Raw genomic sequence first — 144179 nt, forward strand, 5'->3', positions numbered from 1 at the left:
CCAGCCCTTCTCTGTTCACAAACAGCAGTTCCAGTGAGGTTTTCCCTCCCTGGCTCACACACACCATCTGAGTGAGGAAATTGTCTTCCAAAAGCCCAGGAAACCCCTAGAATGCCTCCTCTCTGCTGGGCTGAGTTTCCAGCAGAGACCCAGCAAGTCAAAGCAAAGTCTCCCACAATAACAAGGGCCAGTGATCATGAGGTATCCCCCAGTTGCTTGTAAAACACTTTGTCTGCCTTTTCATCCTGGTTAGGTGGACTTGAACAGGTTACCACCAGGATACCTGCCTTGTTGGCCACCCCCTGATTCCCACCCATCAGGACTCAAACTTAGGACATCATTATCCTTGAGCTCTATACAATTGAGACACTTCCTTGTGTACAAAGACATCCCAGCACCTCTCCTTCCTCACATGATGGGAACAAGTATGAGACCAAAAATGTATTTTGGCAGGCACTTGAAATGCCAAAGCATTTCAATTTATAGTAGTGGAATACAAGATACTTTCTTGAGTACAATACACACTTAGATTGTTAATTAAGGAAACATTATAGAAAAATATAGAAATATAATTAATTTCCTACAATTACACATTTTGTGTCACTCCAGAAGATGTGCAAAACACTTCACCTTTTCTTTAAAAACCCAGTGTGCCCAATATACAACCAATCTGAACCAAAGGATCAAGCAGAAAGCCAAAATCAAAATTTTCATGTAAGAGGTTTAAATCTGATTGATACAGATTTGGTCCAGAAAGCTTCTGATGCAGTGAGCCCAACACTTAAAAATTAGAAAGCAAATGGCCACCTAATGCTAATAATAAAACCCCAACTAATGTATATTTTTCTCAGCAAAAGATTATAGGTATAATCAGCTCCCAAATACAGTAAGAGTTCCTCCATATAAACACAGTTCTAATGAACAGTCCTTGCTGCAAAGTTTTGAATAACTTGCAGCTGCATGTTCACTTATATTTTAAGCAGAAAAATTAAAAGAATGGAGGCAGCATATATAAGCGCACAGCAACATCAAGTCATTATCATTTGCAATAACATAATGAACACTAGTATAAAGTATCTGGGCCTGTCTATTTTTATGTATTATACCTTCCAGGAAAGAAAGGTTAAGGTGACTTTACCAATTTATTCCAGATTTCAGTGGGTCTGTCTGCAATAAATAAGGCAATGGGATTTGACTGTACTAAATAATTGGCCATTATGACAGGATGTTATGTTATTTACATTATATATTATGTATAATCTCTAGTTATTTGATTTTTTCAAGAGTTCTCAGCATCTCTGCATCCAATGCATTTAATATAATAAGCAAGTATCAGGTCTGGAAATTAAAACATAAGTGCTTGTTGACTCCTTATTTTCTGAAGAACCTTTAATATAAAATTACCACTGACTTTAACAGGAGCAAAATTTTGGACAAAGACTTCCATGACGCTGTAGTTAACAGTCCATATTTTGAAGTAATACCTCAGTATTAATTTTGAATCATATATTTTTGACCTGTATTATTGAAATAAATTGATCATTTTACCTCTCTCAAGATAATATCTGTTCCAGTCTCAAATAGTCAGAATCTAGTGACACTAGTGGAAAGCCAGGACAAGAACGGGGAGGCCATGCTTTTCTTTACACTAATTAGAATCAGAATCATTGGGTTGGAAGAGGCCCCTGAGATCATCAAGTCCAACCCAACCCTAACCTTAACTAAACCATGGCACTAAGTGCCACATCCAGTCTTTTCTTAAACACATCCAGAGATGTTGAATCCACCACCTCCCTGGGCAGACCATTCCAATATTTTATTACCCTCACTGTAAAAAACTTCTTCCTGATATCCAGCCTGTATTTCCATTGCTGCAGCTTAAGACTGTGTCCTCTCATTCTGTCAGTTGCTGCCTGGAGAAAGAGACCAACCTTACCTGACCACAGCCACCTTCCAGGGAGTTGTAGAGAGTGATAAGGTCACCTCTGAGTCTCCTTTTCTCCAGGATAAACAACCCCAGCTCCCTCAGTTATTCCTCACAGGGTTTGTGTTCCCAGCCCCTCACCAGCCTCGGTGCCTCCTCTGGACACGAACTCAAGAGTCTCAATGGCCTTCCTGAACTGAGGGGCCAGAACTGGACACAGCACTCGAGGTGTGGCCTCAGCAGTGCCCAGTACAGGGGCAAAATGACCTCCCTGCTCCTGCTGGACACACTATTCCCCATCCAGGCCAGGATGCCCTTGGCCTTCTTGGCCACCAGGGCACACTCTGCCTCATGTTCAGCTGCTGTCACCAGCACCCCCAGGTCCCTTTCTGCCTGGGCACTGTCCAGCCACACCATCCCCAGCCTGTAACATTGCAGGGGGTTCTTGTGGCCAAAATGCAGGACTCAGCTCTTGGACTTATTGAACTTCATCCTATTGGGCTCTGCCCATCCATCCAACCATTCCAGGTCTCTGCAGAGCCCTCCTGCCTTCCAACAGATTGACACACACTCCCAGCTTAGTGTCGTCTGTAAATTTACTAATGTAAGATTCAATACCCTCATCCATGTCATCAATGAAAATACTAAACAGAGCTGGTCCCAGCACTGACCCCTGAGGGACACCACTGGTGACTGTCCCCAGCTGGATGCAGCACCATTCGCCACCACTCTCTGGGCCCAGCCAGTTCCTAACCCAGCAAAGAGTGCTCCTGTCCAAGCCCTGGGCTGCCAGCTTATCCAGGAGTGTGCTGTGGGAGACAGTGTCAAAGGCCTTGCTGCAGTCCAAAGAGAACATCCACAGCCTTTCCCACATCCACCAGGAGGGTCACTTGGTCATCAAAGGAGATCAGGTTGGTCAAACATGACCTACCCCTCCTAAACCCCTGCTGGCTGGGTCTGATACCCTGACCATCCTGTAAAGCGCTGTGTGATGACATTCAGTATAAACTGCTCCATCACCTTACTGGGTGCTGAGATCAGGCTGACTGACCTGTAATTACCAGGATCCTCCTTCCCGCTATTTTTGTGAAGGGGTGTCACATTAGCCAGCTTCCAATCATCTGGAACCTCACCAGTGAGCCAGGACTGTTGGTCAATGATGGAGAACAGCTTGGCAAGCTCATCTCCCATCTCCCTCATCACCCTGGGGTGGATCTCATCTGGGTCCAGAGATTTATGAACATCCAAGTGGCTCAGCAGTTCTCTGACTGCCTCCTCCTGGATAACAGGGGGACCATTCTGCTCCCTGGCACCATCTACCAGCCCAGGAGGAGAGTTGTCCTGAGGATAAGCCATCTTCCCACTAAAGAGTGAGGCAAAGAAGGTGTTAGGCACTTCTGCCTTCTCCTCATCTGCAGTTACTAAGTTCCCTCCTGCATTCAATAGATAAAGGTTGGTCTCATCCTTCCTTTTACCATTAATATACTTTAAAATATTTTTTATTATTCTTTATAGAAGGCGCCAAATTAAGTTCAAATTGAGCTTTGACCTCCCTAATTTTCTTCCAACATGCCCTAGCAACCCCTCTAAATGCTTCTTCAGAAACCTGACCCTCCTTCCAGGGAGGATACATCCCTTTTTTATTCCTGAGTTCCTTCAAAACCTCATTGCCCATCCAGGCTGGACATTTGCCTTATTGACTCATCTTTGAGCACACAGGGACAGTCTGTTCCTGTGCCCTCAAGATCTGTTTTGAAGCACACTCACCTTTCCTGGACTCCTGTTTTTAAAAACTACTTCCGAAGGAACTCTCTGGACAAGCCTCCTGAATAGGTCAAAGTCTGGCCTCCAAAAGTCCAATATAAAAGTCATGTTGATACTTCTCCTAACTTCACCAAATATTGAGAACCCTACAATTTCATGGACACTGTGCCCCAAGTGGCCTCCAACCACCACATCTCCCACTAGCCCATCTCTATTTGCAAACAACAGATCTAATACAGTCCCTCTCCTGGTGGGCTCATTCAAAAGCTGCAACAAGAAGTTGTCCTCCAATACATTCTAAGAGCTTCCTGGACTGCCTCCTTTCTGCTGTATTAAGTTCCCAACAGATGTCTGGTAGGTTGAAGTCACCTAAAAGAACAAGGGGTAATGTTCCTGAAGCATTTTCCTGCTGGTTATAGAATAAGTTGTTCACCTCTTCTTCCTGGTTGGGAGGATAATAACAGACTCCCAGGAGGATGTCAGCCTTGTTGGCCTTCCCCTGAATTCTTACCCACAGGCATTCTACTCCATCATCACTAGCTATAATATCTATGGCATCAAAAGCCTCCCTAATATGAAGGGCTGCCTCTCCACCTCTTCTCCCTTTCCTGTCTGCTCTGAAGAGCTTGTAGCCATCCAGTGCAGTGCTCCAGCTCTGTGGGTCATCCCACCACGTTTCCATGATGGTGACTACATCACAGCTTTGCTGTTGGACCCTGGAGCTTCCAGCTCCTCTGGTTTGTTACCCCTGCTGCCTGCACTGGTATACAGCACCTCAGCTGGGCTGCTGATTTCACCTCTAACTTTCATCCTCAGGCCTGCCCTCAGACAGTCCATCCTCTCCCCACTTCAAACCTAATTTAAAGCCCTCTCAATGAGTTTTGCCAGTTTGTAAGCTAAAAACCTACTATCCTTTTCAGAGAAATGAAACCCATCCAGTTCCAACAGGCCAGGCACTGAAAAAGTTGCCCCTTAATCAAGGAACCCAAAATTCTGCTGCTGACACCAACCTCTGAGCCACTTGTTCATAGTGTGAGTTCTCTAATTCCTTTCATCATACTTTTCTGCCATGAAAGGGACTGAACAGACCCGTGCTCCTGCCCTATCAACCACTCAACCCAATGTCCTAAAGTCCCTTTTTATTGCCTTAGCACTTGTCTTTTTAATCTCATCACTGCCAGCCTGGAGTATCAGCAGTGGGTAGTAATCATAGGGCTGAATTAGCCCAGGAAGTCTCTCAGTGATATCCCATATCCGAGCCCCAGGGAGGCAGCAGACTGCCCTGTGGGGTGGGCCCAGTCAACATATGGGCCCTCTGTTCCCTTGGAATGGAGTCACCTATGATGACTACTCTTCTTTTCTTTTTAATGTTAGAAGTAGCAATCTGTTTGACTGATGAGGCATAACTGGGAGGCTCAGTGGGCAGATCATTTTCTCCTTCATCATCTAACTGACCCTCTTCTGGGTCCAGGGCCTCATACCTACTCTGAAGTGGTACCTGGGTAGGTGATGTGGGTTGGGAGGAATTTTTATTATTACCTTCCAGAGTAGGGACTCAATTCCACTCCCCTTCATCAACCAGGTGTCCTCCTGGCAGTGGGAGACATGGGAGTCCCCTGACTCCTGCTGGGCCTCTCTTAAGGACAGAGGGGCAGAGCTCCACCAATTTCCCTTTCCCCAACACTCCTTAGTCTATCAGCTCCCTCCCTAAGCTCAGCTACCAAGAAAAGGAGATCATCCACCTGTTCACACCGCACGCAGACCTCTTCTACAACTCCCCCTAACGCCACTGATGACCTTAAACCCTCGCACAGGACTGGGTCTGGACAGACAATCCTTCTTGGAGGATCCTACCTGGCCGCACACGCTCTCGGTTTAACAGCGGTTCCGGACCATGTACAAACCATTACCTTTTTTTTTTTTTTTTTTTAAAAAAAAAAAAAAAACAGAACGGCAAACTAAAAGAAAAAAACCTTCAACCCTACCTGCTTGCCGTGCCCGGCTCCTGTTTACCGCGCTCCCCAAACCCCCAGGGGCTCTTTCCCCTTTTCAAGCGGCCCCGCCAGCTGAGGCTAAGGGGAGAGCCCTCACTGCGCCTGCGCGGCGGCCAATGAGCAATTAGCAATTAGCCATAGAAACTCTTTCGGAACCGAGATTTTAAAACAGCAGCTTCTCCTTTACAAGTTTTCCACCCCTACTGGAACTGAAAATAGCCCGACTAGTAGTTTTTTCCCTTTCAACAGTAAAAGCATCCCTCTCCGATAACACGTTCCATAAGCACTGTGCAGTGTTTAGCTAAGGACTGAGTGAACACAATTGAATGGTTTATCTCCATTAAGTAGTATTCCTTCTTCATCATGAGAGATAATAAATAGAGATTATAAAGATGGAGCTGTTCTTCAGATATGTCCCAAATGAATGCTGCCTACATTATATTTCTTCTGTTGAAGGACAAAGTCATGGTATACATCTTCTACAAAATATTACACATCTGAATTCTAAATGTACTCAACTTCTGCCACTCCTGAAGTGGATAAAGCAAGTGAATATTCGCTGTTCTAAATTTAAAAAAAACCACTTAAAATAGTAATTGTTAATGACAAGAAACTGTTTAGATGAGAAGGAATTATGTTGAAGGAATTGTGAACTAAATATTTGATACCAAGTGACTGATTTTCCTAAGATGCTTGTCTCTACCCTGCTCTTTTCTCTATAAAGTTAAATTTGTGTTTTCCCTAAAATTAGCCTTGCTAACTTGTGAACTTAGAGCATGTTAAATTTGAAATAAGGAGACTAGATAACTGGCATGATATTAGGATCTTGCACACATCTAAGTATAAACAGATCTCAGTTTAATGCTGCTTTGCTTCATAGCAATTTTATTTGCTTTAGCCCTTTTTCCTTTAAAAAAATCTGTATTGGCACCAACTTATGCTTTTTTTTAATTTCCCTCATTTTTAATTACTAGATTAATTTAGGAACTTTGCATATCCAAGTGAAGTGAAGAAAACCATCTTTGTAAGGATTTTCCTGAAGTTTTGCCCATCAATGTGCACAGTACTAAGTTTTTTGAAAGTATGTGTATCTTTGTGAACTCTTTGAAAGACAGTGATGATACTTGCTGTGAGCTTGGTCATTTTGGGTACTGAGGGAGCTGGCAGAAGAGATTGCTGAGCCATTCTCTCTCATTTGCCATCAATCTTGACCAGCTGGGGAGGTTCCAGTTGACTGGAGGTTCCCAAATGTGACACTGATCCACAAGAAGGGCCAGAAGGGGAATCCAGGGAACTACAGCCTGACCTTGGTGCCCAGACCATCTGAAGTGTCATCATACAGCAGACACAGGACAGCCAAGGGATCAGGCCAGCCAGCATGGCTCTAGGAAAGGCAGGTCCTTGCCTGAGCAACACCAAGCTGGGAGGTGTTCAAGAAATTACTGCACATGGAACTTTGCTCTAATTGACAAGGTGGTGATCAAAGGTTGGACCCTATGATCTCAGAGGTTTTTTCCAGCATAAAGGATTCTGTGATTCTGTAGTTATTACAAATTGGCTCAAAAGAAATAGGCAAAACACCCTCAAAACACAAGTACTGGGCCTCTGTTTCAGAAATATTCCCCTGACTTCTCCCAAAACCAACATATCTCATTACACTATAGCACTGTTACCAGCAAGGCTAATAGCATATCTTTCACAAGTAAAGGCAGGTTTCTTAAAAATATTTTTTGAATGATGATGGCTAAATGTATGCATTTAAATGTATGCATTTAAAATATTTTGAGAGAGACACAGAAAAACAGTTTTTCTTCATCATGTGTGACACATCTGTTACAATGTTATACAATGAAAATTAGCAATGTGAAATACTGAGGAGAACTGTTTCTTATTAGGCTCTTAATTGTTTGTAATTGAATACATACCTACCTTTTCATTAAAAACTTCCTCCTTGTAGGGCATACAGAGGAGGTACTTGATTGTCCATATCTCTTTGCATAGCTGAGTAAGAGTTGTTTTCAGTTATATTGCAAGGGCAATCCCATTTCAGTACAACGATGATCAGAAAGATCTTTCCCTAATCAAGAAGACCTTCCTGGGAAAGCTGTGCCTTTAATGGAGCATAGGGCTCATTCCCTTCACACCAGGGTTATCCATCCCACAGGTGTTAAAACTTAAGGAGGACTGAAGGTTGCAGCCTAAGGCAGATCCCTGATAGGAAGCTCCCTTAGATGACCTCTGTAAAAATCTCCTAAATTAAAGTATTCACATTACACCATCTCTTGTGTACATCTCTTGTGTAATTAAGAGTGCTGTAATTATTTGCATGTGTAAGTCCTATATCTGTAAGTCTGGCTAAAACATCTTGATATAAATTTTCCCGTTTTTGTAATCTTCACCAAAAGTGAGCTGCTTTGCTCACTACTGAAATCAAATTGTTGTTTATTGTTGCTTTTTTGCTGTATTTTTTATTATTATTAAACACTTTCCATAGCCAAGGACATTTCAGGGTCCCATGCTCTGCAGTGATCAGTGCCCAAAGGCTGGGGAGCACCGCCAGCAGAGCTGATCCCACCTGGACAAAGGGATATTCCAAACACAGACTGATATGGGCAGGGTGTGAACTGGAGGAAGCTGCCTGGGAGGTACTGATTGTTACTGCAGGATAACAGGCTGGACATCTGTCACTGGGTGGTGAGCAACTGCATTTGAGCATCTCTTGCCTTTCTGGGGTTCTATTCTTCTGTCTCTCTCTGTTTCATAATCATTGTTGTTGAGGATGAAGATATTATTGATATTGTTATAATTAGTATTATTATATTTTATCTCAATCTACAAGTTTACTTTTTTCCCCTGACTTTTCTCCCTACCTGGGTAAAATGAGCAGGCAGTTGCACAGTACTTAGATGCCAACTGAGTTAAGCCATTACAAAAAACTGGAAGATTTCAAGCTTACTCTGCACATTCATTCTGTATAGAAATAAAATCCTCAAATTGATGGCATCTGCACAACAAGAAATGTAATTAGGAGTAGTAAGTGATATGCGTAATACACAGATGGGGTTCCTTTCATCCTCCCCTCCCAAAGCTCAAAGAATATAGATTGGTGGGAGACAGTGCCTTATAATATTTATTTTCCATTAAGTTGAGCAGTGCTGTGACATGGTCATCCTTGACATCAAACTATTAGGATGGTTCCTGTGTGTTTCATGACCAGCAGCCTTCCTTCTCATTACCCTTCAGGGTTTAACCACCTACAACAGGTGGTCTCTGACAGAAGCAGAGGTTTTGGCTGCAGAGATATGTGCAGTTCTGGACAGAAGTTCTGTGCTCCTTGGTGCTTTTACTGTCAAGCATATTTAATTTACTAGCACAGGTGCAGCCAAAAGCTCTAAGAAGAGCTCCATTTCCTGAACAAGAAGGGTTTGTTTTGGGGGTTTTTTTAATGCCTACAGAAAGGGCTATTTGGGGCCATTACTCTAGAATTTTGGGCAACCATTTGCTGGAAGAGTGTGGACTGAAGTAAAAAAGTAGCACCATATCCATACCACCCAGACACAAACTAAGACTCCAAATACGCTTATGGTAATCTCTGATCATTATGTGTCTCATAGATATGCCCATGACAGCACACACTAAGAGTGTAGGAAACAAAAGACTAAATTTTACCCTTTTTAGGAGTGAAGGAGAAAAAATTGCTACAGATCAAGAGATTTTTTCCTAGGGCTTCTATCCTCTTTGTCTTACAATTCCTCATCTATAACTGTTCAGTTTCATTGCATTGTTGGGTTTGGTGTTTTTCAGATCTTTTATAATTAATATTGGTTGTTTCCACTTTCTTTAGTGGTTCAATCAATTGAAACAATTTTTTGTTTAAGATTGTCAGATGATAAAATATAGCCAAAACATATATAATATATCATCCTCCATGACTTCATAAAGTACACTTTAGGCAGATTTTTGTTCTATCTTTTTGACTTGAATTCAAGAAAAGACACCTTGAAATACAGAACTCCATGGGTTTTAATTTGCATGGTAGCTATGGAAAACTGCATCTGCATTGATTATTCAATTTGCTCTGTATATGCATAGGTATATTTTCTTCTGCCATGTCTAATTCTGAGTACTTGTAAAATAGAAAGAGCAATCTCACCTTGCCTTTCTGTTCAGAGAGGCAGGGCAGAGAGCAGAAAAACACTTATGAAAGCACTGGGCTCCAGAAGAAGCTCCACACTAATGCCATACAAGATTCCACCAATGTACAAGGTTTTGTTTCCAAGCTACATTTTATAAGCATTTCAGATTCTCACCCCTGTTACTGGAGAAAAACCAAGAAAGCAGTGGTGCAATCACATCCCTGTTTCTTTGCATTTCCATTAAAAACAATTCTAGCCCAGTAATTCACCATCCTCACTCTTCATCTTGAGCTGCACTCAGTAAAAACCACTGGGAGGTAAAACATCTTGTAACAGCATAGAATATAAGTGCATTATAGATATTACAATCCAACCCCCACTGACATGCAGGATCATAACAGCTCTTTTCAAATATTCAAGATACAGATTTTTTTTTCTTCATCTTAAGTATTGGAATATGCAAATATTTGTATGTTTTCCTGTACAGCTACGATTTCTGAGTGCAAAACTAAATTTCAGTGAAAATTCTTCTTGCTGGTATGCTTTAGAATCCAGTAATTTTTATTTTCCTTGCAGCCCCCTGTCCAGAGCTCAGAGCACTAGTTTCTCCAGAATACTTGCTGCACCCTATATGGCAGCTCTGGAATATACATCATGATCTGCTGTGATAGAGCTATGAGCTCATAGTATTTTATCAAAGAGGACTGAATAATAATTTAAGAACTCAGTTCTAAATCTGATAAAATATTTTAAATAGCAAATGAACAATAGATTTTTCTGTAAAATAGCACACAATTGAAAAGCTTAATCATGATCAACAGTGAAATGACTCTGAAGTAAACTACTTCAGGGGTTAGGAGCTAGGAAAGTTACTTGTATCCAAACTGGGGAGAATTCCTATTAATAAAATATAGTAGCAAATATGTACTTCCCTGAACTGAAGTTTTTTTTCCTCCTGCATTTTCTGTGCAATTTTATTGATAAGATGAACAGGCCTGTGTATATGTTACACATTCTGAGCTCATTGAGGAGCTATTTGCATTACCCAACCTGAGGCTTCAAGAGAATAGGGAAGTGGATTTGCTGTATTTAGAAGGAATGAAACTTAGAGAATATAAGTAGCTTTAGTGGGTTATAATGGCATTCTGGATCAGTCAGAGGTCGAAAAGATTAAATCTGCTTTCTTAATTTTTGAGTGGAAAGGATCGACTCTTTCTTCTTAATGTTTGAGTATGTGCAGTGTGCCCTGACATAGCCCATCTGTCTGTTGCTGACCATTTTTATCAGGTAACTTCAAAAAACATGAAGGCTGATCAGGCAACAGAGGTTGAGGTACTGATGAAGCTGCCAGTGACTGTGACAGCTTTCCTAAAATATGTGTTTCTGCAATGACTTGCCATTTTTGTGTTGTCAGGATTCTACCCCAGGTGCATTGGGAGCAGTATGACTACACTGTATGTAGTTTGCTACTACTGCTATGTAGTTTGAAGGTATACAAACAGCTTTGAGTTCTGGAATTATATTAGATTCAGCAGTGCAGCAAGACACAATTTAATTGACTCTGCTTTTCAGAGCAACAGGTCCCAGCAGAATGAATTGAGTGTTTTAGAATTCTCTTGCTCAAGTACCTAAACTAGTTTCAGATCTCTATACTGTCTTCAAACCAAATTTAAAATGCATCCAAAGCAGCCATTCACTTTGTGTACAGCCTTGAGCCTCCCCAAAGCCCCATGTGGGACACAGCCCAGGGCACTACTGCCCCTGAGTATTGCTTTGACACACATCACCCTCCAGCAGAGCTATCTATATTCAATATACCAAGTATGGCCATTGAAATTTGGCCAGAAGCAGAAACTTGTGAATTCAAAATTAAAAGCATCAGTCTTTATAGCCTGGGATGAAAGACAGCCCAATCAGACTGTATTTATAGAGGGACAAAACGTGCTTCTAAGAGAACAGGAAGAGTATGGCCAGCAGGTGAAGGGAGGTTGATCCTCTCCCTCTGCTTGGCCCTAGTGAGATCACATCTGGAGAACAGTGTCCAGTTCTGGGCTCCTCAGTACAAAAAAGGACAAACACTACCAGAGACAGTCCAGTGAAGGGCAATAAAGATGATGAGCGGTGTGGAGCATCTCTCTAATGAGGAGAGACTTCTGGGCCCATTTAGTTTAGAGAAGACCGAGAGATCTCATTGATGTGTGTAAACATCTCAAAGGCAGGTGCCAATAGGATGGTCATAGACTCTTTTCAGCGGGGCCCAGCAACAGGACAAGACCTAATGACCACCTATTATAACAAAAACTGTTCCACCCACAGGAGGAAAAGCTTTCCATGAGGGTGGCAGTGCACTGAACAGGGAAGTCATGGAGTTTCCCTCTCCTGAGACATGAAACACCCGCCCCGTGGCAGGGCTTTCAACCAGGGAATCTCCCGAGGTCCCTTCCAACCCTAACGAGTCTGTGACTCTAGAAATGAGTAGATATAACCCGCACGTAACAGACATGGCACTTTCTAGATAAAAACCCTGCAAAGTAATTTTTACTTTCTCTGTTTGCCAGAGCAGACAACGCACACCAGAAAGGCTGAAGGCTCTGGAGTTTTGGCTCATGTTCCTGACACTTGGGGCCTGGGGGTCAGCGTGACGCCGGCCCTGCTGCCCGCCAGCCCCGGTACCGGCTCTCCTGCCCACCAGCCCCGGTACCGGCCCTGCTGCCCACCAGCCCCCGGTGACACGGCGGGTCCGCTGGGGCTCCCGGCCCGGGCTGTCAGAGCCACCGGCCCCGAGCGCTCCGCGGGCCGAGCCGCCCCCACCGCCGGGGCGGGCGCCCTCTCCGGGCGGGGCCGGGCCGGGGCGGGCCGAGCGCCGTCGCCGGCCGGGGCGGCGCCGCCAGAGGAGGGTCTCGGCGGGTCCCGGCGCTCGCTGCCCCGCCTCCGCCGCCCCGCCCGGCCCGGCCCGGCCTGGCCCGTCCCGGTCCCCCCGCGCCGCACGGACGGTCCGGCGGGCCCGCGGCCGCCATTGGCTCCCGGCGCCATCCGGGCACTCGGCGCGGCGCCGCCGCTCGGCCCCATCGTCCCAATATGGCGGAGGTGAGCGGGCAGAGCGGGCCGGGCGCGGGGCTCGCCCGCCGCCCCCCGGGGCCCCGAGCCCGCAGCGGCCCCGCGCCGCCCCCGCACCCCCGGGAGGCGCCCCCGCTGCCGCTCGGCGGGACCGGCGGGGGCCGCGGGGCCGGGGCGGCCGAGCCTGCGCGACCAGGCCGCGGGGCGGGCGCGGTGCCGGTGCGCGGCCCGCGGGCGGCGGGGGGACGGCGGGACGGGACGGCGGTGTCGCCGCTGCGGCGCGGGCCGCGGAGAACCGCCCGGAGGGAGGGAGGAGGAGCGAGCCCCGGGCCCGGAGCGGGGACCAGGCGGCGGCCGGTCCGGTCCGGTCCGTGACACGTCCCGGCCGGCCGGGGCTGGAGGGAGCGGGAGCGCCGGCCGGGCCTTGCGCGGCCCCGGGGGGGGAGGAGGGACGGGGAGCGGCGGGCGGGAGCCGGGGATGGAGGGATGGGCGAGGGTGAGCGGGATGGAGCGGCCGGCAGGGCGGGACGCCGAGCCCGGAGGGGAGCGGGGAAAGCCGAGTGGCGGGGAAACGGGGCAGCTCCGACGGCTGCGTGAAATGAAGGGCCCTGGCCGCTGCTGGGCCGCGGGGAGCCCGCTCTCATCTCGCTCTCATCTCGCTCTCTCTTTTCCCCGCAGGCTTCCTTTGGGAGTTCGAGCCCAGGTTCGTCCTCGCCCACCTCCTGCATCGGCACCCGGCCTGTCGCCCGCACGCCGTTCTCTCCTTGCTGCTCCTTCCCAAATTTATCCCCTCGTAGTTTTCCTAAGGCTTCGTGTGCCCGCTGTTAACCACCTGACAGGTTTTTAAGAGGAGATTTGCGCTGCGGAATCCTTGGCTTAAGTCTAGTTGCAGTTAGAAATTGCTAGGAACCAAAAAACGAAATCAAAGTTGTGTAGCACTTTTAAGTCATCATCTCAGTAAAGCCAGATAGCCTGGAGAGAGACAGCTTCTCTTGGTGCTGATAACTACAGGCTTGTCTAAATTTTTGACTTCTTGGTAATAACAGAAAATGTTTAAAATCATAACAAGTAATTTTTAAGGCTGTTACTAAATGCTGTTAAGGTTCTTTGGAATACAATATACAACCAAGCATCATTAACGTCAGCAGGGCTAGTATCAAACATTTGGGGAACATACTTGCATCTTCTTTGCAGATGCGTTCTGCAGTGTTTGTTATCATCTTTAACTACTGTGAAATTCACCGAGCTTGTATTTTTCAGTATAGTTTGAATATTTTAAATGGAGTGTTGAACATTAAGAGAAGTGGGACTTTACTAATGTAAAGTCTGTGGAACAGAACTTCCCCTTGAGTTAATTGGAAAATGAGTTAGAAAAGCAATTAGAAGCAATAATCTTGAACACACCCTAATAAGTACATGTTAGATTAAGGCGGTCAATACTTAAAACTTGAGCAGGATGTGATGGCCAACAGCAGGAGGATTAAACACATAATGTCATTATTGGAACTGTAGTCATGTTGTCAGCTATGCTGAAACTTCTGTGAGACCATAATATGGATAGCATGTGAATAAAAAGCATTTTTGGCCTGAATGTTTCTCTACGGTATAATATTACAAACTTTGACAGCTTTGTCTTAGGCAAGCTGAACAAAGTTCACTTACCTGCATGTACAGAATGAATACTTACTATAAATGATGAAAACTTGTATTCTTTAAGATTCAGAAGTGTTGGTATATACAGCTGTCTTAAGGCTGAAAGCAGTGCAGAGAGGAATACTGTATTATTTTTTGAAGAGAGTTGAAAATTTGTAGCTATTCAAAACTTTTGAAGAAGTTCCTTGATAGAAATAATTCTTGGCAAACCTTTTCTTTGATGCTTGAAAACTAAGGATTGCAACAAAGCACTAATATATGAGGGGGAACCAGAAGTGAAAGAGAAATATATTAATCTGTCCTTTTTTTCCAACCTGAAAGCCATAAAGAAGTGAATATTAAAGAGCAAAGCAACCTTGTAATTTGATTCTTTACTGTAGAACACTGACTACTGATGCAGAGTATTTTCATCTTAAAAACTGACTGACTCTAATAATAATCTTTCAAATGGCGAAGTGCATTTAAAATAATAGTACTTTTTTGATGACTTCTGAGTATCATATTCAGTAATTAAAAAGTGTCTGTTGGACCACACACTGGGTTGCTTTCATACTGGGTTGCTATTTTTAGTGTAATTTTTATGGTATTTCTTGAAATTCTGCTGTGTTTATTCTTCTAGATCAAGTGCTACAAATTAATTTTATTAGAAGACCCATTTGTGAGGCTAAAGCAATTGGAAGCGAGTCTCACTTTATTTTTGCTATTAGTAGGATGTGAAAATTCATAACGTAAGTTACCTGTTTTCCAGTGAAAAACTATGCTTGTTAACATATAAATCATGTCAATAAAATCAGAGACTATAGATCACAGCCTTGCAGCTTCTGATATCTTTTGATGTTTGTGCTTTGTATTTAATGATGATTTCAAGGGTGTTTTGAACAAGCTCTTATTCACTACAATATTAATTTGGGCTTGTACTTCCTGAAACTTAGTTTTGCTTGTTTACCTCTCCCTGCTATGCTGTTTGTAGCAAGAGAGAAAGATGTCCTTATGACTTAAAAATAGGAAAAGGAAAGGTCATCTAAAGCAGCTGAATTTGTCAAGTAGTTATGAATTTGTTACTCCACTGAGAGTTCTGACCCTGTTTATAAGAGAATTCATGCCTTTTTTTTTCTGGGATTTAATTTCGTATGTTGGTATAGGGGAAAAAAATTCTCAAATTAAGGTTTTTTTGATAGTTGGCTCTTTATCATCTGAGGATCATGACTTTGACCCATCTGCTGAAATGCTGGTACATGATTATGATGACGAGCGAACTCTTGAAGAAGAGGAAATGATGGAAGAAAGCAAAAATTTCAGCTCTGAAATTGAAGATTTAGAAAAGGTAAGAGTGACTCTCTCCATTGTGAATGTCCATATGTATTGTAACTTTCCTAGTGAAAAGAACATTCAACCTGTCATCTGTATTGTATAGTACAGTTTTCTGCAAAAATGCATTTGCAGCTTGTTTAAAAGAAGGTCAGTGCATTATCACAGCAAAGGCTGAACATAGCTTCTCAAAGGTGTTCGTGCTCTTTTTTTGTTTGTGTGTTTAGTAGCACATTTGCTTTGGTAGAGAAATCACTGACATATGTTTTAGAGGCCTGTCATCTAGGATCACCTGTATGTTGAAACTGTACATTTTGCATACTATTAAAATGACATCTAGCTGTGTTTCATTATGTTGGTCAGGTTTTACTTTTCCAATATGCAGACAAACAATCCTGGTTTAGGCAGGATGGGACACATTAATTTGCTATATAAATGGTATTTCTATGTCTTAGTTTCATCAGTTTAGTGTTCAGTGGGTGTACAAAATGATCAGTGTGCTCTTTGGCTTTTCCTGTTCCATTTTACTTCTTCTTAATAAGAAGTTTTTCATATTTACACCTCTTGTTCATCCATGGCAGTGTAACAAACATTCTAAATTCTTGCTGAACACCCAGAAATTGATGCTGCTTGCATTACTCTTTGGTGATCCACACACACCACTCGGCATAACTGCAAATTTTGGTCAACAGACTCCCAAAGAAGTGTGTTTTTTAGCATGAGATACAAGGCTGTGTTTATATACTCCGTGTTAAAACAAATTTTCTTTTGCCTTTAAAAATTTTTTGTCTTACTCCCTTTACAATTACAATTTTGCTGATTATGAGCTTGCTGTTATAGTAGAGAAGCAGTTGGCCAGGTCCGATGGTTAAAATGGAGTTTTTACTCCACAGAATTCTTTTACTGCTTCTATAATAGAAGAAAGAACTGAGGGACACTTATGCTGAAGACTTCATTACTTCATGTCCTCATCCTAGAAAGACTTGGACATGAGTTTCCATTTACCCATTCTGAAAAGCCTTTGCAGGTCTTAAACCTTGCCTGGCTAAAGACAAAAAGGGAATTTAATGAGTGTATGAGTTCGAGGTATAACTTTTAGAGCTGTAAATATTTGAAAATATTTTTCATACTCTGATGTCTTGAACCAGGTAACAAAAAAACCCCTTCACTGTTTATTGTGTTATTAATTGTATTAGGAGGGAAGTATGATGATAGGTATTAGAATCACTTGACCAAAAGCTATTGGAAAAGACAGGTTAAAAATCAAGCCTTTCTCTTGATTTTTGCCTTTTCTTGGCAAACCTTGCCTTTTCTTTGTCACTCTCTTCTCACATTCTCAATGGTTAATGTAAAATACATTCTGCAGGAGATGAAAAGAAGGGCTTAGAAGTTGTGAATTGGTTTACTCTTGTGGGGTTTTCACATGTGCAGCTGTAGCCATGTAGGAATAAAATCTTCAAGATTTTTTGTATTTCTCTTGAAGAAATATTGATAAATCATGTTCTACAGTGTCAAGTCTGATAAGGAGCAGATTTTTAATACTTACTCTTGCGTTTCATCCAGTAAAATGTTTTCCCCAACAGCTTGACAGAACTTTGCTATGTGCCAAGAGACATGTTTATGAATTATTGTTATCATGAATCACAACATTTTAAACCTTTAATCATTCCTGCTCTCAGCTGAGATTTTCTTTGTTTGTGTTTTATTTCTGTTCTTCAAAATAAGTCTTACTCTCTTGGGGCTGAACTGTTTACAAGTAATTGGCAATATGTTGAAGCATTGTAAATCTTCTTATATTAGGAAGGAAACATGCCACTGGAAGATTTGCTGGCATTCTATGGCTACGAACCCACGATTCCCGTTATGCCAGGTTCCAGTGCAAATAGCTCGCCAAGTGAACTCGCAGATGAACTTCCAGATATGACTCTAGATAAGGTAAGTCAGAACCATTTTCACCTGAATTGCTGTTTAAAAGCAGAAATCCGAGTGGATTTAAATCACACCTCATAATCTCTTGATGTTACAAAATACATTTTAATCTTTGTTAATTTCAATATACATTGTCACTCTGGGATCCTACTTTTTCATATACTGGCATATTGGGCATCTAGTTCTAATCAATATCAGGATATTGAGCATCTAGTTCTGATAATGATGCATAGCAACTTTAGTGTCACTATATTAGTACAAAAGAAAACTAAATATGTCAACAGTTATTTTAAAACATGTGTGAAGAACTTTTAAGTAGGAGGTTTGTTAGTTGTTTCAGGTTTTTTTAGTCAAGAAATTGGATTTTTCAGTAATATATGCAATGTCCAGAAATAACTCTGACTTCCACCACACATCAAGTGTGTGGTATGAAAAAATGGTATGAAAATAACGTCAAAATGCACTCTTGAATGCTTTGGAATTTTATTTTCAAATACGTATTTTTTAGAAAGGTCTCAGCTTTGGGGAGTGAGAGATTGTTTTTTATGTAGTGACTATATGTGTTGCATTGCTCATACAAACCCATGAAACTTCAGCTTTTGTGGTTTGTGAGTTGACTTTAAATTCTGAGATTTTATTGTGATTTTTGGCCACAAAGCATGTGCAGCTTGTAGTTGAGCTTAGAAAGTATGCAAGTAGTAAGTACATGTCTTTTTTTTTTTTCCTGTGAGTATGATGTAATGGTAAACTCCACAGAAAGAAGGATATAATGATGGCTCTGCACATCTGATTCTCATTAGGATTCACAATTGTGTTGAGGCTACAAAAATGTAGTCGGCTTGTTGTCTAATACAGTTCTTTCCCTTCCAAATCTCTGTCAGAGGGGTTCAAACATGTCTGCTATTGGAGGAAGTATGCCTTTTCTTTCTTAATATTGTTTCTTTAACCTACAAAAATGTCAGATCTTCTTGGTGTTTTGTTACATGGAAGTATCCTCTCAGCAAAAGTCTACAGGAAACCTGGCTGGGCTTTTTTTTTGGTTGGTTGGCTTTTTCCCCAGAGTTCAGGAGCTAGTAGGCTTTTAAAGCTTCGGTGTGTCTGTGATGCGAAGAATGACAGAACCCTAAGTATGCGAGGCAGTTTCCATTGGTGTTTCTTACTGGAACCAGTTAGAGGAACATCTGAGATTGATGCTTGCAAAATTTAATTCTTGTGCATTTATTTTAATAGAAGACAGAGGGGAGCAACTATGTTTGACTTTGAAGTGAATGGTTATATTCTTAGAGTGAGTAGGGGCAAAGTAGCTTTTTATTTAAGGGAGTATTGTTGCTAAATTTTTTTATGGTAAGGTAAACTCAATTAATGAGGCTTACAATTGGCTGAAGCTAAGTGCTTACCAGTCTATATTTTATAGTCATTCTGAGGTTGTTTTTTTTTTTATTTTAATGATGCAGGAGGAAATCGCTAAAGACCTCTTGTCAGGTGATGATGAAGAAACACAGTCCTCTGCTGATGACTTGACACCATCAGTTACTTCACATGAGGCTACTGACTTCTTTCCTCGGCCACTAAGATGTAGGAAACCTAATTTTATAATAGTACTCAAAAAATCCTAGCATTATATATAGCTTCATACCATAAAATATAAAAATTGAGGAATACTACTCACTGTACCTGGAGTTGAGAAGCAGTGCTTTGCAGGATGTTGTACATTGAACATTGCCTTTGGTTGGCATTACTGAGTACTTTAAAGACTTGTATTTGGTTCTCTGCTCAAAACACAAGTAAAATTAATTTCTCTATAAATACAATTATTTCATAATCAGTAGTTTATACACTATTGAGGAACACCCTTCATGATTTTCAATATGTTAGTGAATTATATGAACGTGTAACCCATTCTTTTAAATTGGTGTTTCTGTACTAAAATTTTTGCTGCTGCTTTTAAACCAGTGACTTCTCCGTGCAGCCTGTGGATGTGAACTGGGATGCAGTGTCTTTGTGATTATTTCCCTTCACACATTCAGCACTTTTCCATAGAACTGCATGGGGTGAGCCAAAGTAGTTTTATATGGGATGGGGCCTGAAAACCCATGACCACCAAAATGTCACTGTCCACGGAGCTGTGATGGGAAGGAGCCAGTGGCTCAGTTACCCAGCCTGGATGAGATATTCCTCATTGCCTGTTGTGTCTCATTTTTTCACTGGTGTCCTAGAGTTAGAGCAGTATGGAGGACTTTTATCACAGTTTTAATTTGGCAAATTTAATCTTAAATCTTAAGGTATTCCGTGGGGAATTTCATTTTTTTAGAAGGGGGAGAGGATAAAGGGATTGTGCTGCCTCAGTCACCAGCAGTCATAGCCCTCTGCATGGTGCTGTCTGATAAATGCAGGACATTTGTATTGAAAGAGAGATACAAAAATTGTAATGCCCCTTTTTCAGTTAAACAAACTCCAAAACATGCTGGCACTTGTGAACTGTTAATGAATATGACGTTTTAAGTGTGGCAGCTTCATAGAAAAATGTGTTTAGCCCTCATCTGTACTGAGGATTAAGAAACCATCATCTTTGTTCTCAGCTCTCATGGTTTTCTTTCAAAATGTTACTTTGTTAGAACATTAAGCTGGACATTTTAAAATCAAGTATCCACCATTTCAGGGAAGGAGATGTCAGTTCTTTGTGCTGTTGGCAGTTCCATCCATTTTCTGGTCTCTGTCCATTTCCCAGATTCTAAGATAACATTAAGTTTTAAGATATGCATTATCTAATATGTAACACAGACTGTTTCATTAAGGGTACATTAATTGGGCAAATTAATTGCCTGTGATTGTCCAGGCATATTGTTCCATTCGTTCAGGTTAGCCCTTTGCTTGCTACTTGTAAAACTAGAAAGAAAGAGACTGATGATTCTAGTAATGACTGCAAAAGAAGACCCTCAGGCCATACAGTCCTGGATATTGTCTCTGATGTTCATGACGTGTTAGTTGTGATGAAGCTAAAATTTCAGCCCAATTTATGTTTTTTCTGAAGGTGGAGAATACAAAATAGCTGTAATCGTGTCACAACTGTAGATTCCCTTCTGCTGGGGATTTTACAACTATAAAAATAGAACTGCTTCAGAGCCCAGTACCACAGTGTTCCAAATTCTAAAATGTGAATTATTCTATGGAATAATGTATTTGAATTGTTTGGAAGGTTTTGCTGTATCTCTTCCTAAGGGAAGGGAAAAAAAAAATAGAGGAATAAGCAGTCTTTTGCTGTATTTCACTTATTCCATTTTGTGCGTCTCTCCTGTATCTTCTGTGCTAAGGCAGTCTGGTTTAAAGGAATGTTTTGAATGCCCATTTAAACTTTTGATGAAAGATTTTAATAGGTAATGAAGGCATGCCTTCAGCTTTACTCTCTTTGTGATTAACTTGAGGCTGTGTCATAGCCGTGGAAGTTTTCTGTTTTTTCTCTAGGTATGAGCTCTTATCTAGAAAATAAAAAAATGATCTCATTTCCTTTTGACTATTGGAAATGTAGAAGATTGTGTCATTTGCAATGATGATAAATGTTTCAGTTCTGCAGTATACAAAGTTCAGTGTGTTCCGACTCCATTCTAGTTTGGTTTTGATAGAAGTCTGGATTAACAGATGCACAATAAGTGTCTCCCTGAATAAAAACAGGTGCTCCTTTCAAAAGTAAATGATACCTTGAAGTTCTGTGCTCGAACAGAAAATTCTTCGTAGCTAAATCAAACTTCTTTGTTTCTGAAGCAAACACCACATGTGATGGAGATAAGGAATCTGATGGTGAAGATGTAGAGGCAGACAATGGTAATTCATCTGAAGATTTGAGAAAGGTAATAATTATATTTTTTAAAAGTTAGAACTTTGCAGTTAACAAAAATCTAGTAAGATTTTTAGTATGTATCTAAGATTGTACTTTCATTCAGGAATTCTATGTCACATGCCAGGTTCATGACATATTTTAATACTTACACACACAAAATATTGTTAATAACTTTTTTCTCTTCATTTTTATTACATTTTCAGGAAATAATGGTTGGTTCACAGTACCAGGCTGAAATTCCAGCTTACCTCGGCAGATGCAGTGATGATGAAAAGGGTATGTTGTTCTAATTGTCTTACTTCTTATTTTATGTTTATACATAACACTTGATGGAAGAATGTTATTTAAATTTGTAAGGTCATTTCAATTACCTAGCTGAAGTCTCAGAGACCATTAAATAAAGGTACTAGAAAATTGAAGTAGCGCAACTGTACACTTATATCTCAGTAGTGTGACTCTCCAAGTTGGAGAGGACATTCTTAAGACAAAATAAGAGTGTTAATTCTGGAGTGTCTGGTAACACTAAGTGTCAACTAACTGTAGGTCAAGAATGAGTACTTTAGTTGGAGAATCATAGCTGGTCTATGAGCGTGTAACTTAGTTTACATTGGAGATGTTCAGAACAGTCTTTTTCCTTGCTTTTTTTTTTTTTTTGGCAGGTAAAACCATGCGAGTTACAAAATTGGTATGGAAAACAAAGCAATAAGCTATTTTAAATTTCCTTGTTTGTGTCCTGTTATACTGTCTCTTAAAAATGTGGTGTTTTAAACATTATGTTACTCCAGTGCAAATTTAGGTTAAAAAATGCAGTAGTGCTCGAGTGGAAGAAAGAGCTTTATTTAATAGAGTTGTTTCTTATTTATAAGCCTTATTTAATATGTTGTTTCTTTAGAAACCTAGCACATACAGCTGTAGAATTAAAAAGGCAAATAGTGCAAAAAAAATTGCTCATGGGTGGAACAGCTGTGAAATTAAGAAATGGGTAGGGTGATATAATAATAAATGAAGGGCATTCTGTGTTTTTTTCAGTGAATTTTTAATATTCTGTAAGGTGCTTGTGTTCTTTAACATTTAAAGGGAATATTTGAGGGAATTGCATTGAGTCTTTTCAACAGTGCCACCTGCTCTGTTGAGGAATAATCCTTTGCAATAGAGAAGAAGAATATTTAGTAGGGATGGAGCTGGAAGCATTAGGAAGTGAGTATCTCCTGTGTTGCTTAAGATCTAGGAAAGCCTCCAATTTTTTAAGATTTGAGCATGTTGCTAATGGGTTGCAAGAAATGGAGGAGTGAGGACTGGATTTATGTGGAAAATTCTTCTATTTTCGTATCTTGACTTCTCAGCCAAGAACTAAGAAGTTCTTGGAACCTGAGGATGACCAAAGAGAAGTTCATCTGACAGTTTTGTCTGTAACGAGCTGGCAGTAGAGAGAAACAGTGAAAGTCTTGTCTGATAGCATGGCCAAGAGCAAAGCAGTAGCTCCCAGGTTAGAGAGCTCAAGGAGCATCTTCTGAGGTTATTAGCAAAAAGCACTGTGTTGCCCTGGTTGATAAAGAAAGCTGAAGAGGAGTGTCCCCAGTGTCACTCTGGAAGGTTGGGCTTGGTTGTAGAGGTGGAGGATTCTATGAAAGCCTTTTCTGGAAGCCCTGAAGAACTAGCAGTGGCAAATAGGAGCTTACATTTGTGCTATAGAGTCCAGCTACCAGAATTGAGCTAGAAAGCAGTTCTTCACTCCTATGAACTTCACACTTGTAACATGTCTGTCTGAAGGCTTTCTATCTTGTTAAGCTGTAAAAGAACTTTCAGAGGTGTCATTTTATTCCTCACCTTAGCCTAATGTTGTTTCCTGGAGTTTCAGGAGAGCTTTGAGCATCTCCATCTTTTGTGCTGTAACAGCCATTATGATTCTGTGTTTGAATTAAATAACTCAAATTCTATATTGCCAAGAGAGTACATGGAATATGATATGCAGTGGTAATCACATCTATTGATCAGACTAAAAGATTTGTAGTTTACTTTAGTATTGAAACATATGCAGAGACTGACAGCTTCAGGTCAGCTCTGAGGAAGACTGTACATCCCAATCATTTAAAGCATTCAACATAACAAGTTCTTAACAGCATTCAGTTGCTACTGAATGGCAAAACAAATCACCATATTGCCATTCTGTTATGTAATTTTTGGCACATTTTATTTGAAAATGAATAAATAGCCAAAGTGATCTGCGGTTAGAAAGTGGTATGATCATGCTTGATGTGACCTGTTCTCTGTATTTGTGAAATAGCTTTTAATGTTACAGCCTTAAAAATGTTTTACCTGGCATGAATTGATTTCTGTTTTATCAGCTTATGAAAATGAAGACCATTTACTTTGGAAACCTGATGTGATCTCAGAAAGTAAAGTTAAAGAATACCTTTTTGAAACCTCCTTAAGAACAGGAAATGAAAAAATGATTGGCAGAATTCCTGAAGGACTACATACACGGGACAATGAACAGGTAGGTTTTATATCCTGTTCCATTTGTGACACAGCACTTTGCAATGACCATGTCTCCTCCTCTGCTTTGTATTATAAAGGCACCACTACTCAGTGTCTTCATTCCATGGTTGGGTATTATAGGGTCAAGATCTTACTTAAAATTTTTAAGTACATGGTTAAAAACCTTGGGTATTTGAATGTCGGCAGCCTTGTGATCTGTGATGTTTCTGATTGTCATACTGTTGACAAATTCAGCCTTTTTAATAATTGCATATAATGTTTTACATTTTTTAGTTAAATGTTGCCTCAGCTTTTGGGTGGTTTTGGTTCTTATTTTTAAATTTTCATCATATATAAAGATAAATCCTCTTTTTTTTTTTACATTAGATGTGTTCACTGGAAGACTAATTTTGGAGGTCTAGATTGGATGTTAGAGAACTTTCACTCTTTCTAAAGACTTCTTTATTTTATAGGCTCTGTATGAACTTCTTAAAAGTAGCCATAATGTTAAAGAAGCAATTGAGAGATACTGCTTAAATGGAAAGGCATCTCAGGGTAAGAGAATACTTGTTTTTTCAGAAACGTGTGGTTTAAAAAAAAAAAAAAAGTGTGGAAAATCCTTGAGTAGGAATCAGATTATCAAGCATGTCCCTGTCATGACTTTAGCACAAATTAGGTGTAATCTGACAGTCAGGCAATTGGAAGTTCTGCTATAGAAGTTTGCAGTTTGTAGAAGGGACTTGCTTTTGACCTTCCCTTCTTTTCCGTCACAGCCGTTTGTAACAATGAAACAGGTTGAGGAGAGGGGTGGGGAGAGATGACATTCTGCTACTTTAAAGCAGTTCTCGCCCACTGTGTAGTATCTCTTTGAGGTCGTGATTGATTACAGTCGGATAACATTTTACCAAAATCAGGAGAATATAGGTGGGTAGATAAATAATATGCCCCCACTCTGTGCTAACATTTGTGCCATGCCAGCCCTAAACAGGCTCTACTGTATAGTTCCATAGGGGATTGAGAGCTTTGCTTGAGTCTGCATTGGAAAATGGGTTTCTATCTTGTTTGTCCTTAATATTTATTAATCCCTTAAATGAAAACCTGAGTCTGTAATTTAACAAAGAGGGATTTTTGTCCTTTATTTTTGTATATGTATCGTGTGAAGTTGCATGGGTTAGGAGATCTGCTATAAGTTGTTACTCTGGTACAAGCCCTCTGCTCAGGACTGGATCAAAAGGGAATTTGGGTGTATGCAGTTTAGGTGCTGGGAGAGACAAGTGTCTGAGTGGTTGAATCCTGGCTGGCAACTTATGTACCACACTGCTGCTCCCTCACTCCTTCTTTCCTCCACTTCCTTTTTTACGGAGACCAGAATTAGAGGAAAAAAGTAAAACTTTGGGTTGAGCTAAGAACAGTTTAATAATTGAAACAAAAAAATCATATAGTAAGAGTACTAATGATACTGATGACAATAATAATTGTAATGAAAGGAAAAGAGAGGGATAAACCCCTGAGAGGCGAGTGAGATGCAGTGATGTGGTTGCTCAGCACCTGCTGCCCAGTGCTCAGCCTGTCCCCCAGCAGCCCTGGCCCCTCCCAGGCAGCTCCCCCCAGTTCACACCCTGCCCGTGTCAGTCTGTGTTTGGAATATCCCTTTGGCCAGGTGGGATCAGCTCTCCTGGCCGTGCTCCCCCAGCCTCTTGGGCACCTGATCCCTGCAGAGCAGGGGACACTGAAATGTCCTGGATTGCACAGTTTGGCATCAACTAAAGCATCAGTGTGTTATCAGTATTATTCTCATGTGGGATCCAAAGCACAGCACTGTATCAGCCACTAGGAATAAAATTATCTCAGCTAAGGTCAAGCTTAAGGGAGTGATAAGAACTATTAGAAGAATGCTTTAAAAACTTCATGTACAAGAAAAGATTGTGTAGACCTTAAAGTATCAGCTGCAGGGCTGTATCCCAAATCCAGTACTTCGCTGGAATTTAGGTTCTTGTTTCAGGATTGAAAAATACGTCTGTCCATTTGTGGTTTAGAGGATAAAATTCCATCCTAAGAACTAGTACTCCTTACCCATACCCTATCCCCAAGTTCAAATGGAATTGTTATACCCTCGTTAAAATGGTACGGGATAGATGGAGGAGTAAGGCCTAGTAGATGTGGGAGAGGCTATGGATGTTGCCTACCTAGACTTCAGTAAAGCCTTTGACACCATTTTCTACAGCACTCTCCTGCAGAAGCTGACAGCCCATGGTTTGGACAGGTGCACTCTTTGCTGGGTAAAAAGAGCCTGGATGGCTGAGCCCAGAGGACAGTGGTAAATGGAATTACACCCAGCTGGTGTGTTCGCCAGGGCTCACATTGTACTGAGGGCAGTTCTGTTTAATGTCTTTATCAATGATCTGGATCAAGTGCAGGCAAAACCAATTTGGGTGGCAGTGCTGATCTGCTGGAGGGCAGGAAGGCTCTGCAGAGGGATCTGGACAGGCTGGATCATGGGCTGAGGCCAGTGGGGTGAGGTTCAACAAGGCCAAGTGCCAGGTCCTGCCCTTGGGTCACAACAGCCCCAGGCAGGGCCACAGGCTGGGACAGAGTGGCTGGAAAGGACCTGGGGGTGCTGGTGACAGTGACTGAACATGAGGCAGGGTGTGCCCAGGGGGCCAAGAAGGCCAAGGGCATCCTGGCCTGGATCAGCAATGGTGTGGGCAGCAGGAGCAGGGCAGGGATTGTCCCCCTGTGCTGGGCACTGCTGAGGCCACACCTGGAGTGCTGTGTCCAGTTCTGGGCCCTCACTGCAAGAAAGACACTGAGGGGCTGGAGAGAGTCCAGAGAAGGGGAATGGAGCTGGGGAAGGGTCTGGAGCACCAGTCCTGTGAGGAGCAGCTGAGGGAGCTGGGGGTGTTTATCCTGGAGAAAAGGAAGCTCAAGGGAGGCCTTATCACACATTTCAACTGCCTGCAAGGAGGTTGTGGCCAGGTGGGATTTGGCCTCTTCTCCAGTGACAGGATGAGAGGAAATGGTCTCAAGCTGCACCAGGGGAAAGTTTTAATTAAATATTACAAAGCACTTCATGGACAGGATTGTTAAACATTGGAATGGATTTTCCAAAAAGATGATGAAATCAGCATCCCTGGGGATGTTCAAGAAACAATACAAGGCTTTTGATGCTGTGGTCTACTTGACAATGGTGGTGTTTGGTCAAAGGTTGGGGCTTCATGATCTTGGAGGTCTTTTCCAACCTTAATGATTCTGTGATTCTGTAATGTCAGTGTCTGTCTCTTAGAGTAGCCATTATACTATGACCTAGTCTACCCACTGAAGCTCACTACTCTTCTCAGTATGGAAATCAAAAATACACCACTGCCAGGCAAGTTTCTTTACATGGAGGTATTTTCTCCTCTTCAAAGGTTGAGAACTCTATAGTAAGGAATGCAAAATTGATGAGGCTGAGAAAGAAAAAACAAAAAAAACCAACAGCTGTGCAATGGAGTGATTATTGCTTTCATCTGGGAGCAGAAAGGTCTTGTTTTCAGTGTCTGCTTCCAGAGATACTTTGAAATGTGTGAATGCATTTTCCCCCACTGGCTTTAAATGTTAGTTGAGTGGAAACCTTTTGGATCACCATTATGAATGTAAGATATCTGCAAAATCCCTGCTTACTTACATATACACCCAAAGGTACAATCAAGATAGGAAATCAAGAAGTCTTGAATGATTTTGTTGTCATTTGTCAACCCAAAATCCAGTTTTAGAAAAGGCAAGTTTAATCATTAAAAAAAAAAAAAGAGAGAGAGAGAAAAGAAATTTGCAGTTTCTCCTTACAAGATCTGAGGGGGTGAGAAGAGATCTGTGGCTCTTTAGGACCAGATGGTTATTTGTTTTTTTCTGGATTCCATGATACACCTAATTTCTCAAAAGCCTGGCTCATGTTGAGTATACTCCCAGTCAGTTTGTCCTGTATGGCTTCCTGACCTAGGCTTGGTGCTGAGACACTCCTTCATGGTGCATTTTACCTTTTCCAGGAGGGTATATGAGATCAGGCAAGGTGTTGTATGTTCTGAGCAGTCTGCCTCGTGCTGGCTGCATTGTCTGTGTCAGGTTGCCATTGCCCTGGTGATGACTGTTCATCCCACCCTGTTTCCCACTGTGGTTCACAGTGCCCTGCACCAGGGCTGGCACCAGGCTGGCAGTTTTGTCCTGGGTAAGGCATGGCCTGGGCTGCTGAGTGCTGGAAGGGTGTGGGCCCAGCACTGTCCTCTGGCTGCCGCAGCAGGGCTGGGCTCTGTCACAACAAGGCCATCCATCCAAACAGCATTTTCCTTCGCTCTTTTTTCTCACAACCACTGTTCTTTGTGTCCTGTGAAACAAGAAATACTGAGAAAAATTATCACACTTAACCACCTCAGTGCTGTTACCAAACGCTATTTTTTGATAGTTCTTATTAAGAACAACAAACTTTAGAAATATCCTTTGCCTTCAAGGATAAAAGATTTCTGAAATCAAACTTTTCTAGATCATTCTTTGTAAAAAAGTGTTAAATTTCAGGTAGGGTAGTTTCTCAGTAGGGGAAATAACACAGATCTAAATAACTGAATTGCTTTTTTATAGAATGAATTTGGAAATTCATCCATTAGGAACAAAAATTTTATTATTTGTAAAAGGTTAATGGGTGAAATCGTGTTTCTCATACTACCTTTATAATTGTCTAGAAGAGATGACAGCATGGACAGAAGAAGAGTGCAGAAGCTTTGAAAATGCACTTCTGATGTATGGAAAAGACTTTCATCTCATACAGAAAAACAAGGTTAGTATTTTACAGTTAAATGGAAGAGTTGGTAAATTGTATGATGCTATGTAAAGGCAATCTGTTTATCAGAAGCCATACAGAAGAAGGAAATAGAACCATATTAAAATAAATTATCATTTTTGAACTAGTTTTTCCTTTCTTTCCACTAGTATTTCCCAATGTCATTGGAAATACTAGGCATTGTGAGATGAGTCAGTGTATTATCTCTGAAATCAACTTAAGTTGACATTACTTCTATTTATGCATGTGCATAATTCAGTTTAAATTCATGCCTTTCCTAGAAGTGAACACTATTTCTATACCATGGCTATAGGAGGGGAGAATGCGTCTTTGCCTGATTTATTCTGTCACCAGGAAGGTGCAAGTTTACAGAATCAGGCTGAGTTCTTTGTTTTCATAAGGTATAGTCATCCATAATACTCTCTTTCCTGAGCCAAAAAGGAGTTCTAATCTTGGTTTGGATTGCTTCTGATTGACTCCTCTGTGCCTGAAGAGTAGGGCTTTTTGTTATTTTTATCAAAAAGCAGTAGTTGACAATATCAGTGTTTCCAAATTTCCTGTATACCTCCTTTATGCTTTTGATACTACATTAAAGTGTTTTTGTAATATTTCAGATGAACATTATAGAGTTGTGGTTGCTGTTCAACTACAGTCTGCTGTCATGCCCAGTACCTGGTTTAACCTATCCTAAATAATTTGGATAGTTCAGATTTTAAATGGACTTTACAAATAAGCATTAATGCATCAGAGATTAAAAATTTATTTTCCAACATGGAAGAAAACACTTGTGTTGATGTGTTGGTCACTATGGACCAGAATTTGTCAAAGAAATCTACTGGGTTCTTTTCCTAGGCAGAAGGCAAAAAAGTTCAGGGAAAGTTCTGGGATCCTGCATAAGGTGATGTCACTTGTATACAGCAAGTGTCAGCTAGACAAGATTTAGTGTGTAGAGGAGTTGATGTGTTTCCTTGTCACTGCAGTGCAAAGCTTTGTTAGCTGGGACTTTATGGATTAGCATATGGACACCTGTTGATTTCCTCCCCTTCCTGGAATGTCTGTGCCTGAACTAGCAAGGTGTACTACTGCACCCAGGGCATTTTGGATTCACCACTGATGTTTCTGTATGTTTGAAAACACTCAAATATATTTTATTGCCAAGGCTTTATTGGAGAGAGTTGTCTGTTGGATAGAGTTGTAAAACTGGAACTGTGGGTGATGTGATGATGATGTGAAATGTTTCTGCATCAAAAAGTAGATAAAAGTGGAAGTAATGACTTTTTCTCCAAAAATCTGGCTTCACATAGCACCTCCATTTTAGGGAAGGAGACAAACGGTTGGCATAGATAAGAATGAGTCTTTTCAGTCCTTTATACCTTCTCAATAAGGCTTCAGTTTTATTTTATTTTATTTAAGTATTTACTGTTGTGGTTTGACAACTCTGTTGCCAAAGCCTCTACAGTTCCAGACTTTCCCCAAAGGAATATATACCCCGAGTCTTTAGTGCTTCACTCCTCTTAGATCATTCATTTGCTCAGCTTTTTCCATTGTAAGAGAGGGTATATCTTACAGTTCTAAAAATATTTTATATATATATATATATATATATATATATATATATATATATATATATATAAGTACTTTAGATGTAGATAGTTTTAACCTAGTTAAAAAAAAAAAATCCAATAATGCATTGAGGAGAACAAATATAATACTTGAAACTTTAGGTCTGTTTGAAGTCTGCAAAGATTTGTTCCAGAACAATAAAAACTAACAATATTGCAGGAGTGGGAATTGGGAAGATGACAAAACCTAAGCCTTTGCATTAATCTTGTCAGTTCTTCTTGTTGCCCTTTAGGTAAGAACCAGAACAGTTGCTGAGTGTGTGGCTTTCTACTACATGTGGAAAAAGTCAGAACGTTATGATTACTTTGCTCAGCAAACAAGATTTGGAAAGAAGAAATACAACCATCATCCAGGAGTTACGTAAGTAAAACGTTTCTGGAGTGTGTTTTCTGTTGCAAATCATAAATGTAGAAGACTTCCCCGCTACCCCACTTCTTTTATTGCACTCTTAAAGCTTCAGTGGCAGCTGAAATTAAATCTATCATCATTTATAGGTCTTGCTTTACAGTTATATAATACATTATGGATGCAATGTTCTTTCAGGGACTACATGGATCGTTTGGTAGATGAAGCAGAATCCCTTGGAGGAGCAGTGCATTCTTCAGCCTTAACATCCAATAGTCGAACAGAAACTATTCCTGATCAACAGCTAAGCATTCTCAACTCTATCACTGCCAATGAGTTGACAGGTAAATCAAGAAAAAAAAAAAAACTTGGTTGGAACTACACAAACAACTATTTCATTTGCATTTGTGTTCATCTGTTTTCCAGCACTGACAAACAGTGTAGCTACAGTCTGCCACACGTCAGATGTGAACTGCCTGGATGATGCTTTTCCTCCCATGGACAGCTTACCCCGAGCACCAGTTAATCATGTGCCTGTTGGAACAGATGAATTGCTTAACTTGCCTAGCAATGGTGAAAGTGATTGTTTTAATTTATTTGAGACTGGCTTTTATCATTCAGAGCTAAACCAAATGAACATGTGCAGTGAGGAGGCAGAAAGACCCGCGAAGAGATTGAAAATGGGGATTGCTGTCCCAGAATCTTTCATGAATGATGTCTCTGTAAATAACCTTGGTGTGGACTTTGAGAACCACACACACCACATTACCAGTGCCAAAATGGCTGTTTCAGTGGCTGACTTCAGCAGTCTATCTGCAAATGAGACAAATGGTTTTATCAATACCCACACTCTCCACCAACACGCTGCCCTTCATTCAGAATGACTGTGGAAAACTAAAGAAACAGTGGGTACTTTATGCAGTAGTAGTAAACTTGGTGGGAACTGTCAGGTTTGCTTAGTCTTTCACTGGAAGTTTGAACTTTATGACATCAGTGATGTCTTTGTATGTATAGAACTATATCTTGATTTATCAAGAGTAATTTCTTTTTTCAGTCCATAAATGTGGAAATGTCATAGGATGTGTGGCAGAGTTTGGGACTAAGAGAACTCTGTGGTGCAGCTTTAAGCTCTGCTTCATTTTTTTTCCTAAAACCTGTAGACGGAGGCCACCGTTTCAAAACCAGCACAGAAGTTCTGAACAGATTGGAGTGGCTTTTTTAGTCTAAGTTACTTTTGCCGTAACGGATGCAGTGGAATAACAATGTTTACAGGTACCGATCTTGATCCCTGCTCAATGTAGCATTTTTTTCCCCCCCTTATAAAGGCAGGGATGGGTTTCTTTATTTTAAACTGCACAAACATACAAGGATGTTTTTTAAATGGAACCTTCTCTCATGTGATACTAAACTAGAGCACTTCAGTTTACAAAACAGCAAATTCATGTTGGTGGAAGCTAGCACAAGGGACTTAAGATGAGTAAAGTGAAGACCTACACTTGAATACTGTTGCAAAATAAAGGTCATGGCTACCTTACACAGAAGTAATCATGCTGCCATAGACATCTGTGTACTTTAAATTTACAGGCTTAAACAGATGAGTTTTAGGCTGTATTGTATTTGGATGGTGTTTGTCCACAACTTTGAAGAGTAATGCAATCGTGTACCTTTAGCTTTCCTAAGGCAGCTGATGTATAAAGATACAGTCTGCATAGCTTAGGATTGACCACTAACAGTCTACATTTGGAAGACATCTTAAGTTGTTTGGAGCACTGCAGGTCTAAGTGTTACAGTTTTGAGGGACTATCTAGTTTATGTAGTAATAGTGGAACCTTGAAGTACATGCTTGAAAGTTTTTATTTAGCATGGATTGCATTTATTTGTTTTGGCAAGTCATTGGCTTCAAAAGGGCACTTCACTTCCTTGGCCAAGTAGGAAAGGATGAGTAAAAATGCATCCCATAAAAGCAACTATTTAACTTTATTAAACTTTTTTATTTTGAACCTTGAGTGCAATTTAGCCATCCAGGATGTCTGTCTTGCAAATGTGTGTTCCAGTTGCTGCAGGAAGCAAGCATAGTGACATGTTGTGACATACAACTTGCAGCGTGTTCTAATGAAAGCCTGAACCTCACTTCAGTAGAATTGCCCCTGTCCTTCCATACTTTTTCTTTGCACTGTTTGTATTAACAGATTTAATTGCCACTAATTTGTTTTCATTATTCAAGCTATTAAGTTTGCATTGTTGATATTTTTAATAGTTGCTTCAAGGTTGTGCTGAGTAATTAGAAAGTAGTGACTTTAATATTTGAAAGGGAAGAGGGTATTTATTATGCATACTGTGAACTGCATTGACATCCCGAGTTTCAGATGCAGCATATGGAGTTTTCTTTACAGCATTGTAATGAAGATTGCTTTGAAGTGTTTATGCAATAGCACATTTATCATATTAAAAACAAATTAGTTTAGCACAGTGGACAAAAGTAGATATGATTTTGTAATCAGTTCTTAACTTAAACATCTGAAATATTTAACTTTAGTAAGTACACAGTAAATAACGGGTAGCCTTGGCCCTGTGTTGTACTCTTGACATTTTTAGCCAAGTTCTCAGCTTCTCACTGCTGTGTTTTGTGCTGAACTTCGTACCTTGTTTCTTTTGTTTATGAATCAACCCACTTTAAGTAATTTTGTAGAATTCTGGCCATAATCTTCCGTTGTTACACGTTCAAGTTTATCTGTGGGTTTACAGTGAGTGGCTGGTCCGTGTAAAAATCATACAAAGGTGACTGAATGCTTATACCAGTTGCACTTAAATGAACATGCCCATTTTCATTAGTTGATGCAGTAATACACTCAGTTTATCTATGCATTGCTGGGCTCTTAATGTAGGCAGGGACTTGTCTAAGGTTTGGGTTGTCAGCAAGTTGAATGGACACTTTAGTTATTTAATAAAGACTTTGACCAAAATTCAGAAAATGATATGAGAGAAAAATGATTTCCAGGTAGTCTAATGTAAATGCTGATCTTATTTAGCCTATTGGCTAGCTAGCTGGTATCGTTTACTTTTAATTCCTTGTTAAAATGAGGCAATAATTTGCAAGATTTCGTAAATATGTAAATTCTTCATATCTTTTTAGATATCTCTTTCAATATTTTCTGACTACTTCTGTGTATAGTAACATTTTTGTGCATGCTTGATGTGACATTCATAAATTTGTACCACTATGACTTTATCCATGTAAAATAGCTATTTATTGAACTTTACTTTTAAAAGCTGGACTTAACTTTTTTTCTCTCAGTTTAAACATTTAAATGGAGAACTTGTTACTGTTTATTAAAAGAATTGTGTTTAGAAAATCAGCATGGAGGTAACTGAATCACAACCATACGAAGAAATTACAATGCCTTGGCTATTACACAGTGAAGCACAATTCTTGTAACAAACTGTGATGAATTCTTTGTCCTTTGCCACGTGTTTTCTTCATACAAACAAACCAAAAAAATCCATAATGGGCAATTGCAGTGTTGGTAAATGTATCGTTTTTATGTACAGGGAATCTGAGGAGGGTAGCAGATTCATGTAGAAGTGTAACTGGTGCTGTGATTATAGCAATACCACAGTTGGTCACATGTCATCTTCCCATGCTAGGTTCTTAAGTGTTTAGTCTTCCTCTTGTAATGCTCAAACTGCTGAATTTACTTGAAGGATGTACGATACTGTTTGAAGAATACGAAATTGTGTACAATTAGGTCAGTGAATTGTGCAATTGCAACTGAGAGTGAAAAATATAGGAAAACTTCAGTTCGAGTAGGACACAGTGATACTACTTAATTTAACCAAAGTCTCTAATGAGTATTTCAACTTTGAATGTAAACTAATGGATAAACTGACCAACAGGGACGCTATTTGCCCAGCATTACAAGCACATTGTCTACAGACAGGGAAATGAAATACAGTAATTTGTAAGATAATGACAAGGTTACTATTTTTATTATTCCTATTTTTCATTGAAAGAAGAAGGAAGATGCTATCAATTGTACAATAAAGTAGGACTGGTTATAGTCTTCCTAATAAAATAGAGATTCCAGTTATTCTCAGTTCAAAGTAACTGCCCTGTGCATAACAACAAATCAAGTGACAATCGGAACATGTTTTAGTATCAGATGTTCAAGAGGAAGTCGCTGTTGTTGCATTGGTTTTAATATTTGTACATAAACACTGATTTTTTTGAGCATTATTTTGTATTTGTTGTACTTTAATACCTGGTGTACAGTTCCAGAAATAAATGTCTGGAAACCTTTCTTTATTTGTAAAGCTCTTCATGCATCTGCACTGTGTTTGCTACTTCATTTCCAGAGATATTTAGCAGTGACTGTGAATGCACTTTTAAGTGTACTCTGGGTACCCCCAAAGCACATGTTACCATCTACCTGGTGGTGCACAGAGGAGTGAAAAATGCAGAGTGCAGTGAAGCAGGTAGCTAATGAGTGATAGTTTCCCTCAGACTTTAGAAACATCATGGCTAAAGTATAGCAAAGCTCAGATGGGACTTGAATGTAGTTTCAAAGTAACACCTCACAGCAGTGTCACCCAGTGTTCAGAGTACACCTTAGCCATGGGGAAGACATACCTGTTCTCTGAGGAAAGAAAACTCACCCAAATTTTTAAATCCATGTCAAGCTAGATTACAGCTGTGAATACAAAAAATTTTACTTGGCTTAGGCCTTAATGTTGAACAATTTGAAATGCTTTTTGCTTTGATTATCCAGTCCCTCAAGACAAATAAGCATTAATCTTGGACTCTGAAAAGCTGTAAGATCTTCCATACCAATTTTGACAAATGGAGTTAGTGGAGTTCTTTCCTAGACCCAGCATGCTTGTTTTTACAGTGGCTGGCACAGTTACTCTTCAAGTGAAAAAATATATATTTTTTTTAAATTAGTCAGGAGTACAAGCTGATCTAATTCTAAACAGCAGAAGTAATTTGCCAAGTAATGACCTGTGCTTCCCCTGATGAAGAGATACAAGGATGTCTTTCTAATGATGGTCAGTACAATCTGCAAAACAAAATATCTATCCAAAACACTTACAAGTTGCACCTCCCTTTTTCAGTTGTTTAGCATAAGGATCGATGTTAGAATAAATGATAATGACTGACTCCATCTAGTTCTTGCTTTGATGCAACTGTTAGCCTTGCAGTACTGGAGTCTTAAAAATGGTTGTAATTTAGTATAGGCATTTAAACTCCTTTCAACTCAGTTACTTAGCTTAAACTTCCATTTATATAGGAAATATTAGTTTGTGCCACTAAAAAGATAGATGAAGTCCTTACAGTGCTTAGGTGATGAACAGCCAAGTCAGAATCACAGAACATGTTGAGTTGGAAGGGACTCATCAGGATCATCAAAGCTCTGGCACTGCACACAGTTCCCCAGGAGTCACATCTGTGCCTGGGAGCATTGTCTGAACTTTTTAAACTCTGTCAGGTTTGGTGCTGCGACCATTCCTTGGGGAGCCTGTGCCAGTGCGCAGCCATACTCTGCATGAAGAACCTTTTCCTGATACCAACCTAAACCTCCTCTGACACAGCTTCAGGCCATTGCCTCAGGTCCTATCACTGGTCACCACAGAGCAGAGATCAGTGCCTGCCCCTCTTCTTTTCCTCCCAAGGAAGTTGCAGGCTGTGATGAGGTCTCCCCTCAGTCTCCTCCAGGCTGAACAGACGAAGTGATCTTAGCAGTTCCTCATTCATCTCCTCACAGCCTTTCACAATCTTTGTTGCTCTCCTTTGGACATTGATAATTTAGTATCTTTCTTATCCTGTGACACCCAACCCTGCCCCCAGCCCTGGAGGTGAGGCTGCCCCAGCCCAGAGCAGAGGGGACAATCCCCTCCCTTGCCCGGCTGGCCGTGCTGTCCCTGATGTCCCCAGGACACGCTTGGCCCTCCTGGCTGCCAGGGCACTGCTGGCTCATGTTCAACTTGCCATGGCCCAGGAGCCCAGGGCCCTTTCCCTGGCACTGCTCTGCAGCCTCTCATTGCCCAGTCTGTCTGTACATCCAGGGCCTCCCCAGCTCGGGTGCAGAATTCAGCACTTTTCCTTTGTTGAACTTCATAAACTGCTGATTGCCCATCTCTAATTTCTAAAGTCTCTCTGCTCTTGAGGGGGTCAACAGCTCCCCCAAATTTAATGTAATCGGCAAACTCCTGGTATTCCTTTTCATCCTTTATCCAAGTCATGCATGAAGATGTCAAAGAGCCCAGGGCTGAGGATGGAGCCCTGTGGAACCCCCCTAGTGACAGGTCCCCAGGCTGATGTCACCCCATCCACTGTAACCCTTTGTGCCCAGCCCATGAGCCAGTTCTCATCCATCCCATAATGTGTTTGTCCAGCTGTGAGATGGACATTTTGTTCAGAAGGATACACTGAGAGATACCAACAAAAGCTTTACTGAAATCCCAAAAGATCACATCAGTTGGCTTCCCTTGTTCAACCACATGTGCTATCTTGTCATAAAAGGAAATCAGGTTCAACAAGCAGGACTTTCATTAAGCCATGTTGGCTTGTGACCTGTGACTGAATTGTCCTCCAGCTGTTTTTCAATATTTCCCAGAATTATCTTTTTCATTATTTTACTGGGCACTGAAGTGAGTGTGACAGGTCTGTGTTTTCCAGGGTCCTCTTTCTTGCCCTTCTTGAAAATCAGGACATTTTCCAGCTTCCAGTCAACTGGAGACTCTCCAGATTCCCAAGACTGCTCAAAAATCACTGAGAAGTTTTGCAACAACATGACACAGCTCTTTTAGGATCCTCTGATTAATCCTATCAGACCCTATAGATTTGTAGGGATCCAGCTGGAGCAGCAGGTCACACACAAGCTCAGGGGCAGCTGAGAGGTGATTATTCTCACAGTCATGGTCCTCCAGCTCAGGGCACTGAGACTCCCTTGGTCCATCATCCTATCAATATTACTCCTTGTTACTGGAAGAATCAAGGAAATCACTACCTGTACTCCTCATCATTCAAACTCCCAATTGTCCCAAGGACCTGTAGACTCTTTTGATGGCACTCAGACATTTGGGGTTTTGCCTCTGCCAGTCTGAACAACCAATAGCTGTAGTAATCAAATTAGTGGATTGGAGAGCTTTCCATGAATATCCCTTATCTGAGCCCCTGGGAGCCAGCAGACTTCCCTGTGTGTTGGGTCCAATTCCATATTGGGCCCTCTGTTCTTCTTAGAAGGAGCCTCCAATTAAAACTACTCCTCTTTTAAAAGAGGTGGTTGTGACGTGGAGTACAGGTGGTGTTGTTTTACAAGGTTCCACTATTCCAGAAGAATCTTCACCCACCTCATCTGTTGTCTTGACTTCTAGTTCCAGGGCTTCACTCCTGTTGTAGCAGGTGCTCATTGTTTCCAGGAGGAGGAACCTTCCTCCTGGTACATGCAGTGACCTGCTTCCCAGCCTTCATCTTCAACAGACCCTTGGCTAATCCTTGCAGGATTCTACATCCTTCAGCTCCTCCACTACTGTGGAGGTTTGAGACTCCTGAGGGTCTTCACAGTATAGCATCTCTGTAAATAACTGGTCAGTCTCTTACTCATTCATTCAAATACTACATAACTTGTTCACATCTTCCTCTCCTCCACCTGGTGACATCTCTTCAACCACAGCTCACCTTCTGCAAAACAACTGTTTGTTGGCCCAGGCTGAGAGGCATCAGACACTTTGGGCAGTCTGTGACCTGGAGAGACACATCTGTCACCAGCGGGTCTGACATGGCTGGGTCAGTGACTCCAGCAGGGGAATGGGCTCTGGTGCAGCAACACAACTGAAGCTTATGCAATATTAGCTTTGCTAGTAAGACTGGGGCTGAAAGGATCTTTTCATGGCTCTTCTCCACCATATACTCAGTCTGTTTATCTGCCTCTATTGGCTCCCTCCAGATGGTCGAAGGAGCCCTTTCTGGTCATCCCGCTGTGCCGTGTTCCTGTTCATTGCACTCTGGGCTGGTCACGCTCCTCGGAGCCGATTAAATCTGCCACAGTTCCCGGAAAAGTGTCTGACTGGCTGCCGAGGGCTTGGGGCTGCTGCTCGAGTGTTGCTGAGCTCAGGAATCCCATGAACAGCACGATCTAGCCCTCACCCCCAAACCTACCCAAACAGTCACTGCTGCTGCCTCACCGACTGACTTCTTTGGTCCACAAGTTGCAAGGCAGCAAATACTACCAGCATAAACCCTGGCTATCAGTTTGATAAAACGCTTCCTCTACTAGTTCTTGGATTTCTCTTCCCTCTCTGTAGGGCAAAGTAATTTTAAGCTCCCAGTAAGTCTTATCCCTCTGACAGGGGAGGAGGCCAGGATGCCCCAATATAAACGCGCTTCCATTCACCGCTCCTGCCCTGCGGCGCGGCTGCTCATCCCCACCCGCTCATCCGCCCCGCTCCTCTGCCCGCCGGGCGCGCTCCTGCCCGCGGTGCCCCGGGCCCGACACGCACAGCGCTCTAAGGGGCAGAACAGCACCACTCCCTCCTGCTGCAGCTCCTGACGCGGTTTCCTGTGCTGCCAGGTGGGCTCCAGAACCCGCACGGGGAGCAGCACGCAGCGGGGAGCAGAGCAGCCTGGCAGGCAGGGAGACGTCGAGCACCATCTTTTTGTGCGAAATAGAATAGTCTGAAAGCACAGCTCTTCAAGACCCAGGGAGTCAAAGCAGCAACTCTGACACCACCTGAGGGCTTCCCGCTCCCTGGCTCACTCTGGGCCTTCTGTGAGCTGTTTTCTATGAGCTGTTTCAGCTCATTGCAGTAGAAGAGAACAATGCAGCAGAAAAGCCCGGGGTGGTGGTGGTGGCACTGTGCTTAGCAAACCAGATCAGCTCACGGGAGGGTCTGACGGGCAGTGGCCAGGAAAGAACAGGAGCTTTAAGTGCAAGGGAAAAGGGACAAGTAAGAAGCAGCACCCACACACACACACCCACACCCACACCCACACACCTCCCTCCACACAAACCTTTCCTCCTCTCCTCCTCCTAGAGTGCCACGGGGAACTGCAACCCCTATACCAGGAATAAATACCGCAAGTGCCCTTGACATCCGACTTCTTCTACAGATCAGGAGGCCCCAATAAGCTCACAGGGAACTGGGGCTCCTCAGAGTCCTGCAGGATGGGCACCCCCTTCAGCAGACTGCTGATCACTGCTCTGATCCCTTACCAAGCAGTGAAGACACAACGTCACTACAAGTCGCCCTGGGCATCACCATGAAACCTGCACAACCCCAGCTGAGCCACGGTGCTCCCACTGTCCTTGAGCTCTGCTGGTTAACTCCTAGTGGAATAGCCAGCCTGCTCTGGCAGTGAAGGAGTTCCAAATGGATGTGACAGGCAGGGTTCAGGCCTGGGGGCAGAGCACGTAATGCAGACACACAAAGCTTTGCATTCTGAACAGGAGATGAAGCCCCAGCAGCAAAGCAGGGCACCCTGGCTGCCCCAGCCACTACCTGATCCATCACAGCACATTTCCCAGCTCCTCCTCTCTCATGAGCTTAGGCCAACCACAAATTCAGTGGGAGGCTTGATTGGACTTTTGCTGTAAATACTGGTTTCATCTTTCTGAAAGCAGTTTGCAGACAGCAGCAAAAATTAATGTGGGAATGGCTGGCCCTGTTTGTACCAGCAACTGATTAATGACGTCTTCTTGCAGCATAAAAACAATGAAAGTTGCCAGATGCCAAGAAACTCAGTGAATCACTGGAATGAGGACTGGACAGGGCTTCAAGGCACACACGTGTTTCCTCCTAACCAGGACAGGCACAGCTGAGGGGCCCAGCAGCACAGCTCCAAAATGGGCTCCATACAAGATTACAACTGTCTGCACTGCTGTGTTTTTTTAAAGCAAGCTGATACCAAAGGGATCCACTTCAAGAAAACCAGAAAAAGACCTTGTAAATACAGTGAAGTATGAGGATTAGCATTATATACTATACAGTTCAAGAGGAAAGTCAGTCTTATGAGCTGTGTCCATCTGAAGCACAGTAAATTAAATGGAAAAATACTACAGCAGTCCTAGTTATAGAAAATTCTGCAATCTGGTAGATTAAATTACACATCCAGAACTTAGGTTTTAATTTTATGATCTACTTCATGGACAGCTGAACACCAATAGGCAGAAATATCAAGAACAGCAGACAGCTGAGAACCTAATCATGGAAATGGTTAAATCTTCACCTATGCATCAAATGCAGACTATTTTCAGAGAAATTCAAGCCTACAGCTTTGCTCTCTGGCTAGTAAAACTACAGCTTTCCTTTACACAAAAATTATGATGAAGCTTGAAGTACAGACACCATACATATTTTATTGAAAGAGATTTCTTCAGTTTTGAATCTATTAATTCAGCTGACAACAGTGTAGTAATTTGAAAAAAGTTCTTCTCCTTGCTTGATGTCTCTGAGAGTGACAAGGACTACACACCTCAAGTGGCTGTAAAAAAAGAAGAAGAAAAATATGTGAAGAGTTATATTTTCCTTTGAGTTGTTTTCAATTCTTTATTTCAAGAAGCTAAACCAGTAGCATCATGTAGAGAAGTTTTGAGTAATATGTGTAATGCAGGGCAGGGAACATGGAAAAACAACACTGGAATACAGACAGCAAATATAAACAAAGCAAATATAATTATCAAAAAACCACAGCCTATGTGGGAATGCAAATAATGGTTCCACTCAATTGTTCCACACAATCATTCAGAGATGACAAGAATTAGTCAAGACAGCAAGAGACACACTTACTCAGGAGGAGAAGCCCCTCCTGTGGACACGCCTGTCCGCAGGTGCCAGTGGATAAAGTGTCTCTCCCAAGGCCCACCACCACCCAGGAAAACAATTCCCAACTGCAGCAGAGGCTGCTGCCCTCTGCAGTGATGGTCAGTTATCAGAGTCACTGGGCTGGAAGAGACCTTAGAGATCATCGAGTCCAACCCACGCCCTAAATACCTCAACTAAACCATGGCACCGAGTGCCACATCCTGCCTTTTTTAACACATCCAGGCACGGTGATTCCTCCACTTCCCCAGGCAGACAATTCCAGTATTTTATCACCCTTTCTGTAAAGAACTCTTTCCTGATATCCAGCCTATATTTCCCTTGGTGCAGCTTAAGACTGTGTCCTCTTATTCTGTCAGTTGCTGCCTGGAGAAAGAGACCAACCCCACCTGACCACAGCGACCCTTCAGGGAGTTGTAGAGAGCGTTAAGGTCAGCTCTGGGTCTCCTTTTCTCCAGGATAAACAACCCCAGCTCCCTCAGGCAGCTGGTACCAGGAGCTGGCAGGCAGCTTCTCACAGTGAAATGTAGAAACCCACCCCTCTGAACTTCCTTTCAGTAAACAACGATGCCCTAAAGCAGAAGTAAAGTGTTCTAGGAAGGAGAGCACATGCTTTGGATACTCATGAACCAGGCAGGGAAAAAAAACAGCATCAACCCAAGTCTCCAAAATTAAAAAATTCAGTGTGAGGCCATTTTGAAATATATGAAACAACAAGGTAATAAGTACTGAGAACTCTTTCATAAGACACAAAAAGATCTAGAAACAGCATAGTATACATCTGTATCAAAACAAGCACCTAAAAGCAGATGTGACGTTTTGTCTGGTGGCTGTACACTGGGCAAAATGATGATCAGAAGACCATATTTTCTTGGACAGATTCCAAGCAAGAGCAAAATTCCCTCTTCCTGAAGCAGTCCCATAGTTTGTGTGCTTTCACACTTCAAGTACAGCATCCAGGCTTCCTGAGAATTTAGTTCTACTGCTTATTTTATTAGCACTTACTTAATTATCTGCAGATTCCAAGTGAATCTTTAACCTTGACTCAACAAAGTCTTAAGTTTAATCAGTAAAGTCGTTTTTCCAATATGCACCATAATGTTCTCCAATGAAATTTCAGAGTACTTAAATTTAACTCCAGAATTACAGTAAAAGTTCAGATCATCTGCTCATCTGCTCTAAAATTCTTACACATTCTTGAAATTAAGAGGATTATTTGTGAAAGATTTTCATGTGTTCTAATTTCTGAAAAAAATGTGGACTTTCAAGTTATAACCAGGATGCTGTGATTTTACTAACTGTACTGTATCTTTAAGTCTGTGCCTTTATATTGCACAGTATTTCACTTGTCTCAATACAATTTTAGGTTTCTTCTTGCAAATTTATCTGCTTATTTGTCACATAATCAGAAGACATGGCAAAAAGAGAGTAAGAAGCCTAAATCTGAATTATCTCAGGAGGGCTTTGGCCAAGGCTGAAACATTTAAAACACTTACTGAAAAGCCTCACTCTTGTAATACAAAGTACAACTAAGGCTTTATGGGATTCAGAAGAATTGCACTGTAGTGCAACAACTGCTTGTAAAACTGTGTCTCCAGGGCTCTGCTGATTTCATTAGTGAAAATGTGGAAAAAGGAGAGAAAAGTCTTGCAATTCATCTATTCAGAGAGGTAACTCTCCATACAGTTGCACACCTTTGTGTAAGTCACCTTCACACACTTTGTTATTTTTCACCCATGTCTGTCTTTTCCCTACACACGCAGTATGCTTTGTATCATACAAATCTATGAGCTCTTTCATTTGCTGCCAACCTCTCTGTGTCATGGCTGTAGACAATGTTTGGAAGATACTGTTTCAGTTCTACTGGAAAATGTCCCGGCACATCGAACTCTTGATAACACACGTTTGCTGCTTTTTCTAGGAATAAAAAAAAAAATAAAACGAGTTATTAAGATAGGGCTTACAGATGTGTAAAAACATCAAACGTACTGCTACAGAAGAATCAGAGGCTTCATCAAGCCTGAAAACCACTCCTGCACTCCTCTGAAGGCCTATTTTGAATTAGACAAGAGGTGTAATCAACTATAGGGGCTTTGCCCAGTTACCAAGATGTCTATGAAGAGGCAAAACTTGCTAAGTGCCACGGGTAGATTACAGCATTGCTAAATTTCCAAATACATAATGTTTGCTTTTACAATTAAAATAAAAAAAATCTGCCTGTTGGCAAAACATGTCAGAAATACAGGCAGGGAGAAAATCACCACCTACATAGACACGACCTGGAAGAAACAGTTTAATGGGACAGCCCTGTATCTCTGTGCCAATCCTTAGTTTGCTCCTCCAGCAACCTTTCTGGATGTCACTTGGAGGCAGGAAATCTTTAGTGTAATGCAAGCTATGAAGGCCACTTAGAAGCTGAGTGTGGTATCAATTGAACTTTCTGTACAGTAAAACTGTTCCCATGAATTACTTAAGTTCAACAGTGACACAGAGTAAGTAGTTCCCTTCTTCAGGTCCAACAAGTGAGATTGCAAGAGTTTCCTAGATGTCATGCATAAATGTACTGAAATCTAAAAAAGATCTTACAGTCCAAAGTGAGCAGTGATAGAATCTTACTGTACAAGTCATTGTGCGTATTTTTCTCAAGAAGCCTCCTGGAATCATACTGGGGAACCTGATCTGCAACTCTCTACTGTCTCAGTCCAGTGCTACTTTGCCAGATATCCTTTCCCACCATCTCACTTTTGGGGTGTGTGCCTTTCATTCTACACACCAGGAGGGAAACTGGGGCATCAGTGAGAAAGTATATTTGAAGTGCTGCTGCACAGAAGATTTGAACACTCAGCTGTGACAAAAAGCCTCTGAAACATTTTACTACCTAAGTGCTTGTTTTAAACAGTACTAACTGCCCTCCCAAGATCAATTTCCTATTCTCTGTGTGACCTTCAAAATCATTTATATCCATAAACTCAGAAAATTTACCAGGCAACTTACCATGTGAGCAGTTGTTGACATACTGCCCCACAGCCAGTGGGTTTTGTGGGGTGGCTGTGAGCCAGCTCTCATCACTCATTTGAAAAGGGCCGAGCTGATCTCTTCTGCTGCAAGATCTGAAATGCCCAACAGTGTTAACATGGATCATGGGTCTTTCTCCTAACAGGTTATCTTACTGCCTCTGTAGGAATGAACAGACACTGCAGAGAGTTACAGCTGCCCAACCCATCTGGGGTGGAGGGCACGGGCACAGACCAACACCTCACACTACTCTGTGGGGTCCTTCACACTCTGGTGGAAGAGCCTGCACAAAACTACCAAACACTTTTCCACAGATCAACATCTAACCTTAACCATTACACAAGTGTCAACAGCTTTCACTCATCTCTAAAAATGCAAAACCTCATTACAATATTAGTTTTAAACTCATTCCAGAAATTAAAATCTCGTATTAGTAGGTATTAATATTCCAACTAGGTATTATTTTATATCATTTTCCCAGTTCTTTTCACGTCATATTTAAACACAAATTGCAACAAATTATATTTTAAGGTAGATCAACCATTTATCTGTGTCAGGGAAGTTCAGATTGGACATTATGAAAAGATTCTTCACTGAGAGGGTGGCTGGTCACAGGGCTGGTCACTCTGGGGAGTGGTGACAGCACCAAGTCTGCCACAGTTCAAGGGGTGTGTGTACATGATGCTCTTAGTCACAGGATTCAGTTTTAGGTAGCCCTGCAAGGAGCAGGGAGTTGGCTTTAATAAACTGAGATAAGCAGGTTTGAACAACAGCTCAGAAATATTCCAATATTTTTACACTACATCCTGCTCTAGTAGAACTATTTTCTGTACAGGAAAGCCTCTACACCAAAATGCATCTCACTGGTGTTACAGATGAAGACACAAGTACATAATGGGTCACATCCAGCATCTCTCACCCTTGTGCTGTTTGCACTACGAGCAATGCAAGGTGGATGACAATCATGTACAATTCAGGGTGAGAAACAGAGAACTGAGATGAGGAGTTTTAAATCAGATGAGTGACAATCCTCTATTTATTTTGCTTACCTGTACACTGATCTTGACAGTCCTTTATCGTTCCCATCAATAAGGACACCATCAATGCACCTAAAAATAAAGGGATTGCCAAGGGACTGGAAAAAGATGGGCTCATGCTTTCTGTATACTGTACCTGTTGCAAGACAGATATTATTCAGAAGAAAATAAGTTAACTGTCAGAATGGGCTTTCAGTCCCCTCCACACAGAAACTCAAAGGAGAGACAGTGGACAGAAGTCCCATCTCACTTAGTGACAGTGACATCTGTAAACCTATAAGCTCCCAGACACAACTTTTTGGGATGTAAAAAAGTCCCCACACAGCTAAATCAGCTGATCTATTTCAAAGAGAGAAGCCTCAAAGGAAAACAGAATGCCTGGGCTGAATATCTTTGGGAGAGGTAGGTAAAGCCTCACAGCCAACTAGTGTGCTGCAGAGATGAACACAACAGGTGACATTTGTTCAGGAAAACACAGCTTGGAGACACTAACCTGTTTTGTTACTACTGTGTCAGGACACTGAAAAACACACACAAATCCAACAAAGAATCTTGAACACCTCCCTCCATTACCCCAGGGATTTTGTTTGGTCCAGGAGATGAAAAATGACTAACCAAGAACAAATTATTTCAGCAGACTGTTATTTCCCAAATCTGAGGGGAGGATTTAACCTGCCACGATTTCCAAGCACAGAAAAGCAAGAGCTGACTGGCTTGCCATTTTCCATGAAATCACTGTGCTGCATCCCTCACACCTCCAGCACCTCCCTGCGGAAACCCTGCACTGCAGTCTCCCACAGAGCCAGGCAAAGGCCATAGGCAGGCCGCAGCCCCTGTGCACAGGGCCCCAATCCCAGCCCCACAGGCTCCCTCATTACCCTGAAAAGGCATTCCAACAGCCCACCCTGCTGTTCTATGGGAGAGCTGCTGCAGGAGACTCTGGACGAGCCCACACTCACACCCAGCGTGTGCGTGAAGGCTGAAGGGAGGTGTGAGGGTGGCAGGTTCTCTGGCTGCCACTGGACAATTAGTCAATTCACTAATTGGGTAATTAACGGCAGTGCCCAGTGAGAGCCTGGGCTGCTCCTGACCCTGCACGGCCCTGGCATGAGCCACAGACCACAGGGGATGGTTCTGCTGGCAGATGGAACAGAAACAAACCCAAAGCAACTCAGCAGAGCTGCTACCTTGGCCATACTGACAGAATTACAAACCTCTCCTAGAAATGTATGCAAATACAGTTCCAAGAAATGAGAAATAGAGAAGTATTGATTTTTCCAAACATACTTCATGGAATAAAGTTCTGCTAAGCCAAGGTTTTATTTTCATTCTCCATTTTGTACTTCTGTACTTTGAAGAAGCTCATGCAATTGTCTGCTGACCTGCGTGGAGATCTCAAAACCTCATTTTTCAGATCCTGAACCAAAATGGAAACTCCAAGGAATTAAACTGTACTGCTGATCTACTTTAAATTTCTCCCATGCATTTACATTTAAAGAATCTGGAACAAGTTTTGCAGCTGATAGAAAATCAGCCCTTCAAAACTAAAATTTTTTTATAAACAAAATTATCCTTCCCAATATTATCTTTTGTATTTCCAAAGTAACTCTAGATAATTTATAAATATTCTCAAGCAGCCTAACTGGTGATTTTGCTGAGGAATAACAGAAAGAAAACCCATAAAATAAAAATTAGTGTAGGCACTTGGCATTTCACGATCAGATGGTTCGAAGTCCCATTTAAACCAAAAATAAGAATATCCATTACCAGGATACATAGACACAACTGTCCCCTTCGGTACAAAACCCTTGGTAACAAAGACTCCAGTTCCAGCAGACACCAGGGAGCTTTGGTCCCTGCTAACAGTGAACCCGAGTGTGTTAAACAAAACTTCCTCAGGAGTAAACACGTGCTGCTGACCCTGATGGTTACAGGAGTTTACTTTTGACTGCTTCTGCTCCACAGTAAGTAATTCCAGATATTGACACTTGACTTCTGGAAGCAAGGCCAGAATATCTGCTTGTCTACTGAGGTCATTTACGAACAGAGCTTTAAATGTTTTCAGTAGAGTTTCAAAGACATCTTCATCAGCAATAATTTTGTCTTGAGAGCTTTCAGGAACATATCGAAGGGTCCTGTGAAGAAAATAAAATATTTTAGAATTAGAAACATGTATCATTCTTTTTTTCTAAATGGAGAAGAGCCATTTTGTAGCACCAGTAACTTTGATACACTGTTGTTTTAGAAAACCCCAAGCTTTTTTCATGCTTGTCCAAGCTAAAGCCACTGCTTTTAACACTAAAACACTAAAAAAGACTTTTTAGTTAAAACCAGTATCTCTTCTACTATAAACCATCACCTCCGAGTATTTATCATAAATAGTTTAAACCCTACTGAGCTCTCAGTGAAAAAAGCACCAAAAATTAAACATAAGTATCATAATGTTTATTTTAAAAAGTACAAACAGTTCATTACACTTTAAATGAGGCGAGACAAATATTACATGGGCAAGGAAGGTTTTAATTTACTTATTTTGTTACTTATAACCATATCATAGTAATTTAAATTCAAACACCACTTTTACAATTAAAATAGGGCCTACATATCAATACCAACAAGAAACTAACTATCTATCTATCTATCTATCTATCTATCTATCTATCTATCTATCTATCTATCTATCTATCTATCTATCTATCTATCACATTAAACACGATCCAAGGTATCTAATTAAGAACTTCATGTCAGCCAAGGGGGGGATGGACCACTGCTGAAGCACTTCTGAGTGACAAACCCGAGTGAGCTCCGGCGGTGCCCCAGACCACCCCGAGGAGGGGCAGCCGGGCCCTTTCCCCGCCTCACCTGCGCTGGCGGCGGAGGTTGAGGGCGAGCCAGGGCACGAAGCGATATTTGTAGGAGCGCCAGCGCCGCCGCAGCTCCCGCAGCATGGCGGCCTCTCCTCCCTCCTCCCTCCCGGCCCCGCCCCCCCGACCGGGACAACCAATCCGCGCTCCGGACACACGCCGGCGCGTTTGTGTCCTGAGCTGCCATTGGCTGCGAGCGGGCGGGCCGTGAGGGGGAGCCCCCCGGAGCTCCTGGGCGCGCATTTACAGATGTAAATACTCACACTTTTCTAGGGATAATGTGACATTTCACCGGCTGTGTTGTGCTCACCAATCAAAAAAGACAAGATCAGATTAAATGGTGGTTTAAAAATTACCTAGAAGCGGCCGTTAGAGACCACTCCTAACAGTGTCAGATCACCTCTCCGGAAATGACCGTGCCACCCCAGCGCCGCCGAGGGCTGTTAATGCCCCAGATGGTCCCAGAGCGAATTGGGCTGGAAAAGACCTCTCAGATCGAGTCCAACCTACGACCAAATACCGTGAGTACTATTGTTCAATCTTCCCTTAAACATCTCCAGGGACAGCGACTCCGCCACTCCCTGGGCAGCCCATTCCAATGTTTAATCACGGTCCCTGTGAGGAAACTCCTCCCCATACCCGACCCGAACCTTCTGCACAGCAGCTGAAGGCCACATCCTCTCGTCCTGTTGCCTGGGAGAAGAGGCTTGACCCTTGCCCAGCTCCAGCCCCCTCTCAGGTGGGTCACATCTGAACTCCTTTTCCTCCAGGCCGAGCCCATCCCCAGCCCGGCCCCCTCAGCTGCCCCTTGTAAGACTCGTCATCCAGAGCTGTGATCCAGAAAAGAGTTACAGACATGAAACCTGGTGCACTTCTGTCCAGTTTTACCCAGTATTTGGCTGTGATAACAAGGAGACATGAGCTGTACTTTGTGGCATCATAAGCTGCTGTAGATGTAAAGGTGTTTCTCCCTGGCTGACACAGAGCAAGCAGCAGCATCACAGCACACAGATTGAAGGGATATACAAATAATGAGTGTTTACAAATGGGCTTAATTCCTTTTGGTGCCACATTCTACCATCACTTATGTCTAAGGTTATTTAAAAAAAATCTAGTGAGGAAAACAATCACTCAGCAATTGGCCTAAAAATCAGCAATGGCCCCCAAATAATTCTCTACAAACTACTCCAGGTGTAAAGACAAGGGTACTGTTATCATCTTTGGCTACTGTTGTCCTTTGGCTGCTTGGCTACCTGGTTTCATAAAACTTTTATCTTTGTATGATGCTCCTTATCTGCAGTTTTAGTTTACACTGCTAATGAACTGGGAAAATAGGAACATGTATGCAGGTATTTTACTTTATTCAGAAAGCAGTTTAAAGAACAGAGAAATCAGACCTCAAAACACTCTAAGGGGTTATACTCCCACCTCTGGACCTGAAATTTTGACGAGGGTTTGTGAATTTGAGTCAGGCCCACCAAAGCAATGTAACTATCAGAATTAACTTCCCATCTCAGAGCTTTACAAATATTTAAAATTGTGCCTTGATTTTATACCATAATCACTTTAATTCTACTGTTTGCCTGCCTCATTTTTTCCAAGAACAGGAGCCGAGTGATGGGCTATCGTGAACTGAAGAAATTGAAGGGAAAATGCAGGAAAAGGCACAGAGGCTGCCACAAAGTGCTCCCCTGCCATCTCCTGGCCTTCCTCGGTAATAACAGGGAAGAAAGAAAAAAAAATAGGAAAACACTTCAGTACTTGCAGCTCTGGTTTCAGCAGCCGTGTACTATAAACAGAAAATAACACACCTGTTCACCACACCACAACACACCCATATTGTGGCTCTTAAAAATAAGGCAGTCACGGCGTGATTCAGGTAATTAAGGAAGACCAAGTAATGAGTGAAAGGTTAGTGAGGGAAATAGCTTTGGGAGGTGGGCTGTCAGGTCAGAACAGCCGTGCACACAAACTGCCCACCTTCAAGGGAAGAAAGGACAGACACGACCCTTGTGACACTCCAGCCTGTTCTGGAGGCAGCCCTCGGCCTCGAGCGAGGACTTGCAAAGATGAAACTCCGTCAGACTATGACCAACAGGCAGAAATGTGATTTTATCCCCCTGGAGAAGTCACAGCAGGCACAGAGCCTAACCCTTTGCCTGTGGAAGAACGGAACGTGCCCTGTGCACACACTTGGCTCCCGCCGAGGGTCTCTGGAATTCACCGCCCTCTGCCGGGCACCGGTGACCTCTGCCAGCCCTCGCTGCTAAAAATGAGCCTGCAGCAGCACAAGTATCACACAGTACTGCAGGACTCCAAACTTGTGTAGTAAATCAGATAAAGACACATCATAATCAGTTTATCTCCTGCTTAATCCCTACCATGTATTTTCCTTCCTGATATTTCAGGTAGTACATTCTTCTGATTTGAGAAATCAGGTATTAGAATTTATTTGAAGATTGCTGCTGCCAGCTTTTTTTCTGGTGAATTGATATACACATATCTATGTGCAAAGTCTCATACCTAATGAAAATGATAAAAAGTGCAGTCCTTCAAAATACAGAACTTTTAGTTACAATGAAGTCTATAGCTGAAATCTGTCTCCATTAAAAAAAAAATTCAAAATTTCAAAAATATCTGGAGAAAAACAAGAATTGAAACAAGCCCTAGCTTTGCAATATATGGATTGGCTGAATAGGAAAATGCTTATGTTTGGTATTAAAATCTTAGGCAACAGAGTAATTTCACCAGAAACAAAACCAACAGATTAACTTCCAACAACACTTCAATGGCTCCAGAACTGACCTAACCAGCTCACCTAAATAAGTAATTGTTACATTTGCAATAATGCAAAAGTTAAATAATTCTTGGGTTAAAGGCATAATCAAGTGAGGTTTGTAGGTAACAGTACTGTCATAAGAGAAAATCCTATCTGTATTATTATTATTATTATAAAAAAAAAAGAAGAATTAGTCTTTGTTGCTGTCCTTTATCTAATAAAATTCTTTATTAATTCACCCGAGATGTGTATAGATATATAAGCCTGTATTCAACTCACTTGCATCATTTAATATTAGAAACTAAGTCTTGGTATATCACATGTATGAAATTGTGTATAAACAGTGAAGTGTACCAGAAATATTTTATTTCCATCAGTAAAAGGAATGTGTTTGTCTTACAGTAAGCAAAGGACAAAGTTTGTTCAAAAACTTTTATTTACTATGAAGACAAAAAACACCAAAATACGTACAAATTATACTATATAAAATTGGTTCAATGGGGTAAAAACTTTTAATTAAAATATCTTGATATATTTAAAATAACAAAGGATACAATGAAGCCAAATTTCTTAACCCAGAGATTTCTGTAAAATTTGCTTGCACAGTAAGGTGCTAATAGAAGTTAGCCCTTAAGCCCTGGAAGTCTTAGGAATCAGTCACATAGCAAATATAATTTCATTGTGAAAGTGAACTTTGGTAGAAGAAACTCTATAGGACACCTGAGGTAGTAGAAACTGGAATAAACAGCAGTAGACGTTATTTACAACTTAAGTACCAAATAACATTAAGAACACAAAAAATAATTACACAATACAATTTTCAGTCCAGCTTTGATCCAAAGAAAATAAGAATATTACATCACATCTCCATTTTAAAAACACCACAATTACCAGCAAGCCAAGGGAAATGCAAACTCAAACAAATGCATTTGGACACCTAAGAGGCAGTTTGAGTTTGAAATGTGGTAGGCATGGTGATCTACATAGTAATACTGATTAGCTGAGGTTCATCAGTTTATACAGTTTACATTTCTGCCAGAAACAGTATTAATCTGACAAATGATCTTCCAGTACATGAATTGGCAAGAGTGCATCCTTTAAAGCTTGCACATAAGAGAGACTTGGAAACAATCTTATTAGAATGAGAAATTCTAAAGTGGTCAAAAAAAGTCAAGTACAAAACAGAGCTACCAAACTTCACATTTCAGTATTATCTTTTTAACTCTTCAAAGTCTGCCAATCTTCAAAAACAAAGGAATGTAAAATTTCCAAAAGAAACACATTCACAACTAATGACATGGGTTTTGTTTTTTTTATTAGTATGAGCACTATCATTCATGTAAACTTATCTTTAAGATGTCTTGCTTCCAATTTGTATTATACACTTTTAAGGTACTATAGCTTATTTAGTTTGTCCTGAGTCTTTGAAAATAACCAATTCTATTTGAGTCCAACAATCCAACTGGCTTCTGAAGAGTTATAACATGAACAGTATTTTTTTTCAAAATGGATTAAACACAATCATTATTAGATTAAAAAAGATCCCCATTTTTAAAAAAGCAAAAGAAAAAGCTGCCATTTTCCTTCAGAATTACATGCATCAGAATCTAAAAACCTGCCTTTAAAATAATTTTAAAAACCTGTTTAAAAAAAACCCCCACAGCTCCTAAAAACCGACAAGTTTGCACTACAGGTGAAGCTTTACTTCACATTTTACTTTATCTTGATCTTCAAGTCCAAGTTTGTTTCTTGTTAAAATAAATACCTTTCTTATGGTAATATTTTTAACATTTTCAAATTAAATTATCACTAATGGCTACAGTAAATAGATGATGTACGGCAGAAGGAAAACAGCAGGTAAAACTTATTATCAGTAGAGAATGTAACCTCAGTTTCTTTACACAAAGAATGAGATTTGCTCATTTGGCACCTGCTCACACTGAAGTACATGCCAAAGTCTCCCATAAAAACTTTAATGGGAGTTGGGTTTGGGGGACCTTTGACATGAAACTTCTCTACACAATTTGCCAGAAGAAACTGCTATATGAAAAAAAAAGGCTCAACAACTTCTAGCATGGTTCAGACTAGGTTGCTTTATACAGAACAATCTTGTTTATTAAATAACCTATACTATCAGAGCCTTCAACATATCCTTGTTGAAGGTGGCATTTTATCCCAGATTTCCAGCAAATCTGGTTTTAAAACTCTTGTATCAGGAAAATATTCCATGACACAGCTTGCATCTTTTTTTCTAAAGACTATTTTAAAATATCCCCTTTTCATGAAAGTTAAAAATACAAAAACAAACTTTGATTTCAAAAGAAATTACATGGCCAGCAGTAAATGCACAGTGAACCATGAGTGCCTGCTCTTACTTTATAGGAAGGCAAATGCTTTTTTTAAAGTTTCCATCAATATTTGGATTTCTTACTCAGAGAACATCATGTAATTAAAAGGGACAGATACAGAATGTCCTTTTAACTACTACTGAAAAACTTACTAATTGCAGAGCATCTACATGTGAAATTGAACAGTGATTGCTATATTAAAATAGATCTTGAGCCTCTCAGCTTCTAATATTGCTGAAAAAGTGCTCTAAATAAAATAAAAATCACTTACCTGCTAAATAATCATGCAGAATTAATGAAAAATGTTTTTATGTTAACGTAGAGCCAGATGTTTGAAAAGGCACAGTTTACAAATCTCTGCATGAATTGTCAAATGTTGCATACTGAGCTTAGGTAAAGATCTTGATTTGTCAATCACATACTTAGGTACTGTCCTCCACTGGCCTTATGTTCTTGATGTATCTATCATTAAGGCCAGCAGAATAATACAATTTGCTGCACTTAACTGCACTGCAAGACAGTTATTGTATATTCAGTAGCATTTTCTTCAGTATTTCAGCCTTACAGACAAGTAGCTACCATGTAGTACGGAAGACTGGGTGTTTCAGCAGCTCCCTCGAAGGGGGTCTGTCCTGAGGTTGAAGTTCTAAACACCGAAGAGTCACATCTTTCAAGCCTGGAGACAGATGTGTAGGGATTGATGGAGCAGTAGTTGCACTGGCAATCTGAACAAAGGGAAATAACTTTTTAGAAGTCAGTGATTAAGCCCCCCCTTCTACCCCAAAATCATTCTACGAACTGATAATTTCAGCTGATGAGTTAGATTTATGAACTTTTCTCCATTCAGCATATTTCCCACTGCAGCTTGAAGATTACATTACTACATTCAGTTTATTGTCCTTATGCCTGTTGCTTTTTAGTTTGACTCCCTCCTGATACTTTTCTCTAAAAGTTCTTCTGACACCAAGATCCCGCAATGATCATCTCTGAGCAGGCCATGCAGGAAAAGCTCCTACAGCACACATCTGGAGATTCTTTAGTCTGCTAGCTGCCTTCCCTGTGAGCTGGCAGGAGTCACCATGGGGAGAGATTAAACTGAGCGATGTTACACTACAAGTTAAACTGGGTGTGTTTTCTTCCACTGCCTTTACTGTATTTCTGCTACTACAACAAAGGCAAGTATTTTTCAGAAAGACACAGATCTCTCCCAAACAAATTCACTTTAATTTTATCCAGATGGATTAAAGTAGGATGACTGGGAACACTAGAGTGGCACCACCAGATTCAGAGAGACAGAGAGCCAAGACAATTACATCCCTCAGCACAAGTGATTTTACTTAGAACATATCTGAGTACTGCTCTGCAATGTCTGCTTTCTGCAAACATTTCCTTTACTTGCAGCAGTATTTTCTTCATTCAGGCCTACAGTTCAACTGTAGAATTAAATATAACTAACTGATTTTGGTAAGAAACATTAATCGCCAAGATGGATGATCTAGCAAAGAAGGGGGCAAAAATTATATATAAGATGGCATAATGGAAAGTATCTTTCAGCAAAATCTGACCATGGAACATTAGGCTTTTACAAAAGGACTTTCCCCACTATGAAATATGAATGCATACACAAATGGTTTACGGTAAAAAAAAAAAAAATCTGTATTTTACAGCATTGTTAGAAAAAAAATCAAATCCCAATCTTCTGTGTAATTTAAGATCAACTCTATTCCCATTTTTTTAAGCCTGTTAGACTATATTTTTATATCTTAGAACAGACCTTTTTGAGCAACCTGGTCTAGTGGAAGGTGTCCCAGCAGATGGTGAGGAAGGTAAAACTAGATTACCTTTAAAGTCCCTTCCAACACAAACTGTTCCACAATTCTGTGATTTTGAATATCATCTATTTTATATATATATATATATATTTATTTTTTTTTTTCCTATCAGTATGTTTGGGTTTTTTTTAAAGAACCAAGTATGTTTATTATTGGTACCAGTACTGCTTCTGTAGTAACAGCTCCAACATAAAAAAAAAAAAAAAAAAAAAAAAAAGAAGCTATTGAGCTATTGCAACAACCCCTGCTATATATACACTTTTCTAAAATTTGCATTGCTGTATACAAGATTACTTGGCATCTTTTGTAGCATATTGGTTATAACAAAATACCTCACCTTAAATATCAGAGCAAGATGATTGGAGTGTTTCTCTGCATTCCAAGGAGGTTTAGCACAAGCCATTTCTATGACAACACAACCAACACTCCACACATCACAGCTCCTTCCATATTGCTGCCCTCTCAGGACCTGAACAGAGAGACACCAAAAATCAGATTATATGCCTCAAGCTCTCTTAGCACTAAGTCATTTAGCAGTAAACTTCAACACGTCATCAAACAATATTTCAGGCTAACAGAGTGACCAGTGATGTAAATAAATGCCACAAGGTTTACCCAGGTCTAGAGATCTAGTCAATAATTAATACTTGACCAAGTGGCAAGCAAAGTACCTTGCAATGGCTAGCTTTTGAGCAAATAGTCTTTTGGGCATTAGTAACAACACCTGTGATAACTGTATCTTGTAGCAAACTACTTAAAGGAACTTTGACAGCAAGAAATGTTATCACCATGTTGGAATAATTTCTTATCTTTAGAACAAAGGCATTTAAAACCCATTTGAAGCATATACAGCAATTTTCTATTATTTGACTACATGAATAAGCTTTAAGAGTTCAAAAAATTTTTTTGAAATAACTTTAAAAATTGGTTTCTTACCTCCGGTGCCATAAATGCAATAGTTCCCAACAATTGTCCCTGAAACTCCCCAGCACCAGTTCCTTTTGATGCCAACCTGGCTGCAGCTCCAAAATCAGCAATTCTTAATCTATGACCTGTGCTGTCAATTAGCAAATTGGCACCTGTCAACAGCACAATAAAAATACTAGTAGTTGGCTTTCTATTAAAGGCAAGAGGATGAACAGACACTTGACACTTTTCCTCCCTGCATTTTAAAATTATAAAATGGTTTGACACTCCCCACCTCACTATCAAGGAAATCTAAAAATCAAGGATACAGTCTAATAACCTCACTTTTCTGTTATGCCTGAATGATATTGCACACAGCTTGAGGCTGTTGAGAGATTTTGAGAGGCAATCAAATTTTCAAAGTAGGGCAAGCACACAGGATTCTGGAACAACGCCTGGAGATGGTATAATGGAAGACAATGCTGACCTAAAGCCCTGGAGGCTTTCATTGCCTGCAGCTCCTCATGAAATTTAGTTATTTCATTATCAAACAACCATGAGTTGCTTTAAAGATAATTACAAGCAATTTAAAGTTTTACTATTTCAAAAAGAATTAGTAAAGACAAACATTTCCCATTAGTATGTCCTACTTATATAAATATATCTCTAGTTCATGGACAGCCATAGTGACATTAAAGGAAAAAGTTCAGTAAGGCTGGTATTTCCCAGTAAAGTTTGCATGTTACTTAGTGTACAACTGTATTTATGTTCAATTAGGATGAAGGAAGAAAACTCCTCACTATATCTCCACATATTAGAAATCTGGCCTCTTTATCTTTGTTCACAGATTTTACTATCATTTCAGTGTAAACATTTACATTAATTTAAGTAGCAGTAGTTTTACAACTGTATGGCAACTTCCTGTCTTAGTTTAACTGAGAAAGACAATTTTTTTAAACTGCCAGCACAGGTACCAAATATCCACAAGCTTGCCATGAACATTTTGATTGCTTTCAGTAGCATTTTGATTAATTTCAGCAATAGAGTTTCTTAAAAATTATGAGACAAACCCATGGTGGGTAGAAATACCACTCCTAAGATGGCATCTGAGAGAATGAACAGCTCTCTCAGGCCAAAACAAATGCTGCTTTCTGAATACCCCTTCTTAGAAGAAATTGTCATTAGTTCTCACCTTTAACATCTCTATGGATTATCTGATTCTCATGGAGGTAAGAAAGGCCACGTAACAGCTGTTCAGTGTAATTAATAATAACCGATTCTTTGAAAGCTCCATATTTGCTTAACAAATGAGCAACTGAACCCCCTGAAAGACAAAACAGTACATTCTATCAACACTGAGCCATTCTGTTAACAGAGTGCAACACTGCATCCTAACACTGGAACTTGGTATTAGTATTTCTAATTCATATTTGTCCTTCCCTACCCCCCAAATTAAAATAATTTCATAGGCAAAAAGTGACATAGTTCATTCCTCAATTATTTTCTAAATGGAATTATACACATTAAAGACAAAAGTCTTCACACTTCCCAATAATTTTATACTTCCTTAAAAACAACACTTTTATCCACACTTCATGTTAATATGTAAACAGCAGAACATTAACTGTTTTTGAGGCAATTAAGTGCAACCTCCAGCAAGTATTCCCTTTTAATATCCTAATTTATGTTTTTTATCTTCCAATACACAGAACTATGCAGACAAGCAAAGAAAAGCAGTATCATCCTCTATTTTCCAAAACTGGTAACAGATTTTCAAGATTTTGTATTTCCAATTTGTCTCTCAAAATATCATAATATAACCTGGGCTCAAATGAGGTAAACCCAATTCCTGATATTTAACTATCTAAATAATAATATTTCAGTAAAAAATTACACTTAAAAGCAATTATGGAAAGATTTCCAAAATTTTTAATATATTACCAGTTAAGAGGTTTAAGATTTGAATTAATTTTTCCAAAAGCACTACTTACTACTTATTATTTGAAGCTTACTTTTCAGTTCTTAAATGCCTCTGCATGTCACCTGACACAATTTTTATGAAAAAACTCAGGACAAAGATAAGTGACAGGTATTCCAAACTTTCTAGCAAAGCTATTTTTAATAATAACCTAAGGCTACACAGATACACTGAAAATGCAACAGTTTGAGAGACAGTCACCTCAGCTGGAAATAAATCAAAATTTTAACTTCTCATTTAGAGTCAGAATTAGAAGGAAAAGTAATAGAATCGTTCTTCAGGGTTTCCAACTGCTTTAATTGTATGACAGGTTAGGTATGGAAAATTCCAAATCACAAAAGGATGCACCATTAAGAGTATTGCTATGACCACTTCAGCTGTTCTGTAAGTAGACCTTTATACTGGTTGCAAACACAGCAATGAAAATATAAATTCACAACCTCAAGTGATGCAGCACTACATATTTCAAGACTCAAATGGTATTTTCACCAGATGCTCACCTGCCATCCATTCAATAAAGAGGTTATAGTTGCTCTTCTCACATGTAGCACCCAACATTCGAATAATGTTAGGATGGTTCAGATGACTCATCATCCGTATTTCTTCCCTCAGTGCTTCCACCACCTCTTCTTGCTCAGATGATGTGTTCCTGACATATGTCACCTGTTTTGAAATAGGGTATTCAGAGTTACCTAATTTAAGTACAAGTCCTGTAATCACCTTTCAGTACAGCAACAAGAATGGATTGTTTTCACCATCTGGAACGTCTTTTTTATGTCCAACCCCATCAGCTGAGAACATATCTCCATGTGAGACAGTCACAGAAAATTAAGAGTGATCTCCTAGGGAGCAAACAAAAACTTCTCCAAGTACAGAGTGGGGAAACATCCTTCTTTCCACCTCTGTTTAAACTAGGAGAAAAACCCTTGGTTTCCAGATATTGAGGAAAAGGAAGAAAGAAAAGTTGAAAATATGATCTTGAGTGTCACTTATAAAATTTTACCAGGTAAATGATAAATGGTTCAAAACTAAAGCTCTTACAGAAATTCAGCTGAGGGGAGAACTTGGCAGATCAGAAGTAATGGAATTGGAGCCAATCTCAGCTCGGATCCATACCAAATATGACATAATGGTATGCTGCAGGGAATATCCCCAGGCATCACAATCACCATCAGCTCTCCAGGATCACATGCATAGTTCCACTGTTTCACAAGGAACAGTCCCACTGTTTCACTGTTTCGAAGAAGCAGAATATCTCTACCTGGTGGCAGATATTCTTTCCCTGAGCTATTCCAAAATACCTAATCTATTCCATAGTTCATTGTAGAATTGATAAGAATGTTGGGACTGAAATTCCCTCTATTTTGTTACCACAGATTCAGGCCAGCTGAATTCACACTAGGGCAGCTCTAGTGTGAATAATTTACTCACACCTGAAACCTTCAAAAATCTTGACTGAAGCAGGTGCCTCTCTTCAGCCACACTTCTGTATCTATTAATTTAAATAGTAAGAATACTTGTCTCCAAGACTTTAGTTAGTGAATCAGAGGAAGTAAGTATTAAACTACATTTCCTCCATTTAAAGTTATAAGAAAAATATTTGTGACAAGAGAGGAGAAACTGTTTTAAATAGCTATCTTGTAAATAGGGCATTAATTTGGAATCAAGATATCTGGGCTCCATTTCCAACTCAAGTCACTGTTTTATGAACTTGACAGACACAAAAATGCACTTGAAGAACCATGGAAGAAAATGGGAACAGAAAAAAGGACTTCTTTTTTCACTCTAAGAAGAATTGAAAAAAATTGTATATTTTAAGTTAATTTAAAAAAAACCTTTATGTGCATGGTATTATGTATTATGACAGAACACATGACAGGGAGTAGGAGAAGCAGGAACACAAAAGGTCTGAGAGAGCAAACACAAGAAAGTGAGGTACTTTCCTGGAGTATTTATTTACCTGTTTTACAGCCATTAATGTCCCTGTTCCCACATCTTGAGCTTGGTAACAGGAAGAGAAAGCTCCAAGACCAATTTGCTGGCCTTTAAGCCATTCTGTATCTTCTCTGTAATGGTGTTTTGCTTTGGTATGTCCAGGCAGAGTTTCTGGTGTCTGCAAATTAAATTCAAAATCAATTCCAAGTTTACTAACACGCAGGTAATATACAGACATTCTGAGGTGTTAGAAAATATCCCAGCTTATATGCCTCTCCTCTGCCTTATACTTCCTCGAACTGTTTGTTATATAGGTCTCAGCTGAGATGAGAGCACCAGAGTTTCCTCTCTGTTACTACATGAAGGTGAAAGGCAAGATTCAAGGACACAAGTAAGAGCACAACTTTTTTTTCTACTCTTCAACTCACATCTAGTTAAGGCCTTAGCTTGCACCTGAAGTAAACAGAACCAAAATCAGGTTGTTTTCTATTTCATTTATCCCTCCCATTTTATGCTTTACATGTTGTTACCTTGAAGGATCACAAAAATACCCCTTTCTCTATTATTATTTCTTGTGCTTTTTGTCTATTTGCAAATATACATGGGTTTTTTTCTGACTATCTTCTCTCAAGATAGGAAGACAAGACCTTTCCCATTCTTTCTTTCAAAAATTAGTTTGGTTTCGTACAATTGCCTTTGAAGTAGATCAGCATTAGGACTCAGCACAGTTCTACTCCTGCTTAAAATTTTTGGTTTTATTTCCTGGTTTCCCTCAGTTTTACACTTTATTTTCTGTCACTTAAAATGTTGATACATGATAGGGTGCTTCTCTTGCAAACACCTTCTCTAGATTTGTTAGTAACATGGAAGGATTCTCTTAGCTCCCTCAAGTGGCAGACTGTTTATATTTGAGTTCCTGTGAAAAGGTATTGAGCACCTTCATGTTTTCTATCACTTTTGAAATATAACAGCACTGCTTTATAATTGACCCTCAATGAGACTTCACCTAAATTCTCATAGGTATACTTACATCCTGCTGAATGATGATAATATCTTCACCATTTTCAACCTGTAGCTGGGGAATTACTGGCAAGGCATCTTGGGATGCTGACATCGCCATAGCAATAGCTAAAGCCTCCTCCTCTTCTGCTTCCATCTTCTCCTTGCATTTTTGATTATGATTTACATCATCTTTGTAAGTATCATCATTTTCTGCCCGCTCAGGAGAAAGAACTGCAACTTCAGACTTGAATGTAACTGTGCCATCACTCGTTGGCATGGAGGCCTCCAGCAGGTCCTCGATACTGGAATTGAGCTCTGCGTTCGCATCCAGCCGGCACTTTTCATCTACTGGTGTGAACACTGTCTCTTCACTGGGTATAACTGCACTGCTACTACCATCACACTGTGAAATATCATTCAGGTCAAGAGTCATGCTGCTTTTTAAGGTTTCTCCTTGCTTGTTCATGTCACTTGGGGTGGGTCGTGATGGCTTTGGCCTGTGTACGTGACTGGATGGCAACGGCCTGGCTTGGGTGAAAACTGGAGAAAGTTTCTCAGATTCTTTATTTTCAGAACAGTTTCGCTGAAACTGGAGAGAAAGTTTCCGCTGTGTTTGAGGAGAAGGTGAGGGGATTTTGCAGGGAACAAATCCCTGAGGTCTGAGTTTAGAGACATCTGTTACAGTGCCAGCTGGTACAGATGGGTTTGATGGAGACAGAAGTGGTGAGAATAGTGACTGGGAATGACTGGATGAGGGAGAAGAGTTCACACACTGACTGTGGGGTTTTCCTTTTGTTTGAATGGCTGGTTTTGGTTGCTCAGTGGTTACTGATGAAACAGGAAGTCCCATAGCAAGGCCAGCTAGCATGTCAGAAATGTCATCTGGACTGGCACTCAGTTTTCTGTCACTTAAACCTTTCCCACTTTTCCCTGATAACTGGACAGTATTATTAGGAGTATTATTTTCTGTAGTTTCTGGAGAGTTATCTGGCACAGGTAGCTGTAAAAAGTCTTCATGTCTGCATTCCCCAGAGTGCATTTCTTCCATGCCTAGCTGAATGGCTTCTGCAATTTCCATTTCATCTGCTATTGCCATCAGACGTCGACGCATCCTTACACGATGAGTTGTGCTTATCACACCCAACATATCTAACAGCTTTACAAAAATATGGGGCACTCTTGCTACCATTCTTGCTGCGCTCAAAAATATTCTCCGTGACAGTTTGCCAACCATTGAGTGGGAATTGTCAATTGACTGCAAGGCGAAAGTTAAGAGGGAAACAAGCTTCTTATACCTAAAAAAAAGAAAAGAGGCCTTTTATACACTGATACGCTCTAGTTACTAGTACCAAAAAAGCCATTTCAAGATAATGTATTTAGTTGTCAGTTCTGAAGTAGGAAGAAGATTGGTTGTTGCACTAGTGCTTCAAAAATGCTTCACAGGTCAGAAGTTTTTAAAAAGATAACTGTTTACTCCATAAAGCAAGCACACTTTGCATAGAAATATATGCTATTTGTTTGCAGGAATTAGAACAACTACTTCTTTTATGAAATCAGCATCAACAAATACAACTACAAAGAGTAACATTTGCATAGTACAGAGAAATACCTGTCATCTACAGTATCAGCTGGCAAGACATCTCCGCAGACAATGTGGGGATAAAATTCACCAGGAAATTCCAAAAGAAGTCTGTCTATTAGACAAAGTCGCCCCAGCAGTGCTTGCCAGTTGCTAGACTCGATTTCATTTCCAAGAATACAATTTAAGACATAATCAACACCTCCAATACCAATGGATCCTATAAAAAAGTTGATAGAATGAAGATTAGGGATTATGTTTGGAGTCTACACAGATTAGAACTGAATCATACAGAATTAGTGATTGTTTGCCCAAATCCCTTTCAAACTGTTGTGTGGAATACTGTTCACTTTGCTATGCTTGTACTTGATAAATTCCAGTATTATTTACTTGTAATTATAATTTAATTGTATATGAAAAGTTATTATTACCAGATTTAAGTATTTCTCTCCCAACTGCCAGCTCGCCTGCTTGACCTTTACACATCTCCAATAGCGTTGAGACTGAAAGTTGACTTGTTCGACTGTAAGAAAGTAAAACCAAAAAAAAGAACTCCTTTAGCAAATGCTTTCAAGGAAAAACATTATATTCATTATACTTAAACAATCATCAGCTAGGAATTACACATAGAATTATTTCACATCACTTTATTCCAGGCAATTTCTATAATCCACTCTTTGTAAGCTACCAGTGTGACATTTTTACAAGGATACTTCTAGAAATGTAATGGCCATCACTAATATACAAACAAGCCCCCAAATTGCTTTGTTCTCCTGCAAAATCTGGCCAAAGGCATAAAACCAGTTCTATTTCACTGACTACTTTAGATAGTCTCTTGTTAGACTGTTGCTCAGGCATCTCTAGCTGCAGTTTCAGAAAAAATGCTGCTTAGAAACTAAGCCTCGAGAGACAAACTCAAGCTGGTGGAGTTCTGCATTTAGTTTACAGTACAAGAGAAGAAATGGTTGGCCTGGCAGAACAAACAGGGTAGCCTAGGACAGGAAGAATTGAGCCAAGGGCAATTCACCCTAAATAGCCATTTCCTATCATGACACTCTGAAATACAAATCACAAGTGTTCTGTTACTTCTATGACTTCATGGCAAAGATGTGTGACAACTTCTGCTGAAGTAGTAATACTGAGAAGTTCTTGCCAATAGCTCTAAGGAGAATCACAAGAATTAGACTAAAGCAATAGCAACAGAGGGATGGGTTCATGACTGCACCTAACATCTTCCTTTACTTTAAGGGGGGGGAAAAGCCCTTATGAAAACAAAGTATTCAAACACTTGCTGTCAAAACCTACATATTTAAAGCCGGAAGTTTGCCAGCAGCAGTTAGGCTAGCAAAACAATGTTTACAATCCACACATTTTATTCTAACACAAACTAGTTACACATGAATAGCAACAAATGAAGCTTTAAGATATTTCAAACAATCCAAAACAAAGGTGATGAGACATCATACCTGTTAGCATCTGCACATTTAACTAATATCGTCTCTACAACTGGCTTGAGAAGGCGCTGGAGTTTAGTCCTCTCTGCCAAAGTATGACAGGGAGTGTACACTAGCATGGCTCTTAAAGTTTTCTAAGAGAAAGGAAAAAAAAAATACATATGAAATCCAACTAGCCACAAAATTTATTTTAAGAGACGTAAATAAGCATTAAAGAGTTGTAAATTCAGTTCTACATAAATTGTATTCAAAAATGTCAGTGAAATGCTCAAAGATTAAATAGCATACTACATATTCGCTGCTAGAGTTAGTCAGCTCCTCTTTGAGAATGAAAAGACATACAAATACTGTCAATACTGAGCACTCTGGCAAATGCCAGTGAAATCTTGTCTCTTCACTTATAACGAGTGTTTCGATCATCTCACTTTCCAAGGACAATTAAAAGTCATCAATGGTACTCAACAACAATTACAAGGATTCCTGATTTCACATCTCTTTTCCCATTCCCTCCTCCTCTGAAAAAGAAGTAACTATGAATTTAGTAGAATATGACAAGTAAACAACTACTTACTAAAGCAGCAACATACACTTTGTAGACAGGGTCAGCACAGACCATGGACAGCACACTGCAGCAGGATTCCACCACCACATCTCCTGAGATACTGGTCTGAGATGACCCACTAGCTGCTCCCAGAGCTCCAGCACTCGTGTTGTTTCCACTGCTGCTTCCAGAGTTTCCAGTGCTTTCACCATTAGCCAGTAACAGAGCACCACTAACATCATGGGAAAGACGTCTGAGTGCCATCTCTCGTATATTCCAGTTTCGAGAAAACAAGCAGCCAACTAGCTCCATCCCAAACACCTGCCAAGGAAGAAACCAACATTACAGGATTCAAAATGAATAAGCTGCAATTTAAGTACCTGACAAGAGCAATCAGAAAGAGGAAAGATATTTCTTGTTAAAAATCATCAAGGCTGACAAGTCTGAAGGTACAGTGTCTTAAAAACGATTCTGTGATAGAAATAAAACATCATAAATTATATGCTACTTTGTTCTGTAAGAAGTTTGCTAAGGGAATTTCAATTATTAAGCATGAAGTTGGCTTCCAGACATTGATATTAACAGTCCTGAAATCAAGATCTGGCTATACCAGATGGAAGTAATAGCAAAAATAAAGGAAATACAAGTTCTCATTTTCAAGTGTGTGATCCCAAGTTCAGCTAAAACCACCTCTACACTCTAATGGCTATTAGGTATTTTGAAAACAGAATTACCTGAATCCATGGCTCAGCTGAATCTTTATATGTAGAAGGGATCTGCTGGACTCCATAATGAGTAAGGTTAAAATTGCTATCTTGAGTTCTTCTCTGTGATCCAACTGCAGACTGCTGCTGAGATTGTTGCTGAACCACACGGAGAACAGAAGGATCCACAGGGCTTGGCAATTCATGACTACAAATCATGAACAACACAGATTAACAAATTAAACATCCAGCATATTCTCAAATATCAATTAAAGATCCAGAAACAGATGGTTTATTATGTACCAACTGAATCCTCACCTATAGAAATCATGAGATCTCCATTTAGATCTACAAAGCGGACAGATGAGTGGCTCTCTGTTTCTTCTGCATTCTTCTGCCCCTGGAATACAGCAACAGGATCATATGCACTTAAGTTTTACAGCATACAAAAAGAGAAGATAGCACAACTACTTCTAAGTTTTACTGAAGAACATTAGTTTCATAATTAATACTTCTGAAGTGAGCCACATTCAAAAGCCTGGGCATTAAAATATAGGTGCCTAAATGTGTTTTTATCTGCATGAAGAAATCCTTGACTTCAGTACTACAATTAGTATTTTAAGTTATGAACTGAAATTCAGGTCCTTTTGTACCTCAAATATAGGAAAATTTTATTCATTAATGCAAACTGTAAGTATTTACATACTTAATTTGATGTATTATATAAACATACTTCAAAATTCATTATATAATCCTAGCTAACATTTATGCAATCTAATGGCAAGTCAGAAGGAGCTGAAAGTCCACTCCTAACCTTTTTCTAATTGGACATAATCTTTTCACTCAGACTTAAACTTCCAGAAACTGCTGGTCACTCCTTTATCAGAGCATCGAATTACAAACTCCATTTGTGAAGAACTGATAAAATAAGGTGTATCAATAGTGGATGATACTAACCTTTTAGAGTTACTAGTCACTGACAAGCAGATTTCCCTTTTTTTAAATTGAACATAAAAGAAACAACCCAAAACCATAATAAACTATATAATACTTTTGCAGATTTACAGTCTCCAGAACTTGACAAAACAAGGATAACATACATATTGACATGCAGTGGTGGTGTAATTTGTTCCTGCAGCCATCTTCACACACAGTTAGACTCTCTTCATCCAGCATGCCTAACAAACAAATGGGGCACATCTGTTCTTCTTCATCCTTCATACTATAAAAAAGAGACATTTGTGATTATAGAAGAGGCATATCAGAATTCAGAACAGGCTTTAACAGTGAAAAAATATTAACTTCCAGTTTGGAACAGTCACTTCTGGATAACTATAGGCTTTTTATGAATCATTCTCCTAAACCTTGGTCTGAATAAGTAAGCAACCAGATTTTTAGAAGCACTGTGTACAGACAACACTTTGTTGAAATGAAAGGGAAAGTCACAAAATGCGTGACATCTTTTCAAACTAGGTCAGATACCAATTAGAGATTGAAAAGCCCAGCTTTGGGCACTTAACATTTTTCTCCCTAAGGCTTCTTTAAACAAACCAACCTGCAATTTTTAATTTATCATTTGGGTTTGAAAAACTAAGGAATTTTTATATTTTGAAAGCTAACCATGTTCTTTTTCATCACATTCCTTCCAAAATATGGAGTCAAAAGGGAGTCTTTAGCCCTTTACAAGAAATTGCAAATACTCTTTGACGAAAATGTGAAACTCAAAAAATAAACTACTCAAGAATTTTCTGCCACTAACAGAAACTGAGGAATAGATTCACATCAACACTAACATACATGTTACACACAGATGCTTAAAAAAAACCTATTTTCCCTTTTTTCGTGCTGTTTCTAGTTTATTTTTCTCCACTTTATTTTTTAAATGGATATAACCAAAGATTTACCAAAAAAATTCTTCTGAACTTAAACAACGTGCAATGAAAAGCATAAACCCTTAATCTTCTGCAATATTGTTTAAATGTGAAAAACTCTAATTAGCCACTGCAAAAAAATTAAGTTATAGTTGGTGTGCATCTAAAACTTTGCAGGCACCCTGCATTTGTTAATCAACAATATATTTTTAAAATAAAATTAACCTGTACATGCATTATTTCTATACACATGCATACCTTTCTATTTCTCTGCAAATGCTTGCAAAGTATTTATTCCTTGGAAAAATTCATGAAAGTAAGCTTACAATGAAAAACAATTTTCCACACAAGTGTGTGTATATATATTAATTAGAAACTTATTTTTGAAGAATTAGCAGTAGGCAAAACATAACCGCAAGTCACAGGAATTATCAGAACTGAGTAAACTTCTGTCTCAAATGAATGTGATGCTTGATGTTTTGCAATATTTATACCACACAAATTTAGACTTGCACAAAACAGCAGCTTCTCTCATTAAATCAATACCACCAGGTTTACTGCCTTAAAAGATTTAAAGATCTTCAGTTCTAAACAACTGAAAAATCTTTCATCCTGTAAGTGATAACTAATGCAGCAAAGTTCACAGTCCTATGGAAAAAAAAATTCCTACACAAAGTATCAACATAAAGGGAACTGGCTTGTCGGATAAGTAGTTCCAGAGTAATTATATATTTAACAACTTTGTTTATGCAACTTATTTATAGTGATACAATTTAGAAAAATAATAAAAGATGAAGGGAAATTAAGGTCACAATCTCCGTATCAGAATTAGAAACCTGTCTGAATATATTCATCTTACTATATGCTCATTATCACAAAGTAACATCAAGTAAGGTACTCCTTAAGTTAGATTCTGCACAAAACAAAGCCTCAATTAGGCTGCCATCTTTGGCCTGACCTCTCTAAATTATGTACAGTTTATTCGCTAAATAATGCAAGCACAAATTACTTGTTTAAAAAATAAATCAGTATCTTTTCAAAACCATGGAAAAGAATGTACAAAAGAACTCAAGTGGAAGTAGTCTGGGAAAAAATATGAAAGAATAACTCATCATTTGAAATTCATGGACAAGGCATCAATTCATAGGTAAGGCATAACTAATAATCTAATATATCTCTTAAAATAATTTATTAACCCATTTTAAATGAAGTAGTTTAAAAACATATGCTTGATTCTGTTTTTATATTTATGTTTATATAGAGTGCATTTACCTAAACATTTTCAGTGTATTGTCAGAGGAACAAGCTTTTCTCCAAAGCAGGACAGATGAAAAAAATCATGTTTATTCTTTTGTTAACATTTGCACAAGTATTTAAAAAAATACTGCTGTATTTTAAAAAAATGCACACAATAGGTTTCCAAAGTTGATATATGCTTCAGTCTTGCACTCAAGATTTCAGAAGTTTGTTTTGCAAAATTAATATAAGGTAAAAAAAATAAATTCTTTTCACAACACTACATAACATTTTCCAAACAGAAGTTACAAAACAAATATGCCCACTTGGTACCACAGTGACTAATGTATGCTTGACTTGATTGCTTACAAATGCAGAGACTTAACGTGGCTTGGAATGAAAGCAGCTTTGAACAAAAAAGAATGTAGGTGATTCTGAAACTACAGAATAAAGCTTGTAATTCCTTTTAAAAATACTAACCTGTTTTCTGAACTAGATGTAGAAGTACTAGATGATGACAATGTATGAGAATTGGACATGCGTGAGACAAACTTCTGGATGGTGTTACGAGATGGAGCTTTGATCCTCGAGCTACGCCTACTGTGATATTTCTGGAACAAACTCTCAACCTAACATCAGAAAAAGATAGCAACAGTCTTATTCATGCTATGAATATCTTGTAATTAGAAGTCATATTACCAAAGCATAAACTACTGCCAACAGGAAAAAAATCTATTCACCTTCACAATAATGCATTAGTAGTAGCAGCAGCAGTTTCAGAAGTTTTACTACTAAAAAGATGACAAAAAACATTTTACACCAAAAAGACTTATCTGCTTAGCGAAAATAACTAACAGCTCTAAGTAAATACACACAATAACTTCAAAATACCCACATTTTTCTTCCTTTTAGCAAATGATTGAGACAGATCTATAAATTTTAATAGAAAATCCCACGGGTTGAATCACTCACTAAACTACAGCTCTCTACTATTTATGCAGTTAGGTCTTATATTTGCAGCTAATTTTTTTCCACTTAGAGAACTCCTGAGACTGAATTTAAGATATAATTATAAACATACATTCTTGTTGCTTTGAAATCTAATAGTTTCCAGCATTTTTAAGATAGTGTCCTAAAGACATTATGGAGCGTACTCTAGATTGTCATTATATCTGCGAGAAATCAATTACCTCAAAGTTCTTCAGCGTCTTTCTCCACAGCATTGGGTCTGAGGGCTCAAGCTGAAAGACCCTCAGCATAACAAACAGCAGATGAATACAAAATGTCCCACGGCCACAGCTACAAGTCTGCAAAGAAAAGTATATGCTGAGGTTCTACTGATTTGGTAATTTTTCCACATTTAAGTGTATCATAGAACATACCCACCCCACAACAAAAAAAAGTATTTCATATATAGGCATAAATGTCTTCTTGCATAGCCTTACAAAAAAAGAGAATTCCTAAAATATTATTCAGAAATGCATACCTGAAGGCATAAAATTACAACACCAGTTTTGAACTTATTTCCTCTCCCCCACCTCTTATTTTATTTAAATCAATTGAAGCTATTTTTATGCTTCATGCTGTAAGGAATTTATGCACAAATTCCTAAATCCACAACATGACATCAACCAAAACGAGATGCTTCTGTTTACCCAACCTGTGTCCCAATACTGCATCACATTAGTATCAAGAAAGCCTATAAAAAGGATCTCATTATGGGTATTAATGAAATTATCACACTATAAAGGGAATTATGTCACGTGTTTGTCATTATATACATTTCATGAATAGAGGGATGTAAATAAATAACGAAATTTTAGGGAAATTTTAGCCAAGAATATGTAAGACAATAATTCAGAGCCACTTCTAGGAATGAGTCCTTTTTTTCTTTTAAGGCTGAGAAATAGTAGACAAATGAAATTTACAAATTAAAAACTGATTTTGGTTACAACTTTTAAACTTTACTTTATAGAACAGCAATCATCAGTTGAATTAACATGGCTTTGAACAGTTTTCTGAGATTAACTACAAATTGATAAAAGCTACAGACAAGAGAAGAATGTTCCCTACCTGAGGCCCAATAAACACTCTGTATTTATTATCAGGGCTGTCTCCTCCAATCAGGAAGGAGTTGGGTCCTATCTGCTGCAGCAGGTAGAGCCTGGCTCTCATCACTTTGTTGACGCGGCGGTTGGTCTCCTCAGGGCTGTACGGGGAGAAGCCATCCGGGGACGGGGCGCGCCGGGGTGGGGTTATCCGCCCGCTCTGAAACTACACAATGCCTCCGTCATGACCGTCCAAAGGAATGAAAAATGTTTAAATAGGTATGGTTTATTTAATATTTCCAGGGTAAGAGACACTAAAACTGCAACAACTACAATCTCTTAGACTGTATGACTTTAAAGGATTACTTTTCTCCCATGCCTAGATCTCAAGCGTAGAATAAAACTGCAATTCTGTAGCTGAAACTTGCCTGACATTGGGACACAAAATGCATCTTTCCAATTGCTTCCTATTTTCATGTCGTCATTGGTTGCCTTAGCATATTACTACTGAATTATCAGATATAATTCAATCTGAAGATAATCAGAGACATTACTCAATAAAGGAGGTTATTCTATAAGGCTGTAACACTAATGTATTTCATAAAAGAAAAAATGCTATGACTACAGTTTGCAAAAGGGAATACAAGTTCAACAAAGATCAAAAATACAAAAAAAAAATTCCAAAGAAAAGAAAAAAAAAAGATACTGCTTACTCCCTTTTCCACCATGAAAGCAACTTTTAGATGAGGATGCTTTGGGGTTTTTTTAATATTGTTTCCCCATAATCAAAAAATCAATAGCCCAAATCTTTTATGAAGATTGCCCTCATTTAAATTCTTCACATTTCTAACATTATGAGATGCATTAATGGCTCCATCCCATCTCAGATCTTCGGCTTTTATTTGTACGTATTGAATTTCATATTAGGATGAAAGTAATAATGAATGCACTGTCCATCATATAAGTAAAATATAAATTGGATTTTTAATGTTTTCAATGTGAAAAGTTAATAAAACAAAAAAAGCCCAACCAAGTAAAAAATGGTTATTTTCTTTTTTTTAACCTTTCAATTTCTCTTGTCAAGAGGAAAGTACCAGTTAGTGATGCTGTGCTCTAACTTGTGATACTTGTCTCTAGTTCAGAAGAATGGCAGTACAGATTTTAACATACTGGAAAAACTTGATTAGAACAACAGGAAAATAAAACTAATTAGATCTTATTTATCCTCTAAGTGCACTGTAAATTTAACTGTTGATAAGCATTTTTACAAGCTAGCGTGTTAGACATTATTGGTCAAAATATACTCTTGCTCTTATTTAATTAAGCAAATTACTCTTCCTCAAAACACTCTATTCTAGATGTTCTCCAGAATGCAGTGATAGTGAATTTTGACTTCTAACAATGTACATACATAAATCTTCCCTGCTCTGTACATAAAGATAAATTCTGAAATAGAGGATCACAACAGATTACAAGAATTTCGATCTCATCCACACTCCTACCCTTAATGGAATATACCTGATCAGAGAACTGACAGCCAGGAGAAACTGATTAGAGTTATTGAAAAAAAAAAAAAAAAAAACCCAAAACAAAACAACAAAAAAACATGACTCAACCAACCCCAAAACAACAACAACAAAATTTTAAAAAAATCACCAAAAAAATCCCCCCCCAAAAGAAAACCACCAAAAAAAACCCCCAAACAACCAAAACCACCAAAAAACCCACCGCAACCCACCAAAAAACTACCAGCACTTCTTATGCTAATCAAACTAAGACAACATACATGTATTCATGACTGAGTATCTATATTTCTTCATCTATTTCCTAGCAATAACAAATGAAAGCAGGACAGAAAGAAAAAGAAAACACACATCAGAAATACCACACAAGATATATATGTCACTCAAGTGACACCTTGTAATAAACTCTTTATATCAGCATCTTGCTCTACAGAGGGAGGACCAACTGCTCCTATAAGCAAAAGTCTGTAGAATACAGCCACATTGAAAATTACATCACAGCTTGCAACTTACAGGCACTGGAGACACCCTTTTTCTTCTAACACCTGGTGACTCAGATTTAACTGTCCTAGCAGATGATGAAGAGGAACTGCTAGGAGAAGGACTACGTCTTCCTTTCTGTGTAGGTGAAGAAGCAGTGCTCTGTCCTTCAGCTTGAGGATCTAGACTGAGTTTGATCATTTCTGATCCATCTACTTTTCCAGGTATAGGTTTCACCACCTTGCAGGAATTAAAACACATGTTAAAATTATTAATTGGTAATTTTACATTAAAGCAAAGCAAATTAATCAGTAACTCTTTTGTTGTAATTAAGCTGTTATACATATATCCCAATATTTCTTAGCCATACAACTAACATCTAAGAGGGATTAGCTTACTGATGAATTAACACCACAAAAGCAAGAACCTTTGTTCTTGTCCATCTGTGCAGCTCATGTTAGTTGTGGTAGCAACTGATTTCATTCTCAAAGTATTCCTATAATTATCATTCACAATACCTCAAAAAATAGCAGTTTCCCCATCTGGACAGTAAAAGCCAAAAGATTTTTCTTCTCCACAGGTACTGTGCTTATTAAGAGCTGTAATACTGGATCCATCCATTCTACATGGTACCAGTGGAGAAATACTAGGGCTACTACTTCTTTAGCACAACACTTTTTGCAAAATAAAGACTTCAAGCAGGAGATAATTCAGCAAAATTAGGTGTGCTGCTCTTTGTAAAAACCACACTCATGTTTTTTGTCTGCCATACAAGCAAAACAGCTGCACCATATCCGGTATCTGAGCTAACACTGTGCATGGTGCTGCACAATGTGGATGGAGGGGGTGCTCAAGCATAGGGAGTACATCCACAACACTGCTTTGTTGCATGAACACTTAATTTTGACACTGAAGATTGGATCATTTCAAAACAACTTTCAGCTTTCTGCCAGTCAGACCCACGTAACGCATAAGAAGAGTAACATCCCTGGGAATCATTTGAATTAGAAACAGTCATATTGGGAAAATTCAGTTTTAGTTCTACATTTCTCAGTGTCTCAGAGGCTTGACTCAACACTGGAAGGAAGCTCCAAGCAACACCTCAGATAACAGAGCAGATCTCTCCTAGAATGTTCCAGAGGTGAAACTGAAGAGAGAAAACTGAAGTGAACACTGAAAGGAGCTTTCCCTCCTCAGGGTAGAAGAGACATCTAGACTCAGTGCCCAGTTACAAAAGTGAACAGGATAAAAGAGAAATATAAAGAGCAATGAAAAGCTTCTTTTCCTTCCTACCAATTACAGTAACATTTCTCTTTGCCTTAAGATCAAAATGAAAATTCATGTACCTGTGGACAAACTACTTGTGCTTGAAAACATCAAAAATGTCAAATTAGAGTAATTGAGAATCTGGAGCATCAAATGTTGTATTAACACACCAAGAAACCTCAAGGGAAGTGGGCTGAGCAAGGAAATAATTTCAAGCTATTCAGTAACCCAAAAGCATTTACATTTTTTAAGTTAAAATTGTGTTATTTGACCCTTTGAGGTAATGGGATTTGGTGCACTTGTAAGTATTTTCAACATTATTTCTCATAACAGAACCTTATTTCTGTTCCAGAAAAGCTGACCTCAAACACTTGCCTACTCCATCAGATGATCTTAACTTTACATTAGTGGTACATGGGAGTCACATCAACCAGTTCAACTACATCCATAGGTAAGTAATGCCTATTAATTAATCAGCATTATGCTGAATAGAATTGGAACTCCACTTAAAATATTTCAGGTTTGATCTACCTACATGTCTTAAGCAGCACTTCCAAGCCATTTATGCCAAAGCATTATCCAAAAGACGAACAGAACACTGTCAGGCGAGCTCCAGCAGAGCTGGGAGCTGTCAGAAGGACAGCCGGGGTTGGTTTGTCCCCGGTTTTGGCAGGTTTTCCCCACGGGCTGTGGCCGCTGGAGGGCAGCAGAGCCGCGGCTGAGCGTGACCGCCCAGAGCAGCACGGCCGGAACAAACACCAACAACCGCGGGACCTGCCACTAAGTCATCACGCTGCCCTGTTAAACACCGGGTAGGAAACGGATAGGAGCATCATAATTAAGAGCAGAGAAATTGCTAAGAAAAATAAGTTTCTAATAGAAAATATTTAAGTGATTTTTATTTGTAATAGCTGTTACAGATACTGTCCTTCCATCCAGTGCCACTTACCACGGGGCCTCTCCTGTTTCTCCTTTCCAGCCATTCATGCTTCCAGGCTGGCATACACGTTGCCTTGAGTTTCTCCCTGATCATGCGCTCTTCTGGGCGGTCATCCATCTTCTGCAACCCCCTAAGGGTTTCTTTATTCTCCATGTCACGACTACAGCAAAGAAAAAAAAGTCATAAACACAATTAATTTCAGTTAAAGTATAATGCCACAGCATTCTTAAACTTTGTGCCACCCTATTCTCCCTCTCCTTATAATACAGCTGCTAAAACATTATTTCCACCAGACTGCAAAAAACCTTGTAAAAGTTATAACTAACCCATTATTCTGCCATTTGAAGCAGAGTATCTGTTTAGAAGGATATTTCTTCAAAATGTGTGCACTGCTTGTAGCACTAAACACTCAATAAAACTGAGTATCTTGGCAAATCCAAAACCAATGCAGAAATTAACCTCTATGTAGTGTCATGCCATTCATCAAAGGTTTCACAAGTGTTGCAATGGTTCATGCATTCCTTGGCAATTCAAAACTTGCAGTCTCCGTTTTAAAATAGTTTACACAATTAATATAAAATAAAGATGAAAATTTCCCATAATCATAGGATGCAAAAGCATGAAACTATGTACCTAATGCCTCTTCATATATTAACTCTGCTCAAAAACAGAACCTGTAAACTAATACACACTATGTATCAGAGAATAATAAAATGGCCTGGGTTGGAAGAACCCTTAAAGATCATCTATTTCCAACCCTCTTGCTGTGGGCAGGGACATCTCTTGCTAGACCGGATTGGCCCATCCAACCTGGACTAAAGTATATCTAAACTAGACACAGAAGTCACAAAATTAAGGCTAGTGGCCTTGTGAGGTCTTTCCCATGACTAATGACTCAAGAACTATTAAAGTCAGCTATAATAAGAACAAAATTAACAGCAAGTTCATATCTGTAAAACGAATATTTAATCCATGTGGGCTTGTACTTTTTCACCTACAGCAAAGTAGTTCCTTGTGATTGCTGGCAACAACAGAAAAGCAAAAAAACACTGTCAAGCACTGAGAAACAAATATGAACAGTCTGGAAGATTTCCTGATTCTGTTGAGCTATCTGCTAAATCACCAAGAAAACCACATTCTTAAGCAGCAGCACATGATCCCCACCCATCTTCTTGAAGCCAGTGCTCTTTAAAAATAAGCAAGCTCGATTAAGCCAACTGTCAGAATGAGATTTTACTCCAAAAATAAAATCACAATTTAAAGAAGAAGACTATAGAATAATTTAGCTACAACCACTGTTTTCTTCCATGCACTCTCAGTTTTTAAAACATTTAACCATGCAGTCACAACTGCATTTATGTACTGTAAGATGACCTAAAAATATATTCCCTGCAATATTCATTGCAATAAAATGATGTTAAAATTACAATTCCTATCTTCAGCAGCATTGTATTACTAAGGTCATCTATCACAAACCTGTACTTTTAAAGAAAATGAAAGGTTTTTGAGGTCAGAAGAAGAGTACTGGGGTTTTTTTTATTCTCTCATTGTAGAGACAAAGGAAACAAAGGATTCTGAGGCAGGAAATAATTCTTCCTGTTCAGTGCTGAAATGTAATAAGCAGATGGACACTGTAAAGAAAATATATTTTCTTTCAAGCTAATGTCTAAACCTACTGTTAAAAACTGATTTTAGATATGTGGAACTAGATATGTGACTCTAGTGATTAAGGACTTAAAAATGTTTGTAAGTAGAAACACAATCCACCTAAGAATGTTTTTTCAGAGGTTAAGCATTCATGCTTGCTTAATTCTAAAAGTAATGCAAGAGAGTTCCATAATGTTGCCTTCTAGATATAGAGACAAAAGCAGTGATAATTAATGACAAACAAAGGTATTATAGCAGTAGGTAGAGTCCAAATGAAAAATGTGCCTGAGGGTTTCAAATGCAGAAGTGTAAAAAGAAGCAACTTTAATTTTTTTCAGTCAAAACAATCTGTTCAGAGACAAAAAATATTTGATAAGAACAGCACAGCTCTGAAGTAATATAGGTGCAAGTTAAAATATCATTACTCTATCTTTTATACTAGTTATTTCATGGCATGAACCATCTCAGTTGCATGAATATTTCATATACTCGACAGAAAACACCACAGCAGCAGTGAAAGAATGGCACAGTATTTCATTTGTTCATATAACCATGATTAACTTCCCAACTGATATAAAAAAAGTCTTTTAGAGGCCCTTGGACTTGAATTCATGAACAATGTAATACAACAGTAGAGGCTTCACAATCTCTGCTTGTTCTCTAAAAAGCAGAAGCAGCTATCTTCCTCTCATGTGACAGCTAAACCAATCTACTCTTGTCTGCACAAAGAACTCTTGTGCTTTCTCTGCACGCAGGTGGGAAAGACCAACTGTGTCTGAAAGCTTTTGCTTGGTAAATCAGTTATCTTATACAGAATTTAGGTTGTATGTATATCTGTATACAATTCTTTTTACTTACAGAACACAAGTTCTTAAGTGATCAAAACAACTTCATATTTTAACTCAAGCCTTGGCTAAAACATTCATTAGAATATTTGTATCTGCTGGGTCTGTGGAAAAAATATTTTTCCTGTAACTGCACCAAACTCCTACATACTGCAAGATACCCTCATCTTGTGACCCTGAACCTGCAGGGTTTAGGGGTTTGTGTTTTAGTTTTGTTTTTTACATCATCTTAAGGAAACTCCCTCATCTATTAAAGGCAAGCTGTCTACACAGTAATGTCTAGAATGCCAGTCTCTCATCACTGTACCTGAGCACAAAATGAAAACAAGAAATCCAGAGCACACTCCACCACGGACTTCATCCTGCAATGTACAGAGTATTTTGATCTTCATAAATCAAAATGTATTAATATTTGTAATAGCCATGTACTTAAGTGGCTCTCAGGTGGTGATTATTTGAATGAGAGTGCAAAGCTAATGAGTAACCTAAAAACAAACCTCAGAGAACATGCTTGGACCAGGGGAGCCTTACATTTCTCAACAGCCCACCCCTTTGCTTCATCAGGAAGCAAGGATTTTGCTCCTAGTGTTTCAGCTTCTTGTGAGTCAAACAAAAAAAGATAAAAGACACTTTTTTCTGACAAATTTTAACTTTGCCTTCCTCACCCTTAAAGGAACTCCAAGTATCTTCTGAATTCTTTGTATTGGTATTTTCAAACCAATACACACCAGCTCCTGTATTAATAGTCAAGGAGTTCAAAAGAAATAGGTCTAAACTGAGTTCTGGAGGATGGAGTAATGTCACCAGTGGGATGAATACTGGAGTTTAATGCATAAGATTATAACACTGATCTGCATCTTAATAATTCCATTATTCACTTTGGATTATTTGCTTCATGAACTCAATACAGTAAGATTAATGCACTGCATGGAAACTTTCTACTGCAACATCTTATGCAACACAGAAGGCAAACTGTCCTTCATTTCTGTGTCTTAATTTTGAAAACTTGCAAACAGCAACTGAGTAGCTAGATCATTAACAACTTGTTTTCTATGGATCAATGACTCAGTATTTTATAATGAGGTATACAGTACACATGCTATGAACTATGGTGAAGCACACAAGCAAACTTTACTTCTAATAGCTTCATGAATTCCGTACTAATTCTGCAAGTATTTTTCTTACAAAGGTATTGAATAGTATATAAAAGCTCAACTGTTGCTTGGCAGAAAAAAAAAAAAAAAAGTACCAAATGGGTTTCATTTCCAAATTGTACATTTCATTGTACTTCTCAACAGTTAGATGTCTTGGCTTCTCTGCTGTCTTATATGGGTAAAAAAGCTTAATCCAATAGCCAGACTGGACCACATTTTATTAACAGCAGGAAGACAGGAAAAAGGCAAGCTCTGAAATAGGAGTCAATTCACCAAGAAAGGGAAGTTCTATTTGCTATATCCACAAGTGCCCAGTCATAGCAAGGAGAAAAGTTATTTGCTGCTGAGTTGTTTGGGTTTTCTTGTTTGTTTGTTTGTTTCCTTTAAACATTTGTCTGAAGCAATTTAGCAAAAGTAACTTACTTAACAGCAGTACTCAAACCATGGGGAAACCATGAAACATTATGAACAAAAGTGGTCACAAAGCAGCTATGTCAGAACAATCAATGCAGTTTGTAACAGGTTTGATGGAAGAGCACTGAATCAAAAAGAACAAATACTGCAGACATTATATAATCTGTTCAATACAAATGCCATCTACTGTAACAATCAAAACTGAAAGTGACCTTGAATGGGATATAAATATCTCATTTTGAGGATCTTAAGCAAGAATTAAGAATATGATCACCCAGCAAATGCAGTCAAAGCCTCACGAGGCCCCAGGAACAGGAGGCACAGCACATAGGAGCAGTGCTCAGTGTGAGGAGCAGGGACAAAAGAGTTGGCCATTCCCTGAACTGAGGGAGCCAGCTAGTATGTAAGGTATCTTCTTGCCACTAACAATTCCAGTAGTTTCTCTTTTGCCACTAAGTACTTCTAATGAACTCAAGATCAGTAAATAAAAAAAAGAGCAAGATGTACAAGCCATGGTCTGTCCTCCTGTCAAGTCTCCCATTCCTTCTCCTGCTGACTCACTACTTCTGACATCTATCATTCTAACCATATGTGTCCATCCTAACAAAGCAAAAAATCAGGTATGGCACATAGTATGAAAAACTTCTCAGGGAACTTTGTTAACTTGGTAATAAATGGCAGTAACAACAGAATTGAATGCACTACTTCCTAGAGACAAAGGTACGTGCCTTCCTAAAATAGTTACAGAGATTTTAGCTGAATGTTATTGAAGTGTGAAATTTAGTTGCATTTCAGAGTACTCCCTTGAAGGCTGGAATGTCAAAAGGTGCAATTGCCAAAGAGAGTCTTTCACTGCTAACAGGACAACATTCTCAACCAAAGCTGTAACTACACAGACTGAGCCATCCCCTCCAGTGGAACCTCACAGGCCCTGGCTAGGAAGGATCATCTTTCCTGTGAGCCTCAGTGATGAAAGCTCAAACCTCCTAAGATAGATGTCAAAACATACAGAAATAGATTTCCTGCACAGATTTTCTAGCTCCTGTGAAGTCAGCTTCACCTATGTAAAACATTTGTTTTATTTCTTGATTATTACCCACCTAGGTAATCCTTTGAGATACATTACTCAGTAGCCACAGAAAATGAGTCCTCCTACAAAACAAGAAACAGCCTCTGTTTGCAATAGGTACTCAGCTAAGAAGCAAATGAAATGGGCTTCTCTCCCGTGTATCTCTTTAAAAAGCTATCAGGAAAACACCAGTAACATTACATGATCTCTCAGACTCTACACTTCCATACTAAATGCTTTAGAGAGAGAATTAGGTATTTAAAGCCCTTAAAAGTTTATGTCATTATTGAGCAGAATTTCTAGAACTTACAGGAGGTAGATAATTTATATTGATACAAGAGACCCAAAAGTAATAATAATTGTGCAGTTTAATTATTTTAATTATTAGTTTTGTTTAATATACCCAAAATGAGATGATAAAGGTTCATATATATTTATTACTCTATGACAAACTTCAGCACTCCAGCAGAGAGCAGAACCCAGTTCATGTTACACCAGCTGAAAAGAATACCCCAGTCCTGTCCCCATCGTGATGCAACACAGCACTGGGCCTTGCCTCAAGAGCAGCAGTGATGTCATGACAGTGACTGAACAGGAGTGCTCACTGACAGCTGTATGACCAGTTCATCTACACCAGGTTACAGGATCTCAAGCACAGGTGTTAGCCCACCGGGCCATGCTCTAGCTCTGACTGAAGTTTAAGAACAGATTTTTACTAGTTATGCATCAGGTAAATCAATTCCCTTTTTAACAGAATCAAATTCTTCACTTCTAGAATGAAGTTTGATCTCTTAGGCACCAAACTGATCTTTCGCCTCAGATTCATCAAGGCTGTCCTAGCCCAAATTAGGGGCACTTGCTGAGATGTGATTGGTCAACACACAGAGCACATATGGCCCTTGCTGATGCAGAAGTCTGAAGCCATTAATGGGAAAATGAGAATCAAAGGTAGGGCAAAATCCAAAATACCAGTCCTTAAACAAAATTCTCACTGGAAATGATTTTTGTATGTCAATATGTCAGGTACATATCCTACTGTTTCAACTGTCTGTCCTATTTTTCAAAAGTAAATTTTTTTATTGTATATTAGGTGTCTCTTAGAGAAGAGTAAAATATCTCCACACATAATGCAAAGGATTAAGAGGTTCTTAGCCAATTTTACTCCCCTGACACCAGCAGAGAACATCAGATATTTCATGCAAAAAAAATTATGTTTTGAATCAGCTTAAGATACTAGGGGGTTAAGCAGATAAACGTGCACACTACATTCTCCACCTTCCATAAGAATGGTGGAAATAAGATAGGATACAAACAACTTGGACAGGATAAACTACATAGAATTCAAAAGCTACAACCGACTAAATAATTTCTGTAATAGTTATGAGAAAAAATTTAGAATGTCTTGGCCCTGTTTAAAATGGCAGAATTATCAGCAGATACCAAATGTTCAGAGATTACTGCTGGAAAGTTTTCTGAGCAAAATATGATCATAAAAATAAACATTGAAAGAAAGCAAATTTAAAAAAACCCCAAAGGCTTACATATATGCTATTTCTAGAAAAGAAACATAACATCCTTTACAAATTTTAGGTCTTAATGACTGTGAGTCTGGCCTCACAGAAGGAGACCAGAGATGTAGAAAGAAATTTAACAGGACTCCTCCTGCTCTCTTCTGAAGAATGATCTGACTGACATGCTTTCATGATAATCATTATTTCTCACCAGGGCTATATTTGTTTCTCAGCATACACTTCTGACAATTACAACCAATTATTGTTGTTATCAATTAGTTGTACTGAAGTAGCAATTAGGAGTCATGAAGCAGGCCCCTAGTATTCTAAACATCCCAATTTGGTTTTTTTTTAAATTTATATTTTATTATTTGGTACTCATTTTTTAAAGTTTAAGCTTTATTTTTTTTCCTCTTTTCACATTTCTTCTGTATATATTTATCATTCCAAGTCACACTGGGAATTTATATCATTAGTATGATATCATGATATAGAAACAGGCACTGAACTTACTAAAGAGAGATATGTCCTGCTCACTGACAGTCAGAGACTCATTCAAAAAGGCCTTGTGCTCTGAAGACTTGTGCATACACCAAGTTTTGCTCAAAGGCCAAAGTGGGTGTAATGTTTCCACAGAGATCTCTGACTGTCACAGAAGTTTTTCTATGATGCAGAAATAACATTAAAAATTCCTTGCTAGCCTATTCTGAGTAACTGCTGGGTGAAAAAAAATACAACCCTAGCAATCCCAAACCACTTATGGTAGGTACATATTGAAGAGCATTATCTTGTATCAGCAGAGAGGCACAGGGGAACTGGCTGTCACCACAAAGACGCAGATTTAGGTTCTGCACATCCTTAATGCCACACATGCAGTGGCTTTGCAGGTACAGACTGCTCTGTGCTGAACAGGGCTGTCTCCTCTGGAACAAGGAGACCTTTTGGTGGTATCTGTCAACTAATCTAACCACAGGCCAACCACACAGAACTACACCCACTTCACTGACAGCAGCTACTATTGCAAATGTTTACTTTTTTAAGACAACGAGGAGCTACCATGACAAAAAAATTACAGAAAAAGGCCTTCAAAACTTCTGCGAGCACATGACTAGAAATGATACAGTCTCAGTAACTCTTGTTTTGTCTACTTTAAAATCTACAGAAAGAAAAGAAAGTAAGCACAGGACTCTTACTAGAGAGTGTTTAGTTAGACAATTTTTAAAAATTAAAAAAAACCCAAAAACCTGTGCATTTAGCAAGCACTGAAAAATATTTTCCCATAATAACCAACCAGGGCTCTAAAACAAAACAAGAAAGCCAATACAGGAAAGAAAGTATACTCCTTAAAAATATACTACTTTTGCTTATCATCATCATCAGTGGATTACTGAGATCTTAAAACTTTGCTGCTTTCACATCTCACTTATAACAATGTATTTCAGTTTTTAATTTATAGTAACACATACTCCTTTCCAAATGTAATTCTTGATAGCAATTAGAAATTACATACTGTCAGAGTAAAAATGCAATGATCTCATTTCTGTATGATATGGGTCTGGGTAAAGGAAAATGGGTATTTTCAGTATTTGCTCAAAAACTGACTTAAAAATTGCACTCTTTCACAAAGCAGTGTGAAAGTGTGACACAAGAGAAGCATTACTTGTCAGCTTGTCACCAGTGGCTTGAGGAAAGACACTGCACCATGAGAACCACGTTTGATCAGAAAGTCTTTGCATTCAAGTTTTCAGATTAACCACTTCATCCCAGGCTCATAGGCACAATACACTGTACTGTGCACAAGCGACTGTGAGTAACAGCATCATAAAACACGGGCATCCCTCCACAGAAAGAGAAAAATAACACTACACAGATCTAGAAAGATGCATCAGAATCAAATTATATAGATAGATACTGAATTTACACAAAACATGCTAGTATATAAAAAGGAATAGTCTGATTTGACTAAGACATACCAGGCAAGAGGCACTAGAAGCAGTATAAAGCTTTATACAGTACTCAAGGGATGATGTAAGAGTAAGAGCTATTAGGTCAGCTGACACCAGTTTTCCTCTCTGTGAAACACCTAAAAAATGAAACCAGCAAAACTAATTTTTATCTAGTGACATATATGTAGCCCTTCTAAGACCAGGTTAACAAAAGAGTAGAGGTATTTGACATGAATTGCTAAGTCTTAAAGAGACCCTAGTGGTGAATAAAGATGCCTCAATTATGTTCAGACTTCACTTAGCATACTAACTGCCAGCAAACTATTCCCAGCCTGCTGAAGGTTTTGTGGGCCACCAAGACTTGTCATCTCTCTGCTTATAAAAAACAGTGTTCAGAACATACAGCTCTACACACTGACTCCCACTCTGACCCCATCCTGAGTTCTCTAAACCAACGGCTTCCTTAAATACAGAAAAAGTAGTAAGTGGACATGGGAGGCAGGAGGGGGGAAGGTAAACTGCTCTTAATGCAAAATGTCATCAGATAGAATTCACTTAATGTGAATTCAAAATGTTGTGGGGGAAGCTGTGGGTGGTGCCTTCACTTCTGCCTTTCAGCAGACCACCAGAAAATGCTTTGGTTACTTGTAATTTCTTGCATTTATTTTGGCAATTTTTGATTCAAGCATTTTTTAGTATTCCCATGCTTGCCAGCTTTAAGAAATATTATCTTTCCTCCAGGATTGTGGGGAGTGATTGTTTAGCAAAAATTCTTAAAATTCCATCACTTTACTGATTACACCATGACTTTGCACACTGAAAGTTCCTCTATGCATAAGGCAATACAAAAAGATTAAAAGATATGACCTATTGAAAAAAATAAACCACACTGTGGAACAACCCCAAATCTACACTGACATTTACTCATCTCCCACAACTGCATTAATCAAACATTCTGGCTATAGGTATTTACAAGGTAGTTGAAAGAAATCTGTCTCTAACCTCACACAGGAGGTTGAGACCACAAAATATATTGAACATAAATAGTAACATTTTAAAACAAGTAACAAACACTAAGTAACACAAGTAACGATCCTGTCACCTCTAGGAACAGTTGGCAGAATGTGAATAATTTCCTACTCTTGTAAAAAACACTTTCGAAGAGCAATGGAGAAAGGCCTTCCAGAATTGGATAGTTAATATTTTACTGTCCTCTCTAATCAGCACCACAACTGAGTAAGAGTAATTACTGTTCATTATTACATTCTGAAATCTCCTCCCACTGCATGGGGTTTGGCAGAGAAGGAGTTACAATTATAACTTAAACTTTCATATATTATTGTTAAATAAAATAGAGTAGGTAAATTTAACTTTTTTTTTAATTCATTGAGATGAATCAGGGAAGGAGGAAAAAAGTTGTGAAAAATGTGAAACTTCTAAACAGGAATAAGTACAGGCAATCATGGAACACAAGTCTTGAGTTCAAACAACTATAAAAAGTTAAACGATTGAATGAAAAAATCTCTAAAACACTTATTTCAAAAATACTAACAGCAGCACTCACTGCTTGCTTTATTACCATGGATAGGTATTACATTAAAGTAACTTTACAAAAGCTTCTTCCTTTATCCTAACCCACAAGCACAAAAGAGGAAATAATCCTTGTCTTTGAAGAAGCAGCCTCACATTGCTGAAGCTACAAAATAAATATGACTCCAAAAGAGCTCATTTACCTTCTCATTGAGAAAACTACTGCACTGTGTATAGGACAAGCACCAAAGGCACTTTCAGTGGATTTCATGACAACATAATTATTTGGAGCACAGGAATATACAGATAAATGTATACTTCAGGCAGAGGAAACATGTTTTCAATTATACATACATTTCTCTCACTTATTTAACCTTTACAAAGGAACTTAGGAAGCAGAATTAAAACTATGTACTTAAAATTCAAGTTTAGCTTTATCTGGGATTTGAATTAAATATTTAGTACTGGCAGTCACCATAAATGTAGTACTTCAAAAAGTGCATGATGACAGATCCTTCTTTATAACTCTCTACACATTAAGCTTCTTGCTTCATCAGAAATTGACTGTCAGTATTCAAGAAAAAAAGGTTATGATTTTCTTTGTTATTTACCTGTTAAGGTATCAGTAACCATTTAAGATGTATTTTTCTTTAGTCACTTAAAATCAACAACTACTCGGACCATCTTTTGGGTAGCTGGAGCAAATCCAAACTTTTCAACAAGAAAGCCAAAGCAGAACTGCAAAAAAAGACTTCAAGCCATGAACCAGCAATCAAGAAAAATATGATCAAGAATTGGCATGAAATTCATCCATACTAAAGGACCCTGAAAGGTTATAGGCAGGAAGAAGTTACTAACCATTTGTGCAGTACTCTCAAGCACTGCTTCAGCTGAGATAGCAGCACTCAGTGAAGTCCATGGCTTTAAAGAAAAAAACAAACCATCAACACACAAGTGTACTTTCAGATTTTTAAACTGCTCTCCCACATAGCCTGAAAGACAAACATTGTGTTTGTTCTGCAATACTATACACTAGGCTTTTGTGGAGTACTCATGGAAGCTCATCAATGCAATCCTCAAACATCCATCTCCTATCCACAGTTGTGTTTGGCCTCTACAAATGAGTCCTGATGGGGCAGGTCTCTGAAATTCATACATTATTATTAAGCTTCTATTTCAAAAACTAAAAATAGTAACAGCAAAATCCTTCCATGAATATTCAGAATATGTGGAAGAATGCTGGGATGCTCTCACATAGGATTCACAAAGTCTAAATATTCATACACTGTAATGACAACATTTTCCTACCTTCACTATTACCTCCACACTCAAAGGAACTACCTTAAAATTTTGATTTAAAACATGTGGTAAGAGTCTCATGAAACACTAAAGCTTACCTGAACTTTGTAGTGACATGAAAGCAGTGTAGTGCTTCTGTGAGACCAGAAAAGCTGAATGCACTGAAGTTTTTATAACATTAACTCTAGTACTAAAAATTAAGGTATGCATAAAGTAAACTTTATCCAATGTGCCAAAATGAAAATAATTACAAACATTTTTGATAGACTGAAACCTCGCTTAACCTCACATATAAGCGAAGAAGTTCCAGGGTTTTCTCAAACTTCACTAGAAATGCATTTGAGAAACCATTTGAAATGTTTGTATAAACAAACATCTGTCTGGAAGATGGTATTTCACTATTACAGATAGGAAGTAAGGCCATTTTGAAATTAGAATTTCAAGTAAGAAAATTTGGGCTTGTAAAAGACCCTTCTAAAGTAATTTTACAGCATGGTTTTCAAACATCTTTATTTGCAGACTTTATTTCAAAATTGTACCTCTGCACAGAGAAGCTCTGCCTTTCTTACTTTTGCTCAATTTGTTAACTAATCTGTTAATCCCAGAGAAATATGCAGCTCCATGGTTCAGAAGTATCTGTTCTGTAACAGAAACTGATCCAGTCAAATGTCAACATCCACCTTTTTTCCTTTTTTTTTTAAGATGTCTTCCCTCTCTGTACAGATTTGGAGACTACTAGTATAATTCATGTAGTTGCATTTTATTTATTTATATTTAGCCCTTGATACTTTTAGCTCAGAAGTCAACTCTCAAAAACACCCTCAACTGAAAGTACTTCATTATCCCAACTACGATTTTTCCACGGTTCTCAGCATACCTCCCTAAAAAAACAATGTCAGGTCTACCACCCATTTGAAATAAGCAATGTAAAATAAGGAGAAGTCAAATTACAAATATTTTGGTTTTATTCCACCAACTGATTAACAACAATCATTATAAAGAATTACAGAGTATGATTCAGGCAGGAGTGGAAATGAAAACATTTCTGTAATTTACTTAAAATAGCTCAAAAGAAACTTTGGTCCTGAATAGCAGATGCTTTATTCAGATTGTCCCCGCATGCTTTTGTTTTTGTAAAAAAGTATCAGAACTTTGATTTTCAGTTTCACATGTACTGTACTTGGAATATTTTGGGGGGAGGTTATTTGTTTTTTACTGGGGGTGGTGGTTGTTAAGTAAGAAAATAACTTTCAGGGCAAGTTAAAGCTGTATGCGAAAAGCACATGTGCTTTGTTGATCTCTGGTTTAAGTGTCTCATTCATGAAAGGATCATGAAATGAAACTACTTCATATTGTGTTTTGTTGCCACCAACATATAAAGCATTTTAAAAATCCACATGTTAAGCAGAAAGCATACTACATAAGGCCCTATGTCCAGGACAGTATTTTCATAGTTCTTTTCCATTTTAAAGCAAGATAAAAGAACTTAGTATGCTGCTGCAAGCATATCATATATATTTGTCCCTACAAGGAAACTTAAACATGTTAAAGGAAACTTCAATCTGAGTACTTTTTTAACGCACAGATATGTTTTACGCATTACCTGGCTCTTCCTATATACCTATGTTCCTTTAATGCTGCCCCCCAGCAGTGCTGGATTTCGGAGAGTTTCCATAAAATTAATTCACAATTAACACTTTAACAACAAAAGGTAAGAAAATGTGGTCTTGTTTGTGGACACATCTACCTGCTCTAGAGGGACACAGCACAACTGCAGCCCTCATCTCCTAGAGCAGACTGGTGTTTAATTTACCACCTAAAGCTGTCAGTGCAGCAGTGTGACACAAAATTCAGCAGGGATGGAATGCACGAACCACAGACTGGAGGCCACACCACACTTAAATGTAGTTTAGGTGTTTGTGAGAAAATGGAGTCACAGCAGTGTGATGTGCACCTCGACTCATAAAGGCTGCTGTGCTCCCCTTCTCAGGGCAGGCAGACTTAGACTTGACATGTAAGACTAGCATAAGATTTCAAACTGGAGCTGCAATTGAAAGCTTTGTTTTCTATGCAGTTCACCTCAAAGTAACTACTTCACGAGGTCAATTTTTAAAATCCATCTTCTTAAAATTCAATATATTAGGAAAATTTGTTAGGCTATTAAGAAAAAAACACACCTGTGTAATTTATCTTTTAAAATCTGTCATGCATTAAAAAAAATACATTTTCCCTAGTTAACTCACTTAAAAACACAAAATCAATTAAGTAGGACTGCTGAATGTTGTCTCAAAACTCAAGTACAACTGACGATTTTCTTTGGAATATTTCAATTCAATCATGTGTCCATAAAATAAAGGGGAAATTCAACACAAAGCCTACCCTATAGGCCAGAATTGAACTAGATCATAAAACAGAAAAATCAGAAATACTACATTTTTCTGCCACATAAAGCAGCTTCCAGCAGGCTGCAACAAAGTTCTAAAACCTTCCTATATACAAGGAAGAATGTGACAGATATATTAGGCATTTTTAGCATTATAATGTAGTCTTTTAAAAAAAGCTGAAATGAGTCTCAGGGGATGTTATCAAACTGAATGCACATGGAACATGTGTAAATTGGAGTTTCCAAGAGGTTACTCAAAGTTTATTCCAGCTAAAAACACACAAAAAGTAAAAATTGCAAGTTTTTATTTCTTTACCAAGCAGCTTTCAAAAATCTGAGGAATGAAAAGAAAAAAAGTTAAAATGGCTTTGCAGAGTGTTCGTCTAAAAGCAGACCTACTTAAGGAACACACCCAAATTTCATTTCTTCTTAGGTCCCTCTCTGCCATTCTGTAACAATTAAAGAAAAGCCAAGGTGTTGGGTGTACTTTGTCAATTTGGTAATGGATCTCAACATCAGACATAAACATCAAAGATTTACAGATTAAGATTCTTTTAAGCATTAAAAACATACCAAGTATTAAAAAAAAATCAAACAGCAAAGAGTACCTAAAATATTTATACACATGTAGAATCTTGAATTTGCTGCTAGAGTACTCTTAAATCAAGTACTAACATTACAACTAGAGTGGTAACAAGCCTAGAAACACTTCAGGTAATATTCAGGTTCTGAAAAACAGCTATTTTTGCCAATCCAAGGGAAGAAGGGGCCAGGAGCTATTGTAACTTAGGTAGGTAACCTGCTGAAAGAATTCCATATCTGCAGACACAAGGTCAGTTTAAGGAGTTCCTATTCTCTAGTTAAGTTACTAATTTCTATTTTTCCCTACTGATATTGATCTGACTTCAGAACAAACCCCAAAACACCACCACACATTTTGAAACTTTTAAGTTGTAGAGGAGAAAATGGAAAACAGTTAGTCTGGATTTGATATCCAACCTAATTCATGTGGGAGTCCAACAATTTCCCAGGAAAACAAAGCAGGATGACACTTGTGACAAACAAGCTTCTTTTACAGCACACATGCTTTGTAATACAGACTTATTCCAGTGGAGAAGATCCCCCTCATGCAGAAAATGGAATTTACCATGCTAAAGACTACAGTTCTGTAGGATGAACAAAGTCTTATTACTAAAACAAAGTTTCCAGAGCAGAAAAAACAGTCATCAAAAGCTGAAATTTGTTCTCCTTCAACCCAGCAAGACAGCAGAGGTTATGACCTTCAGCCATGAGATTAAATGTACTAGAAATTTTAACACTGAAAGCAGGTCACGCTACCTTTTTTTCCTGTTTTCTGTTCAAGAAGTTACCCCCAAAAGTAACGACTTCCTTTTCTTCTTATTTATTGTAGGAAGAAAATGCTGCATTTCCAGGACAGAAAGGAAACATGTCGGTATGACTAAACATAAGAATAGAGCTTACACAAAACTGCAGACCCTGCACATTCACAAGGCTCCCAGCTGCACAGTCTGTCACTCCACGGGATCTCCCCACTGAAGCATCTTTGTAAGTCCAAGCCCCAAGTCCATCCAGCCCAGCATCCTACATCAAACTGCAGCTATCTGTGTGCTGTGATAAAACCACAGAACAATCTCCGAGCAACTCCTCCTACCAGATTCTTCCCCACTTTCACCAGCCAATACGTGGCTTCAGGGTTGAATGAGAGGAGGATATCTCCACATGGATTTGCTTGATTCATTTTTCATCTGTTGCAACTTTCATCTGTTGGTTTATATGTAGACTGCACTCTAGAAAATGAAGGCATGCCATGTGAAATGACCCAAGGTTTAAGAGGTTAAAAGACACTGAGCTGACCTCCGGGAAAAAGTAAAAATTGTGTTCACTCACCACACCACAAAACTAAAAAAAAAAAAACCCTATGTTGAAAATAACTGCAGTACAGAAAATCATTAAGATACACACCAGAGGTAAATGCCCATTGTTTATTTGACATTTGTGTACAGATGTAGGTCAGGGAACACATCCCCACTGCTATAAATCAGAAAGACTGTAGGCTGGGGAATACAGTAACTTAAAAAATTTACCATAAAGACACACACACACCTTGAGCTTCCTGTTTCTTCTAAAACCCTCACTCAAGTATTAAAAGAGTTGTAACCATCAATCTGCTCCTGCAGGCAAGTCAAAAGAGAGGAGAGTACTCAGGTATTCTCCTGAGGTATTGAGAAAACACATTCATCCACAGGTAAAGGCTTTGATTTCCTTATTTTTGCTTTGACTGAGTTTATCTTGAAAAGGTCTTTGACTTCTCTAGGCAGAAGACATTGCATGTTTTTGACTTCATGCCACACTATCAGCATTATTACACAGGAATAATGCAAGAAATTCCACTGTTTCGATGTTCAGAAAGTGTTACACCAGAAATGCCATAATAAGCAACTGAATTTGAACTACACTAAGAATTATCCAATGAATTATTCAGTGAGTAAGTTCCACTCAAATCAAACTGGCAGAGAAAAAACCCAAGTGACCTAACTGACCTTTTGGGGATGGAAAAAGGAGAAACTGTAGAACTAGAGTTTATGTTAAAACTCTAAAGGAAGCTGTCTGTGCCAGCAGACATTCAACACACACATCTGTCAGTGTTATCACACATACACAACCCTGAAGAGAAAAAGGCAAGTTCTGCTTTATGAAGGTTTTCCCTTGGGCAACTATACTAGCAAAAAAATCTTAAAATTAAGGTCTGTTTGCACGATGGCATGTTAAAAAATGATTTCTAAGTTATACAAAAAAAAAATCAGAAGATGATTATAATTACTAAAAACAATAAAGACAACAACAAAAAAACCAACAAAACAAAACAAAAAAAAATCAACCAAAAAACCCCAACAAAAAAGCTACTACCACCACCAACCAAAAACAAAACAAACAAACAACCCCATCAAAAAAAAAGCCACTAAAAAACCAAAACAAATGTCCAGCTAGCTTCCTCCCAAACAGTCAAGTTAAAACAGAAACACTTTGTGTCCTGGAACATGCTCCTTGGGATCTCAGTAGCTCTTCCTGCTGTAGTCACTGAAGTTTCTGACAAAGCGTAAGAAGTCTGTAATTTCCTGCTTAGCAAAACTATCAAAACAACTGTCACTTTTTCAGCATTTAACAAGCAGACAGGAACAGATTACTGTACTCAGATGGTGCTAGTGTTTTATCATCACACTGGAAATGGAACCTCAGTTATGAAGGGAAGCCAGCAGAAGAATTTAAGATAAACAAAACCAAAAAAACCACCTCAGATTTCTGAGGGAATCCACAATAAAAAGGCTGTCTCCTCCCAAAGTCTGGAGAGAACATCACCAGACACTGATCAAGAAAGATGCATTCTCATAATCTCTCAAACAGAGAATTCAATACACACATTAAAGTGATATTTGACATAACAGAGACAGCATTCAGACAAAGAAAATTACTAATGAAAGTTTAAGAAAGCTTCATAAGGACTTCCCTTGCAAAGCCAGGGAATGAAGAAGCATTTTGCCGAAGTCAGTTGCATGCTTTCAGTTTCTCTTATCTGACTAAAAAAAAAAAGCCCTTCTCTTTTCTTGCATTGCGGCTTGCAAAAATTTATATGAAAAACAGTTCTTGAGAAGCAGATATCTGAAAAACAGAAGTTACTTTCAAGCACTGTTAAGATATCTGAGCATGTTTTACAAAGTAATTTGATTATTACATTAAAAAACCTAAAATGGCCAGACAAAGTAAAAATACAGCAGTTTCTTTCAAAAACTAGAAGAGGGGAATGTGTGTGTGACTTTTGCACTGAATTGTTCCAAATATCACAGTACACTAGCTGATTTGAAGTACATCATAATTAAATAAACTTAAAAGGTATTATCAACACAGAACTGAATTTTACTATACGATGTCACAGTTCAGCTTCTCCTTAGATGGCTTGTTTAAGTGATAAACAATTTACTACAACAATTTACTAAAACAGGAAGTGTTTTGCTGGAGATGAGGACTTTTTCTTCCACTGAAGAACACATTCATTGGGACTGTTCTCTATGTTACCTCTTTCTTGACTTTGCATCAAATCCACAGCAAACTCACCTTCTTCATCTACATGAGTCAAGCTAAAAAGAGTGCAAGGTACTTGTTACCTGTTCTTTATCTCAGAAGACTTTTATAACAGTAATTTTAAAGATTCATCTAGGAGAAAAAAAAAACCCTTAGATCTGCCTTCTTTTTTTTTTTAGGCAAAGTTGTTTTCCAGTTCATAAAATGCAAATATTTATCCTATAAGGCTATTATCTTTACAGCATAAGAAAACTTGTGTCATTCACATGTAATACATTTAGTTGAAAGTGGTAAAGAAAACATCATCTAATTTAGGAGACGTTACTGTGTAACCAGCAGCTGGACGTTCAATTTACAACTTATTTCCAGTTTCATGGTGCATTAGAACGTAAGCTACTTATCCTGTATATATCTCTCACCCACAGCACAGGATATCATACTCTCTTCTCAATTCAGGACCCAATAGGCAAAGGGAGGTGTTCATGTTTATGTAACAGCATTAATTTAAAAGCAATGTTCTTACTAAGAAGAAAAAAGATCGTGAAATCTAGCCCATGAATGAAAATGTTGTCAAAAAATTATGATGAATGTGGGAAGCAAGTTATCTGAACTTTAAAATTTTATTTTATTACTTTAACATATCCATCATTTTTATGATGGATACAAGCAAAATACACTTGTATGAGAAAAATAAGCAAAAATGTCTAATTTAAAATACAAATGTGCAAGTGCCACTAGTGTCTGGGGAGGGGAGGCAGGGAAGAAATTGCTATCAATTTCTTGGTAACAATAGTTATCAATTGCTATCAAAGAAGTTATCATTCTCTGACTCTTTTTCTCATTTCATATATTCGCCTGTTAGTACAATTTTAAGCAAATCCTGATATTTTAATCTACGCCCCCTCACTGCTTCATTTGATCATTAAAAGCACAGTTTCTAGTGTGAAACATTGTTAAATTGTCATAAGATCAAAATATATTAGAGCTATTCTGGTATTAATCTTGGGATCTAAGTATGTATGTACTTTTCAGGATCTCCTTGGTAATAGACACTATTAAAGATAATTCAATAAATTTAATTAAGTTTTAGACTGAAACCTAAGTGTTAGAAGAAAAGGATGTGCACTTAGTTTTGAATCTTAGTTTGAAAGTAATCTATAGAATTGTGCACCTACAAGAACAACTTTAGTTAAACTAGCATAGCACGAGTGTCTGAACTTTCAGGTAAGAAGCCAGTATCACAAGCCCACCTTCCCAAAATCTAGTACAGAACCTAACCACAGAAATATTTTGTCCCTCCCTTTCCTCCCTACTGTTTAGTGCAGTGAAGAACAACAAAGGGAAAACACCTGAAACACCAACAAAGGCAAACACAGAAGAGGCCATAAATGATAATGTGAAGAGGTCCAGAGTTTCAGTAAAGCCAAGCCCCCAACTCTTTTCCTTTCCAAATCCCACTGACAGACACAAATCCTTACCCACACAGACTGCAAGTTCCAAGGCTGCCTGAGAAACCATCTTGTCTAACAAAAGGCCCACTAGATTGATGGTTTTCAAGTGTTGTCATTTCACTTCAGAACTAACTTAAAAGTTCTAAGCCTAGTAACCTTCCAGCACTTAATTAATTCACTGAGATACTTTCTGCATTGTAGTTTTAACAGGAATTTCTGGAACTAATGCATATCAGTGAGTTTTTACTTCAAATTATTACCAGTTTCTCATGAAATCTCATATAGTTTTGACCACCACAATGCTCTAAAATTAGAAAGGCAGTAAGCGAATTCTGTGCTTTCAAGTGTGTCTTAATCTGGTTTACAGAGCTTTTCCACTTAATTTTATTTCAGGGTTCTAAGGAAAGGTTAAACTAGCATTGACTGAATTTTCTATTTCTGTTTAAAAAACATCTCAATTTCTTCATGCAACAACAAATCCTGGTCCATTAAAATGATGACTTAAACAAAAACAAAAAAGGAAAACAGCAAAACTTATTAGCTCAAATTGGTGGATGAAAGCCAGTTCTCACCACAGACATTTGACCAAAAGCACCTCAAGCAAGATATGTATTTTGAGAAAAGCAAATTTTCTGCATTATTCTTGGAAGATTCTTAACTACTTCCAACTTCAAAGTAATTATGTAAATAACATTTAATTCTGTGTACTCATTCCTTAACAAGTCAGAATAAACCACATCACTTAGAGGAAACTGGCTGATAAATGCACTCTTCTGGTGCTTTGTTCCCACTGTCACCTTTGAGAAACCAGAGCAGACATTTCTGAAAAAAGTATAAGGCTACTAGTGACTGTTTTCCTGTATTCTTCCCTTCCCTGCTTTTACACTAAAATAGTTTCCCAATTCATAAGAAAGCATCCAAGGAGCAGTTTCATTTTCCAAAAAATGTCAAGCCTCCCAAAGCAGTTTCCAAATTTAGGCTTCACGTTTAAGTAACTAAATCTGTATTTCAGCTGTGTTTAAAACCAACCTTCACTTTCAGCATAAGTGATTCTAGTTAAAGATGGCACAGTAAAGAAAAAAGAACAGAAGAGCCATTCCAGAGTACACATAAATCAAATACCAACATGAGAAATTCAGAACCATTAAAAATATAATTTTAAAAAATTAATTAAAAAAAAAATTGAGAAACTAAAGTGAGATTTCTATATGGACATTCAGACCAAAGTGTATTAACCTGGAAAGGAGCAACATAAGACAAGAATGTGTTTAAAAACTCCAGTATTAAAAAAAAAAAAAAAAAAAAAAAAAAAAAAAAAAAAAAAAAAAAAAAATCACTGAATAAAAGATATTACAATTACTTCAGGAAAAAAGTTCACAGTGAGAATGAGACTACAATGAAAGAGAATCCAACTGGATATTAAAAAAAAAAAAAAAAAAAAGCCAGGAAGAATTTGCTAGTTTGAAGTTATGGTTTCTGAGCCTTTTACAAGTACCAGCAAGCACTTAAGGCACAGGTGAGGCCCAGCTCATTTAATCCTTTTTTGATTTGATGAAGCCAAACTCATCCACAACTGCTTTCTGTAATTCTCTACATACACAATTATGTTAAAGTATCTTCAGGAAGTAAAAGTCTAAACTAAACAGTTCAAAAGAGTATTTATCCTTGTGCTTTATTGTTTAATTCCTTCTGAAGCAAATTCCTCACTCTTTGTATTAGACTCCTTGGACCAGTTTACAGATTTTAAAGTGACTTCATGTATTTGCCAGCAGCCGTAACTGCCTTTACTCAAAATTAAGTGAAAGGAAAATGGAGAGCTAATTATATTCAAGAACATGAATTCTTATTTGGAAAGATGAGATTGTCCCACCTTCCTTAAAAAAGGTTCATGGGTGTTTTCTGTTTCACAATCATAAGTGAAATCTCAGTCAGTTTTGTGTTGCCCATAATTCCATAATCTAATAGAGGATTTAATATCAGAATCCATACAAAAAAAAAAAAAAAAAAAAAAATCAGTATAGCCTAAGGCACAGTGCTGGTTTTTTAAGCAACACATTTAAACATAAGAAACACAAACTAGAACTTGAAGTGATAATAATGGAAATCATAAAAACATGGGAAATAAATAAAAGCCCAAGATTTCACTGAATCAACTTAAGAAAGGGTAAATTATGCCACTTGTTATAGAGGAATTATCTTTCACTCAAAGGAAATCAGTAACAACAACTGAATCTCAATTCCCTGAGGTGCTAAGAAGAAACCAAAGAAACTCATCAGCACATGATTCACAAGAAGCTGATTCAGCACATGAAATGGTAAAGCAGCAACGAATTAAACAGGTGATTATCAAGAAGTCTGAGCATCGTGGCAGCTGTAGGAGTTAAGAGTTACACTTGTGATTACCCCACGGTGCTATTTCTCTGAAAGGACTTCCAACCTCAGTTGAAACAACTTGATATAGTAATAATTCTATCCTAGAATTTGTCTGATTATGACAATTAAATAACCCAATTTAATTTTATTTACTTTTCTACACCATGTAAGTTTTACTTTAAAGGAAAACAAAGTGGGGGAAAGATGTCCATACCTCTTGCAACTCCAGAAGGTGCTCCAGTTTAGTGGCATTAATGGCCACTGGAATATTCAGAGATTACAAAAGGACTCACGTAAAATTAATGCATGATCAGACATCTTAAAGGTTTAACCACCATCACTGAAACACATCTGCAATATGCTTATTTTATAGCCAAAATACCACTATTCTGAAAGACCTTTACAAGACAAATGCCTAAGAGAAAGACAGTGAAGAAGCATTTTCTATAACACACAGATAACTTATTAAATTTAAATAAGATATTCAAAGATTAGGCAAACATTTGTGATCACTAAAGTTGTCACGCTAATTTTATTTCTTACCATGAGAATTTATATGACAGCAGCAGCATCTCAAATATGGGACAGTAACTGGGAAAGCAGTCTCACATCTTTAAGGAGGTGTGCAAGTGCTTTTCAAATCATCATGAAACCACAATAATATATCCAAGTCCAGAAATAAAAACAAGTTTCCAGGACACACTGGTGTAGCTATAGCTGGGGGAAAGTCTGCATGTGAAACGACTCATGACCTTGTGACTTACTAATGGACTGTTTATGGAAATACTTTTCTCAATAAGTTAATCTTTTACTAGGCACTGGAGTGACCTGACTGTGAACTAGAAGCTGAAGACTCATGTCATCCATTGAATTAATTGCTACATTAAAATGTCAAGCAACCTGGGACAAGCAAAGGGTGACAGAGCCCCAAGTCCATGCAGACATCAGAAAGTAAACATGCCTTTGAAATGCTGGAACAAGGCTAATTGCAGCCCAGGACCAGTGAACAACACACTGTCAACATAATCCTGTCCTGGAAAACCAAAAGCCATTTGCACAGTCGGCCTCAGAAACACTCAGATACGTAACACAAACTGTATCACTCTGAATATTCTCAACAGGGAAGGTCGAGACTATTCTTTCAGAAAACACACTTTCCATAGTTGCTTAGTATGTCTGGGTTAAGCATTAGCCAGCCAGTCATGCACCTACACAAAATTAGAAAGAAGCTGCTGTATGAATATGGAATAGCAGAGTTCTCAATTCTTATTCCTTGGCTGCCCACTCACAACTACTGAAGAACTAATGCAGTTACACAGAAAGGGTTAAGAATTTTAAATCCAGTAATTATAGATTATTTTAGCAAGTGCAAGTAAGTATACAGTAGCCCAACAAATCCTTATCAAAAGTCGCCATGGTAAGAACTAACTGCTTCCCTTGTGAGAGCCAGCTTCATCCCCTCCCAGTTATAAAAACATGCCATTTATTTGAACATGGAAAGGGAGTAACAGTGCTAGACCCATATTGTCTCATTTCCTATTTCCTTTTAAGTATCAAAATGCAGGTCTTTTCACAATGAGATTCAGAAATGCAATGAAGCATACATTGGGCCTTCAGGAGATAAAGTGAAATGTTGGTTCTCTAAAATGAACTTAAGAAGGGAAAAAGAGAAAGTTCTAGAGAGCTTTTCCACTCCCCCCCAAGTGATTCTAAAAAGCATGAGAAAAGATTGGACAGACTGACAGTTTAGAAAAATGCCAAAACCTAGCCCAATAATAACTACACTGAAAACTTTGACTGCCTAATTATTTGTGGTTTCAAGCAAAAGACAGTAGTTTAAAAAATGTTAGTAGCACAAAATCCATATGCCTATTCTGTACCTCCATTAAATCAGAAATTTATTTGTCATCATGTCTGATGCACAAATATTTTGAGATCTGGAGGCAATGGGGTACTCCTGACCAGAGATTAACTGACAATACTTAACAAAAGAAAGAGCCTGCCCTTCCTAAGGCAGTAGCTCCCACAACATGAGCTGTGTTCTCCCCACGGAGGGGAAACAGAACACACCTGGTCCCAAGCAGTATAACCAGTTGAGCTCTTTTGCACAGATGACATGTCATATCTCTGAAAATGCTGCTATAGTATATATCAGTCATCCATCCGGTTTTAGCTTTGTTCAATCCAGTTTGCCCACTTACTAGTTGTGCAAATCAGAGCTTTAGCACTTTCGGCTCTATGACCAGAGAAACTTGGTGTAACTTTTGCACCAGTTAACCAGAAAAGGTGAATTTGTTCAGCAGTCTTTCACCTCATAAACATTAATGGAACAGACCTGAATTATTTCCCAATAAGCTGGATGAAACAAACTGAGTATTTTTCAAAATCTTACAGCTCTTTAAGAATAGCTATTTATAGCTAAAGGTCCTAGGTACATTTATGAAACATTTACAGTCTTACTTTTGACCACGTTCATCATTATATCCTTTGAATCCAGGTTTTAATCATGACAAACCCAGGTGCACCAAAACACTGTAAGAACAGCTAGGCAAAAGCAACTTTAAAAAGTGTGCTAATTGAAGCACACATTTCTGTGTAGAGATTCTGTTGCAGCAGCACATACTACATGATGAGATGTTGCTGAGTGCCACAAGGTGCACAGAACTTACCCAGCTGCTGTGAGTACAACAGGCATGGCAGCCTCATCCTGCTGCCAGCTGCTACACAGAGCTGATGAGCAGAGAAAGGTCACTCAGAGCCCTGACAGAATCACATGTAACTCCAAGGGGGGCACGGTGGTAAATTCAGGTGCTGATTTTCCTCTGAAGTGGAATTTATGTTCTGAACAAAACCCACACTGGTTAGTCATGAACTTAGTGAAAAATGCCTTGCTTTATTTCAGGCTAAAGTACCAACATTACAAATATGATAGATACACGTGAAGTGAACACTTGCTCACAAAGAGTACCAAAAAGCCTATAAGGCACCACCACTGTTAAAGGTTTTTACTAGAGAGTCACTCAAAAGATTAAAACATGAGTTTTTGTCTAAGTCCTAGCTATTTATGGCTATTTAGGTCTCAACTACTTTTGCACATGCAAGTATGTTAAATACAATTGAAATACTAATGCATACAGCTAAGCTGCTTCCTGGGAAAAAATACTTTCAAAAAATTATTTGTCAAATAAGAAAAAAAGTGAAAGACCAATTTTGATAATGCTCCTATGGAACTCTGTCTACATGATAGAAACTAGCAGATTTCCTACTAATTCCCCGTGCTAGTTCCTCAACAGTCTGCCCAGTAAGCTGAAAGGAAGCCAAAAATCTAAAAGTTCTGGCTGTGTTCTCCCCTGCAGTCTTGATTCCCAGGGTCTACAAGTGGCTTGCCCTGGCACTGGACCTATATTCTCATTTGCAGTCAATTTAAAAATAAAGGAATGCAATTCATATGTAGCTGATTTCAAAATGTCAAAGCAATTGTCCTCCACTTGGCTCTGCTGAGCATCCTCACCAGCAGCAGCAGAACTTTAAAACACTGCCACAAACATGCAACTCAGAGCAGGTCAGAACAAGCAAACAGTAGAGCATACTAATTTACTGCTGAGACACCAGGGAGAATTAAATACTTCAGCATATTTACTGAGACAAGATGGTTTACCATTGTACCTGAACATGCTGGAACTTAACCACATGCTTAAAAGACAAATCTGACAATACAGAAGTGTGGTTCTGCTTACCATATACATACACTTAACTTTTTATGAGGAGCTAATCTATACTTCAGAATTGTCAATATAAATAAAAATTTCAAGATCAAATATAACTGTACTTCCAATGAGTTTAGAAAGATGAACAATAAGCAGTTTCATTAGTTTACTATCATGAATTAAGGCTTGGTTAAAGACACTATTTTTCTGAAAAATGCCAGTTTTCACAAAGGTTTGTGACCTTATTAGTAAACTGTATCCCAGAGAGTAACAGCCAAGGAAAGTTACTGTCACTGTTTTATTTGGAACAGACAGTAAACACTTGAATGAGATGTCATCAAGACCTTTTTCATGGACATGTCAGTGGGCAATGTTCAGGTCAAACCTTTCCAGAACTCTTTTTTTTCTTCAGAAAGGAAAGTCCATTTTCTACTGTAGAAAAGAGACAAGATTTGCAGGAGAGTCTAGGAGTTGGCAAATCCTGACTTTTCTCCTTTTGTGGAATAAAAAACCCCATTAGACTGAGAAATTCTTTCTTCCTAAAATAATGAGCATCTCAGGTACAGGGAACACTTCACATTTTTTTATATTACTACTCTGGTACTTCCTAAGCCTTTTTTCTATCTTTTCCATTCCAAAGAGAGTCAACTCGGACCCACTGGGCTTCAAAGTATCTATACAAGAAAAGACCATTATTTTTCAGAATTTAATCCTTTACTCTTTTTGCAGTATAGCAAAAATGAGAGATGACAGTAACTACACTGAACAGAGGATGCTGGCATGCACCATAAGCCAAATGCAATGACCAGGAACAAATCTCCCAAGTCAAACACTTCACCAAACTATACCTTTCCTCACTCAGCTTGCTGAGTGTATCAGTGTACATTGGTTTACAAAGCTGAACACATCCTTACATGAAAGCACCTTACAAGTTTGAAAAGATGGAAGACATCTTATTTTAATCCAAAAATATTTATTATTTTATTATGTGCCTTCTTAACATGAAGAGGGGCATTCAGTTTGCATGTTCACCTTCACAGTGAGAAAAACCAAGCAGATCAAACTCTTCCATACTGGTTTTTCACAAGGCATTTCTAAAGTGACAGCCCTGAAGGCCACCTGCATTGCTCTCTGCTAGAGCTCTGCATGGCTTAAGGTATCTCCTTTCATGCTTTTTTGTCCACAAGGCTGGAGGGGAGGTGGAATGGGAGCTTCTTCTCCCTCTTCTTGTACTACTGGCTTAAAGCCAATGTAGAACAATTCTGCATGGCTTTAGGATCTCTTTTCCAGGTACCCCTGCTCTCACTCCCAAGAGCCTCTGGGCTGGGTAAGAAATGTGCACTTGCAACTCAGAGTATACTCTTCTCCAGGGAACAAACTCTAGCTCTTAGTTAATTTTAGGAAGATGTTTGAGGAAGTGTGTAAACAAGACTGTGTGGAGCAGAACGTTCGAGGCCACCAGTTCTAGCTCTAACCTTGCAGGTTCAAAGAGAAAGCAAATTATCCTGGTTACTGTGACCCTGCCAGAAACCAGGACCCAGCCCTGCCAAGCAGAGTGTGAAGAGCTTGGCTGCATTTACTGGGCATTATAGAAATAGTTTCCACACCATGGAAAACCTAATAGAAACCCCAAAGCCCTCGCACTTTCTACAGGCTGGAGCATTCAATTTGCCTGCAGAGATCAGGAGACCTACTGTAATAAGCTGTTCATTACAAATCAATGCAGAATTTACAGTTAAAAACACCAAAAAATCAATATTGATTCTATCTTTACAGGAGAAGCCTTTTTCTGGATCTATATGGGGGCATTACTGAATTATCTTTTTAAAAATAGCCTTATACATATTAGTACAGTTTTAAGAATAACTCTCTCCAGCTCCACACAATTAAAAAACTAACTTCACACTTACATTTCAAGTACAAATCATGAAAGAACTTTATCCAGCTACAGAAGCCACCCCCTATGTTTTATTTATATGAATAATTTAACAAAATTATTATGCAATACAGATCCTTAATATGGAAGATCTTTTCCAAGTTTTTAAGAATACATTAACACAGTCTCAACAAGCCCTCATGTTAATCAAAACTGCAATAATTTCTTACATTAAGCAAAGAAATCTGTAACCGTAGCTTAGACTTCTGTAGAGGCATTTCCTTTAGTGAAATAACAAACATTTCAGATCTTTATTTATGGAAAGATTTAAGATACTAATTATAGATCTAATGCTAAAGTTAAAACATGCAACCAGAGAAACAAAGATTGAAAAGACTATTAATATCAGACCTTGCAACTCCACCATGTAAAACCATGGTGGCTTTAGAAAGAAGTTTAAAAAAAAAAAAGGTAAAATATTGATAAACAGAAACTGTCACTGACTTCATGAGATTTCTCAAACTAGATACTCAGTAACCAGAAATTAAAAGTACTGTCATAATTCAAAACAATCAGAATATTGTCTTAGCCATGGCAGTAAACAAAGACTACCCTGCTAGACTGTCCTAATCTGGCAAGCTCAATAAACTGTACATGCAAAATAGATGTCACTGCAAGTTTCACCACACCTTTGACAGATATTTACATTCTTGTATACATCTCCAAATGCAGAGGACTTACAAATTATCTGAAGGTAAAATATCATCCACTGAGTTCAGAAGCCTCACTTTTAAAGAATACTAAGAATTACTAAAATGATATTGTGCAGACATTTTATTTGCAGTAAAATGGGAGGTAACACAAACCATTTGTAAAAAAAACCCCAAAACTTTCTCAATTTGTTATGACTAATTAGGGTTAGGGTTTTTTTTTTTTTTCCTTCAGCATTTTAAATATTTAGACCAACTTCTTTCAGCATCTGAAAGGAACAGTCCTGGAGATAACATGACAGTTATTCAGAACTGCAAAAATCATCAGGGTGTAAGATGGTATTTCAGAGAAATAGCTACTGAAATGAAACACATCTATGCACACCTTTGAGGGTGAACTATCAGCTCCCAAAAGTGCCTGATCATCACTGCTGGCAGCTGAGTGAGAACTCACTTCAGTTTGCTCAACAGCAAGATGACCGGAGGCTCAAGAGGAGGAAGGGGAAGAGCTCAGGAAGCAAGATGTCAGATGTGGTCAGATGTCAGTGAGGTCAAGCAGATGCAACTCACTTCCAAGCGCTCTATTTCCACCTTCACAGTGACCCTGGATAAGTTACAAGGAGCTGCAGTACCAAGAGGAGAGTGAAATCTATTGATGAGAAATACTACGAAAGAACTGAAGTTGTCCAGCATAATAATCACATCAGCAGTCTTTTAACTACCAATTAGAATACGAGGACAAGAGAAATGAGAATAGACAGTATTATGCTATATTTCCATGAATGATTTGAATAGTTTACACTTCAGGGATACAAATTAAATATATAGAGACAGTGTGAAACAAAGGTAGACTGACTTGAATTACAGCTTAATCTCAGAAATAGGAATCCTCCATTACTTTCTAAGTTTAAAGAAAAAAACCCACACATTTTACAAACATCTTAAAATCTTTACTCATCACATGCTCAACACTATCAAAACAACTGGGTATTAATAAGCTAAAAAAGAGAGGCAGTGATGCCTCTATCACTTTTTTTTAAGACAATTTGAAAACTATTTCATCAATTCCGTGACAGAAGGTAAATCACTTCCAATTTCAAACTGTTCTTAATAGCAAGTAAATAGAGCTGCTGTGTTTTTAGAACATTTTACATTCAAGATCCAACAAAACTGATCTTCTAAAAGCACACCAACAAACAAACAACTTCAACAAAATAAAGCAGACAAACCCCCAAAACTCAACAAAAACCCCAAAACATACAAGCCAAGAAACAGACCAAAAAATATCCCAAAAAACCAAAATCTCACAAACCCCTTCCCTCCTCCAAACCAAACCACACCACACAAAAATCCCCTCAAAAAACTCCAAACATACAGGAAAAAAATAGTCAAGACACTTCAGCACCAACCAGAATTCTCCAGTTCTACTTGTGTAGTGTCGTGAGACTGGAAAGCGGAAGCAACTCTGCAGGCAATACACTGAGCCTCCGGGTAAAGATAAAAAGGGAGGGTAGCACCAGAAAGCAACTCTCCACTTAACCACGTTCTCTAGTCACACAGAGACAAGTAATGAAGCCCTTTAAAAGCCTTTCTGTCCACTCTGCCTTAAGCAAAAGAATGAACTGTCATTCTAGAGCTTTAACTGAGCGCACAGCAGATAAGAAGTAAATTAAGATGACCCTCGGGTCTCTGCAGAGAATCCTCTGAGAACACTCAGATTAGCCTTAGAAACTCAGAACTCAAACCAGATCTGTCCTCTTATCACCACTTCTGCTGAAAACCAGCTTTACAAGTTTGTTTTAAAAACAGCTACATGGCAACATATAATCTGTATTTTAAACAAGCTTAAGCCAAGTTTCACCAATACTGGAAGCCAGTGAAAGCCAACAGAAGCATTCCCACATTCATTCCACCTCCAGATGCTTATACCTACTCATGCTCCCTTGCAGCAACATAAATCTCTGCACAGTTGTACCACTACTTTTGAAAGTGTTAGTGCAGTAAAAGGTCTTGTGAAGTTCAAATCCATCGTACAGAAGGAAAAACTGGTCTTCAAATCTTGCACTCTACATGTCTGACCTTTGGATAAGATATGACTGCACATGCCTACACACAGGTAGACACTGAGCAGCACTTAGACTCCACTGAGTGACAGTAGAGACTGAACCTTTAGTATCACTAAATCCAACGAGACAGAAAGCTCCAGATTAGTTAGTTACAATCTATTTACTTTGCACAGGAACAAAGAAACTGCCATACCACATCAGACCATTTAAGCAGAACCCTACCACTTGCAATAACTAAGAGTGATAAAAATCAGACATGGTAGGGGGTGACCCTCTTCCAAAAGTACTCCCAAGCCACAGAGCACAGAAGAGGTAGAAAGGCAATCTTCTCTCACCGCAGTATCCACTCAATCTGGTAGCAGAAAATTTGGTGGCTTATTTACACAGATGGTTATAAACATCAAGCATTAGAGACTTGGATAAAATACAAAATTATATTTTACCTTAGCTAGTAATAGCCAAGATCAATAATAAGCTATGTTTTTTTACCTTAGCTACATTCTGACAGAAACAAGAAAGTCAGCATTTCAGTGACAGAAAAATCCTTGGCCATGCTGTGCAGTCACTGTAGGTGCTCTCCCTTTGTTCCCACTCCAGTTCCCAGTGTCCTGTTAAAAGCATTCATGTTCTCCTTTGAAAGTCATCAAAGGTGCTACAAATTGATACACAGAGCTGAAACTGACGAGCTTTTACTAGTACACTTGTACATACAGACCAAACTTCAGTTTTGCAGTGTGACTTTGGTGTCTCTAGCATGTGCCAAATAGCAACTGCAGAAAAATACAGCATAAACATCTCCAAGGGTTGCCTTGCAGCTGAACCATATATCTAGCAAATGCCTTTTCAAACACCGAATTTTCATGGAAGTCACAAAGCATGTGGTTACTGCACACAGAAGAGATGAACTGCACCATGTATTTCCTTTCGTTTTTATAACAACATGATTACAGCAAAATAAACTAACCCTGTACCTGGGGAGGTAACAAGGTGTCAACACCAATTCCAGACACAAACATCACTTTAAGGTCTGGATGTTTAAAACCATATTGTTAAGCTCGCAGAGAAGAGGCGCACTTTACCTCCATGAATTTCCCTCAATGTTACAAAAAAATCACACTACAGTTATCACTGAATTCACTATTTGGATCTTGTTATGAACAAAAACAATACAAAGACAATAAACAATATATCTGGGATAAGAGATCTGAAGTGCTTTGTCATGTTGAAGATGCAATTCCTAGGAAAACATGTCCCTTCTTCTCTTACAGTGATTTAAGACAGCTTACACCCTTCACTGCTTTTAGTGAAAATATTCACTCTACTGCCTGACAAGCAGAATGCTTGACAGCTTAAAGGAAAAAAGGTAATATTTACATCTATAATTCAACAGCAGTCAGTTTCCCTTCTCAGCTTCATTTTGAAGCTCAGGAAGGTCTTTAAGCATAAACAGAAACAGAGAATCTATTTAAAAGGAAGTAACTGTAATACCAAAGAGACTGATAGGGGGACTTCGGAGCAAGCACAGTATCTTCTAATAGTAGATCCTTACAGGAAAGTACAACTAACTGTATTCAAAGCGTCCCCATAAAACATTATTTAAATTATGCCTTTCAGTTTGCCTCTTAATAAATATCTGGACAACAGCTGCCCAGGCAAATTTAATGTGCATTACTGTTACTCACATATAAATTAACCTCTGTCCTCCAGCTAAAACAAGTCAATATTAAAATAAAGGCAGATAGATGTTTTAAATTTTGAACAGCTTGGCAGACTACTACTCAGTCTAATATCTGTTTATTGGTAACACAGCACACAGAATTACTGAGATACTCTACATGAGCACTTACAGGGTATTTCTGAAGGACAATCATTGTTAAAGTTGTCATGTATTTTCAACTGCACTTATAATAAATTCAAAGTAGACTCACTGAAATACTGAAAACTGTTTGGCATTCAGTATTTTCTAAGATTTGTTAGCATTCCTAGTCAAATAGCACAAAGCACTTACAAGTATTTTAGCTTGTATATACACTCGATACACTGATTTGCCCAAATTCAGGTACTTAAAAGTAAGCAAAACTATCCATGTGAAAAGGAAAAAAATTCCACAGCTGCTTCGTCATTGCTGCTGTGGGAGCAGCGACCAAGGATGGACGCAGCGCTTCGGCACCGATGTGATACACACCGACCTTCCTGCTCCTCTAAAGCCAAGCCTAAACCACACTTGTATCACCACAAGACTCAACTGCTTTAAACATATTCTGATAAAGATTCTTTTTTTTCCTTGAAAGCCGTGAAACTTGATATAACTGCATCAGAATATACAGTACATTATAATTTCATGACTTCATAAAAACAATGATGGTGCTAAGAGTTTATAAAAAGGCAAGGCACTTACTAACATTTGTACATCACTCCCCTTCCCCAAAAGGAATTACCAGGAATTTACGATTTCCTGCTGATCCTTCTGTGAGTACAAAGTCATTTCTTATCTGCACAACCACACCGTAACAAGTATCTTTACACTGCCCTAGGAGCAGGCCAAAATCCATCTGAATTGCTGAGAATACATATAAACAGAACACTGGTCTAGAAAACAGTTCTTATTACAGTACTTGCATGGTAATTCGACCTTTAATAAATATTCCTGAGGTTTGACTGACATAAGACACAACTGAAAAGAACACACAGTCATAAGTCCAAACAGGAATTATATTTTTATGAGGTCTAAACGATTAGTCAAACTAAGGCATCATTAAAATAGGTCCCTGTTAACTATGTTAACACTAAGTTTCTCAAACTACAGAATCCACGTCAGATAAAACCTTACAAGAGATCCAGGTGAGATTGTCACCTTCACACCAGAATTACAGGGTCATGCTGCAGTGCCTACACACACACCCCAGACCAGCGAGACCCAGCGAGAGCACACTAAAGCTGAAACGTGTACCTAAACTGCTTCACTGTGGGTGTAAATTCGCTTTCATCCTGAATACTTGTACACACGCTAAACAGGCGAAATACTGGCACCTCACAAGAAAAAGGACTTATCAGTTAATGCATATAGAAGGTAAATATGGGTTGCAAACACCAGGGCGCTGGATATAACCGCTGAAATTTATCACCTCGACTAAGCCACGACAAAACTACTTTCTCCTAGAAAACAGAGAGGATAGTTACGCTTCAAAGTCTTTCCTCCCGGTACTAGAACAAATCAGTTCTGCACTATCGCGAAGCTGCAAATCAGAATCTGACTTCGGAAAAGTCCCGGTGGGGCGGGGGGGGGAGGGTAAAACAAAAATAAAATAAAGTGGAGCACTGAGCTCTGCAGCGGGGCAGCGGCGGGAGCACAGGGCAGGCTGTGCCCGGCCCGGCCCCGCTCCGCGCTCTGCCCCAATGGCCGCTGACACATCCGGCCCGGCCGCGCCGCCGCCCCGAGCTCGCACTTCAAAGCCTTTCGGGACTCCGGCACCAGTCAAACACGGACGGGCCGCCCCCCGCGGCTCCGCTCCCGCACCGCTGACAGCTGCGGCCCGGCCGTGCCCCTCGCTCAGCCCGCTCCAGGTGCCCCGGGGGAAGGTGGGCAGCGGGGCCAGCCCTGCCCGCCCCTGCCCGCCCCGAGCCCCGTCCGCGGGAACGGCCCCGCTGTCACGCAGCGCCCGCCGGACCGACCCCCGCCCGCCCCTCGCCCCTCACCTCGCGGCGGGGGACGGCTCCATCCTCCGCTCGGCGGCGGGGTCCGTCCCCGCCGGGCTCCCCGCCGGCGGCGGCTCCAGGGGCTCGGCGCAGCGGCCGGGGGAGGCGGCCGGGCTGGCGGGGCTGGAGCGCGGCGGCCCGGGCAGATAGTGGAGCAGCAGCGTCTCGGGGGGCTCCGGCGAGGAGGAGGAGGAAGAGGAGGAGGCGGCCGGGGCGGCGGCGAGGAAGAGGGGCGCCTCCGGCAGCCGGTCCAGCTCCACGCTCCGCACTTTGCGCAGCTGCTTCCGTCTCCAGTCAGAGCGCTGCTCCCGGCAGCCGCCGCCGCCCGCCTCGCGTGAGAGCCCCCCGCCGCTCCCGGCGACGCTCCCCGCCGCCGCGCCGCCCTTCAGGCTCCCGCAGGCGGCGGCGGCGGCTCCCTCCGCGGATAATCCCGATGACGAGGCGCGATCCCCCGCCGCCGCCGCCATTTTCTCTGTCGGGTCACATCGGGCTCCCGAGCACCGGGGGCGGCCGGCGGACGGCGCGCTGCGCAAACGGCGCCGCCTGCGCAAACGGCGTAGGGCGGGGGCGGACGGCGGGCGCCGATTGGCCGCCGGGGGCGCCGGGGGCGGGGCCGCGCCTGTAGGTGCCGCGGGGCCGCGCCCCGCCCGCCCCCGCGCAGGTGTCGGGGCGGGGAGGGAGCGGAGCGGGGGCCGGGCGGGAGCCGAGCCTGAGCCGTGCCTGGGCTGTGCCTGAGCCGTGCCTGCCGCGCCGCGGGGCCGGGGCCGGAGCTGTAGCTGCAGCGGGACGGTACGTCCGTGCGGCCGAGCCGAGCCCGGGAGCCGGCGGAGGCGCCAGGCGGGGAGCGCGGCCCTCCCCGTGCGCGGGGAGCGGCGGAGGCTCCGCTGGCCCTGAGGCACCGCTGGCCCTGAGGCACCGGGGCACGGCCGGCCGGGCTGGGCTCCCCACTGCGGGGCGCGGAGGAGCCTTTCCCGGATCCCGGAGCGCTCCCGGCTCGCTCCCCCGTAAGCTGAGCCTGTCCTCTCCTCAGCGTTTCCCCGGCGGCCGATGAGGGGCCGAGGAGCCGCCTGTGCAGCCTGCCACGCTCACCTGCTCGTCCCGCTCCGCAGTCAGTAGGAAACTAAACGCACATCCTCGCTCGGAGCCTCCGCGCGTCCCCCTCAGGGCTGCCCTCAGTTGTTGGGCGCCGCCGGGCCGGTGCTCAGGTGGTTCTCCATGTCTGTGGGGACGGAGAGGCGTTGCCGGGCCTGCCCCGTGTGCGCAGGGGGTACAGCCTGCCCCGCACACCTACCGCCCCCGCCGCCTCCCAGGGAATGAGGGAGACAAGAAAGGCAGGAGGCATCACATGACCAGAACCTTGGGGAGGTTCAAGTAAATTTTCTACTTGCCGGGATTTTCACTCGACCGCATTCGCGGTGGTTTTGCTTTTTGATCTTGAGATGAGGAAAGGAGAAGTGAGTGTTGCTGTGCGTATGAGGTTGTTTTCAGGGTAGTGTGATTTTCAGATACAGTAGAAGTCACACAGTTCAAAGCACTCAAGCTGAGTGCTCCAGGCTCGTTTCTCGGAATTTGGTGGGTGTCCAGGTGTAACATTAACTAAGCGTCTCAGCAATGATTATTTGTATGGTCAGTTTGCTGGGATCAGAGATTCGATCTGAAGCACTTAGCTGAGTGACAATTACCTTCTAACAGAAGCAGATTCTTTCTTGCCTTACATATAGGATCAGAGGCTAACCTAAATGTAGGGTCTTTGCTGGAGGATTGATGAGCAGATAGGAAGAGGTTTTCCCCTCTAGACAAAATCCTGAGGATACTCTTTATACTCCATATACTTGCAGAATAATATCAGTAGGTAAGGCCTTGAGATCACACTGAATTATTTAGGTGGTCTCTGAAGATGCCACTCTACAACCATCCTTGTGCAGGTTTTTCAGTGAAGGATGCTGTGAGAAAGTCAGTTGCATTCATTGTCATCGTGCAAGTATGGTTTCTTTGGGATAAGCAGATCATCTAATATTCTCTTGTAATGTACAGTTCAGAGGTGTAAGTTAATGCTGAGTTTCATAAAGGTAGCATTTCACACTTGCTTAAAGCCTCTGCTATAAATTAGAGACAGTTTTCTGGACGATTCCTAGACCAAGACACATTGTCAAAGTGAGAATGTTACTCATGGGAATTAGAAAACAAAGTGTCCACTTTGTAGATGCAGCATGACATTAGTTGCATGCAAATCACTGCACTGTTATATCTTTTTAAATATTCCTGTCTGCCAAAAAAACCACATTTACGGAAAAAGGAAAGAAAATAATCTCACAAAACCCTATGCTTTTAAAGACATCTAAACAGAACAAGAAGATGACTTTAGGTATTTTATAAATATACTCATCACATGGAAGAGGAATATCCCTTTGAATAGCAATTGGTCAGAACAGAATACAGAGAAGAAAAAGCATATTTTCAATAAAAGTAAATCTAGGAGGTAAGGGTGCATACAGTGTGCATGACAATTCTGGGGGATGGCTATCCCAGAGTGCCAAGGCTCCAAAAAGGGAGAAGGAAACAGGAGATTCAAGGAAAATATCAGAGGGGCAGTGGGGTAATGACGAATGTGCATATATACTGAGGTGAAATGTTTTCTGGAAAGCAGCTAAGAACAGGGCAAAATATAAAATACAGGGACAGTGGGAGACACCAGTGTAAGAAATAGCTAAAGGGAGACAGGTACTGTCACCACTTCTGTTAAGGAATTACTTTGGCTTTTGAGTAAGGCCAGCACTGTCAAGGTTTTGAGTTACTTATGGGTAAGATGCAAAGTGGAAAACCCTTACTGTTTTATCATTAAAAAATGCATGGCATGCCTTATAATTCTTCTTTATCCCTTGATTGCTGGCTGAATTTAAATTCTAATAAATTACATTCTGGCTATAACCCTTATATTGACCTTATTTTTTCAAATGTGGGTTTCTCCACAGTGCCTTGACCAGAGAAGGAAGCACAGTGCCTAATAAAACTCACTTTCCATTCCTCACTTCAGAACACTACACAGTGCTTTGCTGGCCTGCAACACGGATTTATGCACAATATAAAGGCTCTGCCACTTTGAAATCAGAAACTGAACATGCTGATTGACGTCTGTGTTTTCTCATTCGCTCTTAATTTTTTTTTTTTTTTTTTTTTTTTTTGTGCTTAAACAAACCAGTCGACCTGATTGAAAAAAAAAGTACAAAACTTACTGAAGAGCTCTGGAAGATACTCAGTTGCCTCTTGCACAGATTATTTCTCAGTCTATTTAAAACTCAGCTCTAGAAGGTAGCATGAGACTTTTAGCAGTTTTCAGTCACAAGTAACGGCACCCAGGGTTTGTTATGAAACAGAGGCCTTTGGCCTCAAATTAGCATCGTGCAATATTTGGAACATCTACTGTTGTACACAAAGAAACTTCTGTTTGGGAACACACTAAGATTTTGCAAGCCAAGTAGTTTCCTTGTTGCACAAAACTTGTAACAGTGTAATGAATAATCAACAATTTTCAACATGCTAGAGATAGGAATCTGCTGTGCCCCTGAATACATAACCTAGGCATCATCATGCACAAACAGAATAAATATGAGAGATAACACAGTCCATAGTTTCTGGTCTTGACTAAACATGCAAAAAGTGCTTTAGTACTGTATACAAACTGGATTCTCCCAGTCTTGTTAGTCTGTGTAGAAAGACTTATCCCCACCGTGATCTTCTATTCATTCTTTCCGTTGTGAGAAAGGGAAAACAAACCTGCTCCTAAGCCAAAATCCTTTCCTGTTTACTCTTCCGTGTAATGGAAAAGTCAAGCAACTAAATGAGGACCAATCTGAGGACTTTTTCATGTTTGTTTCCTTTGTCCTACTGAAAATCTGTTTTCTGTAGAAATGCTTTGCCATCTTGCTGATGCACCATTCTTACTTTATAGTATAAACAGGTGTACCTGTCAGAAGAAATTTTCTTCAGGAAAGCAGGCCCCCCTATTACTTCTCAGGAGAGACAATGTCAGGTAAAACTGGAATCTGTTACAGAAAATTGTAGGAGTTTTGCTCACACGCTGGGAGTGTCTAGTCTACTGTTATTTATGTATTTCTTTTCCTAATGTTTTTCTTATTCTTTTTTTTAATATTTCAATGGAAAACATGTTTAAAGATTGTTTTTCCACTCACTTTTCAGTGCACATGGAACTGAATTTTTGTTAAAAATGTTTTTTGGATCCATGAAACTGAGGGTGATGATTTTACCTAGGTATCACACACATACTATAAGGAAAGAGCTGTACTTAAATCTCCTTGTTCTGCCAAAGCATGTAATAACAGTTTCTTGATTCTTTTTAAGAACTAATGGTGCTGATGCTACTTATAACACTCCTGCGTTGTCTAGTCACATTCCTTACACTTAACGATTTTTTTTGCTGCAGCATCTACTCATGAACTGGTGAACCTTTTGGTCTGTCCACCATATGATCCAATGCAAAAAGGTGATCTCTTTCCAAAGAGTTTGCAATTTAAGTATGAAAGACAAACAGGCAACAGAGCAACCAGCAAGCTAAGATGTAATCCTTGTATATCTCCTGCCTTGATTTTTTTAATCACTAGTTTGGACACCTTGCTTTAACTATTGAAATCAGTTCAATTTTTGACCTCAGTCTTTAGTATATTGATAGCTTGATGTCTAACTTTGATATTCTTCTTGGCTGTACTACAGAGGATTTTTCTGGCCTTGAATAAGTCATGATCCTTTCCCTCACTGTAACTGTGTAATAAATATGTTTGCCTACCTAAGGCATGACACAAGGCTGAGGGATATAATATTATTGAGTTTCAAGATGAACCCTTGCTCAAAAGAAATATATTAATGAACTGAGCAAAACCTGTTAAACCTCTTCTCATACATCCCTTATGAAGACCTACCAAAATTATTGCAGTCATCAGCTCTTTTTCTTATATTCTTCCAGACTAGTAAATTGACAGCATAGTTCTCACCTGTATGGGTAATTCCATCTATTGTAAGCGCCACTATCTGTTCTCACTCTGGGGGAAAGTAACTCTTCTATTTCAGACTCAGAAAAACAGTGATAGTTCAGTTTTCCTTTACCCTGCTGCTACCACTGTTACAGCTCTTCCTGTCTAGGTGTTTGTTACTCCTTCCATTCTATGAGTCAAAGACACAAATAGAAGCACAGCTTTTAATAATTTGTGGCAGCTTTTTTCCACTGGAAGCTACAGAGTTCCAAATTACGGAGGAACAGATGTAAGAATTTCACTTTTATTTTTGTCTCAACAGGATGGAAGGAGGACCACTTCCTCAGTCCCACTGAAGAGGACCCTGCAGTTATTCTTTTCCTCTGCCTACTGCTCATCACCCTTGCTCTGCCAGCAGCAGAATCACACAGTGCCAGCTGCAGTTACTAGAGGACAGTAACTTGAAAACAACATAAACATTCAACCACCATCAAACATTAAAAGCCTTGTTGGTATATCTCAGCATGGCTGTGGGCTGTAAAACAACCGTGTTGTGTGACTGATGTATCCAGCACATACCACACAATCCTTTTGAGCATCCTGTAAAAGAAGAGCAGACAAGAGTGACACAATTTGACAGAGACCTCTGGATAACTGCCTCCCTGAATAAATGCCAGATGGACAAGGAACTGGCATGAACACTCTCCACAGAGTACCCTGCTTGCTTTCTCCAGAGCCAGTGCATATCTGAAAAATCATTTCTGGGTGCAGTAATGGCATCCAGCCTGACACATTCGCTCCCTCCTTTTCATTTCTGTTTTTCCCACTCTGGCCCTCCAGTCATAATGTCTGTATGCCTCCATTCATGATGGCTAGCAGTGATGGCAGTGCTGTTCCTCTTCCTAAATCCATCAGGTAGACCTGGCAAGGACCTCACAGCTGTCAGAGGAAATAAAACTCAGCAGCAACATCCATGCCTAGCTCATCATGTGACCCCCTTTATGCCAAGTCTGCCAATTTTCTGACACCATGGCAGAAGTGAATCAAACAGCTATCAGCTGTAACAATGGCAGGGAATCCACAGATCTTAAAAATAGTTCTGGGGTCCTTTATGTCCAAACAGTCAGATCTTTATCATCTCCACCTCTTTGAGAAAGGCCGAATGGCTTTTTCCTTAGGCTTTAAAAATCTCTGTTATTCCTTCCAGCAATGTAGTTGGCACAACACTACTTTATTGCTTGTGTGCCAGTCATAGTCCCTGGGAACAGTGTTTCCAGAGCCATTTAATCATAGTGTCCAAAGCTATCTTCTAAACTAAACATCTTTAAAAACTGTATGGTCTGGACATCAGTAGAAGGTGTTGCCTATCTAATGATGAAGTGTTTTGAACATGATGTTGCTTCAACGTCTTCTGTGCATACATAAGTAAAAGTCCAGGAGTCATAAAAAAGTTTCCCATATTTTCTGGAACGAGAAAGTTGCACTGGAGAGTTCTGAGGAAAGTAACCTTCCAGTTCTAGTATTTGTTTGGTATTAAGATCAATTATCCTGTCTTTGTAATTCATGAAAATCTGGCTCCAAAAGAAATATAAAGACAATTTGCAAAACAAATGTCTGACCTTTCTTGAGTTCCACTTTACTGATATTTTTAAAAAATATTCTATCTATTCCACAATATAAGTGTACCTGTTGAATTTGATTACTGCTCCTGAGGATTGTAATTTATAGAGCTCTAGCTGTTCTACATCATGGCTTCCTTTGCTACACCCAATTAATCTGTAATTTTTATGATGTCTCGATACTTATCCTAAATGATGACTACAAAAATCGTTTATTTTTTGCATGTTTACCATCCTTTTGTTAGATACTGAAATCACAGAAAATTGCTGTTGTATTTAGCTAGTGGTCTTTGACGTTTGCAAAGTTATTTTTCATGTAATATAAATACATGCAAATACTATACATATATGTGTTACATATATATGCTGCTTCTTTGATGGATTTGGATTAGATTTTGTAGGTTTGCAATTTTCATTTTGACCATTTCATCTCACTGATGTAGCCTAAAAATATTATCAGGGTACACAGCTGAGCTGACTTCAAATGTTCTACATGTTTGCACTATGAAAGGCTTTGAGAAGCAAAGAATGACCTTGACAGAATATGTTGTGTGGATTTGGGAGGGGACATTAATGCTTGCCAAGGTAGGATACACAATTTATTTTGACTGATTGCCTATCTTCCTTGTTCTTTGTGGTTTAAGCCAAAACTTTTCAGGTTTTGAATAAAGGTTTGCAAGTCTCTAGAGCATAACTGACGACTTACCGTTGGAGGTATTATCCATGCAAACCACTTGCAGTTAGTTGTGTAACTGCTTTTCAAGGACAGTGCCTTGATCAAGCTTTCTGTGCTTGACACTAACAGTACAAGTCAGATCACTTAAAAAACAAATGTCATAATTTTCTCTTGAATTTCATTAACAAAAAAGCAGTACTGAGATGTGGCATTTAGTTTCATTCCTCTAGACACCAGATTTGGAAGGTGATTTTGTTTCACCAATATTCACCAATTTCATTATATTAATTTCTTTTGGTGGTTTCTAACATCTTGATTATAAGCTGCATGAACTGTCTGCTTTATCCTGAAGAGAACAGTCTCCCCTGTAATTTCTATCCGAGATAAGAATGTGTATTAACACATTTACATATTAGTCATGGAAGTCTTAAGAGTATAACTATTTGTTTGCTCTGTTTAACCAGAACAAAGGATACATTACAGGTTGGTAACACACCTTTCAGAACCTACTGCAGCCACTTTCTAATAACTTCTTTCACCCTCTAGTGAAATATAGTTGTGTATGAAGTTTGGAGAGATACCAAATGTAAAAATAAAATGAAGGCTGATGATACTAAATAAAAAAAATAATACCCCCTCATTTTTAAGTTCCTAAACCCAGAACTTTGAGTTTTTCTCAAATTCCTTTGTATTTTCTAACTCCACATTTACTATAAATTGTGACAATATGTATTACTCTTTTTTACAGAGAACTCAGATTTATTTGGATTTAGTTCAGTAGAAGCACTTACACATTATTCCAGCAACATTTTATTTTAAATATGAGGAAAGCCTGGCTTTCCATATCTGTTAATCTATATGTGTAAACTCATTGAACCTTAAGTAAAAGTACCTTTCTCTTCATACATCAAAGCATCCTTCTAGTTCAGGTCAATCCTTTATTCTCTTATCCTGCCAACTAAATTTTAGTAAAGGAAATTGCCATTTGCTGCATCTTCAAGCAGTACATATCTATCTTTTTTTTTTTTTTTTTTTTTTTTTTTTTTTTTTTTTTTTTTTTTTCCCTGACTACAGTCCCTTTCTTTTCCAAATTTCTAAAAATCCCCCCAGATTCTTAAGACTCAGATTTGTATTGTGGGACTCTTCAGTTTCAGCACAATGGTCCAATATGATATATAGTTCAGTGGGACACTATGCATGTCCACCAGAAGCTTCTCTTTCAGATTTTGAAGGATTTGGGGTAGTATATACACTACTCCATTAGAGTCTAGGTGTCAAAGAACAACACACCTCATGTTTTTGAAGTGTTTGAAGAAAGCTGAAGAGCATCTGAAAAGTGTCACTGGACAAAGCTGTGAAAGAAAAATATGGCCAATTGGAAAAGCCTACAGAAACATCCTTTTATTTTAAATGCAGAATTTCTGCTAATGTAAATGGTGTAAAACATCTTCTTTACATCTAAAATAAAACAGGCCTATTTCTCTAACTCATGTGAACATGTATGTTATTCAGTCGATAAATACAAAATTCTTTGTATGTAATCTTTATTTCTTAGTATTGTCTTTGGTTCTTATTTTTCATTCTAAAACTAATGACAGCATGTTAAAGAGGTATGTATCATAAACTCCTGGCTTCTCCATCCTTCCCCCTTTTTTAAAGTATTAAAAGTAGAGAAATTCAATTCCAATGCATTTTGATGATGTCAAGAAAGCCAAAGTCATAGTTATAAAGATAAAATGTTTCTATTTCCCCTGCTCTCAACAATGCATGAGATAAACTTTTTGGTTACTTTTTGGAATAATAATGATTCATGTCTGAAACTTAGCCTAGCTTTATAAACATGTCAAACAATTTGTTTAAAACCACAGCCATAGTATATTTGGTGCAGATATGCATGTTACAGAGCCATGTGAAGGTGTTTGTTTTGGTACAGGGAAAGGCATTCCAATCATCTTATTTTAGTAATTGTACCACACCAAAGACAACAAAAGCTGCCCTGAGATTGAAGTGTATGATGCTTTCAAAGCATGTTCATTGTGAATATTCAGAAGGTCAGAGGTCTGAATTCCACTGATGTCTCACATTCTAGTCTTGTTGCAGAAGATGGGAAAGTATGAATGAAAATGTTGCTAGTAAGCCTAAGCTTACCATACGATTTTGTGAGTATTTTGGCATTCATTGGTCTAGAAGAGGATATACAGAGGCTCAAGAATTAGAGAGGCACTGTCTACTCCTTTGCAATCTCAGCTAAGCTTTTGCAGAGCACCAGTCATGGCCCTGCTGATTAAACTCCAAGGATGGGGGAAGGATTTTGCTGTCCTCCTGCTACCATTCCTGCTCCCTGCACTCCTGGGCCCTAGGCCCAGTGAAGGCAACCTCTGTGTGTCCCCTCTTTCCCAAAGCCCAGTTTCACTGATTCTGGATGTTGTCCCTATGAGAAATTCAGTTTCAGAAAAATCTCTTTAAAAATGAAAGGTACTTCCAATAAATCAAAATTCTGTGCATCATCATCTTTGAAAGGTGTGTGGTATGTTGATAGTGATATGAAGATCTCCTTAAACACAGTATTCATTGTTAGGTGAACTGTTCAAGTCGCTCTACACTTTAACAGTGTAATTCTCTGAATATCCATGCTCTATTTGTACAACAAGAATTCCTAAAGCACAAGTAAAACAACTTACTATCTCTTAAAAGAAGAAGAAGAAAAATCATGGTCTAAGCTGGAAATTATACCAGATGAGACCATCTGCTCTGGACACTAGTCATAGCCCATTTCCTTGTGAAACAATAAAAGGGCTTCCATATCATATCTTAGCCTTTCTCTTTGCAAGTAATGTTTTGAGGAGAGGGGTCTTGTGTTCAGTGTTTCTTTGTCTAAATGTCAATGACTACAGTTAAGATATGTTTTCTCTTAGATTCAAGCATCAAAATGCTCTTGCAGGAATGCTTATCAACTCATCTAAAGCATTCTAAATTAAACATCTAAATGTTTAATTCTCTGCTGCAAATACATGTACTTACCCCACACATTAATAGAAAGTAATCTAGGATTGAACTAATTCATCTAGGTCATTACATTCCACGGTATTTATTCTATCTTCTAGTTACAGCAAAAAACCCCACATGAATATTTTTAAGCTCTAATAATTTTTCTGGTAATATGAGTCAGACATGGGGGGTTGTGGTGGCATTACAGTGAATAACACGGCTCCTCTGCACTTAAAGAACATGCACAGAAGCTACAACTCCTACCACACGACACCTTGGGCAATGAATACTGCTCAATTTTAACTATTCTAGGTAGTAGAAGCAATGACAAGGGGCCAGGAAGTCTGCAGAATAAAGAGGCTGCACTGGTCACACCCTCCTCTTTGCCTGCACTGGGCTCAGCAAAAAGCAAACTGAGCTGGCCAAGAATAAGTTGATTCAGCATGCTTTGCTGAAAAGGCTCTTAAGCTGTTCCAGACATAACTATGAGGAAGGATGACAGCGACAACACCATCTATCCTTCAGGCTAAGTCTCCCCCTCCACCCACTGCCAGGTTTTGAACTGCTGCCAAAGTGAATCATCTTTACTTTAAAATACACTAGGAAGTTCATGTCTGGCACAGGTTGTTCCTTAGTTCTTTTTGATTCTCTTCCATACAATCCACTAAAAGTTTCAAATATAGTTGATATTGCAGCACGCAATAATGTGTGCTTTACCTTCAGGTTAAAAAGCTGGACCTTGTTTGCTGTCATTTGCCACGTTCGTTTGTAGAGCATGATCAGAAGCTAAAACAGGAAGAGGTGAAAGCTGATGAGAACTGATTGAGACTGAACTGCTTGCTTCAGAAATTTTTGCCCTACACTGCTTGACCTGTACTTATTTCCCCTGTACTTATTGCTTCAGGCTTTTGCTTTGGTCTTGTTTGTACCACAGAAGCTGCAATGATTTAATTGATTCAGTTTCTTAAAGAATATATTTAAATCAGAGTAATCTGCTTGTATGGAGACTTGAAGCCCCCCTGAGTAATTTCCAGAGATAAGACCTTTTATTTGGAATCAGCAAATCTTTCAATTAGTTTTTTTCATCAATAGATCTCAAATCACTTTATAAAGTAGGTCACTGCCATTTGCTCTGTTTTGCAGATGAAGAACATATTAAATTATTTGCTGACTGTGCACAAGTAGAAAGCTGGGAATAAAATCTGTGTCTGCCCAATTCAGCCACAAAACCACATGGATTTTTGGGTGCACTGTAAAGTGATGGAGTTTTATTTTTAAAACACAATTTCGGCTCATCTTTTAGAGTTTGCCATGTAAAAAACATTTTAGGCACCTGTAAAATATCTAGAGCCTCTCTTCCTGCATCAAAGTCAGACCACAGATAATTCATTCCAAAATTGTATTCAGATGCAAATAAACCATCTAAGAGTCAAAATACAGTGCTATAGCAGGATATAAATCAGCCAAACTGTGAGCATACAGCTGCTCTAACAAGGAGCAAGAATGAATAAATGAACAAATATGTTTGTGTTGAAACACCACCTCACTTTCCATCTACCTTCAGAATGTGGAGATAAGTGGAGCTTTTGTTCTCAGTAAGGCTGTTCTAGCACTGGGCTATCAGGTGCTGGTCTGCTGGTGCATATGTTTCTATTAAATGTTCTTCTTCCATCACTGGACCTGGGGGATGTAGTCACACCTCAATCGTTGTAGGTTTTCAAGGCTGAGTTAAACAGCCCCACAACCGACCTGATTTAGTCCTGGCAAAAGGCTCGCCTTGAGCAGGAGGTTGAACTGTGTATTTTCAGGGGAGCCCTTCCAAACAACACTTCAATAGTCCTGATGTAAATGCAACAGACCTTGCATTTAAATTGGCCTGTAGTACCTGAAAAAAACCCAACCTACCATCGTGAGAATGGATGAGGCCTTGCAGAATTAGTGAGTTGGGAAAGTTCTTCATTTCAGAAAAAGGAAACACTCGTTTTTCTATGGTATGGTCTGTCTGTTAAGGTAGAAGAGGGATTAATTGGGTTTTTATATTAGCCAGGTCTTGTGTGCAGAAGCATTTTATTAATTGGTTGCCGTCATTAACCCAGTTTTACAGATGAATAAGAAACTGAGTTCCTGTTACAAATGATACTTAGCCCTTTTTTAGATCTCGGTATTCTTCTTTCCTTTTGCAATAAAAGAGAGAAAATTGCAGATCAGCATGGTCATTGTGAGCTAACCTTTTTCTTTGTCTAACTCTTTTGGCCAGGACTTCTAAGGGCTACTAACTTGCAAGAATGATGTGATCATGGGAAAGGTACCACACTTTCATTTTATAATCTATGTCTAATTAGAGCTAAGAAGACAGTTACATACTTTTTTCAGGGAAAAAGACAAACCAAGAGAAGTATAAACATCCATGTTACATGCTATGTAGAGAATAGCTAATCTGAAGCTACCATTTTCATTATATTAAATAGTTTAATCAGCGTTACTAATAATTAGAACAAGGCAGAAGAAGTTAAGGAAACAATTTGGTACATAAAAACGTAATCACATCTCAAAAAGTCTTTGGCAGATAGTTTTTGCTCTGACTACAGTGGTAAACTTTGGGTAGAAGTATTATATTTTTAAAACAAAAAAGTGCTTATGTTTAAGGCCTTTCTTTGGGGATATCTAAAATATATTTGGTTTCACACATCTTTATATATTGCTGTATAATTATGAATAATCTTTTATACTACTGGGTTTTCCCAGAATAGTTGATGATGAATAGTTGCTGAAGTAACACTAAAGCAGGATTAGGATGGGCATTTATCAAAGCTATCAAAGTTGTTTTGCTTAGAGTAGAAGTTAATGGTATTTATTCAGTGTCTCATGCTAAGCTCATTCACAGAACAGTATCTTGCTATGAGAAATACATTTACATCAAGACAAAATCAGAAGCAGACTATATAAACATGAGTACATTAGTGTTTTTGTTGAACACAAATTCACTGTGGTCATTTTACAACTGTAAAAATCATCACATCAGATATAGAAAAGTAACAAAACCATACAAAGTCAAATTTAAACTTCTTGGGGATTTTTCACTAGTTTTTTATTAGTGCTGAAAAACAAAATTATGTACAGAACAACATATACATATTAGGCATATTCTAAGATGCTAAATTGGGACTCCTGCTGATTTTTGTTGTCATAAAAATCATGTATTATCCTTTTATGTAACTGCTTACAGTACCATGAAATGAAGAGCAGCTGTCAAACTGTCAGCTCACGCATCTGACATGATTTGAAAAATAAGGAAAATTATATGCAATAAATTAAATGAAGTTTCATGTTCAATAATCTTATTTTGTTGGAAATTTTGAAATATATTTTAAAATTCTTTCAGATGGGTAAAATTATATGCAGGCTTTGTGATAACGTATATTTAAAGAAGAATACAGTACAGAAAATTAAGATACATGTGTGGATAAACTTGCTGCAAATAAAATTGTGCAGGAATAGGGTATGGATTTCTACCTGTTCACATTTAACATTTCCTACAGTGTTGCTGTATGAAGAAAACTCTTTCCTTGCTTCATTTTAAATTAAATAAACATGTTTCCTATTAGTTTCTTTTACTTTAGTTTGTGGGGTTTTATAAACAGGGATTTTTTTTTCACCACCTGAAAATTAGAACCTTTTGGGAGTATAAACCTCCAAGCCCTGGAGCTGGAGAATACATATATTCTCTGTTTATAGCCTTCTGGATCACAAGTGGTGTCATACTCAAACCCTGCCCCGCTCTGATCTAGTTGTCTCTTTGTCCATACTGGCTTACCATTAAACACGATTCTCCATTGGAAGTGGATCCAAAGGTATTACCAAAATTCTGAGTCTGGAAGCTTGATCTCAGAACACCCTGCTGTCCCTGCCCTGGTCACCTCCTGTCAGGACAGTCTCAGGGCCCACAGCCACCTTCATCCTCTGCAGCGATTCATTCCAGTGCAAACCTCACTGGTGCCCTTGGCACATGTACATGGAGGATGGTCCTGGCATGGACAAGCCTCATCAGAGCTCAGCAGAAAAACAGGTGGGATGATGCTTGGAGGACCTGAGATTTTCCTGCAGCTCTGCATACTTTTACTCACCCCACTGTGATATGTTTTCTAGGGAGGGACTGTCTTCCGTGGCTGGTTGTAGCTGCCACAGTAGGGAAATTCTGGTGGGCAGGTTTTGAAAACAACAGGATGTGCTGGCAATGGAGCATGTTAAAATAAAACAGGTCCCTTTCCTCTGAGAAAAATGAGCCAACACAGACTGACAAGAGAGCTGGACACAGCCCAGTTTGCCCTACAACACAGCAGTGGGACACTGAGACATGACCATAATTTCTGTCCAGCCCCTGCTTAGCCTCCTTCTACCCAAACAAAATAACCAGTTAATAAAGGTAAGAAATAGAGGGGCTGATTGCATTTTATAAGGCAGCTATGTAACTATATGAGCAGAATTTTAGAAGACCCGTGGTACAGCCTTTATAATCAGAAGTTCAATTCCCTAATATCTGAACTATGTAAATAAAGGCCATGAGTACATGCATTTAAATGTAAATCAAAGTGTTTCTGATTTCAAGACACAATGCACAAAATAACTAAGTGTTCTGAGGCTCCACAATCAAAGAACTTGAAGAAGGCAATACAGATGACTGTCAGCCCATTCATATTTGTGACTTCTAATACTTCCTTCTGTAAATAAAAAGAATGAGAAAATGATCTAGTTTTCAGACAAAGAAATCATAATATTTTTGTGCTTTGGAGTAACAGCAAATCACCTGCCTGTAGCAGCAGGAGGATTCTGAGGGCCAGAACATCTCACTGCACAGGACGGACAGGTCCTTGTTATATTACATTTTTATAAATGTAAAGATAAGTTACAAACATGTCCCACCACAGGCCTGTGACACCCACACAGCAGCAAAGCACAACATGCTTTCTTTTGCACCGGGAGGCCAAGAGACAAAGGCAGCAACTTGGCAAGGCAGCAAGAGCAGCCAGAGAATTTGTGCTTTCCAGCAGCACCTCCCCTCCACTGGGGCTTTGACTTAATGACACGGTCCCAGGGACCTAAACCCAGGTTCCCCACCTCAGCTATCCCACCTGCCTCCCTCAAGCAATCCCATGTACTTGCTGAGAAGAAGCTTTAGACATTTGATGTTTCATCCAGATTTATCAATTACACCTCATATAAAGTTCTTACAATTATAAGCAGAGATAAGGATTAATCTCATCTCTAACTTAAGGCAACGAAATTAAAATTTCTTTTTGCAGCAACCCCTCCTGCCTAATTTTACAGTGATATTTAAAAAGAAATGTAAATGGATAGCAATCACTGTTGCCAAGGCAGACTAGTTTGTCTGTTGCCTCAGCATTGTGAAACAGATGTTGTGAAACATCTACTGAAAGTGGCCTAGCCCAAGACCCAATAAGGGTGATTTATGCTACTAACTTGAGAAAGAAAACTGTCCAGGACTTCAAAAATAAATAATGCATTGGGCTCTTTTAACTTATTTCTCAAATTGCTGCCAACTTCATACTGATTTCAAATCTTTATACACTACAAAGCACCCAGCAGTGATACTTGGCAAGGAACTAGCAGCTGAGAAAGACAGAGGACATGAATCATGATCATACAGACACAGCACCGCACGCACATAGCACAGAAAACTGTGTATTTTGTAAATTCAGAATAGTCATTAAAAATTTCAATATCCTTTCAAATGCAATACATTCACACATTTTAACAACCTGTAACATAAGAGAAGTTCTACCAGAGCCATCTTGGAGATCAAAATTCCAAGATGTGAAAGAAAATAAGGATAATAGCATCCCTTAGAGCAATCTTATCTTGCCAATAATGTAAAGAAGCATCTTGTGTTTAGACAAAGGGAACTGATTTCAACAAGAAAAAAAAATTGTTAAAAATTATGCATGCCCTCAGTTTACACTATGTAAAATAAGAACAGTTTTAAAGACTACTGAAATCTCTGTGACCTGTACAAACACTCATCAGCTGGGTGCTGAGTGTAAAATGTAGGGAAAACATGCTTTTAAGAACACCTGAGAATGACATTGTCTTCATATAATACTTTCTTCATTGTAGAGGTGATCAAGTGCATTGATATTGTATCCTTTGCTCACATGAATCACTCAATACTACATACTTAGACAAACCTTGTTCAAAAGTTCATATGTGTAGCATGATATTACTCTAAAAGAAAATGGAATGTTATTGACAGTAGAGCATAAGTTTACTTTTGATTACACTTATTTTTGTAATTTAAAGCTCTGCAACTTTTGGAGTCCGTGAAAATACACCCTCCTGCACCTGTAATTAGAAGAAAAAGGAAAAAGGAATTAAAAACATTTCATGGAAGAATTTTAGTTATTATTAGTTTTCTCCATGCAGAGGTAATCAATTAAGTAAACTGTTAGACCAAAGTCAGTGATGGCTGGCCGTGTCTGAAAAGAAAAGGTATTTGTCATTTTGCAAGCTGGATTGGGTTCTAAAAATTAGATCAGTAAGAATAATTTCTAGTTCTGTTCATGGGTAGATTGTGGTAGTAATAATAAAAAAAAACAAACCCTAGAGTGATTTCTAAATGCCAATATGTTACATTTCTTAAGGGTTACATATCCTCATCTCATACAGCTGACTGTCTGAGACCAAGGAATGACCATGAGAAAAGTTCATGTTTCTAAATGGGAAGTGGGGAGACTTCCAGGGCAGGACAGGATTGCAGCAGTAGCACTGTGTTAACTGTTGTCATATATAACCTGTGGTATATTGCTTGGATGAGGGAGCCTAACAGTTGTTCCATCACAGTAATATAATACTTTTATGGAGCTTGAAATGGCTTTATTAGAAAGTGATTTATAGCCTAAATTAAGTATTGTGCGTAAAACCGTGTATGGCCTTTTGGCATAACAGGGAAAATTTCAGGCTTAATGCATATATTCTCAACTTATTTCTCATTGCACAAATTGGGGGAATAATTATTTTCATGCCTGGAAAAAAACAAAGTGATCAAAGAAAGGGTTTCCCTTTTCCTTCCCTCCAAGAAATCTCATGATTTTTTTTTTCCTTTTTTTCTTTTTTTTTTATGCATCTTCATACACAAGAAAGCCTTCTGTCCAGGAAAAGCAATTTACAGTTTATAAAAGATCAGACTGTTCTTACTATTATACAGCATGGGGTGCCTTCTCTGAACTCTATTGTTAGGGCTTTGGCTCTGCTCCTCTATAATATAACAGATGCTTAACTGGGGCAGAGGGACAGATAAGGGAGTATCTGTCTTCACTATAGAGTTTCGAATAAAATTTGCACTGAAACAAATGAGAAAACATATTCCTATGGCACTTACATTAAAGGCAAAGGAAGATTAATTTTCCTTTTGCAAACATAAAGTAACACGGGAATATAGACATGAGAGAAGGCAGTGGGTCCAATATAAATAGAAGGTTTTTTTATAGGAAACTGATCTTCCAAGGGAAAACTGGACTTTTCCTGGACTCAAAAAGAGAATATAAAGTTCAGAGTTTTTAGGCCAAGATGTCATTTCCAAAATACAGCTTATAAAAAGTTTTATCACTGCCTTATGGTGATGAGATAAACTAAATACACTGGCACTCATGGTGATATGATGCTGATATCTGTGCTGGAATGCCTCTTCATGTCCCACTGTCTGGGAAACACTGGATAGGTTACTCAACTGGCCATGAAACTTACATGTTGCAGATACTTATGAAGTGTTCACTACATAAGCATACAGAGTTTAACATGACCTTGATAAGTATTTACAGTTGACTAGGAATCTGTTATGGGACATCAAGTCCTGAGTGATTAAAGAATTTGGGTTTTGTGTATTTCTTTCGTATTTCTTTCATTTACTATTTGTAATTTCTTTGATATGAGGGCTCTCGAATTATCTCAATTTTTTTTACCTTCCAAGAAATTCACTACTCTTATCAGGTTGAACCTGCTGTGCTGACAGCAGAGCTGAGGACTTCAGATGCACCCATGCACAGCATGCTCCAGAGCTGTGAGCCAAGGGACGGAATCACTTTCAAAGCAACAGAGGAACTCTCCTGGATTTTAAGTTACCTGATGCACATGCATGGTCAAGTATCATTAATCTTCCAGCAAAGTAATACCCTATCATTTGCATTTTCATATGTACAATGAAAAAATATCTGGAAGCACATTTGAGTATATCTATTGCAAAGCTGCACTTCAGATTCTATTCTTGCAGGCTTGTGGATGTGAACACTGGAAGATTTAGTTCAAGATGTGCATGACTGTACATGCCTGTGCTGCTCTAGAGGCAAAGCTGCAGACAGGGCACAATGCACACTCCTAGGATGCTGTGCCCTGATTACAGTGAAGATGGGACAGCCTTACAAACCAGAGGCTGAGCTGTGGGATTGCGTGCCTGAGCCTTGTTCTGCAGTTCACCTTATTCTGTCCTTAGACAAGCAGCTACCTCAGGGCTTCTGTGCCCTCAGCCACCCACAACACAGTCAATACTTCAGGGAAAAGGAAAGGAAGGAGGAATCACAGCAAAAATAAAGGTCACTTTGAGGCAGTAAAATGCCATGACAGAAAAGCAAAAATACACAATTTGATACAGAAAGCAGGCAGACAAAAGGTCTGATCCTTATCTTTAATGAGTGCACACATATTATTTCTACGTGGTTTGAACCCGTAGTGCTGTAACTACGAACATATGTTTACAAAATTCAGGGTGTTGTTTGCCCACATTTTGGGGAGATACTTCAAAGGATGAGATCTTTTTCTGTATCTTGCCTGGGGTGGTCCAGTGTGTCTTTCAGGAACTTGCATCCCGTTTCTGGCTAACTCTGGCACCGAGCTCACAGTGAAAGGTACAGTTCTGTATGCCAAGGTACCTTCCCCATCCTTTGGGTTCTTGCCTGTTGGGAAAGATGAGGCAGGAAAAGCTTACAAATATGATTGCCTGGCAAGAAATACTAAAAATATAAAATCTGTGAGTGAAATAGAAATGAAAGCTAATTTGAGATGTAGGCATGGCTGGCAGGACGACAGTGATTAGATAGAAGATGGGTGGAAAGATAACAAACAAAGGGACACTTAGGGACCCAAGGGTGTAGCCCCTCTCCACCCTGCCAAGGTATCAGGGAAAAGGTAGATAAGAAAAGTAGTCTTTAGAGTTCAGAATATAAGATGATATGGTAATATAGTAGTTCTCATAGGCTGCATGCAAAGTTTGTAGGTTTTGTATCTCGTGCCGATTGGTCACTGTAAATTAGAATATTCAACACGAAAGGAGATAGAATGTATTGCAACAAGGTCCTCACTCTCTTACCTCACCTCTCCTACCTGCCCCACCTCTCTTCCCTCATCTCTCTTACCTTACCTCTCTTGCCTTGCCTCTCTTTCCTGGCCCACTTACCTTACCTCACTTACCCCTGCAACCTCTTTTGCCTCTTTCTCTCTCTCTCCCTCTCTCTTGGGGCCTCCCTTCAGCCGAGGCTGGTGGCTGGAGGCCAGGCCCTTTTTACCCACAACCCTTGCAATAAAACCACGTGTTCTCTCAGAGTGTCTCAAATTTGCAGAGTTCCCTGTCCCTGCCACCCACAGATGCTCCAACACTTGCCTTCGGCGGAAACGTGAGCAATGGGAAAGAAGAAGAGAGGACTCCTGTGAGAAATTCAGCTGGGGTTTATTAAGACCACATGGACTTGTACAGACCCAGGGAGAGAACCCACAAAAGCATGTTTTCTCCCTGGTACTGCACCTTAAGTGTGGGGGTGGGGAAAGGGGAAGGGGACAGCCTGGAACCAACCCAGAAGGTGGGGGAGTGACCCAGACATTGTGACATGACAATAGCACGAATCCATAAATCCAGGGGAAGGGAGAACAGAGACCCTGCCAATCACTCGACACCTTCACTAGAATTTTCCAGACTTCAGGGCAAGGCTGTAAAGTGATGGACAAGACCCATAATAGTGATTGACACCAGACAATCTCTCGGGAGAAACCAAGACGGGTTCAACATGGGGTACATGGGACAAAACACTGTAAAACAAAGAACAGATGCGAGCAGTTTGGTAAACCTCAAAAACACACCACAACACTTGCCCACAAAAAGAATCAAATCACAGGTTTAAGGCTGTTAGTAAGAAGTTAAATAGGAAATGGTGTTTTCTATTGAAAATGTCAATAAACAATCAAATTTTATTTCCAAACCATGTCTAATGGCTGCTTTAATAGATGCAGAATTTTGACAATCAGAAAATATGCATTCATCTCTCATACGCACCAAGTGTTTAAACTTTTTTTTGCAATCCACATAAATATTTGTATACAAGAACATACCTTTAAACTATAAGCCTTCCTACTGGTTTCCCTTGAGTTTCTCCAAGCCATGTTGATACAACCAGAAGTTAAATATGGTATGAACATGGAGATACAGGAAAAAAGAAAAAATTGTGTTGAAGTGTAAATTCAAAAGTTTTCATTAACTAAAATTACCCAAATATTTTAGTATTTGAGGTTGATTACTTATGCTGAAGGCTATAGGCTCTTCCTGCTGAAATTCAATCTAGCAAGAATCTTTTTTTATTATTCATCCTGGGAAGGTATCACAATTTCCCAAAGCTCAGAGGAGCAGGGCATCTGCATGCAAAAAATAGATCTTTACTGAATATTTGTGAAAGAAAGAATGCTTACAATGTAGGTGCTTCCTGTACTTGAACAAGAAATAGTATTGGAGTCTAAAATCTTCCAAAATACGAGAAAATTATCCTGGAATTCTATTCCTCTGAAGAAAAAGAAGCAAAGATGTGAATAGATCAAGTCTCTTTGATTATGGAATGGTTATACATAGGTGATACTTTGATTATCATGTATGTTGAATATTTCTGAGAGAATTTATAGCTTTGTTTTCAGATATGCAGAGGGATGAAAAGTAAATATAACCCTTACTAGATGAAGTTGGAATAAAGAAAGGAGATAGAAACTGACATTATTTCCCCTTATATCTAAAAAATGGACAAATAAGATATAAATTGATCAGTAAGTATGGTCAAATTATACAATACTATTCAGCAAGGTCATAGCTTTGTAACCATTGAACATCAAATCCCATACTAGCTAATACTGAGAATTAAGAATGTTTATGTTGGAAATAGGTCATGTATGATGACAGGAAGTATCAAATTAGGTATTATTAAAGCTGTATAGCAATTAGTCAAGAAAAATCCAAACAACTGTCAGAAGACACTAGTATGGCTTTTCTTGTCAACAGCTCAAACAGAGAGGATACTTGAGCATGCTGCTGAGTGAAATACATTTTCTGTGGTTAAAATCCTAGTAACTGGGGTTGTCACCACAAGACATCATATAAAGAACCTGTGGCATAACCCAGTTTCTGAAGAAGGAATCTCTACACCAGTGTTGTAGCTCAGAAGCTACTCTGAAGTGTGAAAGAAAACTCAAACACAAATACTTTAGCTAGTAAATTACTTTTTCTGAAAAGTGGTTTACATGTACTTGCAGACTTTTAGGGCTCCCTAAACAGAACGAGGTTGAAAAGCTTTATTTCAGCAAATTTCCCACTACACAATTAACATTCTTCTGACTTTAACCATCTCCAATTTTCACAGCATTTCCTGTTCCCTTTCAGAATGACATACTTTTAAAGATGAGAGTTTCTAGTGTACCTTGCACAAAAAATGAACCAAATCACAATTGAAACAATATTGATTCTGTCCTATTTCAAAGGCAGGCACAGACCAGCACCTCACACAAAGCTCATAAAAGATACAGAAATGGAATGCTAATAGCACAGATTGTCACGCTAACAAACTTCTAGAGCTGACAGACATGAACATACAAGCTTAGCCACAAGTACTCCATTTTAAAGCAGTTCTTCAGAGCCTTCTGGGTTCATCCAGAGTACCCCAAAGATTACTTTTACTGAAATTCAACTGGAAAAAGCTGTTATCAGTTAAACAGTACTGCCCCTTAACCATAGAGTGAAGGATTGGATCAGTTAAGAACACCACAGAAACTATGATTTATTTTGGTTTTTTTTTTCTTTCTGATGGAATGTTAAAGAGAATTAATAGGTCTTTTTGATCTGATATTTTGAATTATTCAATTATTATTCTATTCAAGTCACTGAGGTTGATTAGAGAGACTAAGAAATGCCTAATACTCTGGGCAAGATGAGAAATCTCATGAGATTTGGCCCTCAGACTCCCCAGACTACTATACATACTTCTGTTAACCTCATTTAGTCTTAATATAAATATATTGACAAATACTTTTTTTTTAGAACCGTGTATTTTGTATCTGATCCATCTAATGACCCTAATAGTACAACATTGTCTCAAATACCTTATTATTATAAGCATTCTTCTTTTAACACACACAAAAGAAAGAAAGAGTGTACTACACAGCCTTCTTTTTATGGATAATGGTAGTGGTTCCTGGACTCCAAGTGAGGTACATGGAATTAATCTGGTGAGTAATTATACAAAGTAAAAAGCACACACTGATTCTCTCCATGGGAATTTGAACTGCATTGATTTTTTGGCCGTGGAATGAGACTATTTTTGGTAGCTTTATTGAAAAGAATCCAGGAAATCAGTTTCATTTTCGTAACAGTATCTGTTAATGAAGTACAGGGGATTTCACTTGGTTAGCTATCTTGCATGTGAATACTGAATGGGAAAGCTCTTCAGGAGGTGCCCAGTTTACACCAATCTCAGCTAGCAGAGCTAGCTTTCCACAGGCAGGCTGTCTGTCTGTCTCCATGTAATTAGGGCCTTTCTCCTTCAAAAACTGCCAGGCTCTATTTACATCTTCTGTTTTCCTTGTGACCTTGAACAAGAATATCTTTTTGGCCCCAGAGGTCGGGACACAGGAATATCTGTTTATATAAAACACAGAGTAGTGGCCCTACAGGGTCTGCTTTCTCTCCTGTTTGACCTCAGTAAACCTACAGATCCAGCACATCCCTGCCTATTGTTAAACAACTTGCAAGTGGACTTTTCTTCACTCGTACATTTTTTTAGTCTTTTATGGCATATTTCTTTGTAAGAGAGCTTGCTGTCCTCTATTCTTGCACATTGGAAATCTATCTGCAAAGATGGGCATAAACCAGAGCAGTAATATGGAGAATATTCACACCTGTAGTCACAGAAATATTACCTTGGGTCTTCATTTCACCATTAGACAGATGACTTTCTGTCTGTTTTTTTGTAATTTCTTTCTGGTGAAAAAAGTCAATTTAATCTACTTATATCCCTTCATGCTATTGGAAAGTCTGCCCTGTAATTTACAGTGAGCTGTGTTTAGCTTTGCCTGAGTGTTAGTCCTTACAGCATTAAAATAGTTTGCTTGTGGTTATGTTTCCTTCTGGAAGAGTTTCTACTGAACTTTTAATTGAAATTAAAAGACTAGGAGGTATGTTGTTCATCCGTGGGTTTATTTCAGGGTATGGTTACAACTGCTAATGCTGATATGTTTAAACTATTGCCAAATGAAGAATGAAATGCTGTATGAGAAAGAAAAATGTGGATTACTTACTGTAAGAAGAAACAATGCAATTAAGTGCCAGTTATGTATCTAGCCAGAGTAAATAAATAAATAAGTATAATTATAAATTCCATCCACATCCCAAAGGCTTACTCCCAGGAAAGCATCCTGGGAAACAAGTGTCCTCTATATATATAAAAGGAAGAAAAGTGCCACCATTTTAATTTAAAAAACAAGATTAAAATTGTTTTCATGAATACCTTGAGGTTTTCATATAGCAATTTTTAGTATTTGCTTTTATAGTAGTCTACTCCAAAATGAAATATGTTTTGCTTACCATGCTTACCATGCTTGTGGGACATAGCACTATTTTTCTTTTCCCACAAGTCAGGAGCTAGAACTCCCTAAAAGCAATATTATAGTGATAGCATTTTCTCTGTGAAGCTCTATGGAAGACTTAACTGTATTACCTCATTTCTAGAAGAAGACCTCCTGATCATTTGTGAATAGCCAGAAAGCTGAGGAGGCAGAAAAAGAAGGTGGTGGGGGGGGAAAGTTCTATTTAACTCTTCCCTATTCACAGACCAGCTGTGGTGCCTGGGTGCACCAGGAAATCTGTGTTAGTACTACACAAGATTGTGGTCAAGTGTACCCAAACTAACAGGAAGTTAGATTTGCAAGAAGCTCTTGGGTATTGCAGGAAATATGTTCAGTTTATGGGTAGTTCTAGTGCATTAGTAAGTCCAGAGTTGGCCCAGGCTCTTCCCAAGGGAAAACCAGTCACCCAAAACAAAACCTGAAGGTCAGCATGCTGCATACTTGTGAGTCTGCAGGGGAAAGAGCTGAGGAGAGTGGTTTCTAGAATATGTTTTCTCCTGGGAAGCAATGTCTTCCATCTGAAATCCCGATCTGAAGGCATTTAAATTAGCATCTAAATTTCTTTCACTTTTTCTTTCTCTGTTTGTCAAATTGCACTCTGCTGCCAGGATGTAATAGCCAGCTGTAGACTGTTTACATGGGAGATTTCACTTCTCCTCTCACTGTCTGATTCAGATGGATTACCTGACCTCCCATTTTCCACGTGCTTCTGTGGCCACACTTGCCATGGCTGATGATCCCCCCTGAGCTCATCATTTTGCATAGCCAAGCACTCTTTGGAGGGGAACCCCCATGCCAGTGCTTGTCATCTTATTTTACAGCTATAACAGTCCTGATCTCAATCAAGGTCACTGTGACTGAAGCAATGTGACTTTGCAGCAGGGTGCTGGTGGGAGGGCAGGTGTCCAGAGAGTTTTAGGTTTGTGTGTCAGTGTGAAGGTGCTGTGAGGTGGTGATGAATGGAAAGCAGCAGTGGAAGCCTGTGGTCAGTTGCCCACTGGCTGCAGGGTGACAATTGTGTTTCCCTGCCTCATGTCCTTTGTTAGGCACTTCAGGGAAAGCACTCATTTTCTCTTAATTTTTACGTAGCTCTCACAAAGTCATGCTGATTTTTACCTAAATAATAGAAAAATACGTTTTCTCTCAAGTGATCTTAAAGCACCACAAGAAAACATTGTTAGCCCTATTTCAGTGATAGTTAATCTTAATTCTGGGGAGCTAAAGGGTGTGAGGTGACCCAGCCAGCTTCTGGGCAAGCTAGCTCTGAAGAAAGCTCAGGTTTCTTGAGCTGCATCCCATGACTAAACTCTGTAAAAGGTGAATTAATTCAACAGGATTTAGCCTGCAGTAAAGCACTTGATCTCACACACTATGCCCCTGTCTCAGGCAGTAGGAACACAGCTGAGTCTGGTAATTTTCTTAGGAAGTTTCTTTCAGTCTTCAAGCTGACCAGTCCACTAAAAGGAAGCTGCTGAAAACTTCTGTCTTTGCATATGCTACAATGCTAATTCTACTAATTTGTTAAAAAAGGAGATATTTACTTGTATGGGAACCATTGGTACAGCTCTTTGAGGTGTATTGTATATCACTCATGGTATCTGTTCTGTATCAGCAACTCAGGTCTAATTATTTCCTTTTAGCTTTCAAGGAAAGTTGAATTCAAGTGTGTTATTAGATGTTGTTGATGCCTTAAGTTTTAGTTTTCATGTTTTTCAGATTCTGTGCTGCCTAGGGGTGTAATTCTGAGCCTCACATTAAGTTTTAGTAAGTTCTCTTCACAGAGTAGGTAGAAAAAACAAATCCTTTTCCTGCTGGAGACCAAAGATAATGAGCACAAGTTTTCAGGACCAAAAGCATAAACAACACTGGACTGAAGAGAAAAAAAACAAAAAGGATGAGACCTCACAACCTGAAGCTGTAATAAATAAAGGCCTTTCAATAAATAAATAAATACCTTATTCTCTAGCTCTATTTGATCTCTGTTTCAGGACAGCCTTCCCCAGGAATCGCTGTATTCCTGTATAGACTGGAGGAGGAAATATCACACAGCATGGAGCAGGGTTGTAGGAAGGGAAAAAAATGTCAAAGTGTATTAGTTGTTGCAGATAAAATGTCAGACAAAATCTAGGGGAGGTTTGAGGAGCAGGACTGCCTACTCCAAAGCACAGTCTGAAACACACTCAGCAACAGAGTGTGACCAATCAGAGAATCACAGAATGGATAAGACTGGAAAGGACTACAGTGCATCATCTGACCCAACCTCTCTGCTCAGGCAGGGTCATCCTAACTATACAGAATGGCATTAAATGGGACAGAAACTTTTCTGTAGAGCAGAGGTGCATATTAGGGGCATATCAATCAGCAAATTCCCTGCAACTGGAACTGAAAAAATAGTGGATATCAGGAGAGCAATTGCAAGTCAGCATTCATAGGTGATCTGCACATAATGCCATCGACTGAAGTGCACATATGAAAATATGGAATACAAAAAATGAAATGTGCACTTAGCACTACTGATATGTTTATGAGAAAATCTGGTGTTACCAAATACAGGAAAATATCCTCTGTGCAATATCCCCTCAGTGACCCAAAGGCTGGGCTCTCAGCCAAGATCCTAAACAAAAGTAATGTGTTAAGATGCACGTACTGTTGATTGGAGCCAAAAGCTGCAGCTTCTTTGGAGGACTGCATGCCTGCACAAGCAATGTGGCATGAGTGCAGGTATCTCTGACATCAGTAAATAAGGACAGGTAACACTATGTCCTCTCAAATATCTAAACACACTGGAAGAGTTTGATCTTGAAAATGTGCAAGTCTGCAGCAGCTGTTTGTCCCTTCACTGGATGCCTGCTGGACACAATTCACCAGCACCCAGGTTTCCAAGCTCTGGTAAAGGTTTTTACCCGTACCTGTACACCTCACTGAGCATTTTCCAAACTATTTCGCTGATGGGATTCACCTGGAATTCAGCAATATTCTGTGTTTATATTGAGGATTTCATGGAGAAGGCAAGAGAAGGGGAGGGGAGGGGAGGGGAGGGGAGGGGAGGGGAGGGGAGGGGAGGGGAGGGGAGGGGAGGGGAGGGGAGGGGAGGGGAGGGGAGGGGAGGGGAGGGGAGGGGAGGGGAGGGAAGGGAAGGGAAGGGAAGGGAAGGGAAGGGAAGGGAAGGGAAGGGAAGGGAAGGGAAGGGAAGGGAAGGGAAGGGAAGGGAAGGGAAGGGAAGGGAAGGGAAGGGAAGGGAAGGGAAGGGAAGGGAAGGGAAGGGAAGGGAAGGGAAGGGAAGGGAAGGGAAGGGAAGGGAAGGGAAGGGAAGGGAAGGGAAGGGAAGGGAAGGGAAGGGAAGGGAAGGGAAGGGAAGGGAAGGGAAGGGAGATCATGTTCATCGGAAATGATCCACTGGCATAGTGGTGTAAGTAGAGTAGTGAACCGACGCATTGCTGATGAAGTAAAACGTTCAGTAGGAAGTTTACAGCTTCCTATTGCAGTCTGATAGTTGCCTAAAGCCGCAATGTGAGTATTGCTTCATATCTGTGTGACTCCATGTCTTTACTGACAATTATTCTTAACTGTTCTTAGGCTTCAGATGTTCTCTTTTCCTATATTTGGTAGCAAAAGGTGAATTCAGATTTGCATAATCTCTTTTTACTACCAATCTATGTTCAGAGAAATTAATACAATTTCAGACTTCTTAAAGTGCTTAGAAATAGTTTTTGAAATCTGAGAAGCAGATTTGTGGTGTGAAAGAGTAGTCTGCCAGTAAATTCATACTTTTATGGTATTTTTTAAAACCTTGAAATCATAACCACAAAAATGAGTGACATTAAAACTGGATACAAAGTGCTCAGTGTAAAGCTTTTTGTCAGACTGACTGAAATAAAATTAGACATCCATCAATTTAGAGCATCAAAGGTCTAAAGTATATTTCAAATATCTGAATTTATTTTTAGATTTTTTTTTTCTGCATAATAAATAGAGGAAAGAAACATACTTCCAAACTGTCTGCTAAGGTCTGGATCATATGCTTAAAATGATATTATTTCAGTGTTTTAAGTAATACCCAGGAAACCTGATTAATATTGGTTTTTATGCATATTGTCCCCATAATATACACAGATCCATTTGACTTTAGAGGAAAAGAACAATAACACAGTCCTCTCCAATGTATTTAAAATAATTTTACCAGTGTTTTGAAATAAACTCAAAGCTTCCTCTGAGCTATATGCCTGAACCTGGGGCTGCAGCAAGGTAGACATGCCCTGAGTCAGGAGGCAGCTCCTGGCACCCTGCCCTCCCTTGTCATGGGCCCAGGACACTGCCACCACCCCCACCAGGTGCAGGTGCTCCTGGTTGCCTTGGCTGGGCATGCCAGCCTATTGCATTCACACTGCAGGAACCCTTGTCCCATTAACCCTCTGCTTGCACACTTTGCTGAGAGTTTGCACAGTCATCACCTCCTGGGCCAGCCAAGCAGCAATGAGGACTCACTGCTGGCTGCAGTGGTGTTCCCTGTGCTTAGCTCTTGGCAAGTCAGGAGGCACTTGGGAGGCATTTGGGAGGGGGTCATGCAGCAGCAGTGTCTCTCTGGTAAACAGTTTCTCTTTTACTGGACTTTGTCAGATGCCCCGGAGAAATTGTTTGGACTTTTTTTTTTTTTTTTTTTTTTTTTTTTTCTCTTGAATAACAGGAAGGACTGGATAATGCCTGTTAATGTGGAGGTTTCTCTTCTGTCATCTGTGAATGTCAAGTACAATTAGAAGCTTGCAGAAGCAGTACAAAAGGTAATCCATTTGGAGTCCTCTTGAGCACTTGACCTCCTTTTATCTTGGGGCAGTGAGCTTCACAGATTAATGAAGTGTTTCTAGACTGTTGGTCTTCAGCATCACTGGGTGTCAGCTTCCCTGAATACAGATCACCAGGACCACCTTGCTCATGGTGCAAAGACCCTTCCTGAGTGAGCGTGGTCCAGCTGCAAGGCAGCACCACAGGGCTTGTAGGCCAAGGTCACTGTGAGTTGTGGAATCAGCCTGACCTGAGTAAAAGGCTACTATTGTTCAAGAATTTTTATTCAATAACATTTTGGGCCAGATTTTTTTGCACTGGAACAAAGGAGATGCACAGTCCAGAGAGAATCAGAAATCTATACATTCAAAACATTCAAGGCCACATTTCACTCACTTCTATATGAGTTCTGACTTGGCTACATAAAGAAAGTCCACGTCGTACAGTGGCAGCCTCAAGTTACTCCATTTATCCATTTATACCCCATAAAATGGAAGAAATGCAGAAGCAAATCACTAACCCCAATGGAAAACAATCACTTCACAAAAATCATAAATCTCTGAGCCTAATCACCCCTTGTAAATCCCAAGCCTCCCCAAAAGACCAGACTAATAAATGGGCTGATTGCACCATGTCTGAAGGTCACAAAATTGGAATTACTTCTGACCACATGAGAGGAGAAAAAAACTCCAAACCCCAGAACACTTTGTGTTGTGCAGACTTCCAAAAGACCTCCTTCAGCTGAAGATACATCAGTTCCAGCCCTTCTCCTTTCCTCTTAGGTGTTTATTAGCAACTCTGGAATCTCCGTCTCCACAGACAGGCAGGTGAGGTTTTCCTTGGGGTTGCTTTGCTTTTGCAGCAGTTGTGTTGCTATCAGACCCAGCTGTATTTTGGGCTATGATTGGGCCAGCCCAGAAATGAGCCTGGGACAGGACTTTTGCAATTTCTGTTGTGTGTAACCAAGTGTTAACTTTTTAGGTGCTGTTCGAGCACCTTTAAGGCTGAAGAAGGCTGGCTACAGGAAGTGGTGATCAAGTTTGAACAAATCCATCTGGTATTTTCCATCTGGGAGTTATTAATGGACAACTACCATATTCCAGTAATATCAAAATTGCAAATCAGTTGAACAAAACTGATTTCGTAACAAAACTGAAATCGTAAAAGATTAAGTTTTTAAAATTACAATTATTTGGGATTTTTCTGAATTATCAGTCTAAATTAATTTTCAAGAGCTGTAAAGGACAAATATATTGTGCTTATAGAGGGTAGTATGTTCAGAGCCCAGTGGACCTGCTATTTTCTTCTGAAAGGGAATACTGTACATCTTAGGTGTACCTATGAGCACTTCCAGAAGTTGGTTGAAAACAACTTACCCTCAGAAATTCTGGGAAACTGCTTTATCTAAAGAGTTGAACATAACAGACTAAAGCACAGAACAGCTTCTTTTTGAGATACCTCCAAGCCCTTGGCAGCTTGAGGTGTCCATAGCAGGTGCTGGATTTGCTATAAGTGGGCAATTTATAAACAGAGCTGACAACTGGGAAAACAGAGCGTTGGGAGCGTGGCATTCCTGAGCTGGTGGTGCCCTGCCTATCAGATGCTCTCCAACACATGATTCAGAAGAGTGGCCTGCTCAAGTGGGGCCCACTGCTGAGGCAGAGCACTGCTACATCATGGTGTGTACTGCTAAGTAGCTCCACAGGCCAGGAGAAATCAGTTTTTTGCTCTTTTGTCCTTCCTTAATCAGTCCACGTTGGTTAATTTCATCCCTCCTTAATCAGTACACAGTACACGTTGGTTAGTTCTTGGTTAAATGGCCTTCCTGTCCACACTTTGTAAAGACAAAAAATGTCAGTGAGGTTTTACTCAGGCTTGCCTGTAAGTATTATTTAAGGTTTTTCTATTTTCTGCATAAGCAGCTTGCACTCACATGTTTCTGGAGCTTATTATTTGCCTTCACTGAGCATTTTTCAAGTTAGACTGAAGTCTTGAGTGGTATAGAAATGTAGAGCATCCTCCAAAGAGACAGGGGTTGTAGGGTTTATTGTAGCAGATCTGCCTGTAAGGGAGGCACTGGTGCTGCATGGCAACCGGCTGGGAGGCTGACCCTGGCCCCCCATTCCACTAAGCTACACACCTCATGGATTGGATGATCCATGCTTTGATCATGCTTCCTTAGGTCATCCAGATCCAATAGGAACAGAACTGTCTTGTGACTCCTCAATTGTTTCCGTCAAGCTGAAACAAGCCAAGGAACAAAAGAGAAAAGGGAAAATACCCCTAACTCTTCTTTCCCTACCTATTTTGAGTGAGCATCCAATTTCTCTGGAGAAGGAGCTCTGGTGTTTCAGGCCTTCAGCTCCTTCACCCAAAGCACAGGTGGCATTGCACATGCTCTCACTTCTCATGGTGTGGTTGCAAACTCACACTTTCTTTACTCTGCCCAGGAGAACATCTGCTTCTGCTTTGCAAAGCAGTTCTTCTCCAATCTTCTCTTTACTTCCACATTCTTCAAGAGGTCACATAAACAGAGATATAATCCTTTTTATTTTAATTTTTTTTTTCACATTCTTGCCCTATCATTCTGCAACGAAGGGGCTCCATGGGTTAATCTTAACACTTCTATTATTATTTTTACTTTCTCAGCCAGAAATAGGAGGCAGACCTATCTCTGATCCCTATACCAGTATAGTAATTCCCACAGCAAGGCATTCTTTCAGGGCATTGGAGACAGGTTTGAATTCTTGCTCCATTGGATTGCTACTTGGAATTCATTCCAGGGACACTATCTCCTGCTACCACTGATTCACACTGTAAAAGTAATTAAATGTTCACTGGCCTAGAAAGATGTGTTTTGCTCTGGGCAGTAAATCACTCAAAGGAGGAGATTTTTTCTCTCCAGGTGAAGTGAAGCTCTCAGCATCAGCCTATCCATGATTCTTGGCAGGTCTTGTATCTGTGCTCTCTCTCTGCCATTCTTCTCTAGAAACTCATCCCAGGAGCCAAGGAACATTGATTGAAGCAGCTCGTGCTGCATCAGATCTGCTGCTATTTTTGATTTCAGCAAAGACACATTTTCAGCAAGTAACCGTTTCAGTACAAGGCTGCTAAGCAGCTAGAGATGTGCTAGCCAGGACACTGATGAGCTCTGACAGGCACTGTTTCAAAAAGAGTGATGGCAGGTTTTAATGATGGAAATCTGGATGGCTAGTGCTCACATTGTTACTGCTATTTATAGCCCTAAACCAGAAAGGCCTTTAAACATAGCAATGGACTATGATTGGATGGGATTATTTACTGGCTTTCATTTCTGAATATCTCCAAACACTTTGGTAAATCAAGGCTGTGAGGAGCAAGCAGTGGACAGTTTATCTGCAAGCCCACAAATGCGAACACTGTAAGACAGAGAGATATCTGTCTCCCTAATCATCCATGGATGTTATACTGTATTGTATAAGAAGTTATAATCTGAATATACCTGCAGTAGTGTAGCAGTGACCTTAAACAGATGTTCAGTTTTAAACATTTGGATAATATTTGCTAACAGGTGATGTTAAGCATATGCCTAATTTACAACTTTTGGATAACATTTGCTAACAGCAGTTGCTCTTTCTGTATTTTTGTGATTTTCTTTTCTTTTCTTTTCTTTTTTAATAGCTGCTAGAGGTACCAGAAGATCATTTTAAAATGTGCTTAAATTCAGCCTCATTCTGTAGAGCTCTTCAGCATGGGCTAAATATATGCCAGATAGTTTCTCCTGGGGGGATATTTTCCAAATTTGACAAGTTTTACTAAAGAAGCAAAATGCCACCCTATGTCATAGAGATTGGTGAACTCTTGTTACTTTTTAGTGGTCTGATGCTGTCTGTGTTTCAGTGTCCCTAGAATTTCAAGAAGGCCTCAAAACAGCTATATCCAACCTATGGTGTTTTGTATCTCATATTATCAGATAAAGAAAAACTGTCTGTAAAATTACAGTTTAAGGTTTGTTTAGGAAAAAAGTGATCAGGACACATAATTTTGTCCTTTTATGTGTAAAGAAGTATGTATGTATTTTGTATGTTTTGCATATAAAATAAATACAAATAGATATGGGACCTTTTCAAGGAACTATTTATCAAACATGGAAATAATTTTAAGTCAGTCAGAGAAAAAATATAAGTGGGGAACTGAGATTAAAACCAGATATTTATTTATAAATATGTGTAGCTTAAAAACAACAATCTATAATCAGAACCAATGTTTACACTGATTAAAAACCAGGTTTACCAAAGTGCAAGACATTAAAAAAAAAAAGCAAAATTGAAAGAAACATAGAAAGTTGATAAAAATTAACACAAAGAGAAAGCCAGATGAAGTAAAAGAAATGAAGTAAAGAAGTAAATGAAGTAAAGAAAAGAATATAACAGATAACCTAATGCACATATCAGCAGATACTCAAGAAAAAAATTAACTCATAAGATTGTGGACTGAAACAGACAACAATGATGGAATATTTCAGCTGGTCACTATATAGACGTTTTAAAAACTATTCATAACAATGAAACTATCAATTGCAAGAATATTAAAGGATAATAGAAAGCTGAAGCTATTATTAAGTCATTAATAAATCAGTAAATCAAGATAACATGAACATTTAAAAAAAAAAAAAAGAAAAAAAAGAAAAAAAAAAAAAAAGCTTGTGTGTTACATGGCCTATATTTAATACTCTCTAAAGCCCTAGAAAACTTCCAGAGAATTGGGAGGCATCTGTTTCAGAACTAATGCTTCTAGAGAGAAACCAATTAAAGAAGTCTAGGGCTCCTCCTGATCCTGGTGTCAGAAAAATAAAATCAATACAGGTCTCAATTAGCAAAAAATCAGAGGGTTGGCTCAAAGAAACCTCAAGGAAATAACAGTACACATGCTTTCCCTCTCTCTCATTTGGTACTTTCACCACTGTGTCTGAACTCCTCTGTTCCCTCCTGTCTTCCCAACGCAGGAATGAAACCAGTGTGGGGTGTTCAGGCCCCAAGCTTCTGGGAAGGAGCTGCTGCTGGCCTTGAGGGTCGTGAGACCCTGGAACAGGTTGCCCAGTGAGGCTGTGGATGTTCCATCCCTGGCAGTGTCAAGGTCAGGCTGGATGGGATTCTGAGCAACCTGGTCTAGTGGAAGGTCTCCCTGATTGTGACAGAGTTTGGACTAGGTGAATCTTTAAGGTCTCTTCCAACCCAAATCACTTTATGAGTCTAAGAATGTTCTTAGTAGAATTGTGCACATAAAAAGACACTTAATTTGGTCCTAGCTTATATTTGTATTTAAACATCAATAGCTCATTAATTCATTAAATAGTTTTAATACTCTACTTAGTATGCCACAAATGTAATTCCATGTTAGTGTTTAATTTACTTACACTTCAGCCTGTGCCATTTTATTAATCAATCAGTGGCTTGAAAAAAATGTAATACTATTGAAAACACAATTTTCAATTTACATAAGGACTTAGAAGTGGAAGAGGTATGGGCTGTAGGTACACAGTGCTCTGGAGGTCTCTGTGGCATTGGCAGCGGACAAGAAACGTGCACTGCAGAAATGCCAACTCTAAGGTTATGCTCTGGACTCAAACTAGGCTTATGGACAGAAAAGCAAACACTAGGCAAAAAGAGCTAAAACGTGGTAGATAATCAGGTACAACACAAGAGGACACGTGAGTGCTTTAGTAAAGGCTAAAGGCCTTGGGGGCTACAGCAAAATCTGCCTTCTCCCTGGGGAGTGAGGCCTCCCATTCCTCACCAGCACATTGTAATCACTGTGCTGTGTGGAGAGGAAGACACTGCCTACAGCAATGGTTTGAAAAAGTCACAGGAGGAGGTACCACACTGTCATCTGCTATCACTAGGCAGGCTGCCTCTGTCCATATTTGGAACACATGCATCTCTTTTTGGAGTGTTTGGCTAGCCCACAGGGACTAAGTGATGCTGAAGCAGTGAAGCTGCTGCACAAAGAAAGCCCACATGGCTCCGAATCAACAGCTTGGAGCCATAGTGTTTCTTGGCTTAGCAGATGTATCTGCTTGAGCATGCCCAATCCCTGCTGTGGATGGGACAGCTCAGAGCCTGTCTCCATTACAGTGTTCCTACACTGGGAAGGAAACAGGGATCCATGTCTTGGAAAGACCCTGGAAGAAGCTGAGGTGAAAGCTGAAGGAAAATTGATTACATAATAGTTCTGTAGCCCAGACTTTACCAAGGTGAATTTGTACAGCTACATGGCTGGTGATCAGTATATGCATGGACTGCTGTTTCTACAATGCTCTTTGGAAATAATGCTATATTTGTGAACAGGTATCTCCTACCACAGGTCTGAACAAGTCCAGGGAATACAACCACCTAAGAGTTTGAAACTGCCATGCATTTTGTCAGAAATAACGCTGTGCC

The 144179-nt window shown here is 39.4% G+C and overlaps 3 protein-coding genes and 1 long non-coding RNA gene across 8 annotated transcripts; 2 read left to right on the forward strand and 2 right to left on the reverse strand.

Annotated features, from left to right (window-relative positions):
• The first annotated feature begins 12848 nt into the window (after positions 1 to 12848).
• MIER3 (MIER family member 3) lies at positions 12849 to 35151 on the forward strand. 3 transcript variants are annotated; one of them, XM_083883658.1, is made up of 13 exons: positions 12849 to 12905; positions 13554 to 13578; positions 15707 to 15852; positions 17637 to 17771; positions 19220 to 19340; positions 21525 to 21610; positions 21804 to 21876; positions 23946 to 24097; positions 24552 to 24633; positions 28788 to 28882; positions 30741 to 30868; positions 31052 to 31197; positions 31280 to 35151. In XM_083883658.1, exons 1-13 carry the CDS (start codon positions 12897 to 12899, stop codon positions 31735 to 31737), a joined length of 1656 nt encoding a protein of 551 aa, XP_083739784.1. In that variant the 5' UTR covers positions 12849 to 12896; the 3' UTR covers positions 31738 to 35151. The 3 variants fall into 3 exon arrangements, with proteins under 3 accessions (XP_083739784.1, XP_083739785.1, XP_083739786.1); XM_083883659.1 differs by having other exon boundaries at positions 28791 to 28882; XM_083883660.1 differs by lacking the exons at positions 12849 to 12905; positions 13554 to 13578 and adding an exon at positions 13619 to 15256.
• A 6017-nt stretch (positions 35152 to 41168) lies between these two features.
• Positions 41169 to 48690, reverse strand: SETD9 (SET domain containing 9). Of its 2 annotated transcripts, none has more exons than XM_083883001.1 (6): positions 48583 to 48690; positions 47488 to 47855; positions 45733 to 45856; positions 44663 to 44778; positions 43480 to 43585; positions 41169 to 41330 (listed from the first exon to the last, which is right to left on the reverse strand). In XM_083883001.1, the coding sequence occupies exons 1-6, from the start codon at positions 48666 to 48668 to the stop codon at positions 41243 to 41245; spliced, it is 888 nt and encodes a 295-aa protein (XP_083739127.1). In that variant the 5' UTR covers positions 48669 to 48690; the 3' UTR covers positions 41169 to 41242. The 2 variants fall into 2 exon arrangements, 1 of the variants encoding a protein (XP_083739127.1); XR_014592428.1 differs by having other exon boundaries at positions 41236 to 41330; positions 43363 to 43585.
• A 3975-nt stretch (positions 48691 to 52665) lies between these two features.
• Positions 52666 to 111055, reverse strand: MAP3K1 (mitogen-activated protein kinase kinase kinase 1). Of its 2 annotated transcripts, none has more exons than XM_083883471.1 (20): positions 109871 to 111055; positions 75016 to 75166; positions 72834 to 73040; positions 70823 to 71023; positions 69940 to 70056; positions 69230 to 69378; positions 66743 to 66864; positions 65961 to 66042; positions 65673 to 65850; positions 64969 to 65259; positions 64410 to 64531; positions 63375 to 63466; positions 62974 to 63163; positions 61393 to 62659; positions 60388 to 60540; positions 58928 to 59090; positions 57642 to 57773; positions 56480 to 56622; positions 55881 to 56012; positions 52666 to 54436 (listed from the first exon to the last, which is right to left on the reverse strand). In XM_083883471.1, the coding sequence occupies exons 2-20, from the start codon at positions 75157 to 75159 to the stop codon at positions 54287 to 54289; spliced, it is 4035 nt and encodes a 1344-aa protein (XP_083739597.1). In that variant the 5' UTR covers positions 75160 to 75166; positions 109871 to 111055; the 3' UTR covers positions 52666 to 54286. The 2 variants fall into 2 exon arrangements, with proteins under 2 accessions (XP_083739597.1, XP_083739598.1); XM_083883472.1 differs by lacking the exon at positions 109871 to 111055 and adding an exon at positions 108782 to 109269.
• Positions 109489 to 115456, forward strand: LOC310922726. Its single transcript, XR_014592481.1, has 3 exons — positions 109489 to 109570; positions 112731 to 112811; positions 114089 to 115456. It is a non-coding gene; the product is annotated as an uncharacterized lncRNA (long non-coding RNA).
• Positions 115457 to 144179: the final 28723 nt, after the last annotated feature.

Source organism: Zosterops lateralis, assembly GCF_965231275.1.
Source record: "Zosterops lateralis genome assembly, chromosome: Z".
NCBI classification, from domain to species: Eukaryota; Metazoa; Chordata; class Aves; order Passeriformes; family Zosteropidae; genus Zosterops; species Zosterops lateralis.

Bases quoted from the DNA above. Each gene is read 5' to 3' on its own strand.
- MIER3 (XM_083883658.1), top strand. The intron at 15,853-17,636 runs GTAAGAGTGACT...TTCTTATATTAG, and splicing joins AAATTGAAGATTTAGAAAAG to GAAGGAAACATGCCACTGGA. The intron at 17,772-19,219 runs GTAAGTCAGAAC...TTAATGATGCAG, and splicing joins CAGATATGACTCTAGATAAG to GAGGAAATCGCTAAAGACCT.
- SETD9 (XM_083883001.1), bottom strand. From the start codon at position 48,668: ATGCTGCGGGAGCTGCGGCGGCGCTGGCGCTCCTACAAATATCGCTTC. The intron at 44,779-45,732 runs GTAAGCAAAATA...TGGGCATTTCAG, and splicing joins CTGTCAAGATCAGTGTACAG to ATCTTGCAGCAGAAGAGATC. The intron at 41,331-43,479 runs GTTGGCAGCAAA...CTTTTTTTACAG, and splicing joins TACAGCCATGACACAGAGAG to CCACTTGAGGTGTGTAGTCC.
- MAP3K1 (XM_083883472.1), bottom strand. From the start codon at position 109,248: ATGGCGGCGGCGGCGGGGGATCGCGCCTCGTCATCGGGATTATCCGCG. The intron at 69,379-69,939 runs GTAATTGATTTC...TTCTGATGTTAG, and splicing joins AGACGCTGAAGAACTTTGAG to GTTGAGAGTTTGTTCCAGAA. The intron at 54,437-55,880 runs GTGAGGTATTTT...CCCTTTGTTCAG, and splicing joins ATCTTGCTCTGATATTTAAG to ATTGCCAGTGCAACTACTGC.